This window comes from Barbatula barbatula, assembly GCF_947034865.1.
Source record: "Barbatula barbatula genome assembly, chromosome: 1".
In the NCBI taxonomy this organism is placed as follows: Eukaryota; Metazoa; Chordata; class Actinopteri; order Cypriniformes; family Nemacheilidae; genus Barbatula; species Barbatula barbatula.
In genome coordinates, this window is record NC_136766.1 from 17130033 (window position 1) to 17274211 (window position 144179).

Here is a 144179-nt window from a genome sequence, read left to right on the forward strand (position 1 = left end):
TGAAAACCTCAAACCCAGCTACATCGATCAAACTTTGGCATTATCCACACACATATGAATGCCATTTTACAATCCTCATGGAAACAACTAAACAGAATCATTTTCTGACAAATAAATAATCTGAGGAGATCAGTTATACAAAAGGCGTCTGCTTATCACAGATGTGTCTACAGACACATGTCTACACTGGACAAAAGAACGCATTAGAACCCATTATAATTTACAATTTTGTCCACACTGGATGCCGCAACGGGACAATCCAATTAGAACAAGCCGTGTGTCATGACTCGTCGGTCACGTCCGGTGTAGACATTGCGTTTGTGAGCTTGAGACAAAGTGATCAGCAGCGCTGCTATTGGCTGGTTATGTCATGTTAGTTACAGTTACAGTACGTCCATATTTTCTACCGCTGCTTTATGATTATGAAGATAAAACCGTTTTAACATGTCAGGAAGACTTAATACGTTGCACAGACAGATAACTTTCAGAAATATTTATTATATTTTAAAATTATATTATAAATTTTAAACCAAAGTTGTATAACTGATAAATAAACTTTTAGTTCTTTTTTTATAAATTCTCTTTTGTAGTGGTTGATTGCAATGCGATGGTGTTTTCCCATTCAAAATAAAGTGTTTTATACCCATTAGTGTTCACTCCATAGGATAGTGAGGAAAGTGTGTGGATGACTGTACATTTCAAAAACATTTCTCAAATTGGATAAGCTAGGTAGCAGTTGCAGGAGTCCACATCATCTGAAAGGCATTCATCTTCTGAGTCTGCACAGAAACGTGGAAAATATGATTTTGTTGTGTTATTTTATTGCTTTTAATGTATTGTGAATGATTGATTTCTTTCCACAAAAGGCTCAAGGCGCATCCATGTATAAACTTTTTAGTCTTTAAAGGTTGAATGTGTGCAAAAAATCTAAAACGTCAATACATTGACCATGACAATATAGTTTTAAAAGATTGGAGATTCAGAAACTATTTTTATATTGTTTACTGACCTAACATCTCTTATTGCAGGAAAAATGATGACAATGATTCCTGCCAATTATCCATGGAGATTACAAATAAAATGCATGTGGGCCTAAGCATGTTTGTGTTGTTTTTTTATTTAAGAAAAATAAAGAAATGGTGTTCCAAAAGTTACAAAAGGTACGTGTATTTTTTACACTGAAATCCTTAATTCCTATCAGGTTTCCAAAGGTCATTTCATGATCATGTCCTGGCTAGAGCTGCAGTGTAACAGGTTTGGGGTCAAGGAATGGTGTCTTCAAACACAGTCTCATCATACATGTGACAGAAGATTGTTGACTGATGCATATTCAGGTAATTTTTTTCAGTACTGGTGACACTCTAGGTGCATATTATAGGTCACAGTCACATACCATCCAAGATTAATTCATTTATTTCAGTCCTCACCGCAAGACCTTTCACAGTAAATACAAATTGCTCTAAATATATTATATTACATTACAATAAATATTGTTCTAAAAGCAAAACATTGCGTATATTACATGTTGAATTTGAGCAGGTTTAAGCTATTGGACCTGTTGCTAAGACATCATGTCCAGGATGAGCGTCGAAGAGCCAAACAATCCAAGATCATGCGAAATCTTCGACAATCAAATCCATCTAACTGAGTTAGCAAGGTACGATGAACGCGCCCCATGTCACCAGCTTCTAGTATTTATTTGCCATGATTATAAATTCGACTTGTAGTTTTATTGTGTACCTCTTCACTTTTATCCTTTGCCGTTTAGTATGGCTTGCGTTGAGAGAAAATTCCAGAGAAGCCCTCATAAAAATAACCCAAAACATTTGTGTTCAAAGAGCTCTCTTTCAAAATTCATTTAACTCCATTATTGCTCTTTAGCTTGCATTCTAAAATACTTTGATCTGTCCTGGTTATATAGAACTGAGATGAAGCTGAACGCCAGTTTAAATATTTTGTAGAAGCTGCCAAAATTACATACAAAAAATCATTTGCCTTAATTTTCCCTATAAAATTTCTTAACATTGTTTTGCAGTGAAGGCAGAAGACTTCCACTTCCAGTGGCCTAACCTTAACCATACAGACTCTCATATGAGACACAGAAACACAGAAAAGATGTGTGCTCCTGTATATACAGTTTTATAATGTCTTTCAGCCTGACATTGCGCACAGTCCTCTTTTGTATGTCAAACCTCACGTTTAATGGATTTCCTATAAAACTGTTCACTGATCGCGGTATTCAAATCACAGCTCTAGCAAAACTGCCCCCTCTGATGGCGTCTGGAAGCCATCCTAGCCAAGGAGGTACACCACATCTAACAGAAGGCTGCACGCTCTTGCTTAAGCCATCGAGCCTTCTTCTGCGGTGCGTGTGTGATCATTTATAGGGGGCTTAATCAACATGTATTTAGTGCATGTATTTTGCGAATCATTTTAATAGGCACTGGTTGCCTGCTCTGCATACACAGGCCAAACGTTGTGCCAGAGCTGAACACGAATCCATCAAAAGGGCCACCGTGACATTCAAAGACAGGGTTGTTAACCCTTATTTCACAAACTATTACGAGATGCAGTAAATCAGAGACTACTAATATTTGTGGAGCTTTTTATGCTCCTCGAAACATTGCCCGCAGGAAGCGGATGCTACTATTTATGACCCTATTTGTTTTAACTGCATAATTCTTAAAGCAGGTATAGCTGGGTTTTATCCATTAATGATTTTTGCCACAGGCCGACCAGTCATTCGATAGCTGTAACGGTGGGCCATACACAGAGAGTACAACCAAAATGTATGAAAATAAAACTGGAAGAAGAAACAAAATCGCATTGAAAGATAGGAAAGTCAGCAAGAAAAGAAAATCTCCTTTGAAAAGGGCCATAATCATTCTAAGAGCAGCAGCATGGAACAAACATAATACAGTTCAGGTTTTGATATAACTATTACTGCCTGGGAAGAGTGCTTTGAAGTTAATTGAAACCACTGGGCAGCAATCTTCTTTACAGCACTGACAAATAACAGTTTCCTACAGCTTATCATTGAAGGTTAGGGCACAGGAGAGACACATGCCTGTTCCATATGCCTATTCAATACAAATAAAAATCAAAAGGCTGCCCCTTCTCCCAGGCATATCACGCAAGACACCAAGAAAATGGTCACGGACAGGATGTGGGGAGGACGAAATTGGTCTTTAGCGATATTGAACAATGGTCTTAGTGTGTCTGACGATCTTGGGAAGCCCTATTACTACGTTCACCGAATTTTTACCAGACTTTACCACGTCTTTAGAAGAAACCACATCACAACTTGATAATGCTATTTTAACGTGTAGGTGGCCCAATATATGCAACTAAAGGGGAAACCTATTATTATTTAAAGGAAAGACTGCTTTTACGTACAAGCTGTTTTTAAGCCACGCATCAGGCAGTCTGTAGCCGCTTCTGGTTCTAATATTTGGGCTCAGCACAATGGTTACTGAATTTGTCTTTAATGTTTCTTATTGTTTTTTGGCACAACGCTCTTATTCACCTTTGATTTCGGCCCAGTCTCTCTTTTTTACATGCCTATTATATTTGCGGGGGTAAAAAGCAGGCCTGTCAGAGGGTCATTCGACGCCGATGCTGCACAATAACGCATAACATCCCCCATGGTGAAAAATGAGAACAGAGAATTGGCCAGACAAAAGACAAGGAGGATTTGATGAGCTGCAGGAGTTCAAAGTTTTCTTCTTTGCCTAGTTTTTCTTCAATCCAAGCTTGTACCACATCTGAAAGCACGCTGCCCTTCAACCTGCATTTGAGTTGCTGATCACGTATTAAAAGTATTCTCGAACACGAGACGGGATGGATGACTGGACGCAGCTCAGACGAATTGGCATTGGCGTGAAGCTGAGAACCGATCCGAGGCTGACGGGTCACTGAAATCTCAAGCTTTGATTGACAGTTGTAAGTAATATTTGAAAAATGGTTTTGCACAACACAAGCAATGTTAATTGATTGGATGCGAGTCAGACATGAAGCATAAACAGACATGAACTTAATTTACTAGTATGACAGAATAATAATTTCCTTTCTACTAACTTACAAAAAATGTCCACATAGACACATGTGCTTATGCTCTTATGTACATATGGAGTCACTTTGCTCAAGGTATTTTTCAAACACATATTTCCCTCCAAAGCTAAAAGAGAAGGGCGGAAATGTAGGTTATGAATAGGAATCAAAAGAGCCCTCCTGTTTATTGCAACAAGATGACAGAGACACTGAAATCTTTGAAAGTATGAGCGCTTTGAGCTTTTTACAAGACAGGTGAAAGGAACACATGCGTTCAATCTGTGTACCAGGCTCGCCCGGGTCGGCTCTATCATAAAAGAAGAGCGATTACAAAGAAGTCTAATGAAGACACTGATCAAAGTCTGTAATGCTAATACATAGCAGGTGGTTTTAAACCATGTAATACCCCCTTCTCCTCTGAGAGGCTCGTGCCTGTATATCTTTCACAGACCCGGTCCCGGTCTTGGTCTTTTCGTCCTCAGTTGAAACAGGCAACCAGCAGAGCGCATTTCAACACTGTTTCGAATGCATAGCCTATATGAGATACCTGCGGACCTCAGATGCTCAGAGGGGGTTATATCCATGTCATACACAAATGCTGCTACATATTCTATTACAGCTCAAAGAGGTGTTTTTGGAAAATATAATATCCTGCTTTGGGGCCCTTTATCTTCAGCTGTACAGCACCTGGAGAAAGGTTGTAAGAGACCAGGGAAGACTGAGTTTTTGGAATGAGCTCAAAGCACGATTGCAATTTTTGCGGTAGTTGCACAGCTCTGCCTTTGATTTCCATTCATTGAAAGCAGGAGTATAAACCACAGATGGGGCACTAACAGTGGCAAAGCTGTTGTGTTTCATCTCAGCAAGGTATTATTAGCCCTAATTGCAGTGCAATTATTTATTATTAATTTACATTCACAGGGGTTAATGTTAATTACGTCAAATAACTTTACACCTAAACTTCTGAAAAATAGCAGGACGACTTCCATTATCACGCATTTGCATATTAGTTATAAGTTATATACATGTTGCACATTTATAAAAAAATCATGAATTTACCATTAGAATTAACATTTTATAAACAAAGAATCTATTACAAACCTCCGCGGAAACACTGCATTTATAAAACGCGTTTCGTTTATCCCCATTTCCGGTTTGAGTCAAATTACAAGTAAGGTTTTCATGGCGCCAGGATTCTGGGAAATGTAGTCCTGTATGAATTTCTGGTCACGACTTTCAAATAAATCCTACATATGAACCAACAACCCAGGCTTAATCATGTACAAGATAAAAAGCGATTAATAAAACATTACTGACATTATAAAATAAAAACAAACCGAACCGACTTGTATCACTCTAAAGACATTATATAAAGACTACATCTCCCAACCCTGCGCGACACGAAATCGAGGCAGCGTAAACACTACTCCAGGAACATGAAAAGATCGGATGACAGTGAGAGGGAAAAGAGGAGAAAGGTATCGCTTGTAGTTTTCTCTGAGTTAGCCAAGCACTTCATGTGGTTGTAAAGTTGATAAGACACCGTTCAGTGTGTCCGGAGCGCTATTGCACGCGCTGATCGGTGCTGTGTGTTTATTTGAAACGTGCGCGTCTGTTGCTGCTGATATCTCGCCTGATGTTTTCATTCTTTAATCGTTTGATTTCTTTCTCTGTGTGCACACTGTGATCCAGCACACGGGTGTGAGCTGAAGCACAGCGCCAGGGGAGTGTTTTCTCGTGACTGTCACGGTCAGAGTTGAATCGTGGTGGTAATGAATGAATGAAGAAAGAAGAAGAGTGTTCTTGTGTATCTGTCCCTCTATTTACTTCATTCGAAAAGCGTCTTTATAGTAGATCGTTTAGATTAATCCACGAACTGTTGTACAAATAAATAGGATTTGCTTGTTTTATTTAAACGTATAACGTTATAGTGTCACATAAATAACAGGCAAGGATTGTTGTTATAGTATCATGTCATTTTGTGCAGGACCCTTGTGTGAATTATATAAAGGGTTTATACTTATATCACAGTAACATTGTAAAAGTTTTCACATGCCACTGTTGACTCTTGTGGTGAACATTGTGTGGCTTGTATCAATTGTTTGGCATGTCTTTTGCATTGTATATAGTTTGTGAGAAGAGCCTCTGTTAGTGGACTGTCTTTTTGTACTATATCTCATATTTCATTTTTGTTTCATTTTTATTATCATTTTTGATCTGTTTCTCTCTGATGGCATGTTTTGGGATCATGTTTGACAGCAGGGGATCTGTGTAGTACTACGTGGTTCCTTTGGTTTAATGCAGCTGCTTCAGAGTACAGATGAGACTCACCGAGATCCAGATGGTTCTCAATCTGTAAAACAAACAGACAGGTGAGGTGAATAAAGACTAGCCAAAGTCACTGGATAGGGCCAGATTGCTGTAGTTGAGGGGTTGGTGTATATTATTCTATAATAAGTCATAATAAAAAATAAAATAACATAGGAGTTGTTTCTCTGCCATAAACTTTGGAGCATTTATTCTCAATAACAGGGATGTGGACAGATGTCACCAGCGCGTCTGTGAAGTATCCATCTCAAAAAGGACTGTTTTTATGTTCTGCCTAGCTTTGCCAGGCATTTCCTAAACATGTGTGGCACATGTGCATGATAAAAAGACCACTTACATTATCGTGCTGTTGCCTGTTCTTAAAGAGAGAGACTGTTGACTAATAGCCTATTAAAGGCTGACTTCATTCCTTTAGAAGTGGCCTTACATGGCCTTCACCTCAAAAATTCTGTTTTCAATATAATTCAATCAAGGGACATTGGACCATCAGAGTTTCTGGTTTTAACATTGCCAAGATTACCACATGGACCCCCCTAAAGTATCACTAGTACATTTCAGATGCCCATTCGACCATCTTATTGGAATGTGGGTTATGGAATGTGACCCTACGTGCTGTTTTTCTTTTATCACAGTTATAAATTAGTAAAGTACATTCTCATTGTTCGTCCATCTGTTGAGCACGTTTGTTTTATAAATATTACACTTGCCACCAGCCTTTGACACATTTACTGACTGAATGCATTTCAGCCGTTTAAGGATTTCATTGTGCGATGCCTTTGTTTGAAAACTAAAAAAGTCTTCACCGTGAAAGCTGGGAAGATAAGTAATCAAGGTTAAAATATAAAGCATGTTATTCTGGTGCTGCAGTGTACGTGAGGTGTTACAGAGGGTTGCCAGATGTTCGGAGGCTTTCACTCCTCCCGACCCATCATTCAGAGAGTTCTCGGCTCATTGGCTTTCTCGGCGCGTGTGTTTGCTGGAGCAAGCTGTTTAGGCTATTTCACTCCTGAACACTCATTAAAATGGTTTGTGTTCCCCTAGGCAATTCTGTTAAATTAACAGCTAGCTTCAGTTCAGGCCTGATTATGAGGCCACACAGCCAGTCTTGATGAATCAATTTCTCCCACAAAATGTTCCTCTGTAAATTAGTGTTAAGGTAACGATTTATAGGTCCTAATGCCGAGGCGCTGTCATGTCGGAGCTGATGTTTTAGCGGGAGGTGGTGTTGCTTTTGGCGTAATCAGCAGCTTTTCTCCAATCGACACCACCTCCCCCCTGTCGTTTTCTCCTCTCTCCGTTCGTCACCGCACGCCTTCGTCCTATTAATGAGTCTATAATAGAGAAACAGTGTCGGACAGCCACATAAAACACGCTCAGGAATACATAATTAGACCCGTGTTCAAGCCGCACCGGGGGCAGATTTATATCTGGAGACTGAGTGATGCGAAAGTTGAAGCGAAAATAAAACAAAATAAGGTAATGTTCATGATTTCTGGTTCTGGACATCTGAAAAGAGGATAGGGAAAGAGGGCGGGAGTGTTCGAAAAAATACTGCCACAGTTGATAATGATGCCATTACACTAATGGAGGCAGCAAATGAAGTAGCAGGCAGACATCGTGCTTTATTGCCATAGGGGGTCGTTTCCTGCTGCATTCTTAATGGCTGGAGCCGCCGGTATTGATCAGGCCATCATACCGCTAATCCACACGCGCATTACTTACTGCCGCAATGCCGTGTCAGTCTTTCCACTGCTGCCACCCACAGCCACAGGCCCCACAACAAAGCCTGTAATTTAAGAACAGAGGATTGGATGGTGGTGTGGAGGTCCACATTATAGCACCGTGTCAGTCAGTGTCCCCTCAGTCAAGCTTCCAAATTGTTTTATGAAGCACGGAGTGTGATTGAATATAGACAGATGTGTTTCTTTAATTAAGAGTGAAGACATTATCTGGTCTTCAGCGTTTTTATTGTTCTGTTAGTCTGTGTTTTAGTAGAACGATAAGTGTGCTGCTGTCTTCTCTAATGGTTAAGAGCTGTAAATAAGTCTAGGCAGATCCATACCTTTTGGTGGGAATGTCAATTTACTGGCGAGTAAAACACTTGGCATGAAATTGTATTTGATTAAACAAAATGTTATTCCGATCCGTCAGCTCCAAGCTTTTCTAGTTCATCTTTCAGCAAGAATAAGTACAATTACTTTTTCATAAATAAGTTTAGTTTTTAGGAATCTGTGTTAAACACCATAAGTGGATTAAGAAAATGAACCACTTTAAGTGTAAAATAACACATTCACATTGTCAGGGCCCTATTTTATTTCACCAAGTCTACTTAAAAAAAACAACAACAACATTGTTTTGTACATTGTATAGTATGTTAAAATTCAAGACCCTTTACTTTGATGCAGCATTTCACTTAAATTGGAGAAAGTTTTTTTTATTCAGTCATGTCTCTGTATCAGTTTCAAGGCATCTTCAACATTGCGAAGATGACATCAGCAAGGGCCAAACAACTTTCAGGATCGTATCAGTGCACAGTTTTCATCAGCTGGAAAATCTGCTCAGTCTAGAAATCCCTACAAAATTTTTGTTCGTCTGTATCTAAATCACACTATTTTCTTAAATTTAGAAAAATTCTTTAAACTTAAATTTTAAAGCCTACTTTATAGTTATTGTCAATAGGATGAACAGCCCTTAATTGATTCATCCCTTACAAAAGTTAACCATGGTTTAAAAAATGGTTACCACAAAACAAGTATGCCATCGTTCATTTGCTAGCGAACCACCAAAACCATTCGTAATTACATATATTTAAAAAAAGATGTATAAAGCGAACCTAGCGCACAAGGCGAAATACTCTCAAACCCAGACTAATGTATGTCTTAGTAGGATTTTAATGATGCTTCCATTACATTCTTACATGATCAAATAGTCTTTCATAGTTGGCGTAATTGAATTCCCCATTTTCTAATGTTAGCCCTTACTTCACCTGATGATCACCTTCATTACAAATGACTCAAAGCTCGATTAACATGTACAAGAAGGTCTTACTTTAACACAACCCCGCTCTGCTGTATACTTCCCAGCCCGAGCAGTCTGTCGCATTTTCTTGTATCAGCATATCGGCACTAACCTCTGCCCTCTGCTAATCAAACACTTCACCTTAAGGGAAACATTCATTCAGCTCTCTCATTATGATGGCTTCTGTGGTCATAAAGATGTATATTTATATTTCCCCACCTCATCGCTCGGCTGTTGCAGGGAAACTAAATATTGATCTGGATATTTAGTCATTTCTTTCTGCTGGGACATCAATATTACGCTAACGTGTGTGCGAGCCGTGCTTGACCCTGTCCCCAGTCTCTATCTGTCCTCCCATTGGAGTTCAGTGATATACTATTCTGAAAAGCAAATCGATGAGTGAATATGAAGTTTGAAGAGTAATATAAGGCGACCCTGAGGCCTATAGCGGCTGCATTGATCCAATGTGTGGATTAAGGTTGATTTGTTTGTTGTGAAGCTTTTCACCTTTTATATCATCCAGAGGCTAACACACCCTCACATATCCTCAAAAAAACGTTTATGGTTATTATCTGCATTTTCCCTCCCGCTGTATTTGCATAGAATATTGTTCATTAAAGAGCTCCGTTATAGGTTTTGTTCATTCCGTTTATTAGACATTTATGGCCTATATTATGCGCATTATAAAAGCCCTGTTGCCTATTGTGACCCTATGTGGACTTGAAGTGCATACGTTTCCCTCAGTTTTAATGGTTTTTATTGTGATGTGGGTTGAGGTCCACTAATAATGATTCGAATGTCTCATGAAACATGAATAACTGATGTAAACTCAGCAGATTTCTAGTCAGTTTGTCAATGTGTATGTGACATTTGTGAAAGCGGGGAGGGGGGACGCTCTACTATTGGCTGATCATTGGTGATAAGTATTCAATAATCAATATGATCAATAACAATAGGACCTGCTCAGAAAAGCTTTGAATAAACATAAGATTGACCTCGTAACCTAGTCATACACTCTTCAATTTTAAGGGCCTTTTAGTCCATTTAGTTCAAATTGAATTAAGTCTTATAATAAAACCGCTTTAAAAGTCATATTAGTAGTAGTAATAATTTTAAATGCATAATTGAAAAATATAGATTAAATATATTTTTATAGTGCATAATATTGTTTGTCTCTGTCATTTTCTCATTTCCTCTGACTGTGGCTTTGAACAGCAGGTTCCTTCTTTGCTGTTTATTTGTGAATTTATTTTCTTGTGTAATAGCTCACCTTTTCTTGTAAAGGAAAACTAGCTAATGGCAGCCCTTTGCCCAACATCTGCTTCCTATTGCCAGTCCAAAGTCCCCCTTTCACTCGATCTACAGGAGGCCACTTTCACTACAGCCTGTAAACACTAACTCTTAATTTGTACATCATAAGTTATGTTCTATAAATGAAGGGAGCGAAAGTGGGCCTGAGCACCTGGCGTGTGTGGGGATGGGGCACGAGGCAATGCCCCATAGCTCTGCCATTTGAAAGGCTGTGTTTACGTCTGTGTGTGCCAGAAAGGAAAAGGTAGGTCCTGGCCTGCCAGCCTACTGCTGGGTACACACTGGCAGTGGGTATGAGATTAACACAGGTAGCGTGTAATAAAAGTACAGTGTATGGTATAAACAAATTTACGTTTGTGACACTTCTTTTACCATTCTGAAACAGAGTTTCATTGAGTTTGAATTTTGACTTCAGAACACATCAAGGACACCTACAGTATATTGTGTACATTGTGTAAAATGTTATGAAAATTAAAAAAATACATTTCAGTTGGAAAAAATTTGGTTCTGTTGAACACAAAAGAAGATATTTTGAGGAATGTAGGAAAACAAACAGTTCTGGGGGACTTTAGACTACCATTTACATTTTTTTTACTAATGTCAATGGTGCTTGAGAACTGTTGGTTTGCTAACACTATTCCAAAATATCTCTCTTTGTGTTCAACCGAACAAAGAAATGTATACATGTTTGGAACAACTAGTAATAGGTGAGTAATTCAAGACTCATTTCAATTTTTGGGAGGAGAATGGACAACTGGTTGAAGCAATTGGCATGTAGATGATATTGATAGCCATTTAAGTTGATTCTTTATTTTTATTATTCTTTAGCAATATAGGAAGTTTTTGTGTTTGTGTATCATGCATAAAAACTTTATTCCATTGTTTTCCTTCACATCATCACTATGTTAGTTTAGCGTCACCATGCCAACAGGTTAAGTGACACCTTGTGTGTGATGCTCTGGCTTCAAGGTGAGTTGCAGACGGAGTGAAAGCGAGAGCAAGAGTGCGCACTCAAGTGGTCACTGATGCATGACACTGGCCTCTCATTACTGTCTATTCTGCTTTTTCCTACACGCACACGCACGCACGGCGGCATAGTTGTGAGTGGTGGTCTTTTGGATGGTCATTGGTATGCTTGGCGTAATTTTTCTGTCAAAATGCTCTTTTTCTAGCTGTCTTTCCCGCTCTCTCACTCTCTGTGCCCCTGGTCATCCAGCTGTAAGTTCACCCCAAAATACTGTCAACCACATGATCAGGCCTGCATAAAGAAGGCTTCTCTGTTTTGCTGTCTGTCATATACTTTTCTGTCCCCCTCTCTCATTCTCTCTCTCTCTGTCTCTTTGTTTTTGTTAGAAGGCCAGACCTCTCAATCTCTCCTGTTGTTTATTTAGATGAGATCAGGCAGGGTTAGTGGTTCAAGTTCAGTTGTTATGGTGATATGGAGCAGACATCTGTGTTCTTCTAACAACACTGGCTGAATGGAAGATATCCAGCGTGCCATGAAAGTCTTTCATCCAACCACACTGTGACTTTTTGTATTTTTAAATGTATCCCAAGACAGATGTCATCAGCAAATGATTGTGAATAATGACATAAAGTGCAGGCCGGTTACTAGGATTTGATCATGTTAAAGTCATATTTTATCACATCATAGACATGTTTCTGACCTGGCTGACCTGATTGTTTCAATTGCCAGTGTTGGATCCTCAATAGGGAGGACAATCCCAGAATGCATTGTGAAAAACTTTATGAAAGTGTCACACAAGTTGTTTGACTTCTTCCTCTCTTCGTTGTGTGTATTTTGGTGTGTTGACAGTCTGACAGACTTTCTCACCCTTGACTAATGGCACATATGGATTGGGCTAATCCAGGAACCTCGCTCCTCTCACACACACACACACGCACACGCACACGCACACGCACACGCACACGCACACGCACACACACACACACACCACACACACTCTGTGTTTGTAATGGCGTTCTCCACTCTCTGATGACAATGGGGATTAAACGTTGAGGTTTCTAATTTTTTTTTTACTTTTCCTGGTTAAGAAAAAATAGAGCATCTTTATCAGCTCTTTCAGGATCCAGCATCATCCTCTTCTCTCCTCCGCTGCCAATTACACAGCGGATCATTTACTTCAAGGGTATAAATGTTCCAACACAGTATTAGCGAGCAGAGCTGAGTCCCTGACAGTTGTAGCAACTTTAATTCTCTTCTTGTGAATGTTCTCTTACTTTAATTAATTTATGTATCGTCATTTTGTCCCTCCCGCTCATTCATGCAGGGTTTTCGTGGTGACTGGGAGAATGTGTCATCGCTGTCACTCCTGCGTCTGTTTAAGACATTTGGCACATGTATTCAGGAAAACAGGAGCAGGACTGAGACAGTTAGTTTGTTTGTTTTGAGAGAGAGAGAGAGAGAGAGAGAGAGAGACCTGGTGTCTTGATAAAACTTCATACATTTCTTATCACCAGTGCACTTTATTTTTCGGCCATCTTTCTTAATTTATATTTTAAATAATTACTTTTTTAATGTTTTAGTTTTTTTCCATACTTTCTGAGTTTACTCTTCTTATTTTAACAAACAAGTAAAATACCATCATTCTGAATAAAACTGATTTAAATCTATAAAAAATATTTTCAGTTTTATTTTAACTAAGATTTTATTTCAAATTTCAGATTTTTATTTAGAATTTTTTCATTGTTTATATGTACAATATTGGTTATGCCAATAAATTAAATGCATTTACAAATTGTGAGAGAAGTGACAATGTGAATATAAAATATTTCGTCCTTTTTTTAAATTATCAACATTTTCTTTCATTGTGTTGACGCATTTGTTGTTTCAACAGCAAGTTGGAAAAATAGTTTATCCCTTAGTCTTTAGTTTTTCTAAATCTGTGGCAAATGGTATTTATGATTTGAAGGAAAGCACATTTGTAAATTTGAGCAAAAGTGCTATTTATTGGACAAAATGTCCGTATGGTCCCTTTAACAAGATGGTTCATCAGTATTTTAGCCTCTTATTTATCTGCATGTTCATTATTTGTGTATGAGTTTTTTTTGAGCGGTTAGGATAACACTAAACAGGTGGCTTCAATGAATACAGTCTGAAAACCTCCCCAAATTCCATTTTATTTGAAGTAAATCTTGAATGTGAAGTCAGTGTGAAGCCTTTCAGGAAGATAAAGGCATTCATTGAGAGGAACACCGAAGTAAATTAGATTTGTTTTGCTAATGTGCATTTTTATAACTGATATATCAATATGCTCCCTAAATTGAGTTCCAATTATTTAGAGTAGGAAGAAGTTTTCGACACCTTAACATCTGAGTGTCATTCTGCTTAAGGGCCCCCATGCACATATAGTCAGTGTCTTGAAATGGTACCATATATGAGCTAATGAGCAAACTTGCATTGTTTCTCTTCCGTTATCATTAGCTTTGTGTGATTCCTCTCTGTCCTCCTCCCAGAGCTCTCTCTTTCTCTTTGTCAGGATGTTTGTGACAATATTTCAGGTGTTGATCAAACGGCACTCTGACACCGGGTTAGACTGCAGTGTGCGCGTCGCGTGTTGGAAGGAACTTCTCTACTGTGCTAATTAAATGTGGACCTGGTCTGTCAGCTCGGAGAGGGAGTGAGCACAGACTACTTATTATGTCACGCTTTTTGTGACACTGTCATGACTCCTCTCCAATAGCTGTTTTTGAGATGTTGTCACAGTTCTTTAAGAAGCGGTTGTGCACTTGGTGTCAAATAGACATGTCTATCACTGTAAAAAGCTTTCCTGTAGCGCTAACAAAGTCAAGGTTGTGGGCTCGATCCCTGGGGATTGCACATAGTTGGACACAAATGTATAGGGTAATGCAATGTAGGTCGCTTTGGATAAAAGCGTCTGCCAAATGCATAATGTAAATGTAAAAAAACAACCCTTAAAAAACTGAGCTACTATCAGAAAATTACCAGCAGTGCTGGATGTAACTAGTTACTGTAATTTAATTACTTTTCCTTAGATAAAGGAAAGTATGGGATTACTCAAATTTTAGTTGTTAGTTGTTCTCATGTAAATAAAATACTAAATACTTTGTGTCATATATGTGTGTAAAATAGTGGAATAGACATCTAAATTCAAAGTCTAACTTCAAAATCTGTGCTTTAATGCATATTTATCACATTTGTAATACTTTAATAAATATGAGTAGCCATTTACTTGACACGAATTATTAGATTCCAAATTTCGGGCCTATGGCACGAACTGCCTTGAGACTGGGTTGTCATATTATAGAAGTGTCATCATGATATTACAATCTGTAGATTTTGTGTGTTTGTTGTTAAATGACATCTGTCTCGTACTCCAGGAGGCCATAATTCACCCCCACTTCTTTCCTCCCGGTCGACTCCTCCGCCTGAGTACATTTGACCACTGTTCATGTGGCATTACGCGGGTCAGCAGGAGTAATTATTTCTAGCCACTGAAAACAAACTGAAGATGAATAGTTTTTGAAGAGAGTGTAATGTGTAGCTGACCCACGCTGACACGCGGTTCATCCCGACTCTCACAGCTGTGATTTATTCCCTCAGCGTGTGTGTGTGTTAACAAGAGGCTCTTAGCCCTACCTCCATCTTCATCATGATACACAGGATGGCTTGTGGTGAGAGGCTAAAGGGAATGCTATCATTTCCACATCCCTCTGCTGACTCACAAATAGAGGCAGCTGCTTTACTAAGATACCTGCAGGACAGTGTGCCTTGTGTTTAGGAAAAATATGATGTGTCTAATGCCCTGTTTACAGCTGGTCTCAACAGTCACCTAAAGTGATCTATTACAATGGGACAGTGCAAGATATACAGGTCTAGAGACTAATTCATCTTGTCTTCTATCCAAGTTAATTTAAGTTTATGTATATAGGGCTTTTTACAATTTGCATTGGATTAAAGGAGTAGGTCACCTTCAAAATGAAAATAATGTCATCATTTACACGCCCTCTTGTAATTTCAAACATGTATGACTTTCTTTTTTCTGCAGAACACAAAAGAATATATTTTTTAAATGTTGGTAACAGAGCAGCACAGTAAACGGCATTCTTCAAAATATCTTCTTTTTTGTTCTGCCGAAGAAAGTCATGCAGGTTTGAAATCACAAGAAGGTGAGTAAACGGTGACAGAATTTTCATTTTGAAGGTGAACTACTTTAAAGCAGCTGTACAGACAAAACGGATTAATGAAACATACACTGGAATTTAGCCTTTTTACTAAACATTTTAGAGGGATAGTACTAAACTCAATTTACTCGATTTGTTCAAATTTTTTTATAGACTTCTTTGTTCTGATAAATACGGAGAAATATATTTGGAACAGTTCTTGGACCCCATTGACTACCATAGTAGGAAAAATACTTTATATTATTTTGTTCACAAAAGAAGATATTTTGAGGAATGTAGGACAGCAAGCCATTCTGGGGCACTTTTGACTACCATTGTCATTTTTCCTACTGTGGTTGTCAATGGGGTCAAAGAACTGTTCGGTTATAAGGATTCATCCAAATAAAGAGTGAGTAATTCATCACAGAATTATCATTTTTGGGCGAACTGTCTCTTTAAGCTAAATCTGAATTTAAGTCAGTTGCATTAATTAATCTGACTTTTAAAATAAATTTCAAATCTGATTAGATTTGACTAAGTGCAGCTGGATTTTTAGAATTTTTTTAAATCAATTAAAATTGAAGTGGGTCTATGCCAGTTTTACAGTGTACAAAACATCTAATTATTAAAATTACTCTTTAAGAGGTGTCCTGTTCATTCGGGATGCACAATACACTATAATCAAATGAGTTAGCTGCTGAAATTTTAAAATATTTTTATTTTCAGTTTGTCAAAGGAATCGTTTGAAACATGAAATTGAATCAAAATAGAATCCAGAAGAAATAATAAGAAATAGATCATAAAATGGAATAGAAATAGAATGAAAAATTATAAATACAGTTGGTATAAATACATTTGGTATGGTTTGGTGAAATTATTTTTGTGAAAATATTATTCAGAAACCGGGCCAAGGCCACATATCTGCGTCCATTCCTGGTTTACTCAGGGGCCAGGAAGCTGTCACTAGGTGGCACCTGGACATCAAGAAATGCACCTTTCTGCTTCCCCCTCACCCAGCAGATGTGAAGGTGTATTTTATAGGGTGAGGCCACTCTATGATGGCTTGCCTTGCCCCTGAATAGCTGTAAAGAGCCCAGGAGCATGACCTGCCCCGCTCCACCCTGTTAAGCCTTCTGATTGGCTCTAATTCTTATTGGCACAGTACAGTGGGCACATGACAGTAACTGTGTTCCGTCCCACTGGCGGGCAAGCCGTTCCACAATGCACCCCACATACACACATCATCGTGTTAGTGTCACTTCTGTTTCACTGGTCTCATGTGAACTTAAGTGCTTAAAGCAGACTGCTCAATATGCCACCAGCAATTACATTTTCAAATGGGTGGGTTTGCAAACATCATCTGTGTTAATCTGTCTGTCACTGCCCGAGCTACTGCCAGAGAGAGGAAAGAGGATTAAGTTATTCAGCCCCTGGTGGAATATTCTCTTTGTTCACACATGATTGAAGGGGAAGTAAATAAAGCAACAAGATCGCTTCCTGACGAGTTAAGAAAAGGCAGATTCCTTCTGCAGTGTTTCTTGGATTTGTCTAAAGCTGTTGAGACAAGTCGCCCTCCCAAAATTCATTCGGAAATCAGCGAAATGAGTGGGTGCGATGGGGCCGGTCGTGGCAAGGACCATAGTTCCGCCGGGGCCGTAGATTAGGCCGCAATGAATTCAAAAGTTGTGCAATAGTCTTTATACACACAGCTACATTTCTGCTGTAAAGTCGCAAAGTGATACTCTCGCCTCGTTCACGGTGCAACGGGACAGCTGACAGCAGTGGTAAAATGATCTGATTTACAGTTTGAACTACTAAGAACGGAGTAATCGGCTAGTCACGCTGGGATTTCCAGACAGGCGGTTTACACGGAGTGATGTGGCACAGCCCCTCGTACAGAAACACGTTCTTAAGTTGACAGGAACGCTTTTAAAACATCATACGCTGGTGTGCCTAAATGTTATTGAGTTGTTTATTGTCGGAAGATCTCAGCCCCTGTTCTCTTCTTCTTTAAACACTCGGTACCGGGGCGAGCATGCTTCATCACTCAGCTGGGACTAACAAGCATGACGCTCCTGCTAGCTGAAATTTAACGCCTCACCCGCTTATCGATCCTTCCCGCAGAGGAGAGAGAGGGAGAGAGACGGCAGGTCCAGGCTGGACATTGTCCTTGACTTTCTGTTCGTTGGAGAGCCCTGGAGGACGCCCCACTTTCACCTCCCACGACAACAACGGCCTCCTCCCTGGGGCTCGCTGCACTTTACAGAAGGATATTGATTTTGTAGGAGGAATGCAAGAGTGGAGAGAGTGAACGAGCAAAAGGATGAGATGAAAAAGAAAGTGAAAGAGACAAACAAAGTAAGGTTTAGCCAGGTGAACAGAAGAGCAGAAGGAAAGATTCAGACATTGAGGCAGGAATGAGGGTTGATGGATAACTAGAGACTAAAGTCTGCGAGTCATAACATTTAGACATTTTTTAATCTGGGGTGTCACAATATACAAAGTATTGACCGTGATATTAAAAACCATGATTATCGATATTGTGTTTATGCTACAAATATGATGATAATGTAAATATCCCAACACCTACAAAAAATTTGCCTTAAGAGTAACAATAGTTACAAAAATTCTAGCACTCAACATTTGCCTCCCTATAATCATATTTTGAGTGTGATTCGTTGACCAAAAAAGAGAATGCAAAATTAACAAAATTAAGATTGAATTTTAGTTCATAGCAATATAGTCTCAACAGATGTGTTATCCCTGCCAGTTTCCCAATACTAACATTTGAAATCACGGTTACTCAGCACCTGTGTGTTTTTTCTGTTCTGTGAGTGAAACCATCTGACCTCTAACCTCTCTTCTCTCTCCTCTCCTGGCAGTACTTGACGTGCTGCGTCGCAGAAACATATTTTTTCGCTTTTAGATGAGTAAAACTGTGCAATAGATGTCGACACGCACACACACACCATGAAAAGCACTTAAGCGTGTGTTGTGTGTCAGGACAGCAGTGAAGCAACTCTCTTGTGTGCTTGTTTAAATACTTTCAAGTGATTGATTTGAGAACCTGGGCTTCAGCTGCGGGCTTACACCTGCTAAAGACTTTTTCCAGACAGAGAGGGTGAATGAGAGTAACGGGACGAGACGTGCGGGGTGTGTCGTGTGACATTTAAGCTTCTGGTGTGTGTAGGTGTGTTTTAAGCAGGTGTAAGTGCAGACAGTATGTGTGCTTATGACATTTTTTTCCTCAAAAGTATTCAAATGGTTCATAAATACTTTTTATTAAGTGCTTTATTAGTAGATGTTTTTTGCTAAGGATTTGTCTTTTATACATTTGTGTTTTTTAAGGCTTTTATGACTATTATTATTATTGCTTACATATTGGGTTTTATGAATTAAGTTTTTGGACAAGCCATCATTCTGCACATAAAAGACAAAAACAATCTTATGCTGCGTTCACACAAAGTGTGAATGTGTGTAATTTACAGTTGCAAAAGGCATCAAAGTGAGAATGCAAAGAGGCAAATAGACGTGAACTTGTGTCAAGCAACTTAAATCGGGCTGCGCGATTGCCGCGAACGCGTGTCGTCGTGTCCTCCGTCTAGGTAAAAAATGTTAACTCAAGTGAAAAAATCATGTTAAGAGCTCATTGAACCCAATGTTTTTTGCGTCACTTAACGAATTATTCCCTCAAGTAATAAAGAGCGAGGAACACGATACTTGCTTCAGGATGCTGTGTGAACATAGAATTATGGATGTTAAACAATATCGAAAAGACAAAAATATTGACGGAGGGACCACAAGTCGTATCTACAACAAGACAATCATTATAGGTGGACTGCTGACTCCGGTCAGTAAGCAACACTCTGAGTACCTTAGAAACTGACAACCGTCCATAACACACTATCAATTTTGCCAGTTAACTTTGGTAAGTTCCTTTCACATTTTCACTATTTTCAAAATGGAAGGCAGTGCAAAGCTTAATTTGGGTGTGTATGAGTGACACTGTGGCTGTGGCAATGTCCCATTGTTCTAGAGCTCAGCACTGAAAGACCAGGAGTCATTTGATCAGGCTTTTCTGTCAGCCTCACACCAAATAAATCCAATATAGTCTGCCAGATCAGAATAATCATTAATGCAGTGCCTGTTTCCATAGAGACCGGCATGTTTGAGGTGAGCTAACCATGGCTTGCCACATTGATCATCTGAAACTCCCCACTGCCATTCACATCTCTGTAAGATGGTGGAAACTCTTTCCTGTTACTTGGAGATGCTGACACGCCGACCGCATTTCCACTTTGCACATCCGTGAGTGCTTTTGAGTCAGGCCCACGGGCGTGTGTCATGGCACCTACGTGCTGTGTTCTCTCAGCCGGGTTCTATCCAGTCACACACAAGCCTTCAGCATGAGGTAAACGGTTGCTCTACGGCGCTCTGTTTGCTCAGGTGGATCTGTTTTCTCCTCTTCCTTCTGTGAGGTGGACATCCCCTGTACCACAGTCACCCACAGAACACATTCCGCAACACCCCGACAAATAGGAGACTCTGAGGAAGTGCGTTTGATGCGCAAGTCGGTCTCTGTGTTTGCTTTTGATGTTTTACAGGTGACTTGTCAAAGTATTTGATTCAGTGGGGAAAGAATTGGTGACATACAAGCTCCAACCGTGTACTTGCCAAACACGGGGCTCTATTACACACGTACATCCGAAAACCTCCGGACACGCATGCATGTGCAAACACTCCCTTGCACACACGCATCTTTGTGTCAGCTTTAGTTTCTTTGACTTTGAGTGAGTTTGTTGCTGGTGGAGATTTATGTGTGGAACTAATGCCATAACCGAATCTACACAAACTGGACTACATATTCCATTCTTAAATTGGATTGCTTTGACATCACTGCATGTCAATTGAAATTGTGACTGAAAGTTGTTATCTTTGACTGACTAGCACCTCTGATCTCAGAGAAGCGGCGCTAGTTCAGATTGAGCGATTGTTTGTGTGTGTGCACCTCTTTTTCTATTTGTTTATGTGCGTATGTTAAGTGAAAAGGAGAAGAAAGCGTTCCATCTGTGCAGTAGAATGGGTCTGTCTTCTTTTTTCTTTGGAATTTGTGAGCGGCTTGATGTATTTGACATATGTGTGACAGGCCAGTGCTCCTCGAGTCTAGCTCCGAAACCGCGCTGTCCGGACCAGCTGTGTGTGCGTGTGTGCACGGGATTGTGTTTGCACATCAGAGCAGCCAAGCATCGCCACCGGCTAAAAAAAACACAAACACACACATAAACTGGCCCCTTTTTTAATACCCATTGCTTCTGTCATGAGATAAATTTTGACACCAACAATGAGTGTGTGTCAAGTTGTCAGTTTATCTCTCTCTCTTCTTTTTTACGCGTCCATGTCTCATTCTCTCTCACTCGCTCGCCCTTTTCCTCTGCCTTGTTCTTCCCTCTCTTCATCTCTCTCAGGCCTTTAAGTCAAGACTGTCCATGAATAGTGCATGTTATTTTCTTTTGTTGATGTCATTTTGACAGTTTGCCTCTTTTTCAGTTTTTTATGGTTTAGCAGAAACATCTGAGAGGAGGCGGGTCACACCTGGCCTCACCAAATGCACTAGAGCAGTTCATCTCAAACTTTCTCGCCCATTATTTTGCAGACCATTTAAAAGATTGCAGACCACCTCAAGTATACAAATGCTAAATGGGTAAAGTGGTCCATCAAAATACTTCACCTCTATATCTAGAAGCGATTTGAACCACTGTGTCTGGTTTCATTATCAAAAATGTGCTCAGAACATAGAGTGAATCCAGAAGCAGAGGCGAGTTTCAGCTCACCTTCAGGAAGTCAAGCATCTAGAGTAAGGACCTCTTTGCACCATTATTGAAAAACCTTGGAGTAATTTTAACTGTTATACAAGCCTATTTCCAGTCATGAGCACATAGACATACTCTCACACGTGCACCCAGGCCAGCTGACAGTCTTGCCTGGGCCCGGGACAAGATAATCTTAGATGGGCCCCCCCGTGCCCAGATCTCTCCTTTTCCCTTGCTCTTCCTCTCCTCTGCTCTTCCTCTCATGTTCCTCTCCTCTGCTGTTCCTCTCCTCTCATGTTCCTCTCTGTTTCTTACCTTGCTCTACATTGACTTCACTAGTTCCAGCTTCACCGTCTGGGCCCCCCCCTATCCTGGGCCCGGGACAACAGACCCGTTTGTCCCCCCCTATCGGCGGGCCTGCGTGCACCCATGTCCTTTCTTAAATCAGGACATAACCTCTTTAATACAGTCACTTTAATGTTATTAACAGGACATTTTATTTTACTTTAAAAGTCAAGACCCATTCAGACAAAGTCTAGTCACTCGCAAAAAAAACTTCCCATGTGAAAACCTTGCCATTATTAACATGTCTGTAATGTGAAACTCCGTCTTCGTAAATGTCAGGGAATATGGGCCATATATACGGCCCTCTTTCTCTTTAAACGTATCAGCTGTGCGTCTGTGTGCTTAAGTGAACAGCGCGGCCATTCTGCTGTACTACTTGACAAGCTCCTTGATGGACGAGGCCAGATCAGGGTCATTGACGTAATGCCCCCACCATCCCACCTGAACGCCGTCTCTCTCGCACCTGTGGTGAAGGAAAGGAGGATGTGTGCGTATTGGAAGGGACAAGAGTGGGTGCACTTGCGAAATTTATTTGGGTATCAAAGTTTTACACCGGTTGCTGTTGGATTTACTGGTCAGAATGGAATGCAGCCCAATGAAAAGTTCTTTGATGGGCAGAGCAGGTTGAGTTTTAACAGAGAAGCAAAGCATAGAAGGCCGTAGTTTATGTGGTTTTGAGAAGACCCTCTGCTGCCTGCTAGAGCCATAAAAACCTGAGACGGCCATGAACGGGAGCGCTATGAGATGGCAGCAATGGATTCTGGGAAATTCTCTCCGACTATGTGGAGACACTAGTGAAAGTGCTTGAAGTTTTCAGAAAAGCACTCTTCTCATGTGCAGCTCTTTGAAGGTCAACATGTGTCAATATGTGACGCTGTCTAGATTTTTCTAGATGCTTTTTGATTTTGTTTTATTTTTGTTTCGGTTTTATTTTTGCCGCCAATATCTTGGTTGTTAAAGTCCAGCATGTTGTTCCAATATGGTGCCCACAGACAGTGTAGGATAAGACTAAAATCTGGCATTACAATAAAGGCTGTGCCCACACTTTTTCTTTTAGTGCTCTGAGGGGATTAATAGTGTGATAAATGCAGAATAAATGCTGAATAAAAAATACTAAAAGTCAAAATGACACCCATGCAGATTTATCTTGGAAAAAGTTTACATTTCTTTTTTAACAACAGGCATGTTAATTCACATTCACATCATTATTTACTTACCCTCTTGTCATTTTAAACCTGTGTGATTTTCGAAAACCATTTGTCCCCATAGACTTCCATTGTATGGACACAAAATTAAGTCAATCAGGACCAACGGTTTTCTGTTATCAACATTCATCAAAATATCTTATTTTGTGTTCTGCAGAAGAAAGAAAGTCATACAGGTTTGAAATGACAAAATGGTGTTTAAATACTAACAAAGTTTATTTTGAAGGTGAACTATCGCTTTAAATCTTAAATTCCATATGCCTATGGGTTGTTTTTGAGAGACCCCAAACATAAAGAATGAACAGTCTTGACAGATCACAAGACATGTATGTTTATATTTACTGTATTTCTGGATTCCCTACAGCGGCGGAGGCTTCTACGGGAGCTGGGAGAACAGAGGATTCCCTACCTTTCACCTACAGACCCTGGATTCCAGGAACTGGTTAGAAATCCCTGTAACATCTCCAAAATACTGCAGTACTTTTCGCAAACATACACTGATATTGCATAGTAAAAAATACAGGCTGTTTTTATGTATTTCTTTTTTTATATTTGCATATTTTATGGTTGATTGGGTCTATACTTCGACAGTGGGACTCCAGTTATGCAGGACTGGCTCTGCGACAGTACGGTTGCCTGCCCGACGGTCTCCACAATAAGGTTCAGTCTGCTCTGGTCACTTTACATCGCCATGGCTGCCTCCTCAGAGATCTCGTTCGTGTCCGAGACCGTGACGTCTTCACGGCCGTTTCACGCGTCCTTGTGGGTCAGGCGGGCTACACGTACCGTTATCTGGACACGCGTCTCTTCACCATCCCCTGGCACTGTGAGGGAGAAAACGGCCAGAGAGATGACAAAGAAAAACCGTGCTGTGACTCTGACCTGAGGGACGCTTGCAAAACATTGTGGGAACTCAATCAGTTTTTTTGTATGGATGTGCAGCAGCAGCAGACAAATGTGAGAGGCGTTAAACGTTCCCGCAGTGACACCGAAAACAGTGAAGATACATCTGGGGAGGGTCCGTGTAAGGAGAATGTTACAGACAGTTTGAAAGACGAGAAGAAAGAGAATGTGGAGAGGCTTGAGGAGGAGGAGGAGGAAGAAGAAGAAGAAGATAGCGGTCAGGGCTGCTCCCATTCCTCACCTCCTTCCTCTACTATGCCACCAGCAAATACCGGCCTGGTTCAGTTTAACGTTACTCTCATCAACTACATGGACCCAATAGCCATGACCCAACTCAAGGAGGAGCCGTATTACGGCATGGGCAAGATGGCGGTCGGCTGGCATCATGATGAGAACTTGGTGCCTCTCTCACCAGTCGCTGTTTACAGCTATAGCTGCCCCGTAGAGCCAAAGATTGAAGGTGAGAGTTCAGACAGTCTTCGTATAGACCAGGGTTTCCCAACAGGGTTCATCATGAGTTTATAAAAATACAAACAGGAGCAACTTTTATATGCTTATTTTGACAACAGTACTGTAGACACATGGGAAGCAAATGCTGTAATGTATTACATGATTATATGATCTTATCATGATGATTAAATTAGTTGATTTCCAAACAACAGCATTTCTATTGATCTGGCAACATTTCCTGAAATCATTGAGTACAAATAAATTTGTTTGATTATTAGGGTTCAGCTGATAAAAATGTTGGGAAGCCAGTAATATTTTATTATAATTCAATAATACTGTTTGTTCACATGTCTGTGACAAAATGTACATAGAAATGCTTGTTGTAAGGCTCAAGCAATCTACAGCAATATAAAAAAGAATAAAAAATATAAATTAAAAATGATGTAAAATATGTACAATAATATAAAATAAAAAATACAATAAGATTACAAATGAAAAAACAATTTTTACAAAAAAACTAAATCTGAGAACCAGTTTGGGGAAAAAAATAGCAAGTAAAATAAACTGAAGCATAAGTTTGAAAAATATATAATATTATAGTATTTTAATAATGTGTTAAAGCCGTGTATGTTGAGCCTCACGTGGATTATGTAGGTTCAAATCTGTTATGCGAAAATTCATAAACCCATTGTCTCTCCTTGTTGTTTTTAAAATTCTTTACTCTGAAGGCCATTGCACATTGTGTCCAAAATTTCCACGCGTTCAAAAATAAATACGACATCACGTTGTGTCAATCACATTTTCACACTGCCTCCGATATTTTTGTCCGTAATACATTTTTTAACTGGGTTCGATTTGGACGTTTTTCACATCCGTAGCAAGCATTTTGAGCCATGCGTTTTGACACGGTACAAATGAGTACCGAATACTAAAAAACGCATACGAAAATTTCGGACTGTATGTGCAAAGACCTTCAGTCTTAAAAAAAAAAGCAAAAGCTCATAATGATATTTGTAACAATGTGATAATATTTCTTCCTAACATAACTTTAGAATACCTCACTCAGCTGAGTATCTAAAGCTATTAATATGACACTAGTCAGTGTAAAATCATATTTCACTTGATGGGTTGACTGCACTCATCCAGTCATTGTATGAACTTGTACCATGAAGAAGAAACCAGATCTTCCATATTTCACATGAGAAGTATTTCTACACATCGGTCTCTCTTCATGTCAAGCTAACAGTAACAGCTTAGCATGCATCTGTGTGTGTGTTTCAGTTAGACAGAACAGAGCATGCTGTGCTAACCAGAACCACCTGCTCCACAGGCTCTGTTTTGCCAATCTCTTACTGACCGATTTGACCCTTGACCTCCCAAGAGCCCGCTTCAAACACTGCATGAATGGTCCGTGTGTGTTTTTGTGTGTGAATGTGTCAGTTTGTGTGGAATTATTCCGCAGCTGTTTTTTGGAGGTAAAATTGACCCCTCGGTTCCAGACTTCAGAGAATCTCCCCTGATGGAACGTTTTTGCAGCGCGTACGCACCCTTGCAGAGCATCTCACAAAACGTTGCCTTCACTTTAGAGAAATCGCTGTGAAATGTTGCAGACCAGCTGAAACGGATTTGTACTCGGAGGAATTTCACTTTGTACATCATTTTTTTTGTTGCCGTGTGTGTTGGTATGTGTATGTGCACGTATTTTTATTGTCCCTTTGGATAACATCTGTATGTTGTATAGATTCTTATTTCACCTTAGCGCACTTTAAAGGATACGGTGTGTTATGGAGAATACCTTTGAATAAGGGTTTCACGATGCACTCATCTTTTAACACATCTGTGATTGGTTTATAGAGTATGTTGGCCCTGCTGCAGCATCCCGATCACAGACTCCTCGCTTGTTTGCTCAAACCCGGCATTAGACGTCGCTCCAGCAGGGGAAGTCGCTCGGTGACAAATCTGTCCGACTCTTCATCCAACACTGACTAGATCCAGCTCATTTCCTTTTAGAGCAGGCGTTGGTTCGCGCCACTGTGGTTTTTTATCAAATCTTATCCGCTTTGTGTGTGCGCTGCTGTGTTAGCTGCAGATGGCCCTTTGAGAGCTGTGTCAGAGAGCACAGACTGAAATTAAGTTACTATTTATCCCTGCTGAGCGAAGAGAAAGCCTTGCTCAGGGCTCAGGCTTCCAAGAGCGTTTTAGTATTGATTTCACTCATGGGTGTCGGCCCTGACCTCTCTGAATTTTCCCCTTATCATTGTTACTTTATCGCAGTCATTTGCTTTTACAGTGTATCTCACTTTGGTTCTCGATCATTTGGTGGAAAGGGAATTGGGTTTTTAAGTTAGTTTATATTGTATCTGAAGTGCCTACCAGTAGTGGTCAGTCCTCATTGAAGCAATCTAGCATTAATGGGATAGTTCACCCAAAAATAGCAATGATGTCATAATTTTATGATTTATGATCATTTCAATGGGGGCAAGTGTTGTTTGATTAACGACATTCTTCAAAATATCTTCAAAATATAAGGAAGAAAGTCATAAAGGTTTGGAATGATTTGCGGTTAAGTAAATGATGACACAGTTTCAATTTTAGGTGAACTATCCCTTTAACTACAGTAGTGACAGCATCTTTACAGTAAGGTCAAAACTCCATTTAGAGAAATGTTTGTTTCTCTATTTATGGTTTTATGTGTTGTGTGTTCAGGAGTGACTGAGAAAGACGGAGAGGGTCAGAGTAAAGAAAAAGAGACCAATACTGAGGGTGGAGGAACGAGTAAAGATGAGGGAGAGAAAGAAGGCGAAAGTTCGAAAAAGTTGGAAGTGGACAAAGAGAAGACATGTTGGCGAGTTGGACTAAAGGTTGCCTGGGATATTCACACACCAGGCCTGGCCCTGCCTCTGCAGTCTGGAGACTGCTACTATATGACAGGTAGACACACACACACACACACATTTTCTTCTTTTATTTGGATCCAAAGACTACAAAAACAGAAGTAGTCAGTTTGCAAGATGACAGGTCCTCATGGCTAATACTTTCACAATTGCTCATATTCGTAACATTTTACAATTTATGGATAGACAAAACTTGTTCGTTTCCATATTTGCATACTCCCTAGAATGGCTGAGACTGAACTAAATTTTGCAAGTTTCTTTGCTTTATTTTTCAGCAATCCACTCAACTGCAGTCCTTTGACCACCTTCTTATGCACATGACCAAAGCTTCCAAACCCTAAAGTGATTATCTTACAAAGATAGTCAAGTTGATGAATAGCTTCAACCAATGGCTGATATTTCAGTAGTTTGGAAAGATAACAGATCTCCAAATACAGATCAAAACAAAAGCCAACCTCAATGACAAATACAGATGTCAAAGCCTTGTTTACAATCACAATGTCAGGAGTATTTGGAATGTTTTAAAAAAAGTCTCTGAATTAACATTTGGTTTTGTCATAGTTGACACTGTATAAAGCTCTGTTACCTCTGTCTGTGAGTGGGACAGAGACACTCAGTAAATCAGACTTTATAAGTGATGGCTATAATAGACGTCCCCATATCTCCAAACACGCATATGGACAAACTCTCCTCTAAATAACCCATAGAGGACGTCCGGTGATCTTAAAAGGGACAGACTGTTTATACTTTCTGATTGACTAATGCTTTTCCCCCTCTGTTACACACACACACTTTTAAAGTTTCTCTCTGGACTTTTACATCTGTTTGGAATGTCTTTGCAGTGGTTTGCAGAGGCTCTGTTTATTTGTTTGTATTCAGATCTGGTCTTAACAAGACTTTATTTATACCCACCTAATGGAACAGTCACTTTGCGACTTTAAGAAAAGTCAAAGAAATAATGGGCATCCTGAGCACAGGACGGGGCTGAGAGAATGAACGGAAAAGGACTTATAAACTGTTCAAGACACTTTGCCTTTTGGCCAAGTCTGATGTTTGCTGTTGAATTTATCAAAAGTTGCACTTCTGAAGGTACAAGGTCTAAATGGCAGCGCTATGTGACACAAGTTTCAGCTACTGTCGTCTCTGAGATGTGAAGAAAAGCACTCTAACCTTTGAATAAATCAGGCTTCTATTTTAGAGAAAGAAACAGAAAGGGAGAGAGAGAATGAAATTACAATATTTATCTTTGCATCATTCTCTCAACACTGTTGCAGCCTCCATCCACTAATATCGGAGACTTCTATGTGCAAATCTAATCAGTGGATTCTCAAAAATGGAATTTGGGGCTGGTTAGCGGGGGAACAATTCGTTGGACCGACACCAGTCCCAGCTGGTAATAAGATTTCCTGTGCTGAATGCCTCAGGGAGAGGACAGAACTAAGGAGAGGGTTTGACCCAATACATTTAAAAGCCCACTTTTAAAGTGAGGACAGCAGCCAGCTGAAGAGAAGAGAATAATGATAAATATTTATTAGGGGAGTTTGGGAAAATGATTCAGGGAGAGGTCACCGGTTGAGGGATGCCATGTATTATTAGATACAATGCATTTTAAAGTTGGTAAAATGTGACCGGAGAAATGAATTGTTTGGGAAGGAAATGCATGAGACTGCTATTATACAAATATGTTTGCACACTATAATTTGCACTGTCAGTGTTTGTCTGAATGGGAATATATAAATTATTTTGCTAATTGTTTGTGTGTGTATGTCATTGTGTCTAAAGATGATCTGAATCGAACACATCAGCACTGCGTTCTAGCTGGTGACACTCCTAGATTCAGCTCCACACACAGAGTTGCACAGGTGAGAGTTGTCTCCATTGTCCTCTATTTATTACACCTGTTTCCTGACCAAACATTTTATAAGTATGTGTATTATCTGGGGTTTGAATCCGCGACCTTGATGTCGCTAGCCCCATGATGTACCAGTTGAGCTACAGGAATGCTAAAGGGACAGTCCATCCAAAATTTTAAATTCTGTCATGAATTACCCAAAAGTTTATAATAAATATATATATATATATATATACATTTCTTGGTTCTGATGAACACAGAGAAAGATATTTTGAAAAATGTTAGCAACTGACATTTTTGGGACATCATTGACTACCAAAGTAGGAAAAGTTACAATGGTAGTCAAAGGTGCTCTAGAACTGTTTGCTTTCCTAAAGTCTTCAGAATTTTTTGTATTGTGTTCAACAGACCAAAAAACATATACATTTGTCCTACTATGGTAGTCAATGATGTCAATTGCTAACATTTGTACAAAGATCTTCTTTGTGTTCATCAGAACAAAGACATTTATACAGGTTTGACGGTGAATAAATGACAGAATTTTCGTTTTTGGTGTACTATCCCTTTAATATAATCCCTCTTCTTTGTCTCCGTATTAAAACCTTAATGTTATCTGCTTGTTTCTTCAGTGTTGCACAGGTACGCTGGACTACATAGAAAAGCGTTGTTCAGAGGCCTTGGAGAACTTGCACACGAATGCCGAGACTAACACCAAGAGCTTGTGTTCTCTCCTTCCGTCAACCCTGCAGCACATCGAGGACATCCACAACGAGGTGTGTGTGTGTTTGCGTGAGTGCAGGTGTGTTTGAACCATTGTTATATTGTGTACTCATGACACCAAATCCCTAGCACCTGCCTCTGACCATAACAGATGAGGTTGCTCGAAGGTTTCCTAAAGGTTGTGCTCGGCATTAAGTATTTCGGGCCCTATAGAATAGCTCTTTCATTGACTTGACCATCAGTGTTGCCTTCGTATGGGTCTCGTTTGAACCCGGACTCACCTGGATTACCATTCAGCGCCTTAAAACCCCCCTAAAAATATTAAAGTGCTATATATACACCCTTGCCCGGGGCAGCAGAGTCCCCGGAGGTTACGGACCTCAACACTCTGACCTGATTGTGGCTATTTTGTTGAAATTGCCCACTAGTGCCTGTGTGGGTGTTCCTAAATGATGTATTGTATTATTTATTATTGATACACGTTTTTCTCGCTGTTCTGGCAGAGCTCTGCGTCTAGCTTCTGTTGAGTGTGGTGGACTGCATAGAGATCAGTGTAGGCAGTCCTTAAAGGGTTTTTGGTGTTTGTGTAAGAAAAGTGTTGTCTAAGCAACAAATATCCGTAGTTGGATCCATTTTTGCACGCACATTTAAAATTGGTTCCTTATGACACATCGCTCTAGGTTTGACATCAGTGTTGACCAAACACCATCACTGACCGCAACATACTAGGGTTGAATGAGCAAATTTGTATGCCCTTGGTTACGTACGTTATGCATCTATAAACTTTGTATTGTCTGAGCTTATGTGCATGCACATATGTGCCTCTACACCTGTAAATGTGTGACCATGTGTGCATATGTGTAGCTGTGGGTTTACAGAGCAAACAGTACAGACTGCCCTCTTTTGATCAAGTCCCAGCGGTGCTTTGGGTAAATTGATTGGTTGAGATGTGCATAAGAGATGTCTAGAAACCTTAACCCATTTGATCTGCAGTGTTGCTATGCTTACAGTTTAGCATGGTGAGCATCTGATCACTGCTGTAGCTAGACAGACAGTTTGACCACCTGTCACAAACCCCTTTTGTTTCCGCCTTTTCCTCTCTTTCACCCCTCCAGCATATGCAGGTGGCATTTAGTCTCAGTACCTCACAGCAGCAGACGGTTTGGCTCTAAATGCCAGTCTCATAGTTTTCAGCTCTGTGCCTGTTGCAGGCCCGCTCCACAGGAAACAGGCCTCCATGTTGGCTCAAAGCGCCCTGCACTGTGTGGGCTTTAAACATAGAAGGACAGACAAACAGCACGGGAGGGGGACGACAGACACAAAAGCGGCTGCTAGCATTTGTAGCCTCCGGCGTCTGTAGAGGGTCTCTCAGTGGTCGGTATCGGTGTGAAGTGAGTGTAGGTTTGAACCAACACAAAGTGTAGCATTTCTTTGAAGGCGGCCATATGTGAAAGTGAACTCTGGACGTCTGATCTCAGTCCAGCTGAAGATGATCCCGTTCTGACAAGTTTGAATAGATGCTTAGAAACGGATACCCGACACAAGTATTTATGTGGCGTCTAGGAAAAAGAACATCAGCTGGGCAGTTTTTCAGCTCTTTGAATAAAGAATCAAGCATGTTTGAACCAAATTTGTACATTTTACAGAATCTGAATTGTACAAAATGTTGAAGTCAACAATATTATATACACAAAGAATAACAAGCAAACAATATATATATATATATATATATATATATATATATATATATATATATATATATATGTCTGTGTACTGTGCATAATAATTTTGTATTTATAATATATATATATATATATATATATATATATATATATATATATATATATATATATATATATATATATATATATATATATATATATATATATTATAAATACAAAATTATTATGCACAGTACACAGACATACTGTATATTGTGTAAACACAAACTTTTATTCTGGATGCGATTAATCACGATTAATCATTTGACAACCCTAACAAAAATATGATGAATCACCATATTATTATTTTGTGTTCCAAAGAACCATCATTACAGTCTATTTTTAGTATAATAAGTGTGAAAAATCTACATAGAATAACATAAATAATATTATTATAGCCTCAAATCCCACTTTTTCTTTGCAGTGCATCAAACTAAAGTGTTGTGTGAATCTTTTTGTTGCTGTTGTGTTGTCTGTCTGTCGGTTGTAACTCTTAGATGTTGTTGTTTAGAGAATGAATTTCAGAGCACTGCTTTGTTTTTCACTTGTGGGATGAAAAATATTAGGTGCTTACATTTAGATTTGGGGCAAGTACACAGGTACACACATGCACGTGGCTACAATAAGCATCCTTAGGAGGGTTAACTCATCACTTCAAAAGTCAAAGATGAGCAGATTCCCAGAGGAGAAAGACTGAGAGCCTGTGGTGTATTCTGTTGCTCCCTGTAGAGGTAGAGAAAGAGAGATTGATGAGATGAAGAATGAAAGCAATGAAGAAGAATGAAAAGCAGCGGTGAGGAGGAGAGAAAAGTGAAGTGTGTGTAGGTGCTAGAAGGTGTAACGTTTGTGGAAGTGTGTGATAAATCTTTACTTCTCTCCTGGGTGTCACGTAGCAGCAAACAAAGGGAACACAACAACAAACAGGAAAACAGGAAATGCAGATGTCATCATCCCTTCCTATTGTGATGACACAGTTATGATCAGCACAAGACAAGGCAAATAGTGTATGTATGTGTACAAATAGGTGAAAGGAGCATTTTTGAAAGTGAAATAATTTAAAGACATTTGTAATGGTCCTCTCAGTGAATTGTCTTAAATCTTATTTCAAAAGGATTGTTTTAGTGGTAAATGTACGCGTAGGTTTCAGTAAAAAACGCAAACTACAGGCAACATCAGAGCATCAGGCGCGGATGTGGCAGGAAAAGCACGTTTTAAACGTCATTTTTGTGCCAGTGAAAAGCATTGCTGAAGGGGACGAACGCAAAGTGTCATCTTGGATAAAGAGAAAATAGCATTGATATTTATTATTCAGTTTGCCTGTGTGATCGAAACGGCTATGTTATGAGAGACAGTTGACAAATCTCCCTTTGAAATTTCCACTTCTACAGCCAGCGGTGTAGTCTAGTCTTTTGTAGTTAGTATACTCTGATTCCCACTCACCCGTCCCAGATCGACACCCCATGGGCACCACCAAACTCACGAATGCATAGAGTATGCCTCTATATGTAATCAAGAGCATTCTAATAGATTTATTGTGAGCAAGATTTTTGTTTTGTAAGCAAGCTGGGGGGACTTGCTGGTTTTGTTATCACACAATTGTTACATTAGCTTTGGATGGTATATGTATAAAATCCCTAAAGCACAGGTATTATCAGATGGCAATTTTCAATGCACATTTGGGATCCATGTGAAAACCCAGCTATAAAGTCTTATTTTTTTGTGATATGGTATTTCTACATAAACGTGTGGTTTCCAAAAAAATACCATTATGAACTACACATAAAAATGTTTTAGGCATTATTGGGTGTTCTATTGATTCCCATCTGCATCCATTTTGTTTTGAGCAAGTGTAACACAGCTCAATAAAAGGAAGGAAGGAGGTGGGAACCGGCGAACAGAAAACAACTTTTTATTAATAAATAAAAGCGTAGATAGACCCCCTCACTGGCGACTGCCGGCGACACACAAACCACAACATAAAGTCCAGGCCTGGTCCTCTTTCACTGACGGTCCAGTCGCTCGTCCTCTTATGCTCCAATCTCCTTCGTGATACGAGACCAGGCTCTCGTCCCGCCTACCTCACTACAGCAGGGTTATATTTTTTTTTAGCAGGGCAACCAATATAATGTAAAGAATATCCCTTGAAAGTATAATCTTTAGATTTTGCCTGACTAACACCATGTCAAACTTACATTAAATCATATCAAAATAAATGGTTAAAATCACACTCTAAAGCTTGTCACTAATAACTATATTTCTAGCCGAGTTTTCACACACTGGGTCACACTTTAGTGCAAGTCTGCCAAATGCCTGAATGTAAATGTATTGTCAGGAGCCGCACATATTTCTTTTGCATGGCTTTTATCTACTTTTTGAACTTTCTGTTTTATGAAAGGTCTTAATAACTTTTTTTTTTTAAACCTCTTATAACCCATAAAGCTCCTGCACTTTATCTCTCTTAATAACTCTTTTAACATCAGTCCTGCACTTCCTTTTCTCAAACCTGCATGTTTTAAAACCGAAACGTTAGATGCGCAAGCGAAAAATATCGTTTTAAATGTTTATTTACAACTTTGAGCATTGGGATCGCAAGACGAGGGCAATGTACTTATTTTGGATTTTCATAAAAAATTCGACCAAAATCCATATTTTTCACTTTGGCGTTCAACACATTCCATACCAGCAGCATGGCTCTCATTTGCTTAGAAGCTTCACCTACATCATTCGTCATATTATTAGCTGCTGCTCCATAGGTGTGATGTGGTGCACTTGAAAAACTTTGACCAGCAAATTGTGTCTGTTGTGACAGTTTTTTTTTTATTGAAGAAAATATTGTCTTTTTTCTTGTCAGAGTGGCCAGAATGCATAATTTCTATGATAAAATGAAAGACATTGTCTTTTGGGGAGAATGCCCCCAGACCTATAGCACCGCACTCAATAACACAACCCAACACCCACCCCCCAAAGGTCATTTGGCTGTTACCTTTTTCACCTCTTCCGAGCATGCAGGTCTGCTTTTAGGTCCTCACTATAGCTTCAAACTTATGTGTCCATGTGAAAGTGTTTGAGAGATCATTTGCATTTGTTTTGTTAAATAATTTTTGTTGTTCTGGCTTGTATTTGCGTTCTGCATCCTTTGTCCTCTAAAAGCATGCACATCTACATGTGTTTTCTTGTTAGCGTGACCTTAACGTGGGTGTTTAGTTTGGAAAATCACTCCCAGCACTCCATGAAAATGTCCTTCCCGGTCTCTCTACCTCACTGACTTCAGGTGACCAACAAACACTCCCTTATGCTGCTCTGTTCTGCTACTATATTGGTCACTGATGGATGGATAGAGTTTGATAAATGGATGGATGTCTGCACTGGTATTGTTTCACAGTGTGCTTATATAATACAGTACACAGGGGCCAGAGAGTGGGATAGTGAAGAATGACTAGAGCAGAAAACATTTTTGTCTGACAACCACATTTTACAGACTATCAAACGTACTCCACTGTTGTTTTTTTGTAGCTGGTGTTAAGTAAATGTCAGCTGCTTGCTATGGGTTGACCTCTTGCTCAAGGACTAAACCGGACAAAAAGACTTTCAGACTGTGTTTTCTTGTTTATAACCAAGAATATAAACAGCTCAATGTCTGTAATGCTGGTTCTGTACACTTGACCTAAAAGCCTTTATATTTTTATCTGAAGTTTGGATTTTAACACACAGTGTGAAGGTGACCGTAGGCATGTGTGATAAAAATAATTATAGTTTGTAGTTTTTTTTCTTTAAATCAATTATTTGGTATTATTAAGGGATGTAGTCTAGATAATGCAGAATAAGGCATCAATATGTGCTTTATACATAGTAATATTAACCAATATATACGTTCATAAACAAGTAGTTAGTGATGAATTTGTGTACCTTAACATAAAGTGTAACCAATTATTCTTATGTTGATTTGACCAAAACAATAGAATTCTGTGATTCAAATGGCTTATTTGTTTAAGATATGGCTATTGTTTTACATATTATTTTTATGTTTGAGTTATAAAATATATGTGTGCTTTATTGCTTTAAGGCATTCTCTCCTAGGTTTGCCTTTCTTAATTTTTTATTTTGCAATGAAATTCATTAAAGATTTTCAGCGACAGACTTTTCAGAATTTGTAATAATTGACATATGTTGGCTGGTTTAATTTAAACCTTGATGAATGATCTTGAATGAATCTTGAACAAAAATATTAAACTTTTTTTTAATTGTTAATATTTCATAAATAAATATACAGGTATTCTGTAATGTATTAAATCGTGAGCTGAGCTTATCTCTTCAGTCCTAGGTTCTCTTTTTACAATTTGATGTGTTCAAACATAGAAGTTGCTCACTGCAGCTTTAACAGGCTAATCCTCTGTTGTTCATCAGGTGGAGTTTGAGTGGCTGAGGCAGTACTGGTTCCAGGGCCGACGTTACGCTCGATTCTGCAGCTGGTGGACCAAACCTATGGAAAAGCTGGAGAAAGACTGGAAAGAGATGGAGAGAATGGTAAGAATGATAAAGTGAGATGTAAACAGGACTGCCCATCATTCAATGCTCTACACATCCGCTGCCCCTTACAAAGCATTTAGTTTTATTGAATTGCTAATTGGTAGCTAAAGGGATAGAACTATCAGCACTTTTAAACACATTTCCACACATTTCTACATCTTCTACCCAACCCCATCTTAAACAAAAACAAAAAAAGGTCCTCATTTTTGTGTGTTGCTATCCATTAGAAAAATGTAAGGAAGTTTTTATATCTAAGAAAATAACTTTTTTCCTTATGGTTCACATCAAAGGTTCCGGATTTCTATAATCACCTCTTTATAATACGTAGATTCTTAACATATTTTTAGTGGTGTTACTGTTCCCATAATAATCCTGCTGGCTCTAGATGAGCTTTGTATGCAGAGCTCTGTAATCTCTCAGCAATTTACCTAATGTAAGCATGTGTTAGAAAGGATGCACAGAGGTCATTTATACCTTAAACTGTCACTCACTGATCAGTCCTTGCAGATTGAGACATGTTTGATCCATATGTGCTCTGCTCTCAGTGTTGCAGCTTGTTTCAGTAGGGGGCACTGTTGCATCATCGTAATCTCTCTCTCTCTCTCTTTCGCACTCTGATCAGTAATCACATCTAATGTGCTGCTGGGGCTAAGGAATGGCTCTTGAGCCAGCCACAGAGTGTGTTTGTGTGTGTGTGTAGCAGGGAGACTAGTCTGTCTTAGTCTCACTGTGAGATACTAATTCTCCTTTCGTCCAGAGACAGGTTTACGAACTTTGAAATCTACCAAACGTACATGTGTCGTTGTTGTGTATTTTTGAACAAGTAATTGATTTGATTTAAATATATCATTTTATTATATAATCGATACATTTCTATTTTAGTTTTTTAAAGAATGCATTTAAAAATATGTTTATTACATTATTGCATGCATTTTTATTTTCATTTCACGAGTGCCGTGTAGTCAAGGTTTTTAAACGTAATAAAAAAAATGCTTATTTTAATGAACAAGGTATGTATTTGTATATGAATTTTTATAAGAACAAAATTCATTAAAGGATCACTTTAATTTATAGCATATCATTAAATATTTATTTAAACATTAAAGGCACAAGGAGAGAGAAATTCGAAACATCTGCATTTTTATCAGTATTTATTCTTAAGCGTCCCAGGTTATAATTGAATTTTTGTTTGAATTGTGATCTTTTTCAGGCTTTTTTCTTTCTACTCTATTTTTTTAATCAATGTAATTTAACATTGTTAAACCTCGATGGCCAATTCGTTTTCTGCATTTTATAAGTTGTATAGAGAATTCACAAGATTTGTTAGAGGTTGAATAAATCTCTCATGAATGCAATAAATATTCATTTGAATTCCTAATATCTGATATTTTCATGCCTGATTTAAATTCATTTAAGTATGGCAGAGTGTTTGTATTTGTTTAACAGACAGTCATGGCATTTAACCGAGACATGCGTTTATCTCCATTCTTGGGAATGCCGCGCTTGTCTTGATTTCAGCAGTCTGAGCAGGTCTGGGCTCTTGCTGGTCCATGTATTTCTCCGTGTGTTCACCCTCTTCCTGCTGTTTATTAAAACTGTTCCTCTCCCGTGGGGGTTTCTCTCTTTCGTTTTCCTTCTCTCTCTTTTCTTGTGTCTCTCTCTCTTGCTCTTCAGGCTGTTGTGATGCAAATTTTCACCCCTCCATTTGAATGACATCCTGATAAAACAACTCTGTGTGTGTGTGTGTGTTTCTCCCTCTCTTTCTGTCTCAAACCTGTACCTCATGAATTAATGTGAAACGCTAATGGAAACAGCGACGAAAATATGGCGGCAAATAGTAAAGAAGAAAGAAAAGAGAAGAGATGGGTGATGGATAGACATTTAAATGTGCCTAGTTTTTTGCTCGTGATAAGATGAGGTAAATGTTATCAAACATCAGGTCTCAGGCCCCTCTCCTCAATTTCTCCACACGCACGCACACACACTCTGGCTGAGAGTCTGGTCCCTACAGGAAAGCTATCGTACTTCTCATACACCACTGACATTTATTTAGTTTTTAACAATGACACACACTCTCTCTGTGTGTCTTTCTATCGTGGTACAGGTTTGCTATGCAAAATATTTTTAAATACCGTCCAAAATCACCAGCTTTGGATTTCTGTGCATGGGGCTGCAAGAGGAGCTGGAGACAGTGTGTTGACTGTCTGTGTGTGCACTGATGCTTTAGCTCTAATTTGTCACTTTTTTCCACTTCTGTCGCTCAGAGCAACACATCAAAAAGCTTTTCTCTCTGTGTTTGTGTTCTTTTTCTTTGTTTAGCTCCTTTTTGGCAGCTTATGCCATTATTTGAAGCCTGTGTAAAACGGCGGTATCTGTGTTTATGAGCTCTGCGGATGGTGTGACAGCAACATTTTAATAATTATAATTATAAATGTAAATACTAATGCTATAAAATAATATATGAACCGTATGTTTTCAAAATTCTTGCTATGTCACACCATAGGACACATGTACAGTATATTTGTCAACTATCCGTATGGAATACTGTATCTTTTTTCCATTTCAGTGGTGGTCTGTTTATTTGCGTGTGTGTAGTGTCGCGCACAATGACCATTTCATAATTTCATCCTCTCCGTCTGATGAAAGAAAGAGAGCAAGAGAAAGCGAGCAATCATGACTGCAGGGGTCACCATTGATATCTGATTACGTTATTGACCCGACGTGTGTGTGTGGCAGACAGGAAGGTAAAGACCTCTCTCCCCAGCGAGAGATGCAGGCAGAGAGTGAGGGTCAATGTAAATGTTATTGCAGTGTGAGCTCATTTGATCAAAGCCACTGAAAGGTTAAGCGAATCCAATCTGGTTTAGTGTGTCTGAGGGCAGGGGGTGTATATGTGTGGCTGTGGAGAGAGGCAGACGCAGTGAGGGGATTATCGTATAGCTGCATGGTGAAACGCTGGATGCGGTGCGGAGCGCTTCTCTCTGTCTCTAATGCGTTTAGACAGCAATTGGCCTTAATAACCTTTATTGACTTGAGTAGGTCAGTGCCAAGGATCTAATTATTCAAGTGTATCAATTTCATCTAGTTTCGAGCTGCCTCGTTCTGATAATTATTTTAAGGTCGACCAGGGCAATTAATCTCTATTCACTTATTTGATGAGTTTGTAAAACATTATAAATGTAACTGCTCTGCTGGACGTTTTCATCCTATATAATAATATTTCAGAATGCCGCTCCAAGCGCAGGCTGCCGGCATTTCAGAGCTGCTGAGGTTTTTTCCTGCGTAGCTCTTAACGGTTAGTCTTTGTGTTATTAATTTTGAAAATCTGTGCATGTTGGGACAGCGTTTCACTGCCGTTCTCTGTGATCAATGGGATACCAGAGAATATGCGGTTTTTGGCAGTTACCCACACGGAGCCATTTAGCCTTTGTTCTTTTTGTGGTGTAATAATAAAAATATGCATATAGAATTAAAATAATAGCATTTATAGCTTCATGTTTTATGTGTAGTCTTTTAACCACCCATCTGCATTGCGAGTGTGGGACTGCTAGTTTTTGAAAATCAAGGCGGCGTCTTTTTTCCCCCTTTGGAGACATTTCTCTCTCTCTCCTTTAATTTCTCAGAATGGAGGAACAGTTGTCTCCTGTCAGAACAGAACGAATCTTGCTTTAATCCCCGATCTGTTTACCTGCGTTTCTCCCTCGGTTCACCTGCTTAAACAACGGAGCAGTAATAACCCTCCCAATTTCTCTTATTACACTTATAAACGCTAAATAAAGCAGCTTCTAATAAATTTCACAGTAAGGGATGGTTTTTACTGGAGAATGGAAAAAAAGGAGAAGAAAAGAGGCAGGAAAATGGGGGGAGAGGAGAGAAACGGTGTACAGTAGATTTTGCGGGCAAAAGGTATTTATGATTCCCTTTGAAGTCCTTATTGAACAGGGTAAGCTGAATTTTAGCAGGCCGTGATACTGGGGAGGGTAAATACTTAAACCCCTTTTGAGAATTTCATGCGCTGGGATGCCACTTGCAGGCTGTGTGTTTGTGAACGAGTGCTTGTGTTTACTACCTACAGGGAGAGAGTAGCCACTAGCTTTGTACCTGCATACAGAACTTTTTTTTTTTAGATTCTCTGGGCAGCCGGGCAGAAAGACATTAGTTTTTTGTCTATGTCTGTAGGTTTGGAATCTCTTGGATGGAACATTTTCTTAGTACAGTACACAGAGATCTAACGAAAACATTCCATTGTAACAATGCTGATAAAACTGCATTTTAGTTCTTCTTTTAAATGGTTAATACATGTGTGTTTTTGAGGAATAACTACTGAATTGAACACAGTTCGCCAGGTCAAATCTCTACTTGCTAAGTACCCCAAACAAAACTTAAAGCATTCAAAGTAGACATCAAAGAAGAAAACAGTATTCTACGTGGTTTCAACGTAGAAATCTCATATAAATAAACATTATTTATTGGTTTTACATTTTCTGTGCACTTGTAAACATTTTCAGTTATTATTTCAGTTTTCTGACTTTTTTGTCAGTTCGGTTTATTGTGGTTTCATTCATTTTGTTTGTCATCTCCTAAACAGCAAATCTATTGCGTTCACATACCACCGACTTTTTTGCTGTGTGTCGCCCGTCTCTTTCTATGAAGTCCCTAAGAGGCGATTATACTTCTGGTTGTCCTGGTAACAGATATAAACGGTCATCCCGTAAGATGACGTGAGCTCCACTGTCTTCACTCCCATTGGTAGTCGCTCCTGCAGGTTGCTTTTCATTTTCGTTAAAGTTTAACATTTCTTCATTTTGTTGCGTCACTTGACACGCCCACTTTTTTCGCAAATGGTCTTTGTAAGTCGGAGTTAAATTGGGCTTCACGGGACTGCATGTTATTTAAAGCTTTTTGTCATATTGCTTGTGCCTACAGTACTGTATAATGAGTAAAGTCATTTCAAAACTATTGTTTCTTGTTTTACAAACATCCCTCATTTTTAACAATATTGTTTAATATATATATATACAATTTTTGTTTGTTTTGTCCCATTATTGTGTATTAGTAGTACAGACACAAGTAGACGGCTGAGTGCTGTACTGATGGTGTTGATCGTAACTCTCGCCAAGCTGGAGCAGACGTCTCTGACAGCAGCTGAACTCTTTGAAGTGGAATCTTATTTTTCTTAGGAAACCAATAAGTGCTTTACAATGCCTGATCTGTCTTATCTCCCAAAACCCTCTTCGCACTCTCGATTTATTTAGCGCTTTTCTTATTTATTTATTTTCTCTGCAGTTTATTCAGGCTTGCTGCTTGATCAACGAGATAAGACCGAAGACAAAGAGAATAAGATGTGGAATTACAGACCATGACTGATTAATGGCTGGGGTTAACACACACACAACATACACTGCACATACAGTTCATGATCCATACAAAACACAGGTACACACACAATCTCCTGCCAGTCAGGTGGAGCCTAACCTGCTTTGGATATGTCTTTCTCTATTTTTGTCTTATGTGTCTTTCTCTTCTCTCACCCCCGTCTTTTAATTCCTCACCAGGTTGGCTATCGCGTTGGGGCTCTTAACCGAGTTAAGCCACGGTTCAGAACAATACGGGGAAGAATGGGCGATCCTGATGGCAAGCCACTGTAAAATTGTAGGATTCGCTTGAAAAATCCCAAAGAAAGGGAGGAATTATAAAGAATATCTCGCGGATAATTTGAGAGGTTTTAGAACGAGGCAGGTGAGGGAGAGAAAGAGAGGATGATGTAAAGAGAGAGTGAAAGCTCAGCATGTGAGTTGCGAAGGAGTGCAGTCTGGTGGCTGATGCGTACTCAGAAGTTGCAGTCTTTTTGTTTGTGTTTGTTTGTTTGTTTGTGTTTGGACAGAAGTTGAGAGTAAGGGATGGCACTCTGGCTTAGATGAATAGACACAGATGTGTTTGATAGTAAACATTCTCTCTCTCTTTCTCTCTCCAAAGGGAAATGTTCCTGTAGAAATCTGTTATGATCCTATTTTTTTCAACTTGCTCTTCCGCTCACTGTCTCTCTCGTAGAGGTTCTGTGGAAAATTACGAATGGTTTTGTGACTTTATTCAGCTAAAACAGCAGACCAGACCTCAAGAAAGTAAAGAGAACATTTTATTGGCAAGGACAGTTGAAGTGGTAGCAGATTGGTCCTGAGAGAGAACGACAACCGATCCTCATAGAAAAGCTCTGGAATTGTGGGAGGTAACATCAAGAAAGTTGGAATATATCTTATTGGGATGGCTATTTGTTACTGTATGTGTGCTGTTCCCGGCTAGGGAGTTGTGACATTATAGTTGTGTCATTATTTTCAGAATACACCAAGTTTGTTTGGGTCAGAGAAGCATCTTAAGACTTTCTTCAAATAAGAGATGATTATTCAATCTGCTTTGCCTTACCCAAGACTATATTCACAATATAGAACAGCACTTTGTATCTTAATCCTTTACAATCCATGACGTATCCATGCTTGCTAGACATTGTTACTTTTATAACAACAACTAATCCTTAAAATCTGTGTTGCAAGCTGGTTAAGGGTAATAAACCCATCTTTTATTTTTCTTCTGTGTTATCTGTAATGCTATTCTACGTTCCTTCTAACACGATACTGATTGTGAGTGCATGTTTGTATCTGTCTACCCACTTATATTATTCTTACATGTCATACTAAATGACTGCTGCACATATTTCTTAAGGCGTTCTCGCTGGAGGTATTAAGCTATCCGATTTTGGAAAGAAAATTATTTTATCTGTTACACTTACTCCTATATAACTAATGCACTGGAAAAATGTGTCCTGCTATACAAGAGCCCTCAGGCTTCCCAGAACCACTGATGCATATTACTTCATTCACTTCACTTCTGATATTTTTAGCTTTTAGATGACATATAAATTACACAACACTGTCTCCCGTAACATCGTAAGCTGCACAGCTTGGGTTGGGTTTCGTTGTTTTAGCAGCGAGCCAGCGCTAAATACTCTATCACAACCGTTTTCCCAAATGTCACTTTTCAACCACAGATGAAAAAAAGACACGTAATGAAAATGGCTTCAGGTCTGCGTGATGGTAATCTTTGCGTGGAGTTCACATTCTTTTAATGGTGAAAATGAATCTGTGTGGATTGAGGGGAGAGTGAGGTTTTGGCCTGCCTCCCACTGCAAAAAGCTTTCACTGGCAGAAGAAAAGTGGGTATAAGATTGTAATCTGTAATCTCTAATCAGCAGGCAGATCCAGAAGGTGATGGAGGTGGAGAGAGATGGGCATACGTGTATACATGTGTTTGTGTACAGGAGAGCAGAAGTGAGTCAGAGAGAAAGTGATACTTTAAGGAGACAGCAGTGACGTTTTTAAGAGATGGATATTGTATCAGAACCTTTTACACAGTTTTCAAAATTGCTAACTGTTACAGAAGCAAATATTGGTCGTACCACTGTACAGTGATGTTATCGGATTGTAATACTCTGATACTTTATACCTTGATACTGAATGATTAACACACTCCATGTTCTGTGGTATGCTACCTCAAAGAATACCACGTAGCATGTTTGGGGTGGTCAGATTTCTTACTATAGATGATTTCAAAGCAACAACAGAACCAATTGTTACAGTTCATGTGCTCTTTTGTGGCCCAAACCTAACTTCCGCCATACACATCCGCAAAGAATAGTCTCTGTAGATTATTTCTGTAAACAATAAAGAAATAAGAAGTAAATTACATTAGCCAGCAAAGTGTTGTCTAGCCAATATTATTTTTGGTTAACTGTAGAAGAACCATTACTTTGCAAATCTTATTTACACGACCTATTCAACATATTGTTTATTTGATCAAATTAAAGTACAATACAATTCAACAAATTGTTTATTTGATCAAATTAATATATAATCAAATTCAACATTTTTAAGTTAACTGCGTGCCAGGCGAGTGCATCTGATGATTGTGGCCAAAACAATTCACAATTATGATTTTATTGCGATTTCTGTTGACATTTTTTAACACAATATTGATAATCTTTTTTTTTATATAAATGTAAATGTAAAACCTTATGTAAATACAGGTTTGTGACACTTTTGAAAACTATTAACTATAGTACCCAAAGTTTAGGCTTTTGTTTTGTAACATCATAGTTTTAATTACAATATATCATGTAATATTATACAGTTTGTATTTTGTATAACATTTGCAGTAAAACCATGGTTATACATATAGTTATCTATGAATAAAACCGGGTAACTACAGATTTCCTGGAATATCTTCTATAATGATCGAAGAAATGCATAACAAACCACAGTACTTTTTTAATTAACTATATTTTGTTAACTAATGCTAACTTGTTGGATTGGATTGTTTTTTTACTTGCAGTTGATGGGCTTGAACTCTTTTGAGTGGATTTGCTGCATTACCTTTGTTCTGCCTGTCTCCAAGGCAGATATCTCCATCTCATTTTTCACTCTGAACCTCATTACTTGTATATCATTGAACCCATAACCCTCTACTAATTTGCACTGTGCGACAGAAACAGGATTGTAGTATTTTGAGATGTTATTGAGAGCTTTTGGTGTCCAACTGCCTTTTTAAAACTCAGTTTTTCTTTCACCAACGAGAGAGAGCGAGGTAGGAGAGACAAACAGAGAAAGAAAATCACATAGTTTTTAGGTTTTGCCTCATTAGCTCAAGCAAAAAGCATATGTCCAGTTGTCTCTGGCTAGAAGAGCTTGAATCCCCAGTACAAAAGCCCACTGCCCATAGCGATGGTGCACAATGCCTTTAAACACTCTCACTTGTTGCGTCAGGCTCTTCAGCAGCTGGGTTTCTATTATCTGTCCCCTCCTCTGTTCTCGGACACATTGCTGTGATGTTGCGAACACATTTTTCTAATGTTTTACACTTCATATAATCCATTCTCTCAGCGTGCTGGCTCTGAGGGGAGAGGTAATTGATGAGCCTCCGAGAGCTTGGAGGGTCAATGTGGCTGAAAGGCCAAGCTCTCAATCTCGCTGTCACACACACACACACACACACACACACACACACGTATATAAGCAATGGAATTCATTTTAAAGGGGTGGAAGTACCATTTAAATACATACCTACAAACTCTGCGCTTTTCGACAAAATTTTCCGTGTTGAATCAAAATATGGCATTCTTGTGAATCGTATAGATCTGAAGAGTTTTTACCCAGAGTGGGGGCCTTGGTGATTTATCAAATGTGAGTCCACGGGTGCCATATTTTGAACATTCAATGCACAGATACAGGCAACATCATCTGTAACATCAGGCGTGGGTGAGGCATGAAAAACGCTTTCTAAATTTCATTTTTGCGCCGGTGAAAAGCATGAAAAGTGTCAATCTCGGGCAAAGTGTCCTTTCCGATAAAGAGAAAATGGCGTTGATATTTATTAATCAGTTCGTTCGTGTGATCGAAACCGCTATGCTATGAGAGAGAGTTGCCAATCTTTCTTCCAAATTTCCACTTCTACTTTCTCTCTTAATTACTCTTTTGTTTTGACATCAGTCATGCACTTTATTTTCTTCATTCTGTTTTAAAACAGAAACGTCGAGCGCACAAGCGCTTTGCTTCTGGAGGAAACGCATCCTTTGTCTTCTGAGAGGTGCACCTTCCTAAGACTTAGACAAATAAAGATCATTTTAGGTGTTTAATTACAATTTAGAGCATTTGGGATTACACGATGAGGACAATGTACACAAATTTGACCAAAATCAAAAATGTTTTACTTCTTTTTCCTGTGGCTCAAAATTAGACGGTACACATTCCATGCCATAAACACAGGTCTCATTTGCATATAAGCTTCACCTAGGTCATACGTCATGTGATAAGCTGCTGCTCCTGCAAGGAGTCATGTGGTGCAGTTGAAAAAAGTAATGCAGAAATACATTTTGACCAGCAAACTGTGGCTGGTGTTTAAATTGAAGCAAATATTGCATTTTTTTGTCAGCGTGGGCCAGAATGCATTATTTATATGTTCAAATGACAAAAAATGACAAAAAAAGGTATAAGAAGGATGCCCTCAGACCCATTGCACTGGATGTCACCTTTTTCACCTCTTCAGAGTTTCCAGTTTTATTAATACTTTTTGGAGCCACAATAGAGACTTGTTAAGAAGATCTTTATGTAAATGCTAAAAAGCGAACTTCAACTAAACAAACCGACTATGATGTAAATGCACATATTGACCCTTTCTGTACTTCCTGTTTGCCTGGCACATTATCTGTGTGTTCTGTTGGTTTCACAAGTTGATCAAAGTCTAGCTTTGAAACAATTGTGTGTGTCTGCTTGTTAAGCCAATATACTGTATGTGTTCAATAGATCGTCCTCCGGCTCTTTTGTGTGCTCATGTCATGTATTATGTCAGCGTTTCCTGTCTGACACCAGCGCTTCTGGGTTCTGCAAATATGCTGCTGTTTGGATGGCCCTTTGGCTATTGGTCAACTGGTGTCGCATCGGTTACCCGTGATCCAGTCCTAGTGTGTGCGAATGTGTGTTTATTCCGCTGCTGTTAATGTGGGGTAAAGCGAAGTGTGTTTCCTTGTACAAATACACACACCCACCTCAGTTAGTCACATGCCCTCAGTCTCACCCTCTTCACTGTGGTCCTGAACCCAAAAGCACTGCACAACATCACCAAACTGACGACAGCTAGCGTCATTCAGGGTAAACAGGCACACACACCACACACATAAGGTGGGCGCATATAGAGCACTAGATGTACGTTGGTTGTGAAAATTTCTCTCATCAACCTGCTTTGTAAACACATCACACATAGAATCTCACACACACGGAAACACACAGAGTTCCAGATTGTGTCATCTGTGTTTAGTCTGATGTGGTTTTTGTGTGGCTCAACTGACCTCGTGACCCCACAGTCGGAATTAGTCCTGAAAGTCTTTCACCCAGGGCTTTCTTAGACAGGTAACAACCGCTGACAGGTAACGCTTCAGTGAGAGACAGAAGTGCTGTCTCACGGATGAACGAGGTATGAAAAGAAATAAAGAAAAAGAGAAGGCTGCCAAACAGGTGAGGTGAATCAATGCTGAGAGCACTCTTTGCGACGCTTTCCTACCTGTCAATCACTAGCTCAAAGTCGACTTTAAGGATAGGCAGCGAGTAGGGAACATTTTGGTATGTTGCATCTTTTTAAAAGATATGAAAATAGGGCTGACTTATTTTATAACATCTAAATGGAAGCATTACTTTTTTATACACATTTACTTTCACATTTATAAACATATTAGCCTCTTCCTATACACTCCAACCCTAAAAGAAAACTTGTATTATTTTTACACAAATCTTTTTATTAACTCTAACTTTATAGCAATTTACAAATGAGGATGTCCCCAAACTAAGTTTTTGTACATTTGGCAGGCTTTGCTCATTTGTGGTACAGATTGATTCATTTGATTACCAAATTTGATTAAGTAGACCCCCCACACACATCTGTGATTCTGGGTTAATCATCTCTTTGTAAGTCGCTTTGGATAAAAGCGTCTGCTAAAGGAGTAAATGTAAATCGTTTGTGTTCTTCGGAGTCCTGCTGCAAGTGTTATACAGATTTGACCCCTGACATTAAGGAAATACATGTATATAGGTCTCTTTAAGCACTGGCTAAGAGCTTGTCCATGGGGTAGTAAAGCTTGATTTATTTATTTCTAAATAAATTAAAGGGACAGTTCACCCAAAATAAATTAAATTCAGTCAACATTACCTCACCCTCAGATTGTTTCAAACCTGCATAAATGTTAAATATAAAACATATTTGGAAGAATTTTAGTAACCAAACAGATCTCACAGCCATAGTAGGGGGTATGGTCACACTTCAGAATAGGGGGCAATTCTCGCTATTAATAAACCGTAAACTACGACTTACCCCAATAAACTCTTATTTTTTTGCTTATTAATAGTTAGTTAGGTAGTTGTTAGGTTTAGGAAATGGGTAGGATTTGGGATGTAGAATATGGTCATGCAGAATATGTCCTTTATAAGAAGGTTAATAGTGAAAATTGCCCCCTATACTGAAGTGTTACAGGGGTAATAAATACTTTCAGAGTTGGTTACTGACATTCTTCCAAATATCTATTATCTTTTAAATTGATACAGGTTTGGAACAATCTAAGAGTGAGTAAATTATGACATCATTTTAATTTTGGGTAAAATGCTTGGGTTTTTTTGTAGATTAAACATTTTCATTTTATTAAACAAGCCTCAAAATATACACAACTTAAACAAGAAAACATCACATGATGTAATTGAGTACGAATATGTGAATTTTTATTCACATAGAACCATAGTTACAAGGCAACAATGTTTATGTGTTATTTAAATCTCTATTTAACATTGTTTGCCACTTCTGTCTAGATTTGTCATTTTGCATTTCTTCCTTTAAATGACTTACTGACCGAAATGAGTTATGTGTTAACTTGTGTAAATGCAACAACAGGGTATTTTGAAGTGCTATTTACTGACTGTGGTGTTTGTAACCAGACTCAACTATTGCTGGCTGTCGTGGAGGACGAGAACACCGCGCAAGAGAACAGAAGAGAGATGGCCGACGTCCTACTAAACGCCCTGACGGACAGACAGCAACACAGACAGACATGGAGAGACAGGTAAGATGCATGTGTATAGATAGAAAAACCCTTAAGTCTCGCGAACCTTGGCTCTAACAAACACTCCTAATATTTTTTTGTTTAAAAAATCAGTTGGAGGACAATCCGTCAGGCTGAGAGAGTTTGCACACACACAAATAGGCATACACATGTGCTGATAGCTCATTGACTTCCTTCCTAAGAGATAAGAGCAACTGAGAGACATTGCCCATTTGTTCCGATAACAGATAGAACTGACCTTACGCGCAGATACGCATACCAACACGCTAGCAAACACTCCTTCTTTTTCTCTTTCTTCATTATTTCCCATCAGAACGGGTTGTGCGTGTGATAATCTGTCTTCATTCACATCAGACCTACACCATTAGTCTGCAGGCCTTGCCATTTTCCCTTTGAAATTCCTGTATCTTAACCTTTACAACATTAAGGGCCCCTCCCTGCCCTCCGATTCCTCTAAAGTGGCCCAGTGAGGGGGGTCGTCCCCTCTCAGTGACCTCTGAGGGACGCCCAATCCTGCTGGTACCTGTAAACACTTTTGATGTTGTGCTGAAACTGCATTCTTATATCAGACAATGAAAACTATTGTCTAGGCATTTGATAAATGAATCATAACCTGGTCCAAAAACACACATCCGCCCATGCCCAGTTAAATATTTTGTCGCCCATGACCAGTTTTATTTTGTATTCACTTGGCTTGGCCCTTCAGGGCTGTCTAGGACCAAAAAGCAGCCTGTTCCATTCATGCGTGGTTGCGTTGTGGTTCTGCGTTTTCCGGTTCCTTCCCGATTACGTTCTGCGCAATATGCCCCATTACCAATCCAGCCCTGATTATATTCCAAAATGCAGCTGCCTCGATTTTACACTTGGATGCATGTTGACTTAAACAAACACATTTACACACTCAATCGCACACACAGAAGTTGATTTCAACATACGGAAAAGCGTGATTAGATAAGGTAGCTTCACTCCTTCATGTGCGCACACAGTGTGTTTGAACTCATCCCTTTCCACTATCACTTCCTGTCCCCCTACCTTTGGAGTGAGATAACGTCACTCTATGGACGTCAGGCGTGGGTCTGTGAAGTAGCTGTCAACATATAGCATTAAGGGAGGGGAGGCAGATAGCTCAGCGTAAGGTCAAGACAAGCTGTTGAGACAAAAATGAACTGTGCTGATAATATCTCCTGTGACATGAGATGATAAACTAACACACCGCACTCACCTGAATAATAGTGATGTATCAATGCTATTATCATGACAGACTATTATAACAGCTACTCACAGAGTTCTGAGACATTCATTTCTGACCACTTTTCTTTAAAGGAACTTCAGAGGCGTGCGCTAAATCATGTTGCTTATTTTGCAGCAAAAGGCTTCAATTTTTTTTTTCATTTAGTATGCAGAAGGCCCGTTGCTCACATTATGGCTTTCTTTTGTCTCTGCATCTGTGTTTTGAGTGGTAAAAGCGAGTGATGGATGACTGGCGCTGCAGGCTCATAAACATAAGCACAGCAGGCTGATTGATTAAGGCTTTTATTGTATTACAGACATTTGCTTTCTTAAACAGTAGTTTAAGTGTTGCAGACTCTGGGGCATCTGGACCTGCTTTTATCTGACTTTCCTGTCTGAGATGCTATATGTGACTGCAGGGACTTTTAGGTACTCTCAGGGTGAGCAATGATCTTACTTCGTCTCTCCCGGTAACCCATTGACTTACCTGAACTCATGCAACCATATCACACAAAAGTCACCTCTCAGTATCTGTTTTGGCTCTTGGAAAGCTAAACAGAACTTCAGCAGTCTGCACATTTGACCCCCTTAAAGTATAAGTGTCATTATATTACATTAAAATTTATCAACAGGCAAACAAGTTATGCCACATCTTTTCTCAGGGCTAACTTTGCTTTTCATAGCTCGTTTTCAGTCGTCTTCTAACCATCGGGTTATTTTTATTGAAATGTGAAGTCACTTAAGTTTGTTATTTTTTCCCAAAAAGATTTACTACAGCTATATTATCACATTAATTATTGTCAAGTTTTACAAAGTTTGACAGGTTTGTCTTGATTTGTAATAATATACCAATAACACGTATACAAAATTATATTACAGTATTTACAGTAGTTAACATGAACATGGTCTACATTACAAATAATATAACTTTTTATTCAGCCGTTTTTTGTACAGTACATTGGTTTATCTAAAGTGATCTAACATTAACCATTAATTCTATAACATTGTTTAAAAACTGTCAAATATGTGCTTTTCATGTCAACAAAGGCATTAACAAATGTTAATGAATATGTTCTTATTATAAAGTGTTTCCACTATATTCTTTGTTTTAGCCTTTGAAACCTAAAAAGGACATTCATGGGTACATATGTGAGGTTTAAGAGTCCAAGTACTTGGGGCCCTTGTATATGCATAGCCATATGTATCAGGGTGGTGTGTTGAATATTCTAAAATGATTATGCTGTGCCGCATCTTCCACAGATCAAAACTCTTTTGGAAAGAAGACCTCATAAGGATTAATTTGCATAGACAGACAGAAGGGGTCGACTCTGTGGTTATGTTTCATCCATATCCAAGCCACAGATTTGTGGGTCAAAACTATTGATCTTTAGTCTCCCCACTGTGCCTCCATAGACATGATGCAATGGAAAGTTTGTGTAAGACCCACACACAGACACACATTGAGATAGATCCCACTAGATCGTACAACTCCTGTCACATCTACATCCTTTCATTGACCTCTGTAGGGGTCACAGTCCATTCCTGTGGTGGGCAGATTGCGTGTTTGGGAGGTGATGAAGGGGGCAGTGCTGGGAACAGCTGTGTGGTTTGTAGTGACCGTGCTAACTGCTGTAGGCTTTGTAAGGTCATTATATGATAATGAAAATGATTACTGAATTACATGAGGGTTTAGGGGAGGGGAGGGAAGCAGGCTGAATTTGATAAATGATCTCTGAAAGTGCCCATCTGTCTCCACCCTCTCTCTCTTCCCCTCCCTGTCTTCCTCGGCCTGGTGTTTCACTTATTCTAAATTTTGTATCTTTGTAATCCCAGAATAAAATGTGTGAGAATGTAGTTGCTAGGAGGACAAGTGGAACATTTTCTGTGCCCAGCATTGACAGTTCTTTCCTGATTTGCAACTGTACTACGTCCACCAGCAAGCACAGTTCTGGGCTGAAACTTGGAATTGATCCTTAAGACCCACTGGTCTTGACCCAGGAATTGCTGACGTTAGAGGCCAAAGGGCAAGATAATATCCTCACCAATCGTCCAAAACAACAACAAATCAGGCTGGCTAAAAGTTACTGAAGCAAAGCAAGATTGAATAAAATGCTATTAGCAAATCTAGTCATGAGTCACACAGGCATATGTGTAGCAATAGAGAACAATACATTGTATGAGTCAAAATGATAGATTTTTGTTTTATGCTAAAAACCATTAGGATATTAAGTCAAGATCATGGAATTTCCTACCGTAACAATATCAAAACTTTATTTTGTGAGTTGATGCAGCAAAATTGCAATCCATAATAGTCAGAAACATGCCTACAAACTTTGCTCGTTGCGAAGAGGATTACCCACTTAAGTTTGGTATCTATGTAAATCTTAGAATTTCCGTTTCGGGTTCGTCTAGTCTCCACTACATCATTACAGCAGTAAGCCAATAGAGACAGTTAAAACAAATCTGTTTCTTCTTAGGAGTGGTCCGCTACAGCACCTTTAAAAGCGATTTTCTCAATATTTCGATTTTTTGCAAATATTTCCTATCCTAAGAAACCATACATCCGTGGAAAGCTTATTTATATCAATTAAAAAAAATGACCCCATGACTGGTTTTGTGCTCCATGGTGATAGAAAGAAAGAACACCTGATGTGGAAATGTGATGCATGCTTAGTGAATGGATATTGCTTTACGATGTAAGATGATGAATTAAATTAGTTTGAATGTAAAATTATTTATAACTCAAAGGAATTTAAAATGAAGTATCATGTTTGTTGGCATGTTTTGTAGTAATGTTTATTGCTTATTTCCTAGGTAAATAAAAATGCAGGGTGCCCTGGCTCTGAGGGAGGATCACAGACCCTTTGGCCAGTCACTGTTTGGCAAAATAAAGTGTTTAAGTAAAACTACAGGGAATAGAGAGCAAGAGAAGGAGCGCTGTTCATCAAAATGTCGAAAAATTATCTCCTCATCCTCCAGATACAGAATACTGTACGTCTCTGAGGTTTAAGTGGACAAAGCAGATTTAAAGCATGATTTATTAAAGCATGCAGGTCTTCCAAACCAGTTATTTTATGGACACAAAGGGCAGGAGAACAAGTGCTGGGATGCATGAATGGTTCTTTTAAAAGCTGTAGTTATTAATCATTTTATTTCTATCACATACGATTTATGAGCTTCTCAGGGATTTGGTTAACCTGGTCTCTCATTGTACAGTATTTTCTTGTTGTTTTGGAGGTGTCTCTTTTAATATTACAACAGAGTTAATCATTCGTTCCCAGGAGCTTTTAATGAATGTGTGTAATGTGACAGTAGTGGAAAGTTTGTTTGCATTTGAGTGTTGTATCCTGGTGCCCGCAGCTGGCCTCATCACTCACCCTAGAGCGTGATCTCTGACCTCAGGCTATGAATGTCTGTATTTCAGTGAGTGTTCCAGTGTGTTGAGTGTGTTGTGACCTCTTGTACTTCACCTGGGTGGAACCTTCAGAACAAAACTGCCACGGGCTGTCATCGCACACTCACACACACGCTGCAGGGTCACAGAGTTCAGAGGGCAAGCAGAAATTTCTCTCTAGACTAGAACATCAAATGCCAAAAGACACACATATATAGACAAACATGATTACCAACTCGCCTCCACTACGGAAATACAAATTAATAAAATATAAAAAACAAGTATAGCTTGCTTTTCTACAACTTGTTTCTTATCTGCAGCAAAGTACAAATTACTATTTTGAACTATTAAAATTATAACCATATAATATCAAAAACTACCAATATTTATTATAAGCACAGGTTACACTGTTTTTGTACTGCAACAAATGCTAACAATGCAAAACATGCCAAATTCCTTTACTAATAACAATGTAACATTTATTATTTACTTATAGTTTGACACTTTGCTCTTTAGTTACCTATTAACACATTCACATATTCCAGTTGGCTCTCTTTGTATTCCTTAGCCTCACTTTCATACGCACGGAAATTCACCGGTTGTCGTCTCATGAGGAATGGGGTGTCTCCATAGCTGTCAATCCAGCGCCGTATCTTTTGTCCCAGCAGTGACTGTGTCCCTCCCACCAGGGTCCAACAGGAGGCAGACAATAGAGCTGCTGTCCCAATGTGGCGAGAAAAAGACTGTTCATGTCTATCTTGGATGAGAATGGACAGCCTAAGCCCGCACATGACAGCTCTGATGCTGGGGAGACCTTTACAGTTAGTCGAGATGGAGATATCACATATTGAAAACGCTCGGGCAACCCACCCTTAAAGGGGCACTTAGTATTTTTTAAGTTGTACCTCTAAAGTTGCTTAAAGCGAGTCAGTAGTCTAATAAAATAATGGATCTGGTTTGGTTCATATGGGCCGCCATGTTCAACAAGATCACATGACCATCCAAACATCTTACACTTCAAATTGATCTACTTTGGAGAGCATTTTCAGAAGACGTTTTGCTGTGAATGAGCAGCTTTTTAAACCTACACTAATCCTGATATATTTGATAAATTATAAGTAGCATAACAAACTGTGTATATGTGTGTTTTTCGGCAGGTAAGACTACACCCATGTGAAGGTGCAGTCTGGTTCTCAGGGCCTGTGAAGTGTGTTTAGCTTGGCACCGCGTGCTACATTAACAGCAGCGTTTTAGCATTGCTGGCTAGATCTTCTTAAATGTTTTACAGTAGGCTTCGGTGCTCACGGGCGAACACCTGGTCCCGGCCTTCGATAAACACACACAGACATATTCTTCCACTGGTGTCTCCGCACAGAGAGGTAACAAATGTATTTGTGTGTGTTTGGGTGTGTTGCTTTCATCATCGACAGAGCTGTAATTAGTGTGAAAGTGATGGTTGGGCTTAAAAAGCTGTCATCTAATTTGTCTGTCTTTATCGAAACAAACATGTGTGGTCCCTCCCTCGCGACGTGCGTGCAATGTGTTATTAACAGTAGAACGAGCGTCTGAGAGTTTGATCATAAATTACTCTGATATGTCTAAACCGCTGTTTAGCAATCACAAAGCTATGCATGACATGCCCGCCACGGCTTTGGCCCCCTTGTGCCCGCTCTCATATGCCTGCGGCTGTCAGGAATGGAGAGTACACGAAGCGACCCACTTTGAGAACCGCTTGGATCTGGGTGGACGCCAGTAAGCGCTGGAATGCCACTTTGAGCTTCAACAGTCATTCTTATTATATTTGTTTGTGGAAAGAAAATAAGTCCTTTTTGTTTTTTTGGTTTTACGTTTGTGGTGAGCAAACACAAACAAGTACAAGGAGTTACTCCCAAACATACACAAACTCCGTCTGCGTGCATACTGTCGAACACATGTGGCGTTTTTCCTAAATGGCTGGGCGTGCAATGCCTGTTCCCCAGCACATGGAAGGCTTCATTATGTGACCAAACTCTTAACAACAGTTTACCAGAGGACATGATTTAGCAAGTTACCTCCCCGTGTAAAACTAACGTTCCTCGGATGCGTCCAAATGAGAGGGGAGAAAACCATTAAAAAGAGAAATTGCTTTTGGTTTTAATTGCTCAGTTGGTTTAATAAAAACAGCATCTCGTAATTATACGTCGTGCAGTGATGGTAAATGGTTGCCGTGCTTGATGCAATTATGATCACCGCAGAAATTCAGAGCCCCAGAAAACAGTCGAACACACTGCTATTAAGCGTTGATTTTATATGGAATAAGAAACGAAGAAATGCGTGAGGCTAACCAGAGTGGTGCAACATTATTGCGCACCCGGATAGGCCAAAAACGGCCCAAAATGAAGGTTGTTAACTGACTATATGTGAACAAGATTGTGGTGTCTTTCTTTGTGAAATACCCTTTTACCACTGCTGGACCGACCAAGTCTCAAGGCAGTTTGTGGTGTAGGCACGAAATTTGAATGTATTAATTCATGTCAAGGACACAAATTTCCCCATTTTGTTGTGTCAGTCAGCTCAACCTTTTTTCGTGTCACTCGGCACATATGTACATTTATATATTTAGAACCTGATGTCATTATAAATAAATACCTCACCCTAAACCCTTAAATCACAACAACCGCAAAGGCAAATTTAGCTAAAAACGTGAGTTTCACAAGGGGGCAAAGCAACCATACATGGCTACCGTGACCCTGCCCCTAAACCTAACATCACAGGCGAAAAGTCAAATCCTTACAAAACATACAAAGAGATCGTAGGAAATAGGAATTCTCACGAATTACCCTCCTTGTAAAATAGGTATGAATTCCCATCAGATTGCATTAATATATAGAGGATTATTAGGAACACCATACTAATACTGTGTTTGACCCCCTTTGCCTTCAGAACTGCCTTAATTCCACGTGGCATAGATTCAACAAGGTGCTGAAAGCTTCTTTAGAAATGTTGGCCCATATTGATAAGATAGCATCTTGCAGTTGATGGAGATTTGTGGGATGCACATCCAGGGCACGAAGCTCCCGTTCCACCACATCCCAAAGATGCTCTATTGGGTTGAGATCTGGTGACTGTGGCGGCCATTTTAGTACAGTGAACTCATTGTCATGTTCAAGAAACCAATTTGAAATGATCCGAGCTGTAGTGGAGTTTTATTTGTAGTGGAGATGAGTGGTACCCGGTGGGGTCTTCTGCTGTTGTAGCTCATCATGACACCGTAAATTCCAACGGTTGCATCTTAGAGAATTTTACCCCTAAATAATCACAAAAATCACACCATTTCTTTAGCAAAAAGACAATGGGCTAGTTTCACAAAGGCGCCATATTATATTTCCGTTCAGCGAGTGTGGGCAGGCTTATTTCACTGTAACGGAATATAAGGATATTTGGCCAGCAAATATGAGCGTTTTAAGATAACAGACACTGACATATCAATGAAATAACAGAAAAACTTCTTTACATTGCTGAGTACCTCTTTAAGCCAGCACAACTCAATTTAACAAAACTGTTTTTCTTTAGTCCATGCTAATGTGGTTAACCAAAATCCGTAAACACAATTCATGTATACATTAACCAGCGTGTGTATTGGACATTTCCACAGAGATGATTTAGTTTTGACAGTTGGAGTTGGGGGACTAAGAAAAGCGTAAATAGCATTTATTTTCTCTTTCGTTGTGAAACCTCTACACACACTCTCCACACCAGGAGCTCCTCGCCTGACTGCACGTCGAATGGAATACAAACGTATTCATAATACACACTTGATCATGACTGTATAGTGTCGTATTTACTGTGAAAGAGTATTAATAAAGACGTGAATTACGAACTCTTCACAAAGAACACGACACGATTGATCATCTGTAAGTGATGCGGTGCTGTCTGACTATCAGTTTCACTCTTGCCCACAACACAGAGTATTCTATCCATCTGACTTTAATCATATAGAACTTATAACGATGAGTTAAAACAAGACATAAAACGTATCGGAGCATTGGATACAAGTTAATTGTTGTTTTGCTTAAAGAGGATGGTGATATCGGGAGAAACGCGGGAACAAATTCCTTATTTTCACATACAGTTATATACAACCGTAAATAAGCCTGCCCACTCACTCGCTGATCGAAAATCTAAGGGGCCGTTTACACGAGACCGTTTTCAAGTGAAAGCGCAAAACTTTTTGTATGGTCTCTTTAGCGACGGATGTCTGCCTTCCAATAAACCATCAATCCATCGTCAGGGACTCTGGTATTTTTTCTTTACAAAGTGATGTCGCCAACTACTGCCGTGGCATGCGTAATACAGTGTTTGTCATTTTTGCGGATCTGTGTAAACTTGGATTGTTTTGACAAAGTTGTCGTGTGTACGTGAAACTTCAAAACGCAAAAGAAAAACCTTTCCGTTTTTCATCGTGTAAACGTGGCCTAATATGGCTGCTTCGTGCAACTACCCCATAGTTGAGGGAGGGAGGTGTCGCTTTTGTTACGCGCATGTGTGTGTAATTTGTAGCTCATATCCTTGACTCTGCTGAAGTGACATGTACGTTAATGATAGTGTTAGCTCTCCTTAATCTCTCTCTGCAGACACACACACTTGCTACTTTTGCCCCTGCACTGTTAATTATTTCCAACACCGCTGGAGCAGAGTCCTCTTCGTGGCAAGCATATTGTGTCTGGCAGCCAAGCAGAGGGTTATAAATGATCCTGAAGGTGAAGATGTGACTGTGAGGAGATAGTTATGAAAATTTCATCTGTACATGCGTTACTGCTACAGCTGCTGCTGTCAGTGGAGAAATTAGTGCGGGTCAGGGCTGTCAGAGAGAGAGAGGGGGACCTGTCAGACCCCTAAACACACACACTCATCGCAGGCTGTCCCCAGGCTGTCTGTGTTCATTACCAAACTTAGACAGGGATTCAGCAGGCAGGTGGAGCGATCCTTTCAACCTCACCTATTGCATTCAGTGCAGTCTTTGTGGAGCTGTGTCTAGCTATGAGACAATTTCCATGAGGGAAATTAAATATTATTCATATTCCTGTTATTCCTTGAGGGGCAACATAGATTTAGAGCAGACAGGGGCAGACAATCACAAAGAAGGTATGGGTTCCATTAATCCTATTAAAAATAAAAGTGCCACAAAAGGTTGTTCACAGCGATGCCATAGAAGAACCATTTTTGGTTCCCCAAAGAACCATTCAGTAAAAGGGCAATTCCATGCAAATGTCACATTAAGATGAAAACTATTTTTACCAAAGGTTTTCACCATACTGATAGGTCAGGTGTCAATATTTGGTGGATATAAATAGCCGTGTGAGGTCTCTTTTAAAGCATTTTTTTGTGTTGAAATTCTGTCAATTTCTTTGTTTGGTTGAACGGAGAAAGTTATTTGTAAGAATGCTTGTAACAGTTTTTGGAGCCCATTGACTACCATCGTTGGAAAAATTACAATTGTGGTCAAAAGTGGCCCAGAACTGTTTGCAGTCCTACATTCTTCAAAACATATTTTTTGTTTCACTAGTCATATACAGTAGATTATAGATATGTACGATGCGAATACAGGCCTACTGTAAAATAATAGTATGTTACACCGAAGACACCACTGTACGTGTCAAATAAAACAAAGTAGGTGATTTCAACATGGTAGCCACTATGCATGGGCACTAACCTTTTGAAGAATAAAACTTAATTACTTTTATAACAAATGATCTTTATTTTCTTTCATGATTGCCGAGTTTGAAATTCAGTCGAGGGTTTTTGCAGCGCCACTCTCTCCCAAAACTTTGTAATTAATACAAGACTGGCCCGTCATCTCTGCTCCCTCACCACCAACGTGCAGTTTCTAGAGAATTCTATTAGCCCAGACCAGCAGCTGTTAATTACCTCTCTACATCCCTCGCTCTTAGACAAATGAAAAGCTCTGGTACAGATGTACGATATAGTGATACACTGCCTTTCCACTCTCTCCATAAAGCCACTTTCGGAAATGGGTCATCAATCCGCTGTTGATAAATGTCTTTGGTTGGTAATGAGTGTCTTATCGGGGTGGGATTAGTGCAGAGATTTTTTTGTAATTAGTGTACCAGCACAGCCTGCCGCCGCCTTCTCTGAGGTGTTTGTCCGTGTTTTACTCGAACTGAATTGTGTGTGAACTTTTCGGAGGATGAAAAGAGTCGGTCTGTGAGGGAACGCAGCTTATATTGGACTTTGAAATAAAAACAGTGGGCTAATCCACAGCCAAGTGCTTTACAAAGAGATTTCAAATGAAGCGTGATACATCGGATGGCCTGGATAGAGGAATGAGGCTAAAGATGAGTGATTAAACTAATAATGGCGCTATTGTTCGAGTGTGCTTAGATAAAGCTTTTGAATATATTTACTTTAACTGTGTGAACTTGATTTTTTCATATATACACTAATATTTTACATACCTACATGCATCTGTGAACTGCATCTGTCGATTATTTCGATATGTTCATCAGTTTAAAACAAGCTAGAAAAACATTACACAGTAATGCACTAACAATGGAAGCTTGACTGGCAATTCATGTTTGTAACATATCTTTTTTATAAATCACCCTTATGGTGTGAGAATTCTTCTTTAGTAGTTTCTTCCGAAATGACTTCTAGTCAGAAATGAAAGTGCATTAGTGTGAAAACAATTCCCTTATATTTTTGCCAGCTAAGGGATGAATAAAAAATGTCACCTTGGCACAGATGCAGTCAGTACACTTTAGTTTAAAGATGACCCGAACATTACTTCAATACTCTCTTGTATAAGCATTGCTCTCAGGTAAAGACACGCGATTTTCTCCCCATTGTCTAGTGCTGATTCGATCGAACAGATTTTCCCCTTATCATGCGTCTTTCCAGTGCTCGTGAGTACAGCCTCTGGTCCACACGCTCAGAGGTCACATTACCAACCGACTGCTGGGGGCCTTCAGCCTCAAGGTACCCACTTAAGCGCCTGTGGGAAGAAGAAAATTCACTTTTAACTTTCTTCTCTCTTTCTCGTCGCTTTGAGATATCCGCTGCAACTCATTTTTGTTTCCTCCACTCTCCTTTCAGTTCGTTTTTTTCGTGCTCATGAAATCACAATGCGATGTATTCCGCCCGAGGTGCAACCATTCAGAATGCCGTTTGACACAGAGGAACTGAATTCCTGCTGCTCTCTGCTGTTTAAACGACCCCATGAGCTCGGAGAGGCCATCGAAAAGCACACATCTCTCACTTGGGCCGCGCTCTGGTGCTTATCTGACTTTTATGAGGCTGTAAACTGCACTAGCGGGTCCACTAAAAGATATCTGATAAATAAACACATCAGTCTCAGTGTATTAGAAACTCTCCCTCCGTGCTTATTGATGCTTTATGAGGACTTCTCTGCTTACATTTATTTCTCTGACGCTGAAAGCGAAATGATGAATTTAATTAGATTTTTGTAGAGAAATAAACTAAAAGAATGTGCAGGCTCTGTGATTTAGAAGAGGGTAATGCACAAATCATTTCTCACAGCCATCAGCAATTCTCAATTAGCGCTATGTCGAAATTTGTCTTGTGAATATTCTGTAGATCTCTTTTGTGCTGTGGTGTGCTCTGCGTTCGGTGGGTCCGGTGCTGTTGCTTTGACAGATGTGATGGGTGCAATTAAATGACAGGTGATTAGTAGCAAACATGCTTCTGCTTTGACAGCGCACTGCCACATTGGCATTTGACTGAGTTGAGATAATAAGCACATGTTCTTCACAGGAAGGTGATGGTGGGTCCCAAACACAGGACACGGTAACCGAGGGCTCATTCATAACAGGAAGTAAAAGCGACGGTTGGGAATGGTAAGGTATATGCGTATGATTATGAATGGTGTAATATTTTGTCAACAGTTAATATTCTTCTTCTTGATCACATTAACATAAGTTTGTGTGTATATACATTAGATGGTATCTGTGGCATTGATGGCATCATTGTATGTTAATGCTCAGAAATGTATATAGAGTTAATTGTGTTATCTAAGCTGGAGTCACAGAGTTGTTGAAGCTTGTAGTTTGTCAAAAATTCTTCCGTGAAGAATAAAAAGCTAAATTTCAGTACCTGTCTCTAATGGCTGACTGTTGTTTGCAGGGTGTGCAATAAAGGACTGTGGTCGCTCTAATTAGTAACATGCCGTATCTAATAATGAAGTCTAAGTGGTTCCTCATTACGCGCTCCTGGAGCTTGATTAAAATGTCAAGGTTTAGTGAGGACAGATTTGGCCGGAGGGTCTTTAATTTTGTGTGTCTGTGTACTTTGTAGTAGTCAGTAAATATCTGTGCTTCAGCTTGTTTCCAGCCTTTTGATTAATTGCTGGCACCAGCTGTAGCAGACTGATTCATTTCACTCTGAATTATTTTAAGTGCAGCACTGCTATGCCTTTCCCAGCAGCTTTGGAGTTAGTAGAAGTTTGATGTATGCATTGTTTTTGTTTCTGTTGTGTTCAGCAGTTTATGTGAATGGTCTGCTCTCAGTTAATACTAGCTGTATATAATATTATAATTGCATAGTCATGAGTAATACTGACCGTTTTGCTTTTTATGTCTTGCAGCTAGTCAGTGTCTTATTACTTTTATTGTAGCACACTGCATCATTTGCATACTACATATTGTTTGATTGTATAGACGCCTTTTCTGTTAGTAAATATTGTGGCACATTTATGTGGGCAGAGCTTAGGTGGAGGCAAAATGATCCCCCCTGACTTAATAGGATTAAATTTAAACATGTAAGGTCACTCACTGTCTAGGACCGCGATTGTTTTTGAAAAAGGTTAACTTTAATGCAAGGAACTTGGCCGACCTGTAGACGCTCACTCACTTGATCCAGGGATGAACTGACAGGACCTTTGCGCTCAAAAGTTAACTACGTGGAAAACAACCATGTTCCCATGTTTCTGATTAGGTGGGCATACGTGAGATATTTTTAGACACATACCCAAATCATCACCCACACCAACAAAAGACAGTAGTTTTTTAATCTTAAGTGTTATGAAGTGAAACGCAAGCATTTTTTATTATCGTTTCTGTTCAGTCAACTCATTTTTTTGTGTTTAACTACACCTGTCGTCAGTGTTTTTGTTTGGCAATGGCAGCAGGTATGTGTTAAAATATCAAATTGGAGACGGTATTCTGTCGATTGTGGCACTAAACAACACGACAAGATGATATTTTAAATTCCTTATGTAGCCGAATCTGTGCTGGCTTGTATTGGCCGCCTCCAGTTTCCCCTTTGTTTTTCCTCCAGCTAATGCCATGACGTTAGCACAAAAGGGGTCTATAGTTTAGATGACTTTCACTGTTACACAATCCAGGGATTGGTTATAAGAATTAATAACTTTCCCCCTCTTTTTTTATTTTGTAAACAGCATAATATATAGTACTGGGTGAAAATCACAACTACTTTTCAGCAATGGTGTATGAGTTTATTGACCATATATTATTATTTTTCAGTCTTTTTATTAGAATAAAGCAAGAAAATACTGCAAATGTGCATGCAGTATTAAAAAATTGAAAAAAAACAGCTTCTATAGTCTACAGTGTTTAGTGTGACCTACAATTGAAATATTACATCTCCTTAAGTACAAGATGTGCTTATTTCACTAATTAGTTACTTTAGTCTAAAAAAGCCATTTTGTTGTAATTTCCTTTTCTTTTTGCATACATATTACTGGTCAAACGTTTGACCAACACTTCATATTTTTATCCACATAGAAAAAAATCAAGCAGTTTTTTTTGGAGTTTCCAGCATGACTTTTACACATTTATCTTTTTACTTTTATCCTGTCTTTTATACTTTAAACTCTCATTTAAAAAACCTTTGGGATTCTATACAGGATAAAGTACATGAAAGAGTGCTTTCTATTTTATTATAATCAAGGCTGGTATAAATTGCATGTAGCTAAGGCTGCTGGGATGGGGGTCTCTGTGCTTTTATAAGTCGCTTAGAGTCAGTGTATCATACGCTGCGCTGTAGATCCCGTGTGTTAAATGGCATTTATTCAGCCAGTTAGTCTGGGAAAACATATGGTGCCATTTGGAGCATCAGACTGTGGCATGCTGTTCCTTCTTAATTAGAGCAGACCAGCTAGTGAGTGCCACACTTAGCACTTTGTCAATTTCCCATGCACCACGCAGACTGAGGTCTCACAAACACACACTGTTACACTATACACACTCTACACTACACAATTGACGACCGTAGATTGCCTTTCATTGTTTCTCTTTTGACTTTGTGTACGTGTAGGTGCTTGGGTGTATCATTAGGAGCAAACAGTAGGTGTAAGGTTTGATTTCCGTTGAATGTTGGTATTTGGGTCATCTGGGAGATAGTTATGGGGGAGAAAGAGAGAGAGATAGCGAGAGAGCATGTTGGCAGCACTGCAGGTACTAGTCACTGCTGAGATTTTATTCAGACAAATCTAGTTAGAGACCGTAGATAAATACGTTCTTTCATAAGCAATGAGCCTCTCATAGTTTGTCCCAGTCTCTGCTCTTTTTATCCTTTTCTATTTCATCACCCTTCTCATTTTTAACCATACTGGAATAAAGAACACATGGTTGTCCTGTTTATTTAAACATTTTACCATCAATATGCTAATGAAAAAATCAGATAGCCTTTGTTATAGTAAATAAATGAGAACACATCTCTCTTAAGTTACAGAGCAATGTAAAAGTGTAATCATCCCAGTCTTATTCATCCGTCTCTTTTTACCCACCTCTAAAATTTTCGAAGCACGCAGCAAACATCTGCAAGTACACTTAAGTCTTCGCTCATCTCTCATTTCAAATGTTTATGCCCAATCTGTGTGTGAGAGCTAGCAGACAAATTAGCATATACTGCATTTATATTTCAGCAGCATTTAAAACGCATATCTTCAGTCCTGAATTATGCATGCTGTACAGAGAGGTGCTTGTTTTGGAGCCACCTGGGAGCCTAGTCTGATTTATTTTTGTATTTATATATTTGCTTTTGGAAATTAAATTAATTATTTAAATGCATTTTTTTGCATTGTTGTCATAGTTGCGATCTGTTAATTTTTTAGAGAGAAAAACTTTAAATTCTATGCCTGTAAGTTCAATCAATGTGCAAGAATCTAGTAATGAAAATAAGCACAAGGTTAACTCAGCTGCCACTTTTGCTTTTCTTTGTTTGCATGTGTGTAAATGTTATTCATCCGCATCATTATCTGCATCATTTCCACCACATGTTTGCGTGTATGGGTATGTGTTTTTAGCACTGTGAATGTAAATCATTGCCAGCGATGGCAGAGTGAATAATGCAGATCATCTTTTCCCCCGAATACAGCAAGAGCAGCGCTTGATTGTCAGAGGATGGAGGTTGTGTAATGTAATGTCTTGAGGACTGTCATTTATTGTGGACAAACCTTTTCAAATTCTTGCGGACGCAAAAATACCACAGATCAGATAAATGTGCAACGTGCGCTCCTACAGAAATATCTGAATGGGTTTAAGATGTCCACATTATCTTGCTTGGGTCAATTGGATGAGCCACGATCGGTCGGGATACAGCGAGTGAGGAAATGTTTTATGTATCAGGGTATATATTCATCACAGACTAAATCACACCGTTGTGAAGCCGTGACACTTTGGCGATACGCTGTATTAATTCATTCACTTTAAGCCTTTCAGTCATGTTGCTAAACTCTCCAAGGTGGGTGTTTTCTCCTATTACTGGCTATTTTTATTTTACTGTGTGTTAACAGTTCAGTGGCGTTTTACACAGTTAACATTAAGCCATTATTTAATTTAACAGCTGCTTTGTTAGTGACACGCTTGCTAACAAGAGTTTCCTCATGATGATAAACTGCAGCTTTTAATAAACACTCTCATCTCATAAACAGCACTTTCAGATTCGTGCTGGCCTGGGGCAACTCATAATACCATTTATTACACCTTTATTAAGTATTTAATAGAGTGTAGAGGGGGTTGGAGTGAGGAAAGTAACCATCCCTAATGGGAGTCGGGAATCGGACCAGGTATCACTATTTTTTGTTGTTTCTTTCCCAAGCGTCTAGTTAGTGCACACTATATTTAGCTCAGCGGAGAAGTGTTGTTGGCCCGTCCTGCGCCTCTGTTATATTTCTGTCTGGCATGAAACGTTTGGCACTTAAAACCATTTACTAGAAAGGTGTATTGGAGTCATGCTGTTAGATACAAAGAGTTTGGTTGAACCGCAGAACAGACCTTGGTCTGAACGAAAAGCTGAATAAAATTAAAAACTATTTGTAGAAGGGTTAGTCATGTTTTCCTGTGGGAAGGAGAACTCTCTGTTTTTGAACTTTAAATATGCTATCGATTTGTTGTTCTTTATTTTACCGCGTTGCTTTAAAGCAATTGTTTGTGTGCCAGTTCTAATCTGTCCTCCATCTTCTAATGGGTAGAATGAGCTACTGAATAAATTACCTTATTTCTGTCTTTTCAAGTACAATGTCGTCTTTGTTGGATGAGATTGTGTTTGGCAAGAGCAGTGGCGGCTTCCCTTGCTGAGAGCACGTTTTCGATCCTGTACACAAAAGTCAGACATTTTCTTATTATCTCTTATTAAAGTTACCTCTGGGTCTGGATATCTAATTTTGCTCCCTAACTCACTTTCTCCAAATACCAATTTGACCTCCCTTTTATTATTACTTTTCTCGTTCTTTCTCTCTTGTTTTTCTGCTCGTACCCCCTCTGTAAAGAATAAAGGTATTAATCTTTTATGTTTTGGAAAAATCAGGCGACTGCTATTTGCAGGACCTCCTGTGCGGCTCAGGTTGGCGCGCTGGCAAGGAGAGAGAGAGACACCAAATTGCCGAGTAAATCAATACGTCGCTGTAATGTTGGGGGGATCCGCTTTCAAAGGGCAGTATTGAAATTTGTAAGCCGTGGTTTTGATCTCTTTTCCATTCCGCTCTGGCTCGACTTGTTATCATAGTTGCTGTTGTTTGTATGTTATTTTAGCTTCTTTTCCAAGTAGCTATTTTGCAATTTGGACAAAAATACAATTAAAGGCCCATCTGGATGTAATGGCACTAACAGCAGACAGATGGACGGCTCTATTGAAGCCATACCTCGTCTTTGGCAGGTCTAGGCCCCAGTAATGTATGTCTGTAATGCGGGATCCCTCAGAATTGAGTTGTGTAAACTGTCCAAGGGGCTATCAGAAAACCGAGGGATGAGTTTTTAAGTGGTTAAGATGGTACGTGTGCCTGTGCCAAACGCTATGCGCTGAGCTATTACGGCATAGCTCCGCTCAAACGTCGAGTACATTTAGATCAGAAATTTAGTAATTAGACCCAGAGGAACAGCATTAACAGGGCGGTTGTGTCTGAATGTGCCCGTTTCTCTTACATCTTTCACATGTAAAATATCCAACCTCAGTTTTATAAATTCTATAGCATTGGCCCACTTAAGAGGAAAACGATATCACCCACTTCATTGCAACGCCCTTTCCATCCTAAATCTTAGACGCACAATATCAGTGACAGTTTAATCACAGATTTAAGTTTTGAGTGACTACCTGCAGTGCTTGTTTTGTTTTAAATCTCAGACTCAGACACACAGGCATCTCACGTTTCTCCACGACTGTCTTTGAGGTGATTGATTGTGCTTTGAGAATGAGAACAGACCTCGGCTACATTTAAACACACGCTTTTCTCTCCCAGAGCATGCAAGTACAAACATCTCTGACACCCTTTATTAGCTAGCAACAAACCCCGGAGGCTTGGGCCAAACGGGAAATATAGGAAAATTGAGCTGCTTTGAACCAAGGTGTTTTTGATAACTACTTGGTATGCTTCCTGAAGGGTAACCTGTAGGCTTGGCTTCTTCAAACCCTAATCCCTTTGATTAGGTGCCAAGGCAGATAACGCTCTCTTCTCCTCTCTTTCGTCTCACTCCCGATCCCTCTGTCTCCCTCTCCCTCTGAAGGCCTGACCTACTCCTCCTCAGTTGTCCTTTGAAATAATTTTTGCCCTCATCGCTCTGTACAGGTGGACGAGCCCGTGGACCTCATTAAGACCCTCTATAGAAGTTAGCTCATCTGATGACACCTCCTACACACACAGAAACACATGCTTCCCTCACTCCTGCTCAGGGTCACCGTGGCCTGCTCCTCCTCCTGAACTCATCTTCCCGTCACGGCTGCGTGCTAACCTCTAACTGGCATAACCCTGGGCGCTCTTGCCAGAGTACTGTTTTTCTGGATTACTGCATCTTAAGGAGTTGACTGTTGGCTGGCTGATGGGGTCATAGTGACAGTTGCAAGGGGATACAAGCAGAAGCCTTCAAGTCAGCTAGATCAGACACCACAGATTCCATCCCGCCGATGGTTATCCGATTGAGACGCCGGGCTCAACCTCTGTAAACAGCCACCGGTTACCTAATCACCTCCTAATAGCTCTCAGCTTTGCCACTGAGCTGTTTGATCAGAATGTGCCACAGTCCTCGTAATCCTATCAGAGTCCATCGAGAAGACCAGCTCCACGCTAATATTTACGAACACAAACTTCTGCAAAATGATGGGATAAAGAAAAGACCAACTGTCCAGCTGACACCCCAATACTGATAGTCTACCTCCACTGAATTAATCCATAAAACCCCAAAACCCCTCTTAACGTATTAGCCCTAATTTCTGTCCAGTTCATGTTACCCAACCCTGTTTCTCGATTGAATTTAGTCCATCACCAACAGTCTCAAACCCTGCTCCCAGAAGACCCCGGTTCCAGTAATCCTCCAATTTCATCAGTAGCTTCCGGCTCATTGTCAAACCCACATCCGTAAAGCATCTTGCACTTTGGTTTCTTATGCGTGCCACTCTAAAACTCACGTCAGTCTCCAGAGGTTTGAAACTTGACTCAGTCATTTTTAAAGTGGGGTTGTTTCAATGGCTGCAGTTTGTTTTATCAATTTAAATCCATTAGATCATCTATTTTCAATCATCTCTGTTCATCTCATAGGGTTGTGGTAGTGTATGGTTTAAACACAACCAGGCCATTGTTATTGTTATTGCTATTTTTAGACCAAATCTTTTGATGAAGTATTTGTATCTGCATTATTTTATTAAATTGAATTGATTTAATAATTTATGTTTATATTTTTATTTTATATTTTGATATAAATCATATTTTATTTTCCAGGAGAATATTCAATTAAGAATTCACCTCAGATTTGAAAAGAAATCAATTTTATTATTAATCCAGTTTTTTTCCAGTTAGGATCTGTTTTAAGTAACTGGTTTCTTATCTTTTCCACCAAGCTGATAAACCAACAAACTTTCTCTGTCTCTAAGGCAAGGTGTCCTTGGTAGTTTTGCATGCGTCATAGATGCCAAGTGTTCTCTGTTTTAAGTTCCTCTGGTGTGCTCTTGATGTAAAATCTTACAAGATTCCTAAGCAAAATGGTCCACACCCAGTTTCAGCGTGAACAGACATATCTGCCGTTTAGTTTGATTGTGATGCTACCATCTTCAGGAATCCATTTAGAAGACACCCTGCGATCACAGCTGCAACGTTTCTGAAGTTTCTAATTAATTAAGGAGTCAGCAAACGTTGACGTCCTAACGTGAACGTTCTGGAAATCTAAAGGAATGGTAAGCACCTCCAAGTCAAACTATTAGGCTCTATGATCTATTAAATATAATGCACCATTTTGTCAACTTATTTATTTATTATGTGCGAACTTTTGTCATGCCAGTTCACAGGGTGTGGATAAGCATGTGTCACAGCTCTTTACACTCTCTTATGATGAAGTCCCGCCCTGTCGTAGCGTAGCATTGCATAGTGCTAAAGCCTAGCCCCCAGCAGCCGGAGAGCACAGAGAGCCCCTGATATCCATGACTGGATTTGAGCAGACGGGCCCTGCCCGAGTCTTGTGCTGATCGCTTTTAGTCAGGCATGGAAAGCTGTCTTGAAAGACTTGTTAATGGGAGGGAAGCCTCGGTAGCTGTGTGCTCACGAGCATTTGCGTAAATGCGTGTGTGTCTGCAGGGTTCAGGGATGATGCTAGGCTAACAGACGTGGAAGATGGAACGACAGTGACCGCGAGCCATGCTGTCACTCTAAAGTTAATCTAAACCAGAACAGGAAACTTCAGAACTTTTCTGTTTGCTTTTCAAAGGCATTCAAAGTATGAATTTCTCAAACTGTTAATAGTTTAAGTGTTCTTCTCAAGAATGCTACTTTCAGTTATTACCTGGCTGTTTGGAATATTCTCTGCTTTGCCTCTGGGTCCTGATCACTCCTTTATGAGTTTATTTTTCAATATCAAACCAGCTAACTGCTGTTTATATTGTTTTACAAATAAATAAATATATGGATGTGAAATATTGATTTGCTTTGTAATTATGTGACAAGGTACAGATACATGAAACTTGAAGGTTACACACACAGTTTAGTGGTAACTATACAAAAATATATTTTTATAGCATCTAGTATTCCATAGAGAAGTATTTCTCAACCAGGGAATCAGGCCCCATTGGGAGGCCTTAGGGTCCAAGGGGACCTCAAGAAGACTTAAAATGATTTAAAACAAGCGTTAAAAAGGATAAACCAATTACGAATCAAGATTAAATCGATTATACAACTTTTTTAGTTTTGCCAAACTGTAAAATATTTTGTTGGGTTGAAATCGATGTTGAACTTTGAAGTTTACAAAGTTGAGATCCACTGCCACAGAGTCATGCAAGAACCGTAAGCAATACTCATGAGAAAGTACGAACACATTTTCATTTAGGAACTATTTCAACATTCTGCATTTGTAGATTGTAACATGGGTGACAAACAAGGCTTTTGGTATGTTAAGAATGAGGTTTACACGTGTTATGAACATGTGTGCATTTGTTCTCCATTTCACTTTGTCCTCAGTCTTTCATAAAACGTGAACATAAGAGAGACAAATTGCAGCTGAGTTATCTGCAGGTGTGAGGAGTGTTCAACGGTCTATAGCTCTGGGCCGTGTACTCTATGCAAGAGAGTGCAGGTAAATGTGTTTTTATTCTAATAGGAATGCATGGCGGATCACTGCTTTCTACTCACAAAGAGAACAAGGTAGTGCTGACCTGAGCGGGTCCGACGTGCACAAACTGTCCCCTTTAGCTAGGGAGAAGAGAGCCGGAGTGCTCGGGACAAGGAAAGACTGACAGGAGGAGAATGAGAAAGAATGCGGGAGGTCAAAGAGATGGAAAAAGACAAGAATTAGATTGGAAACGAAGGTGTGGAAGGTGACGAGTGGAAACAGGGGAAGTTAAATAGAGAGAAAAAGATAGAGTTAATTAGAGCACAGGTTCTTATGTACCATTGACACCAAAATGTTTTCCTCCTAACTAATATAACAGTGCATTATGTTTTTTTTTACCAAAGTTACTAAAGTTCAAGATGAATTTACATTCATTTATTTAGATTACTAAAATAAATACTATTAAAGTTTAGAATTATTTATTTATTCCTTTTTAAACTTTTGATATAGTTGATTCTAGGTAGTAAAATAATAAAATACTCATCAAAGCAATAATGTAATGATGAGAATTATGTTGTGACTAAAATATAACATAGCTTTGATTTGCTTTAGTTTTGTTTAGTGTCTTCAAAGTAGCAATTTTTTTATTTTATCAGCTATTTTCTTCAGGTCTCTTCCGATATGCTTTTTAAACATTTGGAATAGTTCCCATCTATGCTGGGCTCCTAATGGCTGCCTTTTTGTTATCATTTAGCCCAAATCATCCATTTCGAAGTATTTTTTGTTTTCCCAATGAAAGCAGTTATATATTACAGAATTATATTTTTGTCTAATCCAAGTTTATGAGCAAATGCCTTGAGTTTTAGAACAGGAGTGTGTATTATGTTAAAGTGGCAATTTTTGCAAACATCTAATCTAAATCAAACTTTAATAGGTTTTTTAAATAAACAAATCCAAATCTTTCTTGGTACAAGTAAGTGATGGGGAAAGAGGCATTTAGACACGTGGAGTTTTGACACGTCCTGCTCTACCTCAGCGAGTTCTCCTGGAGGCCATGACATATAACATGTCCGCCACAGGCACTGCCGCGATAATTATGTGATTACAGATGAAATAGTGCCTGTATGTGTGTCACAGACAGGTGAACAGGTTTTAGCAAGCTCTCTCAAACATGATCACTCTTTGACAATAATACATTTTTACACCGTATGTAAAACCTGACAGACAGTATGCTTTCAAAGGAAAACAGAGAGAGTGACTGCATCGAATAAGAATGAGGGTCTGGATAGTGTGAAAGGGCCCTCGTACACATCTCTCCTTTGTGGAGAGTGATGGAGGTACACACATCCATCCACGTCTAAGAGGAGAGCAGGGACAAGTTTATGCATGTACGTTAAGAAGCATGGATGCTGTGCACTTGGGTTTATTTTCAATTGCAGCTTACAATTTTTCATGGTCATATCATTCCCCTTTTCAAAATAATCTGATGCCGGCTGGCTAGGCAGGCCTCATTTCATTTTGGGGTTTGTTTCTCAAAAGGTGCCTATTATAGCCAAATGGCTTGTGCTTTTCCAAACAGGGCGAACATTAAGTCGAGCTCTGGTTTCATCGCTGCTCTTTAATGAGAGACTGAAATGGCTAGAGAGAGAGAAAGAAAGGAAGATCAGTTGTATAGTATGAAACCCCAAGTGCGGTTTTTACCCCTTTAAACAGCCTGTCTTTCACTTTCTTATTCTTTTTGGTTTTCTTTTAGTTTGCTCTCCTGAGAGAAGTGTGTTTATTTGGTTTAGCAATGAGTTATCAGCTGTCTTTAATAGTGGCCGCAAGACGGACAACGTTTAAAAGCAGCACTTTTTTGGTTAGTAGCATGTGCACAGACTCATTTTTGGCTTTTATTCTGACTCCAGTGGCAGTCAGCGGGTCTTTGAGCATTTTGTTTCAATGATTTGAAATGTAATATATATGTTGTTTCTAGAAATAAGTATTTTTGTACATTACCATAAACCATACTGGGCCTTAACTGTGTTTAAGGTGCTGATCCATGTGGCTAGCCGGTTCCTCCGCTTCCTGTGAAACTAGCAGATCTGTGACATTCGAGTCTGAATGCTGTCGCATGGCTCAGATTCAATATTCTCTTCTTTTTTTAGTCCGAGGAAGAAAAAGGCAGGTGTTTCTTCTCTCCCCCGAGCGAGTGTTTGTTTAATGGTTTATATAGTCTTTTTGAGGCTTTGTGATTACTGGGGTAGTGAATTGGGTTTGAAACATTTGCTATGAACTGTTTGAACTTGAAAGCCTCCCCTCTCACCCCCTTTTAGTCCCGTCTCAGTGTGCACACCCATTTACCTTTGAGCTGTCTAATAGCATTCATTATCTACAGTACACATTATTGCTTATTACTGTATTGCTTGACGTGGCTGTCGAGAAAACAGCTCTCCAGAATTTCTGATGAACAGGAACCACCCGTGCTTTTTACCGCAACACACACGCACACCACAATGCTAATAGCGCCGTTTGACAGGTTGCGCAGATTATTTGAGCACACCTTTGAGGCATCTAGCAGTACTGAGTGATTTGAAGGCTGATCGTGTTATGGTACAGAAAGGCATTGTTTCATATGGATTACATCACTGTAAAAAAATCTTGTAAAAGAAAAACATTTCTGGCAGCTGGGGCTGCAGAAATAAAATACGAAAAATAAAACTTTTTCCTGTAAAAATTGCACCTTTTCCCTATTTTTCTTTTTTCTGTAATCTGATCGAAAGTATTTTTGGCAGAAAGGGCGAAACATTCCATAAGATATATTTTTCGTGTAAAATTACAGTTCTCCCCTGTTTTTCCTCTAAATGTTCTCTGCGTTTTTTGACTGTATTTAAAAAATACTTGAAAAATCTGTAAAAAAAAAAAAGCTTATTGGACATTATACGTGAAAATTCTGTAAATAAATAACATATCTGTAAAATTACGTTTTCTTCAATGCAACCCAGTCTGTGAAAATCCAGCTAAATGTTTTGTGACTGTTTTCTGTATAAAATCATATGTTATGTGAAAAACATTCTGTAAAAATACTACTTAATATTACTAAAATATTACATACATACATACATACATACATTTGGGCATTTGGCAGACGCTTTTATCCAAAGCGACTTATCCTATACATTTTACATAGGTATCTGCAATCCCCTGCCATCGAACCCACAACCTTGCAATGTTAACGCAACGCTCTTACCACTGAGCTAAATATGAATATAGAGCCATCTCAAAGATAAAATCAGAGTGAAATTATTGATTGAAAATCAAATGTCGATGCTCAATATCTCATACTTAAATAGAGACTTTTGCCTTTAGTTATAGTTTTTTTCTGAAATCACTTCCTTAACCAGCAGGTGTCGTTCTAGAAAGTAAGACCGGCCCAGTTCACTCTATCCCAAACACACCCCCACACATTCGCTTACCCACGCACAGGTGCACACATAAAGCTGCAGGGGACAGGTAAAGGGTTGGGCTCTTGTGCAATGGGCAGGTGAGTTACTGCGTCTATGTCAGCCAACGCATCTCACCTGTAAAAAATGCTATCTTCCAGCCCTCCGTTCCGCCTCGGGTGACTGTCATATACAGATGTAGTACTCGGTTCCCATCATTACGGGCTGTGTCGGATCAGGTCTGGATAATCACGCCTTCTGCTCCAACATGCTGAGACCCAAAGCTGCTGTCTTTGTTAATGACTAACCTGACGAGCGTTTGATGTAGCTGAGCATCAACATTAGCGCAGACTAATTTACTCCACTGATGCGGTATTGGGACTCGTAGCTCGCGTTCCTATGGGCTGCCTCACGCTGTTATTAAGAGATGAGAGAGGCATTTATAAGTCGATCTCAAGCTTTGTGCCCCCCACGCTCTCTCTCTCTATTTTTCATGTTTGATGATCTAAGTTGAGATGCTGTTTAAAGAGTTCTGATAAGAGAGGTCTTTTGTAAGACCTGTTAAGGCTTGCCGGTGATTCTAAATGATCTTTTATTCCATAAGTCTGTGATTAACGTTCAGAAGAACAACATGCCATTCTGATGAATACTCAAGTGGTTGTGAAAATGAGACTGTTTTGCCATTGGTTTGTGCTGAGCTGTATTGAAAATGTAGTCACTGTGGTTTACTCTGGTCTGGAACGGCCCAGGTAGACAGGAAGATGGTCTGACCGACATGTCACACTTTGTTTTGGTTTTATGCCTGTTAGAAGTTGTTTAAAATACATTATACCACAACAATAGACAAGCATGGAACAATGAATTTCAATCTTTCACAGTAGTGCTTGTTTTAGCCCCGCGGTTCAACCTTTTAAAGGGATAGTTCGCCCATAAGTGCAATTTACACATTTACTCACACTCAAGTTGTTCCAAAATTTTATAAATGTAGTTGTACTGTGGTAGTCTACGGTGCCCCAGAACTATTTGGTTTCACACATTTTCAACTATCTTTTTTGTATACGTTTATTTTTTCTGTTGAGCACAGTGTTGTAACACCTTGAGGGTGAATAAATTATGGCAAAATTGACATTTTTTAGGTGAACTTTCCCTTTAATCACAATTTGGTTGACTGATAAACCAAAAGTAAAAAACTGCTTGCCCTTATTCCTGGAAAAAGCATAAAGCCAGTCTATCGGATAAGATCTTGCCTATTCATCAAAGTAATTTATAGTATTGTTTGTAGTATGCATAAAAAGGTCAATAAGAAAATTATAGATGGTTTACATGCGCTTTCCATGAGGCTGAGACCATTGCAAATGCAACATCCACACAGGAGGAGAGAGACAGCCTCACGCTCTGAGAGAAAGTTGTAGTTGTCGAACAGACGTTTCGGAAGATCATGAATAGTAACAGCTGTTTTTGGGACTGTTGGATCAATGTTCTCATTTTAGCTGAGCCGCTTTATCTGCAGAGAGCAGAACTTAAGACGGCTACCAGCTAGTGCTCCGGGATTTCCCAGTTTACACAGACACTGCTTCGCATTTTCACTCCGGGCAAAATTATTCCGCAATTATATAAACTCATTTTCCAACACACCAACAGAAAGAAGTACTCTAATATATGCCTTCACCTCCAGCCAGTGTTTTATATGCTAATGCGAGTTAGTTTGCAGCGAAAAGAAGAGGTGTTTTATCAAAGGGGCTCTTGAATGGGCCTGAAAACCAATCCGTATGTAGAATTTGATTAGAAACAATGGGAATCTCACAAGAGCAGCCTGGACTGAAGCTTGATACAGTGCGGCAGTAGGTGCCGTTCTCACCTATCCGCCTGTTTGTTGTGTGAGCCGCAGCAGTGTTTGTCTGAGACATAATGAACTCTAATAAGCAGAATAAATCATACTGACTGTGTTGAGCTCTAAAGGTACAAGTTGGCATTGATGGAGGGCCCTACCGCTGGGGATAGTTTGTGTGAGGTACAGGACAACAGACAGTAGAAATACAACTCTGCTGTTTATTTTCTTCGTGTTGTTGTGCTTCCAGGTAGATGTTACCATAATGGAGGATTTGTTTCTGGTGTAGCAGAACTGTGTGAGCTCTATCTAGCTACTGTACTGTATTCAAATTCTATGATCAAAATATTTTGAAAATATAGTTCACCTAGAAATGAAAATTCTGTCATCATTAACTCACCCTGGTGTAATTTCAATGCTTTGTGATTTTCTTTCTTCCGCAGAACACAAAAGAAGATATTTTGAAGAAAGTTGGTAACCAAACAGCGCCGTCACCTATTCACTTCTATTGTATGGAGACAAAAAAATGCAAGTGAATCGGGGCCAGTTAACAGCATTCTTTAAAATATCTTCTTTTGTGTTCTGTGGAAGGAAGGAAGTCATACAAGTTTGAAATGACAAGAGGGGTGAGTAAATAGGTAAAATGTTTGGGTGAACTGTCACTTTAAAGGCGTTTAACACGTATTGCTAGAAAACTGTTACACTGCAAACTGTAAACTGGACTTAAAAATCATGTTGTGGTTCTTTGGGGTTAAAATATTGTTTATTTTTAAGTTGTATTTTTGCACATTTAGTTTATTTATGCTTTTTATAATAAATTGTTTTACTATGCATTTTAGTCAGAAATTAAATGTAACATTTGTCAAACCATTTTGTGACACCCATAAATGCAACACACTTTCTGCTGTTTATTATTGCACTATACTCTCAGAAATAAACATGCTGAAAGGGTTCTTTATAGGTGGTTTCAGCGGCAACAACATAAACAAACTTAACTCAAAGTAGACCTCCGCAAATGATCTGTTGAGTAGTTTGAATTTGATTTTATTCAATTAATATACAATAAAATATTGATATAAATTAAATATGAAATAAATTTTTCTATTATAACCGTACACAGACTGGAAGTTAAACTTCGCATCAGCGTGTGCTATAAATAAAACCATCTAGAGCAATGGCACAGAAAAAAACATTTTTGATTCTGTTAAAGGTACCTATATTTTTATAGAGTATGATTGCACTAATAAACTGGGTTGAATATTTTTTTAACAATTCCAGTGTTGAAGTCAATACAACACACAACCTCTCTTAGTATGGCAAAGCAACAAATCATGCATATGTTCTGCACAAATTGTTCTGTTAATGCTTTTGGATAATTGCACTGGACTGTAATTGCTGCCTCAGACTTCAAAATTATTGTTTCCTACATTAGTCTTCATACACAAAGCCTTCGATTTACAGTAAAACTTCATTTACACAGCAATAAGTCTGAAACTCTTGCAGATTGTGATTAGGGTTAGGAATGGAGAGTGTGTCATCAGAGACAGACAGGTTAGAACAGGATCTGAACAATATTACAGCACGATGCTTCAGGTTATGAAAAATAATTAGAGATGCTATTGTGTGTCTGTGTGTGTGTTTGAGAAAAACTGAAAAAATACTCACTATTTTGAAGTTGCATATTACAGTTTTCACAACTTTCATAGCATGCACACTGTCTTTTAATTCCACTTCAAATGAAGACCATTATTCTCACTCATGCATACTGTTATTAAGGGGAAAAGTATTAAAGTAGCTATTGCATTAAAATCTTAAGTGTGCATTAATGAGAAAATAATGCAGTGCGAATGATTCTGGGGTTGCGTCTGTGTAGACGTAACGGGTTTCAAATCTACCACAGCAACAGCCAAATGTCTGCTTTGTGTCACTGACACAATAACTTTCATCATTATTTTAAAAGAATTCCGAAGATAAATGGACAATTTATGTCATTTATAAAAAATGTTTTATTTAGTTTTTTTTATTGAGATGCCAAATCTAATAAAAAAGCATCAAATCAAAAGCAGACGGTTTCCAAATGTTTCTAAAGGTTTCCTGGCATCATGTCCAAAGCCTCTGAAATACAAACTATGATTAAAGAGAAAGAGAGAATGAGAATGAAAATAACAAGGAGGGAGTGAAACTGCTTAACGTTAAGTGCACAATCTGCCATTTGAACTGTTCGGGCTTCTGGGTTTTGTGTTTCTGTCAGACTGTGTCACGGCGTTAGACTCTGTACTTGTGTGAATTCGTAGGAATAAAGATGAGATAAATCAGATGTGTGTGCATGAAAAAAAGGAGAAGAGGAGAGCGAGAGAGAGAGTATGACGCAAAAGCAGAAAAATAAAACTCCTCGGCTTTGGTTTTTCAGGCCCACTGGCAGAACTAAACAAACGGGTGCGTATTGCTGGGGAAGCACATTAACTGTAACGGCTCTTGATCTGTTTGAGCTGAGAGTGCTGTCGGCATGGCTAATAAACACTTCATTTAGTTTTAATGGTGCCGGCGCCTCTCGGCAGCCTTCAAAAGCCCTCTTTATTTCGGTCATTTATGTCTTTCCTCGAGGAGCACCCTGGAGACACGGGATCTGTCCACACTGCTGTGTGCCGCAACGTTTGAAAGTGAGGGGAAAATTAATAGGGCTATCTCTAAAAAATAAATAAATGATGGGCAGAATGCCGCCAACTAGCCCGCTGAGCTCATTAAAGTGAGACAGTTTGTGTGTGCATGCGCGAGAGAGATACTGACTAAGAAAGAGATTTTAATAGGAATGTAGCATCTTTTATTGCGCGAGTATTTTCTGTTCCTCCCTTTGATTTCTTTTCTTATTCCCTCCCTCCGTCTTCGCCGTGTCTCTGTTTCAGATGGAGCAAATGTAAACATGGCAATTATGGATTGTGTGAGAGTTAATTACTGGGTGTGCTCCTGCCCTGGGGGACCTTTGGCAGAATGTTTGCGTTGATAAAACGTTCTACTCATCAGCAGCCCTCCAATGGTGTCTCAGCCTTCCGAGAGTGGACCGAAGGGAGCCAATCCCAGGAGTCCTCACGGCTCAAGGACCAATTAGTATTAAACAGAATTAATCTAAATGGAATATTGCCATAGGAGCCGGTCCACTGGAGGTGAGGGAGAATTAACCAACCGGATTGATTGGCTGAATCTTTTCTAGGTCCGCTCCTCCTTCCTACTGGCATCTGAAGTGAAGCTAAACAAGAAGTATTACACATTTAAGTTGGAATGGTAGAGTGCTTTTAAACATGGGTGTTTTGTTGTGACGGCTAAATGAGGGCAACAAACAAATAAACAACAGCGAATATAAAATACATTTCTGCTGACCCCCTTCAGATATGTAGCTGTATTTTTCAAAGTGGTCTTAGATTAAAAAAATTTAGCCGAATTTGGACATCCAAGGTTTCAGAAGGACACCGTTTTTTAGTAAATGAAAAAAACGTTTTTTATTTACTTTTTAAAGCTCCAGTGTGTATTTTTTGACGATCTATTGAGAAAAATGCAATATAATGCCTAACTATGTCTTTAGCGGTGTTACATAATAAAGCGTTATGATTTTACTATCTTAGAATGAGCTATTTCTATCTGCATACACCACGGGTCCATATTCGCCATGTTGTTTCTACAGTAGCCCTAAACTGACAAACTGCTCTGCAGAGCGCATTTTGCAAATATGTTTGGCAAAAACGTGAAAACATCTTAATTCTGTGTCAGCCACCCTAGTTCCTTGAAAGGGAGGGGTGGAGTGAGCAGTTGGTTGCAATTCGCAACCTCACCACTAGACGGTGGACCTTTAAATAATTCAATACTGTATGGTCAAAGTTGACACTTTTTAATACTTTTTTTATTAGTTATATATTTGCAAAACCCAGTGACAAACATAAAGGGTGACCAATAATCATGATTTATGGCATCAAAAATCACGACATATGGAGATACAAGGTGTCAGAAGGACAACATTTTGCATGTGTGTATCTGGGAGATGCTTTTATCCAAAGTGACTAACAGTGCATTTAAGTTATGCATTTTTTTCAACTGCGCTCCATGAATACTAAATAAGCATTAGCTTCCATATCCTGTCATACTCTGGGTGCTTTTTGGACCAGACCAAGCACCTGCTGTTCTGTTTCCCCCAGGCACTGTGTCCTCTATTGATTTGGGGTGCCTCCATTAGGGAGCTGTAAGTGTACTGGTTTGTTTAGGATGAGAAATGGGGCACCCGTGACCCCAGCTGCAGTGTGGAATTGATTCGCTCTGGCCAAGAGAGTAGGAGTCGGGTCAAGGTTAACACTGGCAGGCCTCCTGCACGATTATGCCACATTAGCCTAGTAGCGGTCAAACAGGGGGGTCCTGTTAAGCTAATTAGCACTTTCTCATTATATCAGCGATGACAAGGACGCACAGCTTTGCATTGATCTCCTTTTTCTTAGCATTTGGCGAGGCCGTCCTGAGTAACGCTGCCACACCTGAGAGTGTCTCAAGTGTCTCGGCGGAAAGCTCTCTCATTTGATTACCTGGAAACGATTAGCGTTAGTCGTCCCGTGATGCCACGTTAATATGCTCAGCTCCAAAACGCTTTCTCACTGGAGCGACGGTGTAGGAGGCTGTATTCAGATTTCAGGAGTTAAAGAGTTGATTTAGTAGCCCATAGAGAGATTCGGAGTGTCTTTGCCTCCGAGCCATCTGCGTTCACATCAAAACCGGGTCAAATTTGCTTGTTTCGCGCAAGCAAACCCAGTGCGTGTTTACACGCAGACTTTGCAAGCATGTAAAGCTACAGGGTTTTATGCGCTGTGACAGCTGCTGAGATGAGCCGCGCGTTTGAAGACGGATCTCCTGCAGTAGCAGGTGGAACTGTGGGGAAGCGCGATCGAGAAGCAGGCGCTTGCCTTTTATGATGCGCGGTCTCTCGCTCCTCTCAGAGAGAGACTGGTTCATTTTTGCATCTTTGAAATATTCCTCTGTACACTCATTCGCACACACACTCGGGGAGTGCACGCTATCAGTAATTTTTTCCTTTGGCGATTAAAGCAGGGATGTGTCAGAGGCACGGCATCTTTGTCTCTGTCTCACGGTGAAACATTGATCCCCCTGTCACATCACACCTAATCCCCTCATACAGCAAACTGCCATTGTCTTCATAGTACTTCCTCTTCTCGTACTCTGCTCTCTCTCTCTCTCTCTCTCTCTCTCTTACTGTCTTTCTCATTTATTTACTTTTCACAACATGCTGTTTTTTGGTTACAGTTACAGTTTTGTTGTCAATGAGAAAGCATTTATCATGAATGAATAATCAGTCTGATGATAAACTAATGTGATACCGTATAGAGAGCTGCATTATCACAGGCTGACACTAATAAGACAAACAATAGATTAGTTACTGTCTGAATACACCCAGCTTTAACCCAGCTATCTTGTTTACTACTCAAGTGGTAATTCACCCAAAAATGAAGATTCTGTCATCATTTACTCACCCACTTGTCACTTTTGAAACCGGTATGACTTTGTTTCTTCTGCAGAACACAGAAAAATCTATTCTAAAGAACATTGGTTATCACACAATGGCGGTACCCATTGACTTGCATTAGGATTGTGTTTATACAATAGAAGTGAATGGGTACCTCCATTGCTCAGTTACCAACTTCTTCAAATGTCTTTTTTTGTGTTCTGCGGAAGGAAAGTCAAGAGGGCAAGTAAATGATCACAAAATTTTCGAGTTAGGCGAGTGTTATTGGAGTGGGTTTGAGGGACATTTGTCGGCAAGTCATGCTGGGAGCCAAGCTAAACCAGATTAAAGGACTAACAAACCAGCTAGTTTTGAATTATTTTGGTTAATCAAGGTGAGAGATATAAATCAATGAGTGCTGATGAATGAATCGGTGTCTGATGAAATGACGGGTGAATGGATAAATTATGTATTTGTAATATGTCCTTGAGTGCAGTGAAGTTGCCGGGCCTGATTTGGCCTCGCTCCTCCTTGTCTACATGTTCTCAGGTGAAGAATGCTGCCATTACAGAACCCCCACGTGATTTACGGGGATGGAGCACAAGCGCAGGCCTTGGGCTAGAAGGGTCATCATGACAATTATACAATCTTGTTTTCTCTTTCTTCGTTGCCCAGCCCTACATTCCTCTGGGCAATTTACAGCACTGCTTTGAATAGCTGCTTCATTTTGTTGCCGAAATAAAAACGTTCGTGGCATTTTGACATATTTCTGCTGTTAAACAATGTTGAAGGTGGAGATACATGGGGTTTAATTACAGACCGACTCTGTGCTGGAGTTAAGTGATCTGTCATCATACCCAAACATCCACCTCTTTGAGAATACACGGTAAAATGACAGATAAGAGAGAAAGCATGAGAAGAGAGGCTTTGTGTTTAGTGGACTCTTTTGTTTTGCTGAATCTGGTCAAAGTAGATATTCAGCAGATGTTGACGCTGCTCTTTTCAAAAAGATTTGAAAACTGCATTGTAAGTTTCAAAGTAGCTTTATGTGGGGGACAGGACTAAATGTAGGCCAGTATGTCATGATTATATTCATGAATTGTCATTGATTGTTATTAATCTCGTGACCAGTCACGCAAAGGTGCTTTGTGTATTTTTTGGAGGATATATTGACAGAGGTGTATAAAGACATAATGAAGCGTTAAGTTTCTATTAGCTTAAAATGAGCCATGCTATTTCTACAATAACCCTAAACAGACAAACCGCTCTACAGAGCCCGTTTGGAAAATATGTCATCTCCTTCGGCAAAGAAGTGAAAACGTGACCACATCAGACACTGTAGTGTTTCGAAAGGGAGGGGTGGAGTGAACCGTAGGTTGTAATTCGCAGCCTCACCACTCGACACCACTAAACGCCGTACATTGATCCTTTAAATTATATAAAAAAAGTTGAGTTGAACAGTTAAATAAGTTGAAGGTTTGAATCATCGAGTGGAATGAAAGTAGAGCGGAATGCTTAAAAACCAGGACAGCGGAAACTAGTTGTGTTTGTCTGGAAAAACAAACGTGCCAAAATTAGTTTGAGACAATAAATAGTGATAAACAAACAACATGCACAAAGTGTAGGGATGTAATAAAAACATGTTTTCTTTCTTCCTTCTCCAAACTGGCATATTTCAGTGGTCTGTAAATCGAGAGCAGCTTCTTGTTAAATATCTTGTTAAATATCAGGCGATCATGAGTGCTCATTAACAATATCCTCGGTTTTATCTTTAGAAAGGTTACACACTAATGACAACTGCATGATCTCCCTTTTGCGCCCTCTATTTTTATTTTTTTTATTTTCTGTACCAGCATATAGGTTTCTTAAAGTCCCAGTATGGGGTGGTTTATGTATGCATGTGCTTGTGGCCTTTTTTTATTCCAGTTTTAATTGTGGTGAGCGCAGGAATTCACATTTGTACGCTAATATGCACAGATCAGGGCTAAGGGCCAATTATGAGAATCACGAAGAGAGACAGAGTGGCAGAAACAGGAAGGCCTGGTTTGCAGCTGATGGCCTCCTGACTGTCGCTTTGCATCGCTCTCTCCCGCTCTGCTCTTGTACTGTAAAGTTCTGCAGTTGTTAATTTTGGTTTCCCTTTCACTTCTGTCTAGTATTTGCGCTCTGTGTGGCCAAATCGAGTGGGTGTGTTCTTCTGTGGCAAAGACTTCCCATGTCCTCAGTACTCGCTGTTCTAAGGACGCTTTGAGAGTGAAATATGATTTGTCAACTTCAAGATGTGCAGGACACTTGTTCAGTTACACATTAAAACATGTTTCAACTGCATGGATGTAAATAATTCTCCCGCGGTGACTGGTTGTCAAGGTTGGCTCAATGGCAGGTATGGTTATTTAGGGAGTGTGTGTCCTGAGGTGAATTGTTAAGGCAAATATGTACAGCAGTTAAAGGCTTAGTTCACCCAGAAATGAAAATTCTGTCATCGTTCACTCACCCTAATGTCATTTGAATGACTTTCTTTTCTTCTGTGGAACACAAAAGGAGATTATGATGGTACGTTATGACCTGGAGAGTCAGCTAGTGTGTGTTGCTCGCTGGGTGTTTTCTCATGTTTCTCTTAAAAATGTTTTTATTGATTTATTGGACACTAGCACCGTGGTGGCCACCATAACACCTACATTGTTTAAGCTACATATAAAGGCACACCTCCATTCACCCACTAAATAAAAGAGCTATCCACGTCCTGAGGTGTCAAGGTGGCCGCCGCGATTTTCCTCGACTAATCCTTTAAGGTCCTGACCTGAGAGGAAGCTCCTCTTATCTGCCAACATCTGCATCAATCAGAAAGATCATGTCCTGGGCTTGGCTCACACTAAAACTCATTGCCGGGCGATAAAGAAAACAACTCATCATTTGTCAGATGACTCCCACTGACAGGACCCCTATTAAGATCCCTGCCTGAGGCTTTAGACGGACGAGTCATTGCCTGCTTTGAGTGACAGTTGATAAAGCGTCGCCTGCGTAAGAGGACATATTTGTTTACAGATCACTCTCGGCTAATTGTAGGTATCTTTTTTCCCAACCCAGAGTCCCTCATCACAGGCATCACTGTACACTCTGTCTTCAAACTTACTGCTCCCCTCCAAATGAGTCTTGACACTGTGGAGAAACGGCTAATGGATCTGTGTAATGGCTTCTGATGACAAACTCCACGCTTGGAGAACCATGTAATCTCTCCACAATTAATTAAAGTGCTTACCGCTCTCTTACACACACAAACACACACACTCCTCCTTTTCCTCTCCTCCTCCCTCTCTTTTTCTTTTCCTAAGCAGATGTGGCTAAATGACAGGAATAGCATCGCTGTCAGCGGTAAAAAATGAAGGTCTGGCCTGTTAACAAAGAGAGGGGTGCCGAGAGACACAGATGTGAGGTTATCGCCGCGGTAACGCTAGGACGGATGCGAGGCTCCTGTGCTCCTTAGCATCTGCAGCTAGGCGTTAGTAATTACCACGGCAACCCCCAGCAGCACAACAGTCTGTCAGCGCTGTACATTATACCATCACAAAGAGATGGAAAGGCGAGTGTGTTTTATCATTTAATGATTTTAGAATAAACTATCTTTAGAAGTTGATTTAAAAATAATAGTGGCCTGTATCTCATCACATTTGATTAGCAACTAAGCTGACAAAGCAAATTAATGTTTACTATTAAATAAGTATTGTTGGAGGACTTGATCTTCCTTATTGCAAGGGCCAAAACAGCGCTGCCAGTATTTTACACGCTGCAAAAAATGACATTCTAACTGAGCATTTTTTCTTATACAAATATATCTTAACGTTCTAAAATCAAGATACATTACATTTTCTTGACCAGAAAAGTGACCAAAGATATTGAGTCTTGTTTTATGAAATAAAATGTTTATTTAAATATAAGAACAAGGAGAATTTATATTCATAAATGATAGCAAAAAATCTGCCAATGGGGTGAGATTAACTTGAATTGGATACTTAAGAAAATAGTCCAACTAAATGTAAGTTTTTTTCCCCTTCAGTCGGTCTCTCGACGTTGTGAGAGACTGACTGGGGTTTGATCTTGAGAACCTACCTTCTCCGAGATAATTAATTAATAAAACGCCAATGGGCTTGGCGAATGGCACGCGCACGCCAGTCTCCGCCCCGTGCATACGGGTATAAAGGAAGATGGCGGCGGTCATTCACTCATCCTTTGTTCTTCGGAACCTGTGTGTTTGCTGATGCTACACGCGATACTCGACTTCGAGAAAAACCTGCTGGATTTATGACGCGGAGCAGCGGACTTCTCCTTTCGGTGGACTTCCCCTGGGCGTTTCGGCAGAAGGCTACAGACCTTAAGAGGTAAGTCCCTCCGGCTACGAGCATGTTTCGTAGCTGTATCCTTGGGTGCGACAGACTCATCCCGGAGTCTGACGGCCATGATTCCTGTGTCACTTGCTTGGGGCTCAAGCATGCTGAGGCAGGTTTTCACTGATGCAATGTCCCGTGTGTGCGGACATAGCAATCAGGGTGTTGCGGTCACGGTTGGCTACGTTCTTTCGAGCGCTGCCACCACCCCGTCTGTTTCCCAGGCGTGTTCAGCTGCCGTTTCGGCGAGGTTGACCGCTTTGGCGAGCGGCGGGGGTGATTTAGGGACGCGATAGATGTCGCTCCGTCAGCTTCACGCTCGCGGACCATCTATACCTCTTCACGCTCACCTGGTTCGTCCCCTACGAGCGGCAGACGGCCGTCTCATAGTGGTAAGACTTCGCACACGGATGATGACGCTATCTGTGTCGCTGCGTCGGACAGCTGCCTGCTGGCATCGGATGCGGAAGAGAGCTCCGGAGGAGACTCGGGCTAAGATGTCGGCCATGCTTTCCCGGGCAGCCGCGTGCATCGGGTTGCAGGGTGTAACAACATCCTCGCCGGAACGCTCGCGGCTAGATGCGCGGTTTCGGGGGCGTGGTCAAAAGCCACGCCCCGCTCCGTTACCATTTTTTCCGGAGGTGCATGACGAGCTCGCCAAGTCCTGGAATGCGCTCCTTTTGGCGCGTTTCAGGCCGGAGGGCTCTGTGGCTGTGACTTCCCTGGTTGGTGGGGCGGCTAGAGTCTATGTTGACGTTCCCCGCGTGGAGCGTGCAGTCGCGGGCCACTTGTGCCCGCAGACAGCTGCCACTGGGGGGGGCTCGACCTAGACTCCCGTCCAGAGCACGTAAGCTCTTCGACACTCGTCGAAGACTTGCAGTGCTGCTGGACGAACCGCCTCCGCTCTCCACGCCATGGCGGTCCTCCGGGTTTTTCAGGTAAGTCCTGAAGGATTTGGACGACGGGAAGTTCGACCCAACTCGTATGAGAGCTACGTACTGCCACAGACCTCGCGCTACGAGCGACGAAGGCCACGGCACGTGCACTGGGTCGGTCGATGTCCACAATGGTGGTCCAAGAGAGGCATCTGTGGCTTAGTCTTGCGCAGGTGAGCGGCGCCCAGAACGTCGGTTCTGGATGCGCCCATCTCGCAAGCAGGGCTGCTTGGTGATACCGTGGAGGACGGCAGTTCTCCGCGGTCTGGCAGACTGAGGCGATCGAACAGATCCTGCCACGCGGCAACGTGCCCGCCAACAGGTCGGCATGGTCTCGGGCACAGTCTGGTTCCCAGCAGCCCTGCCCTCCCGCGGCGGCCCTCCGGTTAAGGAACCTCCCAGAGGACGACCCACCAGAGGTGGACCCCCGCGGAAGAGGGCATCTGTTCCCCGTCAGCAGCCCGCCAAGAGGCTCTTTAAAGCGGCCCTGACGGGACGAACCAGGGGGAGATTTTACTGGGCCCGAATCCCGGCCTTTCCAATGCCGGATCGGAAAAGGACGCTGCCTGCCGCGTTCCATCGAGTCTGGGCCCTTTTCAGGGTCCGGCGCCCACATACTCTCAAAGAGACAAATCTCCCCTGGGTTTTCCTCCACATCACTCTCGTCCAGACGGTGTATGGGATGGATCGGGCCGCCGACCGCAATCTCCTCCGGACATTGCGTTGGGCCGCCTGAAGCAGGTAAACATACAGAGCCGTCAACCTCCCTGGGGGTCCCCCCTGTGCGAGGTGACCGTACTGTCAGCCACCGAACCAGCCTCCCCCGGCACGGTGAGGCAGATTGTCCCTCTGGTCCCGTTGTCACGGTTCTTGGGCGCTTGGTAGCGCACCAGCCCGTCACACTGGATAGAGAGGACGGTCCGTCTCGGTTACTCGATCCAATTCGCCAGGCGCCCCCCCCAAGTTTCGTGGCATTCTGTACACCTCGGGGCGAGGAGAGAATGCTTCCGTACTTCGGCAGGAGGTCGCCGCCCTTCTGGCGAAGGGTGCGGTCGAACCCGTCCCTATAACCGAGATGTCGTCCGAGTTTTACACTTCATCGTGCCCAAAAAAGGGCGGGGGGCTGCGGCCCATTTTTGGATCTGCGGCACCTGAACAAGCACCTGCACAAGCTGCCGTTCAGAGTGCTGACGCAGAGGCGCATCCTGGGCTCGGTACGTCACCAGGATTGGTTCGTGGCAATCGACCTGAAGGACGCGTACTTTCACGTCTCTATTCTCCCCCGACACCGGCCGTTCCTACGGTTCGCGTTCGAGGGAAGGGCGAATCAGTACAGGGTCCTGCCATTCGGTCTGGCCCTGTCTCCACGGGTTTTTTCCAAGCTAGTGGAGGCTGCCTTAGCTCCTGGCAGGGAGCAAGGCGTGCGAGTGCTAAACTATCTTGACGACTGGCTTGTCTTGGCACACTCGCGAGATGTGTTGTGCACGCACAGGGACCTTGTGCTTCGGCACCTAGACCGTCTAGGCCTCCGGGTCAACCAGGAGAAGAGCAAGCTCTCCCCCGCGCAGAGCACCTCTTACCTCGGTATGGAACTAGACTCTGTCCGTATGTCAGCACGTCTCACCAACGAGCGTGCACAGTCAGTGCTGCGTTGTCTGAGGTTGATCAGTCAGAATCCCTCGACGCCGCTGAAGAATTTTCAGAGGCTCCTGGGGCACATGCCGTCCTCGACGGGGGTAATCCCTCTCGGGTTGATGCACATGCGGCCGCTTCAGCACTGGCTACAGAGTCGGGTTCCCTGGACGGCGTGGCACGCCGGCACCAGGCGGATTACGGTAACGCCTCAGTGCCTTCGCACTCTCTTACCCTGGTCAGACTTGACCTTTTCTCCGAGCGGGGGTCCCGCTCGGACAGGTTTCGAGGCGTGTCGTGGGAACGACAGACGCCTCCCTGCAAGGGTGGGGTGCGGTGTGCAAGTGGGCACGCAGTATCGGGGCGGTGGACAGGTCCCCGACTGCGTGGGCATATCAACTGCCTAGAGTTGTTGGCAATCCTTCTGGCACTGAGGAGGCTCCAGCCCCTCGTGCAGGACAAACACGTGCTAGTCCGGTTGGACAGCACGACTGCCGTAGCGTACATCAATCGCAAGGCGGCATACGCTCACCGCAGTTATCACAACTCGCCCGACGCCTCCTCCTTGGGAGTCAGCAGGTGAATCCCTGCGGGCCACGTTTCTTCTGGGCAACCTGAACCAGACAGCCGATGCGCTCTCTCGACAGTGTACTCCCCACGGAGAGTGGCGACTCCATCCCCGTGCAGCCCGGCTCATGTGGGAAGCGGTTCGGCAGGCACAGGTGGACCTGTTGCCTCCCCGGACTCCACCCATTACCCGCTATGGTATTCCAAGACCGAGGGTCCCCTCGGCACGGATGCCCTAGCACACAGCTGGCCGCGGGACAAGCGGAAGTACGCCTTCCCCCCCAGTGAGCCTCCTTGCACAGGTCCTGTGCAAGGTCAGAGAAGGGGCATCAGGTTCTGGTGAGTGGTGCCATACTGCCCCAACCAGACCTGGCTCTCGGATCTGGTAGATCTGACGACAGCCCCCCTGGCCCATTCCCCTGACGAAGGACCTTCCGTTGCAGGGGAAGGGCACGTTGTGGCACCCCAACGCAGGCCTCTGGAACCTCCATGCCTGGCCCCTGGACGGGACGAGGGCTTGCCCGTTAGCGGTCCGGGAGACTGTCTTACAGGCTAGAGCCCCGCCTCTAGGCGGTCATACGCTTATAAGTGGCGCCAATTGTCCTGGTGTTCTCCCCGGGAGGAGAACCCGCGGAGTTGCCTGATCGGATCAGTGCTGACCCGCAGGTAAGTATCCCCGTCAGCACAACCTGGTCACCAGGTTCCTCAGGAGCGCGAGAAGGGTGTGTCCACCCTGGCCGCGCTCCGTACCCTCTTGGGACCCTAATGGGGTCCTACAGGGCCTTGGTACGGCCCTGGTGAGCCCCTAAGTATTGCCAATCTTCCTCAGTCGGATGAAAGATGCACTCTTTGTGGTGCTCACCTCCATCAAGAGGGTGGGGGACCTACAGGCATTCTCTGTGTCCCAAAGGTGCCTGGAACTCGGGATCGGTAATTCTCACGTGGTCCTGAGATCCTATCCCGACAACGAGCCCAAGCTTCCCACTACTCCCTTCCGGGACCAGGTGGTGAACCTGCAGGCGCTCCCCTCCGGAGAGGAAGACCCAACCTTTCTATGTGTTGTGTCCAGTACGCGCGCTGCGCCTCGGTCTGGACCGCACACAGAGCCTCAGAAGCTCTGAGCAGCTCTTTGTCTGTTCTGGGAGACGGCACCCGGGGGGGGCTGTCTCCAAACAGAAGTGGCGCACTGGGTACCAATCCCAGGATCGCCGTGCCCGCTGGCAGTGAGAGCCCACTCCACTCGTGGGCACTGGCACAGGGCGCCTCTCTGGCAGACATTGTAGAACTGCGGGTTGGGCTACGCCCAGTACCTTCACGAGATTTTTCAATCTCCACGTGGAACCAGTTGCAGCACATCCCTTAAACGCCGCCAACGTTTAGGGTGGGCTCCTGGTTTGGGCGTACGCCTGCGAAAGCGCCTTCTCCCCTCACCAGGTGAGACTAGTGCGCTATTGTAGCCTACCTACTTTCCCCTCTCGGGCGAAGTATAGGCATTCCATCCATCACTAAGCATTGCACTTGGTAACAGACTGGGCGGAGCCGTCTGTTAGAACCAGGTCCGTTACAGGTAGAGTCATCCCTGCTCAGGCAGACCCCTGTATTAGGACTAGTGCCCCATACGTAGTGACTCCCCTTTGGGTCGTCCCGTGTGTTGAATTCCTCACTCAGGATTTCCCGATTGGTGAATCTGTGACCTCCCCGCCGGTGGTAATCCCACCTGGATCGTCCCCCTATTCGGGCTAACACCGTTCCGCATGTTGTTCTCCCCGCCGGGGAGACCATGTCATGTCTCCACATGTACCTCCCCTCCGGGTAGGATGTGGCCTCCGTAGCACACTCTTCTAAGAGGAGAGCAGTGTTTCCCCAGTGTTCGGCTCCGGACAGCTCCTCGCTACTAGAGGCGTACGCCACTGTCCGTGAGGCCGTCAGTAGAGGCTTCTCGGTATGACCAATACTATATGACTGGAAGATTACGTCTCGCGGTAGCACTCTGGGACTCGCTAGCCCAGTCAGGGTCGCTCCGCTAGAGGTCGTGATATCGGTGCAAGCGCTGTGGCGTTTAAGATTGATCCCCAGTCAGTCTCTCACAACGTCGAGAGACCGACTGAAGGGGAACGTCTCGGTTACGTCTGTAACCTCGGTTCCCTGATGGAGGGAACGAGACGTTGTGACTTCATGCCACAACGCTGCACCGAATCACTGCAGTGAACGGGAGTGCCCTCTCAGGTTCCTCAGTACAAAGGGTGAGTGAATGACCGCCGCCATCTTCCTTTATACCCGTATGCACGGGGCGGAGACTGGCGTGCGCGTGCCATTCGCCAAGCCCATTGGCGTTTTATTAATTAATTATCTCGGAGAAGGTAGGTTCTCAAGATCAAACCCCAGTCAGTCTCTCACAACGTCTCGTTCCCTCCATCAGGGAACCGAGGTTACAGACGTAACCGAGACGTTTTTATCTCACCCCATTGCCAGATTTGTTTTGCTTGTTTTAAACATGAATTTCCCTAATTATTATATTTTCAAGATTAAGTATATTGCATCACTTTTCTTGTAAGGAAAGTTTACAGTATCTTGATTTATGAAGTTTTAGATATAAAGAGTTTGGTTCCAAAATTAGATAAATTTTCAAAACTCATGTTTTTATTAGGTTATCATGTTCTTGTTATGCTTTATTGTGTTGGTTAGGCGTATTTCTTTAGTTATTATGGCTTAAATCAAAACAAACCAGCTGCAGTTTGATTGATATTAATTGGACTGCACAATAATAAAAAACAAGATTTTTGAGTTATCTCATTTTGGAACCAAACTCCAATTTTATATTTCATATTTTTACCAGAAAACAAGACAAATATGCTTAGTGAGAATGTCCTTTTTTGCAGTGCGGTTGACAGCCTAAATAAAGTGGGCCTAAACTGTTAAAGTGACAGCCGCCTGCAGACCTCACACCTGATAATCACAGGGTATATAAAACGATTTTCCACAACTCGAAACAAAAAATTGTATGACCAGATGCACAAAGATGAGATCAGAGTGCATGCGTGAAAAATGGCAAGCTGTAGATTTTTTGTCATGGTAATCTTTTCAGTCCAGTTGTTTTGTTTCTCTCATTTGGAAGATGGGGATGGCTGGCCACAAAATTTGCTTTTAGCTCTATACCAATTACCACATCATCTGTTCAGTCCCATTAAAAATGTCTAACACATTAGTTACAGCAAATCCTGCATGACGTCCTCTGAACTTTTAAAGAACTGACTGATATTCCTTCAACTCCATCACCTATTTTGTTTTCGCCTTTCTCACCTTTTTGTTTTGTTTTCCAATGCACTATCGATCCAGACTCAAAAGCATAATTAAGCTCATTTTAAAGATAATTCTTCCATCTTGGTTGATGTTTTATAAATAAATGAGAAATTCTCTATGCTTTGTGTAAGTTTTGAGAGGAGCTATCGGTTTCGAGCTGCCTTCGCCATTGATTTGATTAAAGGCATTATGCATTGTTTAATGAGTTTTACACTTGGTTGAGTGGAGAAGAATTGCAGCACGTTCTCTGACCCAAAACTCTCTTTTCTTTCTGTGTCTTTCATCTTCCTCCTCATCCTCATCGCTTCGGCAAAGAAACCCCAGACAGACACGGAGCAAACAAACAATGCACAATCACTGGAGCCTTTTATTTGGTGATGTGTTTGTTTTTCCTTCTTCAAATTGATTCTCAAATATCAGTTTAGCTTTAATTTCCATTTTCATAAAGGTTTGATAAATACAGTATAAATTAATATGAAGATTGGTTACCTACCATACGCGGAGAATTGTTCGAAAACAAAAAGAATTTTGCCATGCTGCAAATTGTCTCGCAATTATAATTCTTAGAACGCTTCCTCTCCTCTTATTTTTCTCATCTCTTTCTGTCTCGCTCTCCCTGTCTCTCTTTCTATTTAGCTTTCATGGCACTCTTGTTTTGACACCCGTTTCATACCTGTGTCTGTTTGGAAAATGCAGTGTATAAAAGATGAGTTGAATATGTTTGGCTGAATATTGCCCCCTTTCCTTGTGCCGATCTGTCTTGCTTAGAGAAGCAATCCTAGGTGCAGTGGATAAACTAATATTAGAGCATCACCTCCGAGAGACAATACAAACGATGGGGTAATCTTTCATCTCTTTATGCATACAGGGAAATATGAAAAATTGCAGTTTAGGAATATTTCTGTGAGATTGGAGGCTCAAGCGGCGGTCGCCGTGGCGCCCAGGGCCACTTCTGACGCCATGACAACCAGAGGAAGAGTGATGAGAGTATTATGCCCGCCTGTCACCCCGCTACGAGCCCCCTGCCAGGGCCGCCCATCAACACGCACACACACACACCAACGGGCCTACTATTTCTCTCCTCGCCATGATTGACAGCCGGGCTTGACATAATTGTCTCCGTCATCTCTCTCTCTGGTTGCTTATTGCTCCTGCTGCGGCAGAGTCTCTGCTGGAAGAGAAAGATAAATCTTTCATTTATCACTCCTCCATTCATCCCTCCATCATGCTGTCTCTAACAGACCCTGTTAAGGGGGTAATCTGCCTGTGTTAGCCAGCTATTCTATTCATCACCACGAGTGGACCCTGAGGGGTCACGCTTTTCATCCGTCCCCATCCCAATGTGCCGGCCGTGCCTGGGCCCGGTGGTGGGAGTGCACTGGCGTGAGTGCGCTGGCGTGAGTGGAGCTCAGGATCAAGCTCAGGGCAAACAGAAACAGGCTCACAGCAATAAGGCAGCATTAGGGTGGGATTGATGCGCACATTGAGGGTTTGAACTCCTATGATTAGATCTCTTATTAGCTGTTAGCATATGGCTAACACCTGAAAACCCTAGTGCAAGGAGTAAGCCTCGGGACTTATTGAACACACAGCCATATCCCTGGTCTTTCTCAGAGCGATGCGTGTGCGGGCTGATATCAAAACGACATCGATAGGTACCTCGGTCATATTGCTAGCCTCTTAACATTGAGAACGAGTTCATGACCAGGTGTTGCCTGATATTTCTGAAATTGCATCTCATTTTCACAGCAACAATTTAAAAAGTGCGTTTAGGATGTAGTGAATTTGGGGATTGAGGTTAACCATACCCCATCCACCCCCAAAAGTGCTGAATCCCCCACAATTTAGCAAGTAAATGTTATTCCCGTTGCTTCCTAACAGCTTCCTAGAGAGAAAGAGAGGATTTTATTAGGTACTTTATTGCGTCATCTTTCTCTAAAGCTTTTTTGTTGTTGTTGCTGAGAGCCTCAGAGCGTCTTTGTTTACTCTCCATATATATGCATTATCAGACTCTCTTCCCTCCTCCTCAATATGCACTTTTTACTTCACAACCCACTGCTTATTTCTCTTCTCTTTTTTTGTTTTATTCAGCGAAATAACCTTTGTGTCCCTGGATAAATCAGAGGAGTATATGTGAAGGTGGATAAGTAAGGCGGCCGTTTGGTGATGAGATCAGCGCTCTCATATCTCGCTCGACGTGTGCGGATTTATTGGGCTTCGATAGCAACAAGCGAGCCATCACTCTGGGCCAATAGATGGCCTCCCGCCTGCCTGTACTTATTTCACTGGGCTGCTCAGCGGCAGGCCAGCGGCACCCATGGGTCCTCTCAGCACCATAGGCTGCCCACACAACTGCCTGAGTCATTACCTGTTATTATAGAAAAATAGGCGCACAGAGGGAGATGGATGCTCTCTCAAATGCTACGAGTTGAATCTTGAGTGTCTTCTCTTCATCTCTGTCTCTTGAATCTGTAGCTACGTTTACATGGACACATTGGATTGAATTTGTTCAGATCTGCATGTATTGTTTACATGAAAGATGATCCGATGGATGTGCGTGTGTATATGACAAGCTTAAAATCCGATTTAATCTTCTGATACCTACAGTCCCTTCCACTGTTATTGGCATCCTTGGGAAATATGTGCAAAGAAGGCTGTTAAAATAAATCTGCATTGTTTCTCGTTTTCATAAAAAAAACTACAAAATTCCAACATTTCATGTTTCAAGTAAAATAATTTCAAGTGGGGGAATATCAAATTGAGAAAATTCTTTTTTTCTCTAATACACCCTGGCCAGAAATTTCAATGAGTAAAATATCTCCCAAGTATATTCCCATTAATATTAACATTTTCTGAGCACACCAAGGTGTCATCAAACATGATGTTGTTCAGTCATGACTACTTGTTTCACTGGAGAATAATATTAAGTCACACAAAGCCCGAACCCCCTTAATCATTATCACAATGGATAAAACCAAAGAATATAGTTCTTGTGTGCACTCTAGTTCTGTTGAGCTACACAATATACAAAGTGGCTTTAAGAAAATAGTTAAAACAATAAAAAATCTAATTTCCAACATCAGGTCAATGATCAAGAAGTTTTAATGAACAGGAGAGGTTTGAAAATCAGTTTGAAACAGGATGTGTGTCTTTATTGTCTCAATGCACAGCGAGGTTGAAGAATTTGAGTGGCCAAAGACTCTTCAAGGAGCATAGATGGAAAATTGCAGTAATCAGTTGAATTTTGGGGTCAGAAAGCATTTAATAAAAATAAAGGAAAACTCCACAAGTTGTTTGCGACATTGTTCAAGAAACAAATCTTCTGCTCTCATGCAAAAATCAAATCACTGCCATACTGGAACTTCAAGCAGGACTGGGTTCTATGGCCACATGAGATTTTATTTGGCAGCAATAACACATGATGGGTTTGATGCACACAAGGATAAAAAACTACCCCATGTCCAAATCTTCATTGTAATGGACCTACGTTTATACCAGAGGTTCTGGACATCTTGTTCAGATACATGGCATCATGTATTATATCAAATACCAAAAGATATAAAAATCTAAACCTGACTTGCTTTTATAGAAATATTATAACGGGTCGTGGATAGATCTTTCATTAGCACACTGGTTCGAAATAAACATCAAAATCAACAACGGGCGCAGTGGACGTGGCTATCATTATAATATTCACAAAACGGCTACTCAAACAATTTATTTATTTAAGCACAGATGTGTTTATTTTATGTCACAGACACCAGCATAATAATGTACAGTTCGTAGCGCAAAATAGTGTCTACATATCAATAAAGCATTGCCGTTTTACACAGCGATTTACCATGGAAAAACCAGTAAATCCTTCCAAAGTACATGTAAGTAAACTAGAAATCAAAGAAATGTTCGGTCCTACGAATAACAATTTTATGATTATATATTTCAGTACGTTTGTACATCTGCAATGTATCATGTTTTAAAAAGAAACTGGGTTTGAAAACTCACTCGAGGGAATTATCTGACATTTTAAATGCGTAAAAATATTAATATGTACCTTTAGAGATGACAAGCATAAGGAATGTTGTACCGCTTTGTCAGATTTATGGCTTTTGGTTTCTTTAGCAACAGCTGCTCGTTCCGTGTGTCATACGCCCTTCCGTCTGTACCCAGCGACGTCTTTCTTAATACTGTAGTTTTCTGATCAAGTGTTTACATGTCCTATCAAGCGGATCACAAACTGCATACACCACCCCTAACAATCCGACTGAAATTGAAATTATTATGGCCATTTTTATCTGATTGTCGTGTTTATATGGAGCATTTTCATTCTGATTGAAATTTTAATCGGATTTCATTGGTATATGTAAACGTAGCTTGTGTTGTTTGTTTGTGAGTGACAGCATGTTTTCCAATCTATATAATAATGTTAATTGTGTTTATCTTTAATCTTAAATAATATACATGTAAAAAAACACACAATCAGTTACATCGTTTTAGTTAACATTAGTAAACAATGAACATGACAAAAAGGTTAGACGACACTACATGTACTGTACCGACAAGGCCTTAAGTAGAAGCCGTATAAAGATACAGACTACTCAAAGAATTCTCCAAAAAGACAAAAAAGATTTTGAAAAAACATTTACAAACGCCAATTATCTTTTTGATGGAGGCATTTCAATTTGTTTAACATTAGCTAGATCATCTTGTATAACAGCTTTTGTAGGTGTATGAAAGAACGACAGTTTATCATACCAATGCTAGCAGACTTTATTGCAAGACATAATTTAAATGGCATGTTTCAGTTTTTTTATCTTGATGCTTTTGGAAATTATAATTGATTCCAATTCGACCAAGTATGCATGCCGATTATAGTGAATGTACATGGAAAGATACTGCAGGGAGTTACCAAGATGGCCTGGGCTGATCGACCTTTCCTTAACTTTGTGGTTAATTATTGTTTGTATTAATCCTGTGAAAGCCACACTTGTTCTTGTTGTCAGGTGTGTTTGAGTGTTTCAACCTGTAGTTCAAAAAAAGGTCAGTAAGGTCTTTTTCACAACATGTTGTCAAAATACTGTATAGATTGCCTTTATACCTTCATCTCCCCTCACACACAGGTGAGCTTTCTGTAATTCGTGTCTGCTATTACAGCAGATCTGTATGTGTGTGTGTTTGTGGGTGTCACGCACTCCTGTGACCCCCTTATACCCCACTGAGAGAAATTTCATCAGATGACACGCTCACTCTCACAACACTCATAAGGGGGTCTTTCTTCCTCTTTCGATCTCTTTATCCAAGATATCAAGTGGTACTCCGGGTCTTTTCCAATATCTAAACAAAATAAGGGATTTGATTTGGACAGCAATAGGCCTTCCCTGATGTGCCTTTTTTCTTCTTCATTAAACTGTTACCTCATGACTGAAACAACCAAATCATTGGGTCACTGAGTTGAGGTAAAATTGCAGGATCCTATATTCTGTGTTAATCTTTAACGTATTTGTGTTACACAGGTAAATAACAGAATTTTTGCAATGAGGGTGAGTGAATTAACAAAGAGTGCTGCAAAATTATATTTTAGTGAATTATTATTATTATTTTAATGGCCCATTCTTTTTTCCTCAAGCATATTTTGTACAGATCTTGTATAGATTTTGTTGGGGTGAGCGATATTAACAGAAACTGCTACAGCAGTCTAATCAATGTATTGTGTAAAGACATGCAGACTAGCGAATGAAATCGCCGTTTGGACACGATGACTGTCGATAAGCAGCTGTCCTCCTGATGACTGTAATTGGCCTGGTGTGACCAATCTGAACTCAAAGGATTTGTGTCGTTGCAAATTGAGCAGTTTGTGTGTGTGTGTGTGTGTTTGTGTGTGTGTGCGCACAAGACTAGAGATGTTATGCTGTTTTTTCAGGCGCTGAAAAGGTTTCATTTAATCAGCATTTCTAGACGTAACTTATTGTGGCCTTTTCTGTTGTTGACCTGTTTCTTCAGTTTTCATTTTCTGCAAATGCAAATATAAACAATAGTTATATTTGAAATTTGATATAAATATTGTTAGTAGTTCACAGAAGGAATAACATTATCATTTTACTTAAACACATACAAATAAATATTAAATTCAGAAAAACTGAAAATGATTTAGAAATTGTCTCTTTATTTTTTCTGCAGCTGTATTTAGAGTTCCGGCTGCCTGGAAAATAAATTGAAGTGAAAAATTGTCTTAAAGTGTTAAATGCTCTATTTATAGTAAATATTTTAGTTTATTTCAACATCTGAGATTTTATTATGAAAAAACCCTTTCAATGAGTAACTGTCAATGGGGTTTATGATGTACTACAACTGATTGAAATTACTTATAAGATAATATATATTATAAAATATGGTATATTTTATATCATATAACATAATGCATAAAATATTCCTTTATTATGCTTTTTTTTTTAAATACTGGGAATTACACGTACTTTACTTTTATCAACTTTGAGTGTGTGAAAGTGTGTCATCTATTACAGTAGTGTGTAAAGTCTGAGAGACTTGACAACAGCTGTGTGTACAGTGACTGATCCGGAGACTTTTCTCTCTACCCTTTAATGATAAGCCCATTGTGGCAACTCCATTTCTGTGTGTATTTCAATCCCAGAGCGAAATCGAACTCTAAACCTGCTCAGCTTCGCATCTGATAACCCTGTGAGGTCATCCCATATTGCCAATTGAAAAATAAAAGGATTTAAAAAAAAAACACATTTCACTATTCTTAAAATGCTGCTGTACAGTATGTTAACATGTCAAAATACTTATTTCTGTCAATAAATTCACTTCCACCAACACAGATCTAACAGAGTCGGCAGTTACATCACCATTCACGTGCCAGCACAAAGACGGTGTCTTTTCAGAATGTCACGTCGCACAGTATCTGATTGAGTGTGTGTGTGTGTGTGTGTGTGTGAAGCCTGCATAGTCCACTCTCCATTAATTTAATGTTGGGCTGCCTATCATCATGCGCAGATGCCTATGGACACATAAATGGCCCTCTTGAGCGTGTGTGTTTGCACAAGTGTGCGTAGCCCACTGAGCCTAATGATGTGGAAAGATAGCGTATGCCACTGCAGCGCCCGCCTTTATTTACAAACACACTTTCACACTCATATACACATGCCGGCGCTCATTAGCTGATCAGTACAGTTATGATAATTAACACATAAAACACAAGCTCTTTATTTACCCCCTCTCTCTCCCTCTCCCTCTCTCTCTCTCTCCCTGTCATTAAGATGATATCATTGAGCATTGAGATGGAATGGTTACGTCTGTTCATTCATTAGAGAATGCATCCATCTGGTGTGTTTGGGTGTGTGGGAGTGCGTTTAGCGGGCAGTGTGCCCATCGATCTGAAAGGCTTCATTAGATAAGTGCTGACATCACAGATTGATGTCTCTTTAAGGCAGCCTGCCACAGCGCTGACAAGGGAAATCAGAGATATTGACTCCCTGTGTGTGTGTGTGTGTGTGTGTTTAGAAGTAGTGTATGTAAAGTGAATGCATGCATTATGGGAGCATGCATTATGCTTACAGGTGAATTTGTGGGTTGAAGTGTGTGTGTGCGCGCCCTGTTCCTTTGCTTTAATGGGCTTCCGAGCTTTAGCCGTTCGCTAATGATTGTTGTTACACACTCCACTGTGCAGCTAAGGGCCTTGTCAAACTGTCAGCCTCACATACGCGTGTTCACACACAGCGTTTCAGACAAAGAGAGTAGATTGGAAGCGAAGGGACTAGATGGCTCGCAATATTTAGCTCATAAATCTGTTTAGGTGCACGCAGGAGCAAATTTCGTCATTCTGTTTACAACAATACAGAATATTAACATGCAAGAAAAATAGATGATTTGCATCAATGCGTTTGGTTGTACACTTTGAATTTTCAGGAAATGCTTTTACTCACTGCAACCTGTTAAAGATGAACTTGAGAAAGTGAAAGTAAAATACAAAGTCCTAGGATTCAGCAGTGTAAACAGAAACTATAAAATAATAAATGATTGACTGAGAGTTTAAAGTAACTGTGTTTAACCAACATTGATAATGGATTGATTAGGCATGTCATTACCATTCAAATTGTTTTACTAATGAAGATCATTCCATTGATTAACTCTGAACCGCTATTGATCACAGTTTAGATTTAGCCACAGTGTGCATGTGTGTGAGGGAGAAAATAGCTCTGTGTGCCTTTAAGGCTTTATCTGTATATGTCACTTACTACAAAATAGCTATTAAGTCCCATTTGGAACTCTGAAGTGCCCTCAGAACGTTGGAGAAAGTTGCACAGTTTTACACCGAATTGCCTGTAATTCAGAATTCTATAAATCACCTGCCTGTTGTTTGTTGGATTAATAAATAATTGGCCTGTTTGAAGTTGCAAATAAGGGTGTTGTACATCTGGCATGTTTTCCTATTTTAACTTATTCCAATGAACTCCACAGATATTCCCTTAAAATCAAACAGAGAAGGTCAGAAAGTCCGCAGTTTCTTTCTGGGTCTCTACATGACTAAAATCCTAGATTCTGTCTGGCTTTGCATGTTTTTGCAAAAAGATGTTTCCTGTAACAAGATGGTTGTTCCTGGAACAACGTTCCTATAAACCAGTCGTTCATAGTTAAGCCCATTGAGTCCGGCCCTTATGTAAAGTGTGTAGTAAATAAGAAAATTAGCTTATGTTATAGTTTCAGTGGCAACAACGTTATGTGGCACAGATGAAACTTCAGGTAGACATCCGCAAATAATCAAAAACTGTTGAGTAGTCTTAATTTAATTGATAAACAATAAAAAATGTAATATAAATGAATATTTATGTTAATTACATACAAAATAAATTAATTTATTGTAACCAAATACAGATCAGAACATAACTTGGGGACAGGCGCGTGCATCATATGAAACGGTCTATACATTGATGTTTTTGTGGTAAATGTTTTTAATTTCTGATATGAGTCAACATTATAAGAATGACCTGCTACATCCTCGACTTTCTCTGTGTTTTCTTGTTTTAGATAAGTCTCAGATAAAGTGTATACTGATTTGTTTTTTTGTGTTTTTGCAGAGCGGTGTTGATTTTAACGATAAAGTCAGCTTTTAGTCATCCAGAAAATGATACAGAATAGTAGCTTAATAGAACGTCTCTCCTCCTTTCTTGTACTGTGTAAAGCAAAATGTAAAGTTGAAACTGAAAGTTTTCAGTGTGAAATGAGTAAAATCTGAGTCTTTTGGGTGTTTAGTTTAGCTCAGGCAGTGTTAGCAGCCCCAGGCTGGATCCCCACTGGGCCCAGCTCACCCAAGGCCCTTCCCCCATTGGCTGCCTCCGGGAGATTAAAGAGAATAAATGCCACCTGATTGGCTGTTTAAAATTTCATAAGGCTTTGCGAAATATACGGCTTGGTTTTCATAATTCACGTTGTTGAAAGGTTTAACCTGTTAAAAGGGAAGAGGTTTTGATGTGGAGTTCATTTACATATAAAATGGGAACCCACGGGCATTTGCACAAAATCGTTGCTAAGTCTGAAGTCTTTTTTATGTTTTGCCAAACATCACTGTGTGGTGATAGTTTACCATAGTCTGCAGTGGCTAAGTGACCTACAACCCTCAAAGCAAAGTAACGTTTTTAATCCATCATTACGTTATTTCACATCACAGCGAAGAAAAACAGCGTTTGCATTACATTTTCTTTCTGTCTTCTCTTTTCCAAGCTTCTGTTGATTCTCCCAGGGGGCTGTTCAGGGTTTTATTCAGCTTGTCAGAAATGGTAACGTATCTATTGTGGGACGATTATTACAGAATTTTGTTGCAAGCCACTGATCAACAGAGCAATTAAAAACAATAAATAAGGCATCCAGCTTTAGTTGCAGCTTAGACAATACAATCCCCTCCTGGTGGACGTGTTTGTTTGATGGGAATAGAGGAGAAATGTCTCTCTCTCTCCTCTCTTTCACACTGGTTGGTATAGCCGTGGTAAACGGATATTCCCATTTACACTAAATAATCGCATACCATTTGCAACACAGGATGAGGTTGTTTGTGAATACGTTTGGCATTGTGATTTGATACTGTTACGGAGATTAATTTAATTGTGCCAGCTACATGTGCTAAGCACACAAAACTGAACTCCGTGCCAAAGGCAGAGATCCAACATATACACCAAATGTGAGAGAAGAAGGTAGTAGTGGATAATGTTTCGTTTGATTTGTTAATCAATCAGTTTAAAATAATTTGTGTTGTAATCGGCAACATGACACAGATGCCATCAATACGGCATGAGCTTTATTAAGCTCATCTTATTCCTGTACGTCTCAGAAAAACAGGAATCATTGCTTATACAGTAGTCAAACTAATGTAATTTTTCCTCTCACTGAACACATGCAAGCATACTGAAGTGAAGGACTAGAAGTGTGCCAGTTGTCATGTACTGTGTGTCAACATGGCACACATGCCACCTTATAAATAACTAAAGAGCCTGATCTGGTGCTTCTGTGTGATTGGCAAGGTGGTGTTGGTGCCAAGTTCATGCGGCTCTGCTGAGGGCGATATGCCTTAGCAAGATCCTGTGTAGGATAAGCAGAGGAAGCTGGCAGCATTAACATACCGATGCCGGAGGTCCTTAGCGGAAACGCCTCTTCAGTGCCTGTCTGCTCTTCCCTTCTTACTCCACTTCCGTATGTTTCTTCATCATTTCAACAGTTTTATTCCATGTTACATCCTACTCCTCCGCCACACATTGCTCTATTTTGCCATGTATTTCCCCCAAATCGGCACCAGCTAAATCCAGTTGTTACTCAAAGGGTTTCACCTATTCTGTGGGAAGTGTAAAGTACGTAGGTTGGTTTGAAAATCAGGGAGTGATTAGTTGTTGAGTCCGGAAAAGTCTGTTCTCTTGTGTGGGTAGGTTTAATATTACACCCAGAAAGGCCGTTTTAAATTCTCAAACAACCAGAACATGGTGCATTAATTATCTTGAGACGAGACAAGATGTGATTTTAAAACACACAGACTACCTGTGGTGGGATTTAACTGCTGTCTGCCTACTAACTAGTTTCTCACTTTACAGCCTTTGAAGTGTGTTGTAATCTGAAGTCAGTACGTGCGGCCTTTCTGTCTTCTGCACTGGTTTCTGGGAAAATGTGAAATTGTGCAGAATTTATTTTAATACTATAGATAGAATGGGAGCTCAAAGTACTGCACTTTTATGCCAACAATTGTGGTTTAGTCAGCCAAAATGTTTAAAGCAGCACTTTGGAGTTTTTCGTCCTTAAAATAATGTCTCAAATATAATTTTATACGAATATGAAATTACGAATTCTTCTTCTGCTTCGACGCAAGCAGCCTCAGAGCGCCACACTCTGTAAGTTCTGTGTTTGGGTCAGTACACACAGCCCTGCCCATCCCCTGCCTGCGGAAGTGTGCGACATGGTTTCCAATACGGGGACGGCCACAGAATTTACAACACTAGAAACAGACAATTGCGCTTATCAACCACATGGGGGAACCCATAAAAAAATGTTCCAAAGTGTTGCTTTAACGGGACAGTTATTCCGTGATGAATTACTCGCTCTCTGTTTTGTTTCAAATCTGTATACATTTCTTTGTTTGGTTGAATGCTTGTAACCAAACCGTTCTTGGACTACCATAGTAGGAAAAATGACAACAGTAGTCAAAAGGGCCCCTGAACTGTTTGGTTATAAGCATTTCTCCAAATATCTTTCTCTGTGGTCATCAGAGGAAGACATTTATACAGATATGGAACAACTCGAATATGAGTAAATGATGACAGAATTTTTATTTGGGGGTGAACTTAGCTTGCAGTGATATTGAGAGAGAACTGTAGAATGTTGCCGCTCAAGTCAGAGATTGAGTGTGTCCGTGTGTGTTTTGTGATTCCCTTGTGTCGACTCCCTGCTCCTGTTTTGGTTTGTTAGAGCATCTGTTGTTCATGTCGGCCCCCTAGTCTGAGATTTGAGCATAACCTTTCCCTCTCTTCCTCTTTTGCTTGCTCTGATTAAACGTACGCAGGTAGCAGCGGGGCGTGTGCTTTTTAGAGCATTAAATCCAGCCTCTGCAGATTTGCACGCCAGTCGCTCATCTCTGTCGGGCGAATGCCAGAGAGACCCGGAGAGGAACCAGGGTCCACGGAGCTACATGGATAAGCCATTTGTATCTGTTCAGTGCTGTGAACAGTGATCAGACAGTGTACTCCTGTATCTCATGGGGTGCATGTAGCTACGTATACGCTGGTTTGGCCGTATGTGAGGCATGATTTTTGGAGTGGACAGGCGGTGGTCCCGGGAGAGGGCTAAGGGGCAGGAGCCACCCACATTGCGTGTCCTTCCCACTAACTGCCCTCCAGCATTCCCTTTACAACTCCTTTCCCTCCAGAGTGCTCCATTGTTTCTACCTTTTCCACATGCTGCTTCAGGTTAGCCACACAACGTAGGCTAAAGTAGATTCCTTGAGTGAGCGAGTGCATGTTTTTTATGTTTGTGTGATTTGTTTTCCATGTGTCTCTTGAGACGTTTTATTCATCTGCACCCACATTTGTTTGTCACGGCGCAGGACAATGTTCCTGATAAGATGCGACACTAGAAGTTATTTGATAGACGGCTTGTTAATAATGGTTTCTTTTTATTTAAACAGATATAGCAGCACAAGATCGTTATTTATATTTTCAGTTCTTTTTATCTAGTTTGTACTCACATAGTCACAGGGTGCCTCATCTACCACAAGAGGTTGTTTTATCTCTGAGCCAATCCATGTTTTATTTTGCGAAACGTCTCTATTAGGCCTGTTCTAATGAAGGAAGGTACATCTACCTTTGAAGCATACATCCTTTGGTCAAATGTCAAGAAACTAATAATAGTAAATCACTCAATTCCGTGTGAAGGGCTTCAGTATCCTGTTGAACAGGACACAAGTGCTAAACTAGGATCTGCTAGCTTAGAACCACACAAAAGCAGGTGAGTCGCAATGTTAGCACAAGTTATTCGATTCTATTATGAACTGTAGACACAACAGTTTTCCCTTGTCGTAAAACTGATGTTTGTCGAAAATGATTTGTGTTCTATAATTCTCATTCTAATTACAGTTTTTGTCAAGGTGTCAATTATATGTACATTGTTTAAAATTTGATTTATGTAAAAATGTGGATATACTTTTGTTTAAAGCGAGTTGACTGGATCTACATTTACATTTACATTTATTCATTTGGCAGACGCTTTTATCCAAAGCGACTTACAAGTAGTTTTATACAGTGGCACATTACTGCAGAGCAAGCAGGGGTAAGGTGCCTTGCTCAAGGGCCCTTCAGTCATGACCTGCTGGCACTGATATTAGGACCGGCAACCTTCTGATCACAAGCCCAACGCTCTAACCATTAGGCCACAGCTGACCTACTTAGGTCACAGGATCTACTTCTGGTCCGGGGACAGTTATGTTGTAAATATGTTCAAAACATTATTACTGCAGTCATAAGTGGTGGCAATAATTCTATCAATATGATGCTCTGTTTGTTTCATAGCAACTCCAAACAACTTCAGTGGAATGAAATTTGGCACGTAGTGCAACATTTTATTAACAACAATAGGGGAGGGAACGCAGTGTTGTAACCTGTTCTTTTTTTAATTAAACGACTCATCAAAGGCTCACCTGGTATTTTGGTTTGTACGCTAAAGATGTTTTGAATGAGTGTCACAAAAAATACCGTGGGAGAACATGGAGAAGAAATCTTCACATGCCTCGCTCTTGAACAGCAGGTCAAGAATTGAATGAATTCGAAACTTGTTCTATTGTGTTTCACGTGTTTGTTTTTCAGTCAAACTTTGTTGTACAGTTTGTATAATGGCAGGCAGCCAAATCCTGCCTGAAGAGCTTAAGTAAAGGCAACACGCTAAACGTGTCATTTATGGAGGATCTATTGACAGAAATGCAATATAATAAATATAACTATGTTTTCAGAAGTATATAAACGTACACAATGAAACGTTATGTTTTATTACATTAGAATGAGCAATTTCTATCTACATACACCAAGGTCCCCTTTCATGCAATTGGCCATGTTGTCTCGACAGTAGCCCTAAACTGACAAACTGCGCTACAGAATGTGTTTTTCGTGAATACGTTATCTCCTTCGGCATAGAAGCGAAAACATGTCAACATCTAAGTTCTATGTGAGCCACCATAGTGCTTTGAAAGGGAGGGGCGGAGTGAGCCGTTGTTTTTAAATTTGCAATCTAACCTCTAGATGCCGCTAAATTTCATACACTAGACCTTTAACTGAATGGTTATGATTTGTCCTCTGAGAGAAGATGACCTTAAATAGAAGATAAATTGATGCTAACAGTGAAATGTTACTCAGGAATGCGTTTATCAAGATTTTTCAAGCATGAGAGGGAAATATGTCAGGGAATTTGTTTTATAAATGTCTGTAGTTTTTTTTTCTTCCTGACAGAAGTCCACACACGGTATCCTACACACATACACGCGCATATACTGCCGCCTTATTCACCGTGGGCAAAAATCTTCTCTCCCCATCAAATATTAATCCAGGCAAGCTGCTGAATGATTTTCTGTCTGTTCCAGCAGTGTACAGTGGCTGGCTGCAGGTGGACAGAGCGAGTCAGGAGTCATTAGGCTTGAAGAGGCTGCAGGGTCTTCAGTTTTCCAGGAGGGAGGGAGATTGGATGGTGACATGTTGATGTTGTACTTAGTATGTTAAGATTCCCTTGAGAGAATGAGACACCCCCCTCCCAACACACCAAACCTGTCCACTTTTCCCTATATTACTCCCCTTCCTGCTCCTTCTGCCGCGTTGTTTTGATTCGCCTCACAGCCTCTATACTTTAGAGACAGACGGACGGTAACTTTCTGTACTTTGTGTCAGTTGTTTCGTTCAAGGAGTAAACAGTTGTGAAAAAAAATGTAATCTCCAAGACTGACTGCACTGTCTGGACCTTGCTTGTTTTCTCTCAGGCACTGGCCTTAGGCCAGCTGAGGGTCTGTGAGTCTGAGCCCCTGTGGCAATCCACCCCGCTGTTTCCAGATCACCAGTTAACCCCCTAAGCCGGTCATCTCGACGTCTGCCTTAGCGGAGCTCTGTGAGTGAACACAGCCGTCCAAATCGGTTCAAGGAGATTACGGTCCAGTTTATTCAGCTTTAATTGAAATCTTTTAAAGCATAGGAAACAATTACTGCTGCTAAATACTGCAATGCTGAATTATACTTGCAAAACTTTAAGGTCAAATCGCGCGGAATCAAATTGTCCCTGATCTACAAAACTTCCTTGCCAGTCCAGTGAAAAACATTTATTAGCATTTGGTGTGGCTGAAATTGCCTATAGATTTCAGTTAGATCTAAACACAAGATGCTTTTTATGTCATTAAATTATATTGGATTTGAAACTGAACCAGGACATTACAAGCAGAACTCAAGTAATAATACAAATAATGTTGAACTGTAGATTGCTCTGTTAGTCCCGTATTATTAATGTCATTCCTTAAAAAGGTTTTACTGGAAACCGAAACAAATCTCATCCATCTTTCCTCTGCCATTGTGTATGTATTTGAACAGCATCATTCCCATTGTCCCTTAAGTACCTTCTCCACATCAGTTGTTATTGTGCTCTTTAGCCTCAATGTCCTTATTAGACCTTAAGATATAAGGCCACTACAATAACACCACGGCTTCCGTAAACCCTCATTGTGACTTTTATTTGTGTGTTGACGCTGGTAACGCTCAGTTAGTGTAGACAAAGGGTTGGGTACATTACAGAGCAAATGACTTTCCTAATGTCAATGGATGTGAAATATCCATTCTGTTCACAACAAAGATAACCTGTTTGATTTTGTCAGCCATGTTTACTTATCCCTTGAACTACAGTGCTCTATTACTGTTAACACACACACACGCGCGCACACATCCACGCACACCCCTTCTTCTGTACCTAACACACGTCCTTGTCAACAAACACACACTTAACACACTTAACACATTTACACTGAAAGTTTGTCTTTTAATTTGCTCACTCTGTTTCTTTGCTTCTTTCTCCCTCACACACACAAACACTCTGTAAACACACATTCTCTTCTTTTTGCCCGTGTCTGTGATTCGGCTACCTGCTTGTAGAAGTGCCCCAGGGGCCTGCTTGGCCTGGCCGTTCCCTTAAACAAATTGTTGGCAGTTCACAGGCTTTTAAATGCCACACTGTTTTAATTACACCATTTACTTAATAGGCTGCAAAAGCACTTTTCCCACAGCAGGAGGAGCAGGTGATTCAGGCTTTTAAACACCTTTGGCTGTGTTGTCAAATTCTTTCATCTCTTCTCGTAAATATTTTTTCGTTAATGTTTTTTTTAAATCAATGATTCTCTACCTGCATCTCTCTCTGATTTCTGTCACCTGATGACATCATCGCTCTCGCATACCATACACTTAAATTACTCAAACAACCCATTTGCACGTCACACTTCGTATTTCACATGTTCTCATTAGCAGCTGTCGTTTGAACATGACAGTTAGCACCCGCGGCTCTCTAAACATAGCTATTTCTTAGAAACTGAGACTGTTTTGTCCTCTGCCTTTTAATACGACGTAAACGTCCTATGACCTTTAATAAGGTAGAGAACAAAAGTGTATGTTTGTCAGAACACATCTCTATTTGTTCTAAATGGGATGACATGAATTCATTCACACTGTTTCAATAGAATAATGATACAGGGTTACACAAGTATCACCACCCAAAAGCTGCCTCTCTTTTCTTTTTTCCTCCACCTTCACTGTAATCATCTAATCACATTCATGCCATCCATCATTATTACAGTCACCTGTTTCATTTGGTATGTTTATGTGCTTGCCTGCCGGGTTTTAACTAATTATGAAGGTAGTTTCGCTATTGTTCTTCATGTAGGTTGTGATTATGTGTTCTCTCAACTTTGATAAAAACGGTGCGTTTAGAGTGTGAGGTTTATGTAAGCACACTGCATGTTTAAACTTATAACGATTAATACAAACAATATGTAACAATAAATAAGAAATGTGATCATGACACATTTTTGTGCTTTTCTTGTGTTTTTCTTCTTTTTCCTTCACCTGATACTTGTCTTTCTAATGAAGTGTTTTATAATGCCGTTGTCACAAGCGGTAAGTCTAGAGGTCCTATTGACCCTGATCATGTGATCACGGTCAGATTTGCGTCACCGAGTTGCCGATATATCTATCAGAACGAGACATTTCTTTTCGCTTCGTGATACCCACAAGGGTTAAGCGTATGTGTGTTAGTGTAGATGATATGCAGGTGTATGTTCGTGTATGTATCCATAAGAAGAATGATTGTTTTACTGGTACATTTGTCAGAACAGCAGTTTTTATGCTCACGATGTGGCATTCAGACATTTACCATGTTAAACGCACTGTTAGTGTTCCCAGCCACATCCTGATCACTCAAAGATTTATTGGCTCTCAAACACTCCCCTGTGAAAAACTGCAAACATTCAGAACCTCATAACCTTCTCTCCCTTAGGCACTTCTCTCTCTCTCTCTCTCTCTCTCTCTCTCTCTCTCTCTCTCTCTCTCTCTCTCTCTCTCTCTCTCTCTTAGACGCATATACTCGCACACAAACCCATAAAATGTCTCTTCCTTGTCCTAACCCCTCCATATTTCTTTCAGGCAATGTAAATAAACACCACCGGAGCTGAAAAACCCTAGTGTCTTTTTAAAGCCACTAATTAGTTTAAACCCAGCACATCAAAATGTCGTATTTGGCAGGCTGTCATCTCTGTAGGTGACAGTATAAAATGCTATTTTAAGACACTATTTATTAATATGAGCGCTATTTATTTTGCCTTACCTGGAGAGACACTAGAGCTGCACGTTCCGGGTGGTACAGCGTCCCCTACCCACGCTGCGTTATTCAGGCCATGTGTCATTTAAATACCCGCATATTCTGTCATCAGCTACTCATCCTCAAGTTGTTTCAAATCGGTTTCTTTTTTCTGATGAACACGGAGAAATATATTTGGATGAATGCTTGTAACCAAACAATTCTTGGCTGCCACTGACTACCATAGTAGGAAAATGACAATGGTATTCAAAAGTGTTACATAACTGTTTGCTTTCCAGCATTCTTCAAAATATATTTTGTGTTCAACAGAACCAACAATTTGTTTCCTACTATGTTAGTTAATGGTGGCCAAGAACTATTTGGTGACAAGCATTCTTCCTAACATCATTCTCTGTTCATCTGAACAAAAGAATTTATACAGATTTGGAACAACTTGGACAGAACTTACATTTTTGGATGAACTGTTCCTTTAACAACACGGACTGACTGACAAACGACAGTGAACATGTGACTTTTGCCCCTTCACACACCTCTCCTTATTACAACCTGCCTCTCTGTGCAGTAAAGAATCAAGTGTGCTGTAAACCTGTGCTGGTGTTGACATCTGGCTGCGTTCTTTCATGAGGCCGAGGGGAGGGGGGGGGCGATAGGAGGGGCGTGTGGGATAATTTGTTACGGTGTTAACGGGCTAATAGACGTCCACCTGGTTTGGAGAGTTCAGAGACAGTTGTAGCCTCCTCTGCTTTCAGCTTAAGACTTCAGCCCTTTTTTTATTAGACCAATTATGAGAGCTGTTTAGAGGGTGTCGTTCTCGTGAGTGTGTTTTTAACATCATCTGGTTGGGTGAGGACCCAGACGCCCACGCTCACCACATCAAACGACCCTGTCTGAGTAAAGGTGCTCTGGCTGTGTCTGTCCCCATTGTGCCTCGGCCTGTGTGTCCTACAAGAGATTGTTTCATGTGGTCTGTTAAGAGCTGCTGGGGTACAGATGTAAAGGACCTGCTGCCTCTGGTGGACCCGTTTCCTGCTAACCAATTATAGTTCCACTTATTGTCTCCAAATGTGAAAAGAAAGAGAAAAAAATCTAAACAAGGTTGCTCTGTTTTTCAGGAGTCATTAATTAGAGGAAGTGCTAGATCAGATGCTAGTTATATTATATTTATATTATATTATATTATCGATCACGAAGAATCACCTGTCATTCGTTTACCCACACGCGCAACAACCCACGCAAACACTCTTACATGCTTACTTAATTTATTCAAATTAGGCGAATACTAAAATATTGATTTTATAATTTTAGTTTTTTGGGGGGTTATAAATGGATTTATAAATTGATGTACTGGAAATTTACCATAATAGCTGTGACGGTACATTTAGCTATGTCAGAGCCATACTCTATTTGTCAGATGTCCTGTAAAAAGATTGTTGCTGCCCTAATTTCTTTAGTACAATCTAATTACTTGGCATTATTAACCTGTTATAACGAATAATGTAATTAACATGACTACAAACTCATTACATTTCTGTTCAAATCTATTTAAAGCTTAAAACTTTTTGAATCACATTAATAAAAGTGAAGTCACTTCAGTTTATCTCACAACCATGTTTGAATAACTAGTTCAAGTCAGGTTCATGAATTTAAATCTGTTTCAGTTCAAAAGGGTCTGTCTGGTCAGGCCATTTTTATAGTTATAGTTGGGTCTGTCTGAGGGCTTGAATTTGGTGACGATGTTATCTGCACGCTGTGTACTCTTACATTGGTGATGTGATTGCTTGCACCGCCTCGGAGCTCAACTGTGATTTATGATCAGCTCACTTGTTTTTGCACGACCCGTTTGATGGCATTCTCAGAACGAGGCAAATCACTGCCAGAAACTGTAAAACCACACACCTGCACACCTCACACATACACCCTTCACACCTGTGCGCATGAAATGAGAAAGAATAGTTTCAAAAAAACGCTTCACATTGTGCGCCTGTAAACCGCAAGAGTTTGCATAGACAAGCCGGTGTACAGATAGATGTTATCGCATGCAGATACAGGATAGCGCAAGCGTAACCTCACTGTAATGTCCCAATCAAACAGGCCCATTTGTAGCTGCACGGTTGTAAATGATCTTCTGGTTGGCTAACGCGATTAGCATTGTCTACAGTCTGTGTGCCCAGCATTTTAGCCCTACATCTATCAGCGTAATGGTGGCGGGCAGAAGCTCTGATGTTGTCTAATAATGGCATTTTACTCTCTTCAAGAGAGGGGGGCAGGTAAATGTACGACCTCAGAGGTGAAGTCCAGCGCTGTGCTATAAGCCACAGCGATATGTCAAAGAGAGAGAGGGAAAGTCCAACTGAAAAGAGGTTTTAATCATTTCATTTATCAGTTCGCTCTTGCTTTTCGCTCCCCCGCTCCTCTCTAGTTTATCTCCGTTGAAGGAGGATACAGAGAGAGAGCGCAAGGGAGAAATCAATACGGAGAACATTACAGTAAAATGTATTGATCAGACACCGAGAGAGGCTTGCGTGAAGCCCAGAGATGGCCTAGTGATGCAATGCTTAAAGGAATTTATCCACTGCCTTCTGCATTAACCTTTTATTGACTGCTTTGCCTGTCCATAATTAACACTCACTTTAGCTAAAGTGGTTAGTTTCAGCTGGGACGCCAGGTGCGTGCGTTTGCACGCGGACCTGGCGGGCTGGAGTCGAAGTTCAAGTGCGCTAAACGTGCCGGGTGGGAGTATGTGAGCCGCCCCCCAGAAGAACAGAGGTGATAGATCTCCCTCCCTCCGTATTAGCTTGCTATTCCTGCAGGCCTGGCTGTCGGGTTATAGAGTTTCAGAGCAAATTGAAATGAGTGATTGTAACGTCAATCTCTCCTGAGCGCGGGTCAGATGGGAGAGGTAGACTGCATCTTGGAGAGGTTAATCTGTATGGATGGTTGGCATACACTTTCAAATATACTTCCAACAGTCTACACACACACGTGCGCACGCACCCACACTTTACTCTTAACCAGTAACTGGAAGAAAATGTGACATGTGATCACATGGCTGTGGAAGGTTGTGTCCTGTGAATAGCTGATTATTGCAACAGTGGATTTTGAGAAGCTGCTTAACATCAGGGCTTATTTGATGCTGCAATTTCATGCAACACGTATTTGACTGAATATCAGACTTCTCTAAAATAAGTTATCTTTTCATTTCGTAAACTCGCCAGTGTTGACTGGGTGTTAAACACACTCGATTTTATTTATTTTCCTTGACCTTTGCACATCAAACTAGCCCTCCCAAACAAGCTAGACATCCATCACTCCTTTCCCCTTCACCAGTCCTTGTGACATCACCTAATAATTATAACATCATCATTTACAGTTACTGCACCTCAACTGTCCCCTCTAAAGTTTGTACATCTGAGGATGTATTTTAGTTCTTATGGCACACGGCCACTTTTACAGTGATCTGTTTACTTCTGTTCCCTCTTCTCTGTCTCTTCTAATAATCCAGCAAATGATGAAAGAGTTTAAAGTCACACACTCATAGACCGGGCCCTCGTATTATTTATGAACTGATGTGCTACATTAGGGTACTTAGTGCATGTTAACGGATGTTATTGTCAAGCCCTGATGCAATATGAGGATGATATATTGAGGCGCTATATGCTAATTTCACCCTCGGCGTGTAATGCAGCCTCTCATGTGGCCGGTGGAGTTGGAGAGACAGCACTTAACTAGAGAGCCACTTCACCATTAAGTGGCCCTTACAAAATATATAACTGCAAATAGTGTCAGAGAGAGCTGTCCTCTGACCACCGGACAGCACGGACTCATCCATAACACCGGCCTAATCTGGGCACGACTGGAGGTGGGTGAGTGTTTTCTGTGGGCTGAGAATGCAAAGAGATGTGTGTTTGTAGGAGACGTATTTGAGATCTGTTTGTGGACATACAAGTGTGCTTTGTCATTAATTAAAGAGGAATCGCAAAGATGCCTTGGTTGTTAGGGCTTTCTACACCGGCAGCATATGCAACATACACACGTACAACAATGCAATTCGCATTGCGTTATTTTAAATAAATCAATGAGCAAAATATCTTCAAGAACTTCATCAAAAAGCTTTTTTTTGTAGATTGTATAATTTTTCTTTGTTTTATCCGCCTGATTTATGCTCTTACAGATCAACGTGGTACAAGTTATGATTAAAAAGCCATCGTGCTTTGAAGGACACGATTTAAGTCACTAAAGGGTTTTTCACAGTACACTGACAATGAATCGTTTTCCCTCATTCATATGCTTTAATATATACAAAAACAACTCCTGACAAACTTGTTTTTGGAAGTCATGATGACTGTTAAAAACACATTAGACACCAAATGATTTAAAGGTAAAAGTGTTCCGCTCCATCTGCATTTTGACTGTAAAGAGTTTTCTGTTTAATTGAGCGTGAGCAGCGCATCAAAATAGACTTTGCGCCGACATCATCACTGCACTGCTGCTAATGCGCCACGAGCACGCGCTGCTTATGTGTGCGGTATGAATGCTCTCATCTGTTAACGTGCTACTTACATGTGTGGTGTGTAACGAATTGCAACCAACAGCTCCATAGCTCGCCCCTCACTTTCGAATCACTACAGTGGCTGACACAGCACTAAGATGTCATCACGCTTACACTTCTTTGTCAAAGGAGATTACATATTTACAAAACATGCTCTGTGGAGCAGTATGTCCATTTAGGGCTACTGTTGAAACAAAATTAAGAATTCCATGCAAGGTGACCCCGTTGTATGTAGATAGAAATAGCTCATTCTAAAGGTAATAAAAACATAACGCTTCATTATGTAAGGTCTTATACACCTCTGAAGAGTATGTGTATTATATTGCATTTCTGTTAATAGATCATCTGGTGTGGGATGAGTTACACACTGTACTTTAATATCTATGTTATTAGATTCATACAAAATCAACAGTAACCTTCCATATGGGTTAAAGTTAGTTCAGCTAAACTTTCATCATGTATTCACCCTCAGTGCGTTCTAAACCGGTATGACTTTCTTCTGCAGACAACAGCTGAGACATTTCTCTAAATATCGTCTTGATGTTCTACAGATGAAAGAAGCATATACAGGTTTGGAACGCACTGATGGTGAATAAATGATGACAGAATTTGTATTCATGGTTCAACCATCCCTTTAACAAGCCAGGCTGTGTTCTGAAATTTCCAGAAAGTGTTGTGGCTCCTCGGGCAGACAGCCTGTCCGTGCAAATTAAATTAGGATAGAAATGTTTTCACATTAAGAGCATTACACAATAACCTTTAATCTTAGGTTGTGATTGTTCTTCACGCCCAGTTGAAAGGCCACCGTAATCTTTTCCAACGTTTTGGATTTAGAACATAAAGCTGTCTGTTTTTCTCTTTTGTTTTTATCTCTTCCACTCACACACCGACATGCACAAAAGAGATTCTTCCTTACACACCCAGTTTTGTTCCTATCTGTGATAGGTTATATTGTTGTATTCAGGTAAAACCACACTGTCAGTGTATATTATTCAGGTGACACAATGAAATGCAACAACATCAAAGTAGCTCTATGGAATTAAAGCCACGGGCTTCACCTGCCCAGGTGTGAATGACTGAGATATTAATCAGTGCGGGCCAGGTGTGTTTAGCTGGTGATTTACACTGCTTACACTTGTAGAATTGCAAAAGTGAATTCCTGAGGCTTCGTTCAAAGGAAGAACAAGGGGATGACACCCTACCACACACACACAGACGCGCATGTTCTCGCTTAAACACACACACCCAACCTGTGCATGCCGTGTAGTCCTTTACATCTGTATAAACGTGTCATTAAAGAGAGTTATTGTGGGTTGTAAACAAATTAGGAAATGACAGCGAGGACTGCCCCTACTGCCCCTAGACAAACTCACACTTCTTTGTACGTTTAGGGCAAAATTAACTCTTCACACTCACACACATTAGTTTGAGGATGCAGAGCCCTTACAAACTGCAGCACAATGTTGGCATCAGACACTAAAATCTTTATCTTTCTTGGTTTTTCTCCCAATAGATGTCAGTCCAGCCTGGCACAGACCTTGCCGCCTGAAGAAGCGCCTGTCGATCGACCCTACTGGAGTAATGAAGACCCTGACGTGCCCCTCCCCTTTGACCTCTCCGACATCATCAGCCGTGTTGAGTCACTTCTCTGGAGGTGCCTGATTAATGCTAATGAATAAATAGAACATAATAGATGAATACAGTAAAGCATAAATGGATCTATTGTGAATTATTTCTGTTTTATTTCTCCTAGAATGTAAAAGAGAGAGTGAAAAAGGAAGAACGATTGTTATGTGGTGAATGATAAAAGAGGGAAGATCACAGGTGACAAAACTAAAACACACAGCTGTTCACTTTTTACCCTGGTCCACTTCACCTGAAGACCAACATTTGTCTTCACACACCGCTTTGAGGTCCATTCGGATGGACTGGCAGATATTTGGATGATAAAGGGTGACATCTGGATGGGACGTTTTATTTCCTGTTTCATCAGTATAGTTTACGATCACTTTAACAATAGTGTTACAATGACCATGCATAGAGACATATCAGTAGTAGCATACAGTACCTATTCATAATTATCAGTATATATATCCATAAATATGCTTCAGTTCTCCATAAATCCTTTAAAGCTTTGATCTTTTGGACAGGCATCATATAGACGTAAACAGTATACACTGTTCACTGTTCTTGTGTTTGTGTGTGGGTGCGCTTGTGTGTTTGTGTGCTTGTCTGTGAGCCATCTTTTGAGGTGAAAGCAGGACAGCGTCTCATTAAAAAGAAAGTGACACCCCGGGATGAACGTTATGGCATCTTTAACAGGTGTCATATATGTGCCGTTGCCTTTTGTCTGGCGTTGAATTGAAAAGTTTTTTTTTGCCTATGTGTCTGTTTGACTGATATTAGTAAAAAAGACGAGGTAAACGTTTTTATACTAACTTTGTTGATTATGTTTGCCCATATAGGTGCATGCAGGTTTGAGGCACGCACATGTGTAATTGTTTAGAGCGTTTTATTTCTGTTTTTGATTGAATCTGAGTGTGTGTGTACATAAGATGTTACTCTCCCAAGCTGAGTAGTGTTGATAGGCAGCATTTACTGAGCTCTCCTAGAGAGCTTGCACCCCTCGCATTGCATAATTCTCACTGCTCATCGGCTCCTAACCTTTCAATAACATACGCCTATCTCTGAAATGCTGCCGGTTTCGGGAGGAATGCACTTCAACATCTTTTTTAATGAACGAAGGATGAAGAAAAGCACTCTGGCGTCCTCCGAACGAATGGAAAAGGGATTACTGTTGAGGCTAAGCAGCTTTCTTTTTCTTTTTATGTTTTTTTGTGTCATCAGTGTTAATGTAGAAGGTCTTTATTATAGTATTTGATGAAGATGCTTATATGTCTTTTATACTTTTGAAGTTTTAGAGTTTTTATTGGTTGCCAAATATTGTGTTTCTGCTGAGTAAATGCTGTAAGGTTGGTATATAAATATATATATGAAAATATAATCTTTCTTTCATTGTGTTTTTTCTTTATTCTTCCTCCGGAGTGCCACGAACCCCACTGCTTTTCTGAAAGCGTTGTGTGCGCAAAGCACTAGTTATTATAGGAATAAAATACAATGCTGGTTTAGTAATCAGTACATGGTCAGTGATTCTTTCTATAGATTTGTATTGTTTTTAACCATCATAACAATTATTCATGTACATATAAATAGTTACAGATGTTCAGTGCTACTCGTGTGTACGTCCACGTTGCCTTTAGGGAATGGATGTGCTTCCGTTGGTTTGAGTGATGGATGAATAAGCCTGAGGTAAGCAGGTGAGCAGCAAATGGCAATACAGTTAACCTTAGACATGTGTGCACAGGTATGCATTGTTCTGTGAAAGGGCAAAGGTCATCAGCAGATGCTATCATTAGTAAAGGTGAGAGGAAGATGACCAGGTGCTTGGGGAAATAAATGCTGGTGTGTGGGGTCAGGATTTTCCAGCATCATGGAGACCAAATGTCTATAATCATCTATATTACTGAGACAAGGCAACAACCGGTCACAATAAGAGATGTCTTTATTCATCTACAATTCTAGCAAATGTTTGTGCGAGGTTAGGTTTAGGTAATTTAAAAGAAATGTACAGGCCCCCACCATGACAGAAAAACAAACGTGTTTTTTTCCAGGAGATGTGGTTAAGTGCTATCTGATTGACAGCTAAGTTCAAGATGGCATTGTAACTCAGATGTGACATCCAACACACGCATTTATAAGGACCAATCCAATTTTACATTAAGAAAATATATTTTATACTCATTATGGAATGATAAGGGAATAAGTTGCCCCACAATGTATTAAACAACTTATCTTTCTTGCTTTTGTCCACAATCACAATTATGTTGTTAATTCCTTCTATACACATTTCACCATGTTCGATGCCAGTGACGTCAAATGCTATTGGTTTTGGTTTACATATCATAATAGATAAGAGATATTTGCAGTCAATTTAAAAAGAATGTTAGACAGAAAGCTGTTGTATGAGCTCCTCACTGGACAGCATTGTGGATACTGTAAGACTGTTGTATGAAAATGCGCATCATCAACATTCTTCAAATTCTAGATGTTTACTGGGAAGTGAGGAAGTCATTTAGGTAAGTAATGGTATTTTTTAAAGATTCTTTTTAGAATTTTGCTTTTGTTTTGTATTTGGCATGATAAATGTGTTTTTGACATGCGATTATCACCAAATAGAGATTTTGTGTATGTGTGTGTGTGTGCATTACTCAAGAGTCCAAATCTCCACACAGACTGATGAACAAGTTATTTTGTCAGACAGCAAGTCCCAAGAGCACTGTATGTGTGTGTGTGTGTGTGTGTGTGTGTGTGTGCGCGCCTGCAAGTCTGTGTTTGTGTGTCCACATGATGAACACATAAAGCAGTTCTCCCTGTTAACCAGCAGTGAGTGGACCTGTCAGTCCCGTGACATACTGCCTGATGCTGCCATGACAACACTCCTCAGTGTAGTGCGGGTTAAACGGCTACTCACATGGTCATGAGACTAACAACATTGTTGCTTGATCTTACAGTTCTATGACAATACTTTGCAGGTTTTGGAGAGGAAAGGGGTGGTGTGTTACTGTGATTCTATTGTTTTAATGCTATTTAAAGCTCACTGCAAAGATAACTACTCTGCTGAATGCATAAATCCTCAATCATTGTTCACCATCTCAGAATACAGCAATCAGCCTAGTGAAAAAGATCATTCGTGTTCATTTTATCTGTAAATAGTCAAAGCGATGCCGCTTTAGATATACATAGCTATGAATTTTGCCTTGCAATGTTACCTAGGTAGGCCACATACTAGATTTTGAAACTGAGCCATTTGCTTTACTCATTCTGGGATGCAGTGATCTAGTGCTTTCAGCAGCGAGCGTCCGAGTTTGTGATGGAACGGATTTGGCTTTTGACTGATATACTGATAGTGATCTGAAACTCTTGGATTACATTTTTGGCACTTGAGTGAAGGGACATTTCTCTGATCTGGCTTAAAAGATTCCAGTGTGTGTGTATCTGTGCTGTTGACAGTTTCATTCTGTTAAACTCGGCTGTGACCTGACTTTTAGGATGTATTTGTGTGTTTGTGTGCATTTCAGTATAGCCTTCTGGGGTGATTCTACACTCAAAACCCCCCATTTCTCTCAGTACTTTTCTGATATGTAGAAGTGGCTGTCATATTGTATGACCCATTAAATGCCCCACAGCACCGGCCACCACTGCTCCCAATAACCTCAAATATACTAGTGCCACTGAAGTGGACACAGAATGGATAAATCTGCCTATTTGATGGGAATTAAGATGTTTCTATAGGCCTGCGAGATTAGATGAAGAGGGAAAAGGGTTGATATATTCATCAGGTACGATATTCACCTTATCTTCTCTGACCTTGAGGGGTATGTGCTTATGGCCACTTCGTTCTCAAACACACACCTACACACTTGATGTGGCTAGCCGGCGCTCTCCTCTCTGGTCTTTGATTGACAGGTGCTGAAATGAGCCTCTGAATAGCTGTGGGCTTCGGTCTCCCAAATAACTCGCCCGTCAAATTACATCCCGCCCTCCTCACTCGCCCGGTCGCCTGGGAGACCTATTTATTTGTCTGTTTATTTGCTTGGTTTAAATATTTGGTGGGGAAAATATTGAATTTTTGTCCCCCGGTCAAAGTGCTCATATTTAGTTAATAACAAGAGGAGAGAAGGTTGTTTGCTCTGAGAGAAAGAGAGGACAGTGAAGGAGAAAAGGGAAAGGGAGGGTATATATTTATTTTATATAAGGAAGTCTTTGGAGAAGGAAGACGACCTCTGAGACTCTCTGTTAACACTTTACCGGACTGTTATGTTAAAAATTGGTCTTGGAAACGTTATTCTACTATCTGTAAATGTAGTTGGTTACGATTCACAAACCCTAAATATTCACATTAACAGATTGACAGGAAGCTGTATACACTTTAATATATAAGAGACTTAAACCGGGTGTAAAGGCCTGACTTGACCTACTAAATATTTTTTTTCTCTAACACAATGGTTCTCAAGCTGGGAGCCCCAAGATGGATCCAGGGTGGCCACAGATTTTGAGGAATTTTATGAAATTTTGGCAATCAAACATCAGAAAACTAAAACCACCAACCAAAATAATTTGTGTTTCATTATTGTATAACTGAACGTGTTTTTGGTATAATTCAAATTGTAAGTTTAGAATTATATATTTTTATTTTGGGGGCTGCAAAGCGATGCACACACAAAGGGGGCCTTACAACAAAAAAGTTTGAGAAGCACTGCTCTAACATACATAGTGCTAACTCCTTGGTGTTATCAGTGGTGTTGAAGAGTGTATTTATTCGCTGTTAAATCTCAGCCTTCCACCCCCATTGTTTTTGTCTACCCTCATAAACAGAAACAGCGAGTGAGGCATAGATTAAGCCCCCAGCAAGAGAGATGAGTGATTTCATATCCCCTCATATTACAATGTTAATGTGTGTGTCATTCTGCCCCTCCCTGCCTATTGATTCCTGTTTAAAGGCAATGGTTTGTCAATACCTCGCCTCTCACCACACGTCTACTTTTACTCATAAATAAAGTGCACAGCATTGACGGATCAACCCTCGTCTGTAAAAGCACACATGGTTATGAAGACAGCCACACACGTAAACACACACACACACACACACACAGTCCGTATCGGTTAAAGCATACGTGCTAATCAAAAGTGGCTTGGAGAGTACCTGAGGGAGTTCCACACAAATACTCATACGCTCTCGCTCCAATCATGGTAATTGGCCAGCAGCGCAGTCGTTGTTTAACGTCGGCCGTTGGTGGGGAGACGGCTGCTCTAGTTTCATCGATTTCTCACCGCTCATTGTTTTTCTTTTGACATCAACCAACCTCACGCCCCTCCTCGGCGTGTGTAGGTCAGCTCCAAAGGTTGTGTTTGGTCATTTGTCAGACAGCGGTAGCCGAAAGCGCACGCGTTTATCATCTCGGTCAATTATAGATCATACACGGCAGCTCGGTTGCTTTTGCCTGACTGGTACATTTATTCTCAATGGTGGCACAATGTTTCAACCCAGGTTACATTTCAATAAAAGAATAAAGGCATTAATATTACTGTTAATAGAGGTGATGAATGGCCCAGTGTGTTCCATTCTCAAATTAAGTTTTAGGACAAAATTTTTTATGAAATGTTCAAGCACAAACTTATTAAAAAAATAACAAGTAAATAACTGAGTGCAACATGAATAATGACAAAGTAATTTTAAACAAATATAGGCCTATTGTGAAATCCAACTTAGATTTCCTAAATGGACATTACGTAGGCCATCATTCTTCATGTCTCTGTGTGGAAAACTGGGGCTCATACATCACATTGCTCTAACATCAACCCAAAGTGTTTTTGTCTCTTCGAGGGAGATACGTCCTGTAGAAGCAGTCATCTGTAATATATCTTCACAGATCGATGTAACCACACTGAATAATCCAAAAATGCTGGAGAAATTCGCAGAAATGTCCTCTTGTCATTTCATCAACTATCTTCTTAAGGTATCACCCTAGGATGCTTTTTAAACAGTATTGAAAAAGTCTGTGCTGTGAAATTAAGTTGGCAAAATTATAATAAATAATAATAGACATGTTTTCTAAAAAAAAACTTATTTCAAACACTCTTAGATTAGAAGATTTTTGAGATGATGAGAAACATTTGAGTCAAATGACCCGAAACCAGTTAGTACAAATGATTTTTCTAAGACTTCAATATGCTAGTAAATTTGATTATAATGTAAGATATTATAGTTGATGTAATCTTCATTGAGGTAAATGACACGCAAACATACGAAAGATGTTACGACTAGAGTTTCCTGTAAATTTGACCTCAGCTGTTCAGCAAACATGTAAGAAAACTTTCACAGCAAAGTTATAAAGTTCTTAATTAAAATAATGATAATATAATTGAAATAATTATTTGAATTGCAATAATTAAAAAGTTATTTATTTATTCACCTGACATTACCAGGTGTGGCAAATTGTTTATTGTAGACCATGAGTGAGCACACAAGCCTCGCCTTTTCTACGCAAGCTTTGTTTCGTACATGAGTGAATCCGATGTGAACTTTTAAGCATCTCACAGAGAGAGGTTTATCCATGTAGGGAGGGTAAGAGAACCCTCCGTCAGTCCCAGGTGCACTGTATATAAGTGTTCAGAGCGACTCTGTGGTAATTCTTCCTCTCTCCTGCTTCCGGCTCAGTCTGTCCCCCAGCATGCATTGCAGGCATGACCTCAAAGCTAAATACTATGCCTGCACTTAAAAGACTGCACACCGGGGTCCAGGCCTTGAAGTTAGTCAGCATGAAACAACAGGATTATTGTATTACAGTCTGTGTGTAAAAAGAAAAGAGAGACTTGGTTGAGACTGAGGTTGCTCTTCCGTTGTCTTGCGCTGTGTTGTTAGTCAGATGATATCTCCAAATATTGCTTAAGAGCAAAGGCAAATTTGGAGACTCCCAGTGTGTGTTCCTAATATCATTTTTGCTATTTTATATTAGTATTGTTATTTGTAAAATATTATTTCTGTGGTTTAGAGGGCGACTGTCAGTGAAAGTCAACTCCTCTTTGTTCTTTGCTCTTTTCCTGTGAAGGGTGGCAGTTGTGCCTTTCTTCTTCTCTCCCTTGTTCCTCTCCTCTCTTGCTCTGTCCAGGGAGTCATTATTGCTTTGGTAAATATTTCATAGCCTTCAATACCTCTGCACACAAACACTTGACAACCTTTCTCTCTCTCTCTCTCTCTCTCTCTCTCTCTCACACACACACACACACATACACACACACGTACGCACAGTTCACAGATCAAAACTGCTCCCTCCTGCTCCGCCTTGCATTTACATCTGCAGGTTTTGTGCACGCACGCACGCACACACAACACAGACATTGGGTTTTCTGTTTTATGAAATAAAGGAGATCTTTCCTGGAAGTTGTCATCTCGGTGGCCAACACTTCTTAGCTTCTCTGCAGCTTGACTGAGAGCTTTTCCCAAACATTGCTCCTTGTGCAGATGAAAGGAAGAGGTTCACAGGCGGTTGGTTAGCTTGTGAAAAATATGATGTTTGTGTGTATGTGTGTGCATGTGTGAATACTAAGATCATTTCTAACCTTGAAAAGGCCTGTAATCCATCTTTCTGTGTTGTGTATCTTCCGTTCCTTCTGTTCTTTCATTTTAGAGGAATGCGAAAGGTAAAGTTCAAGATGAGATGTCTGTGTTAGTGTATGTGTCGGTGTCGGTGTGTATGAATGCGGTTAGACTTGTCGTCATAACACTTAAAAGTTGCTCTATCATATTAATCTACATAACATCATTATTTTGTGTGTAGTATAGACAGTAATCATTCATTTTAAAGTAATCCATTTTGTTCTTGATTTCCAACACGGAAGCGTTTGTTTCTTTACTGCATAGTTCTCTATGGAATTCTTTATGGACATTTATGGATTCTAACTGGGATACTTTCAGAAAAAAGGTTGTTACAGATGTTTTGGCTTCTTCTTCTGTTGAGTAGATTTGACTGCCAACAACAGTAGCATGTTTTCTTTCCTAGGGACCCAGAGGGAATGTGACCTCTAAGCCTCTGCCAAGTAAAGAGATGTTTTTAGTCTTCAAAATACCTTGAGACTGTATAATATAATGTAAAGATGTCCGAGTCAGCTTATATCACTACTGTTATATAATACAATAATATATATATAACAGTTGGTTTCTGTCCTTGAAATTGATTGGACTAAAGGTGTTCCAAGAATGCTGATATAAGACCAGAACAGAACTCATATTCTTTCAATATTTTATTAGGATATATAAAAAGCGGTTCTTTAGATGTTGAGATGTGTTGTAAGTCACCAGTGGCAACAGAAAGATAGATCCCACTTTATAACACCCTACTGCAAATTTCGCGACTAGCAGGAAACCTGCAATTGTTCTCTTTACCTTCCAGACTTGAGAAACATCTTCGATACTAATGTTTTCATAGTGAGTCTTGAAAGAAGGAACCTCCTCAATAAATTACACTCCTCGTGAACTTCCATTACATTAGTGATCTTAAAAATAACTAGTCGCTTAGAAAGAACTCACAGTGTGCAGCTGGAGATGGAGAGGAAAAATAGAGGTAAATGATAAGGAATTTAGTGCATTTCATTCCACTTAAAAGCCTCTGGCTGAAAGAATTGCAGTTCAGTTAAATGTCATAAAAAGTTATAGAGAGCAGAAAAGAAAACTGAAGAGGAAAAGCAGTGGGATGAGTGGATTAAGCTTTTTAATGCTCTCATCCAGACAAAACAGAAAAGGAAACAGATCAACAAGTGGAGAGCAATTGTCAAATGTGTAGGCTAATGTCTGCCTAATTGTCGATTGTCTGCAGCCTGCGGGTTAAATTGTGGGTTAAAGCCTTTGCAGCTATATCTTTCTGTAAACAAGATACTTTATGATTGTTTACAGAGTTATTATTATAGAACCTAATCATAAATACATTAGTGTTCTGCTGTGATTGCCCCGAATACTGATCCTGGACCTGTTTTTAAGTGTCTCTAATGCAGAGGCCTGTCTCTTCTGCTGAAGGGGATTTTCTCTGTGATCTGCCTCTGTTCCTTTCTCTTTAGCCCCTAAGTCTATCATTTAACAGATGCATTATTCAGTGTTTAAACAATGGCAGAGGGGCTATGAGTTGCTTTTGTACAGGATACACACACATTTCAGGCTATAGCACAGCAAGCATTAATATTGCACTGTATGCCAAGGAGAAGCCAGATTTACATCAGTTTGGTTAAAAAGCACCATCTTAGACTGAAACCATCTGATTCTACAAATGGGGAAAGATTTTTCTTCTAGATTTTAGTGTGGTTCAGACGTGGTACTACAGGGATAGTTCATCCACAAATAAAAATTCTGTCGTCATTTATTCACCCCAATGTCCATTCTAAACATGTTTTTTACTTTTTCTTTGGTGGAACACAAAAGAAGATATTCAGAGAAATGTCTCAGTGGTTGTCTGTATAATTGCAGTCAATGGAAGGCAGCATTGTTTGGTTGTCAACATTTTTCAAAATATCTTTTTTGTTCTGCAGAAGAAATACAGAGTTGGACTAACATGAGGGTGAGTAAATGATGACAGAATTAAAAATGTTTGTGAACCTGTCCTTTTAATGTTTTCAGCAGACCGGGGAAGAATGTTTGGCTACAAAATATGTTTTTTTAGAGCACACAGAAAAATAGACAGGAAAAAGAATTCAAAATCAACAGCAGGTGTGTTTGCACATTGTTTGTGATCGTGTGTTACTGTAATATCGAACCATGAACAAAAAGCCTGTCTGTGAGTTTGTGTATGTGTGTTTCTTTACGTTTAAACCGATTTATCTTGCAGACAGACTGAGCACTAAAGGGGTATAAATTTAATTTCTTTATTTTGAATTTCACCCCGAGCAATTCAGTAAATTGCATCTTGAAATGGGAGTAAAACTCAATGAGATTTCAGATGAATCGGATATATTACTCGCACATCCACTCAAAGTGTCCCTCCTGTTGCTGTGCTAGTGTAGTTCTGTGTATTCACATTTTAAACTGCTTTTTCGTACCCTGTCTCGCTACGCTAGAACTCCGAGACTCCACTTCAAACCAAATCCCGATGCCGTAACAACACTTGCGAATAACTCTTCACATTTACATTATAAAGACTGTTCAAAACAAGTAGCAAATAAATAGCATTAAACTTTTTATGCCTAGTTAGACCCCGGTCTGGCATGAAATTAATCAAAAAGGTGCTTTTTAACCACCAGGGGATGAGAAAGAAAAAAGAGAGAAAGAAGAGAGGAACTGTCATTTCATATTCCTAGGTAGCTGCTTAATTTGATCTTTGTAAAGCTAAGTTGCTCCAGGTAAGCAGCATACAGCAGTGCTTATAGCCTCAGGGCCAAAAGAGACAGAAAGAACCCTTAGAGATTTCCCTCTCTCGCTCGCCCGTTCTCTCTCTTTCTCTTTTCCTGAACCTCCTCTGAAGTTGCCCTTGGTTCTACATGTGTAGTGGTAATTATGAATGAGGAAGAGTTAGATCGGTACAAACCCATCAAACATTTTACAGCTCGCTGCTATTGTAATAAAGATCAATGAACATCACATCACTGCTTGTCCTGAGATTTGGGAGGGGGTGAGAACATTCTTTTTCTTTCTTTTTCATTCTTTCGATCTATAGCTCTCTCATCATCTGTGCCAAAAGGAAACATATCAGTTTTAATTGTCGTTGGTGGGTTTTAAGAGACTGTAGTCCTGGAGAGATTCAGGAGTACACTTTGAGAATAAAAGAGAGAGACGGAGAGTGATTTGAGAGGGACGGTGGAAGAGAGTGACAGGAAAATTAGTCAATATACATGTAAACAACATATTTTTTCTCTCCCACTATCAACATCTCAGACTTACCTGTAACTTTATATGGAAAATTACCATCTTTCATTTTTTTCTTTCTTTCTTTAGACATACATTTATGTCTTTCTCAAAGGTGCGCTTCCTATATCACTCCTCCGTCAGCCTGTGATTAATGTACTCAGGATCACTTCATGGGTGATTAAACTCACGAATAAGTATCTTGGTAACACATTAAAAATGAGTCACTGTCACAGAAAGAAAAATATATGCCTGCTTATGATACAGAGAGTGGCTAAATGTGATTTCCGAGCTTGTCAAAACTCCTTAGCGCTTTTTTCAATTACAAATGTATTTTCTTAATCATGTTACCTTGTTATCATTTCTGAAAAATAGTTTTCTATATGTGTGTGCTCAGCTCTGCGTTGGACTTTACCACTGCAGCTTAAAAAAGTCATTTTAATATGTTCGACAACAATGATGGATCCTTATCAGCCTTATAAACCCACTCGATTGTGTCTTAGCGTCTTTTTTTCCATCTAATATGACTATTCCAATCTTGCAGTGCAATCGAAGCTTGTTGGCATTTAAACTTGAAAAGACATCAGATATCTTGCCAGGGTGTTTGAAGTTTCAATCAAATATTGTTTTGGATGATCATTTTATCAGATGAGAACGAATCGCAAATCGTCTTATCAGAGTCATTATTTTAATCCCTCATTCTGTTGACAGGGTTTAATTGATTCACCAGCGCTGAGGGTTTTTTAAGAGATAATGCGGGGGTGGACTGGGGTCAAAACGATGTTTGCACCGAAACCTACCATTCCACATGCCTTTATTTGCCCTTTAGACGTGCTTTCAACCCTATGACAAAATGTGTTGTTTTTCTGTACTGTATCCTGTTCACTGGAATTTTTTAATTAGTGTAACTAAACTAAAATATTTTGCTATGCTTGTAATAATGGACTTAAATGAATAGTTCACCCCAAAACTAAAATTCTGTCATCCTTTACTTCTCTCTTGACATTTTAAACCTTTGTGACTTTATTTCCTCTGCAAAACACAAACAAATATATTTAGAAGAATGTTGGTATCCAAAAACCAATGGTCCTCATTGACTTGTATTGTATGGACATGGAGCCAATGCAAGTCTATTGGGATTAGTGCTTTTCATTTACCAGCATAATTCAAAATATCTTCTTTTGTGTTCATGCAGGTTTGAAATGATAAGAGAGGGAGTAGATGATAACAGAATTTTCATTTTCCGGGTGAACTAATTCACATACTTCATCACAGTATTGTGTGTTAGAGAGTTACATCCATGTAAGCATCCTTGCAGCTTTGCAGTGTAGCCTGGTAACAAATTTCACTCACTCTCAAACATCCTTTTAGTGTTATGTTATTCATTCTGTTCTCACAGAAAGAGCTGTAAGAACTTTAAGTTTGTGTGGCACAAAATCCTCCGTCTGCAGATCTTTATAGAGACGTCAGTGATTTATTCAAAGCTCATTGTCTACCTAAACTTTTCACCTGTTCAGGCCATTGATGAAGTTCATCCGTTGCTGTCAGACATGCTTTGTTTCATTGTCCCACACAACCCTGTCTATGCTTAGTCAGAGTCTTCTTACCCTGCGGGTAGCAGCTAATTGAGAACTCTGGGCTGTTGACGCACAGGCAAACGAGAAGTCAAATTTTTTTAATGCATTACTTTAAATGTGTTTTTCTTGTGTTTGCATTTACATTGGTAATCCCGACTGTGTTTTCTCCATCGAAACCTAACCAGCCCGTAGACATCTTCCCAACCTCTGCACCACTTGGCCCAAAAGCCTCTATTAATCATAGTCTAATTGAATTCCAGCAAACACATAAAAGTCTGATTGGGTTTAGTTATTTCATTTTGCAAACACATGTCTCTGGTGAACCGTGTAAAGTGATATGCAGGGGTGAGCCATGTCATCTGGAACTGTCTCGCTGCTCTGGCTGATGTTTAATAAGCAGAAACATGTGTTGTCCCCGATTTGACTGCCATAGCTGGCCTGATGTCCGGGAAGGGCCATACTTCTGGATTCAGCCACGTCGCTTCTATCTTTGATTAATGCACTGTGATTTTATTTGCGTAAGATGGCTGTTGCGACCGCTCTTTTCTTCTCTGTGACCTGCTATACTTCAGTCTGGAATCGCTGCAAGACAACAGTGAAAATATTTCCGACAAAGCCTACCAATGCAGGAAAAATGAATGCAAATGATCAGCAGCTGTCGGCGTGATACCACGTTTCAAACTTCGGAGCATCAGAAGGGAAGCTTTTGCAGTGCTTGTCTGGAGGGGACACACATTGTGCCCTACAAGCTCAACTGAATTGGAAAAGAGGAAACCGAGATAGGGAGATCCATATGTCTCTGTTCTACCAGTCACTGCTTATTATCCATGAAAACTCTACAGAAAGTTGTGCGTGTGTGAATTCAAAGCTCCAATCTGTTATTAGAACCTATGCGCCCAAGGAAAGTAAAGTCTTATTGTGAGCTTTAAAGATGTTGTCTGGTTCAATCATTTAATACACATTTACAGTGGTTTGGCAATGGCTGAGGCTGGTGTGGTCTGAAGCCCTAATAGAAGCTCTTCGCCTTCATTAATACATCCACAGACTTGTGATCTTACCAGAAAAACACAGAGCCAAAGTACAAAGCACTTGTCAACGGTTAACAGTTGCTGTGTTTCCACACATAGATCAGATTGGAGGTTTTCCCCCTTTTCTCCCTTTTAAAGCACCAGCTGTCGCTGTCAATGTTCTGTCGCTGCCTAACCAAACTTCCTGACCAGAGATTAGCGGTGCAGGCCTACGATTCTGCAGATGGTTTAAACGCACGCCCTAGCTCGCCCCGTAGGTGGTTTCATCAGACACACACGCCTGGCTCAAAGTTAACTTCTGCTCTATGTTTGTTGAGTCTGGCTAGTGGCTAATAATATAACTATTTATATTTCATTCATATTAATACTAATATGTATTAATATTTTATTGTATAATAATTTTATTAAATAAAATGTTGTGGAATTTTATTGTATGTTCATTTTATTAAATAAACGTAGAATGGTTCTTGTAACTTAGCCAAGTAACAGTTCTTCCACTGTAACGTTGGTTTATGTTGCTTCCCGTAAATCGGTCTACTCCAGGATGACTCTCATGACAAAAATTTACATTCATTATGAAATCTGTGTTAAACTCATCTTGGCCTCATAAATAATGTTGCATGTTTGAGGGCGAGCAGTCACATTTTCAGTCATTTTCAGCTGAACTCGATGTACACAGCACAATTCATGTATTCAGTGCTATTCTCGGTAGGTTGTTCTGCGATTTTCAATTAATTATATGTTGATACAATGTTTTTTCAGAACAACTTCCATGAGAATGTTGACTTTATTTATGCAGCTTGTTCAACCTGTAGTGACTATAGTTACTGTCATTAATGTCATAATGATCTCTCCGAGACTAATTCCCTTGAATCCAATATCCCTTATAATTCAGCAGTGTTGTCTCTCACCTTGAGGTACACATAGTAAACGTGTAAAACATTCTTTGGGGATTTGCTACATTTGAATAACTTCGCAAGCTCAGGCTCGGCCACAGAGACCTGATATCATTTACCGGCTTTTAAGAGTTTTGGCGTACGCTAAGATGCCAACTCTTGTCCTCGAGAGAAGAGCCATGTCCAAAACCAACATATGGGACAAGCGGGCCATTTCTTTGGAAATGCGGTTTTCAGTTTCTGCACATATTTTTCCAGCCGTGCTGCGAGGCCACGATAAAATGAACATCTGCCCCCCCCCCAGAGCAGAGTTTACCTGAGTGTGTGTCAGGTGATATCCTGCCTAATGACTCTGGAAGTTAAACAGAGGGGCTTTCTGGCTGAGGTTTCAGAGAGCCCTCCACGCCACTAAAAGTGTCATTCAACGGATAAAATGTGATCTTTTTGCTAATGAACGACACGCTTCGTTTGTCTTGCTCACACACCTCCTGCTCCGGCCTCTAGGGGAAGAGGCACTGAAGGATGCTCTGTTTTTTCATCCTGCTCACATGAAGCGTTATTGGCCACAGTAAACTCTTGAAGCAACATGTGGGCAAATTCACTGATTCAAAAAGAGAGATTGTGTTTGAGACCGTTCCAGTGTATATAATACATTAACTGTTCACATTTTAGAAAATAAGTGTGTTTATGTATCGGCATGTTTACTTCAAACCGTACCAATATGTGAGGTGTGACATTTTGCCATTTGGCGGTGTGCATGAACAGCGGTTTCACACACATCACTTTCACCTCGTCGTGCCACACTCACCTCCTCATTCCTCCTTCCCACTCCTCCACATGAGCCTCGCTCCCTCTCTCCCCCTCACTCATTCAAACGCTAGTCTAGCTGTCATTGGAATATATGTTTCACAAGCAGTAGTGGGATAGTAAAACTCTCCAGCCATAGTGTTATTCTAGCTGGACTAACAGGCACCTCTTTGTGAGTTATACCACCCTCCTAAAGTGGACAACATGTCAACATATTTTTTCTTTGACATTTTCTTTGCCTGCAACATTCAGGCTCAAGTAGCTCATTATAAACCCGCCGTAACAGTGTGGTGTTTGAAAAGTGTGTTGCGGTTTGCTCCTGACATGTTACGCAGTCTAATTGGAATCCAAAATGGAAGAGATGATTGAGACGCGATGGCAAAGGAACGGTTTGGTGACCAAAATCCATTTCTGTGAGGGAGTCTTGAACCGCTCATTTTGTGTTACGCTGGTGAACAAGTGAGAAAACAGAAAGCCCTGATGTTCTCACTGGTATATTAGTCTTAGACATTAGTCATAATCAGAACCACACAGAATTTGCCATCACAGTATATACCCATCATTCAAAAAGTTGTATGATTCACTGCCTTTTGTGGGTTCATTTATTAAATATTTTTGATAATTTAACCATGCTTTCAGTAGGACTTCAGTAGGACTTCAGTTGGCTCCGTTCAATGCATTGCACTGAGATCTAAAGGCCCAGTGTATATAATTTTGCGGCATCTAGTGGTGAGATTGTCTATTGCAACCAACGGCTCACTCCGCCCCTCGTTTTCGAAGAACTCCAGTGACTGACACAGAACTTAGATGTCATCATATTTTCGCATCTTTGCCGAAGGAGATAACGTATTTATGAAGCACACTCTGTAGAGCAGTTTGTCTGTTTAGGGCTACTGTAGAAACAACATGGCGAATTCCATTGAAGGGGACCAGCAGTAGATAGACATAGCTAATTCTAAGGTAATAAAAACATAACAATTCATCATCTTTATACACCTCTAGAGACATAGTTATGTATATTATATTGCATTTCTGTCAATAGATCCTACAAAAAATTACACACAGCACCCTTAAAGCCACAGTGCATATTTTCTCCCAAACACTCCAGAACATATAAAAAAAAGTCTGATCGTAATCTAAATGCTCATTTTTATTGTACATGTGCTGATCTCTTTTTTAGTTCAAAATATGTTTTTCACATACAGTTAAATGATTAACTCCATTATTTCTTACGCTTTAGACAGAAACAGAAATACAAACCTGGCCAGGTTTTCTTCCAACAGTTCTGATCCTAACTGTTACATCTACAAACCATATCTAATTTCTCCTATTTATTTTTCTCATGTTTTCACATTTTGCAGTAAGGCCAGCATGTAATGATCCAGATACTATGGTTATGAGTCAGTTTACGTTTTTTCCTGCTATCTGGTAAGGCCAAAGTTGTAATACCTCTTGTGTAGCCATGGGCCCGCTGCACCTGGGTCAGATGAATTCTGTCGATTATGCCTCTCTCTGGCCACTGACATGCTAATAAATGTGTCCATAAATTGAATTTGTGTGCTTGAAAAATAGCAAGGATATCTGGGATATTAGGGCAGCGCAGTGTCTGATTGGCTCCAGCCCTTTTGGCATAGCTTCAGTGTGGAAAGCCAGTCTGGCTGCTGCGGTGTGTGTGTGCGAGTTGTGGTAAGGAGGTGGAAAGTAGAGCCAGTCTGAAGCTTAGCCAAGGAAAATAAAGACTTCTTTATTGCTGTTCAAAAATCATTTGATTGAGTTTGCACAAATACAGGAGTGGCAGAGTGTGTATTGATGTAGCGTGTGAGATCATTTATGTGCACGCGTGTGTGGTACACATACGCATTATATGCATATGCATTATCTCCTTCTTCAAAACCTATTGTGCGCAGTAATTTCCATCTACAGTAGCTGCTCGTTGGCAACATGGCACTCAAAAGTAACCCTGACAGATCTTTAATGTTTTGGCACCGGATTAAGTCCCTCGAAGCTGGGTTTCATTCTCTGGGCTACAATAACGTCTGACCAGCGAGTTATACCTCTTCTCACCTGACTCCTCCCAGGTCCATTATATCAATTGAGTCCGTGCAAGGAGCTTTAAAGGGGATGTAATGTGTGTTTAGACCACAAGCCATTTAAAGCAGTCTGTGTGCCAAAGGTATATGTAGGACAGGGCTGAGCTTCCTGAAAGAACATTGGAGATTTCCCAGAGATATCACTAGATCTTTGGTAAGCGGTCCAAAAAGCCATGAATTCAATTGTTTTTATTGAATAGAATTTCTTTCTGAATGTCAAAATGATTTAGTTTAATGCATGATGCTATTTCCATTCTTTTGCATAAGGCGCCTCGAAACACGCACATGCACTTACAACTGTGTGCTGGTGTGTGTGCTGTTAAAGAGGGAACAGGAGGTTGGTGTTTTGCTTTGGTTACTCTGTAATTAGACCTACTGTCCTCCCTCTCTTGTTCAGTCCTACATTTTCTTGAAATTTGTTTTGGGTGTGAGTTCATACTCATAAATAAAAGCCACTGTGAAAGGCAGGCAGATGCTCCCTCTGAAACTAAGGGAACATTGGGAGAGACACATTGAATGCATTTCAAGTTTCCACATGTACAATGCCTTAAGGGACAGTCATGAGTATTTGTCTGCTAAAAACTGACATTAAGAGGCATATAAAACAGACGCACATACACAGTCAAACACAGAGATCCTTAATGTTGCATTTTTGTATCGTCATACTTGATATAAATATACATATTTTATATGTTCAAAAGTCTTTATTGATTTTAAATACAGACTTCAAAACATTGTGTGTCTGAATTTCTGGCTTGTAAATTACTTCATTTATAAATAACTAAATTTATGTTATTTCACAAACCTAAATTTGGTTCTTATAATTAATTATAATTGTTCTGTTTTTAATTTTCTCTCTCTGTGGGACCTCAAAACTTTTAATCTCAGTAGCAATGTTAAAGTATTTAGTTTTATCTCTGTGTTTGTATTAAAGTAAATCTGTTTTCAATATTCTAATTACTGTACAACGGAAATGTCATCAGTTTCCCCTTCACAGCCTCCTTTTGTAATCGTCAAAAACCATTAGCAAATGCAACTTATTTTCTCGCACCCTTCACAAGGCTGTCCTCCGAATGACCCGTGAGTGCTTTTTTCCTTCCAGTGAAGTTTGGAGAATGAAGAAGTGAATGAAGAATGAAGAAGTCTCGCTCTCATCGTCACTCGCTCATTTAATTAAAACTCGCATCTCATCAAATCTGCCTCTCATTATGGCCATCATTTGCTTCAGCTCACAAATTTGAAGAGTGGGGTGAAAAGCACGGGGAAAAACTATAAAACAAATCGGTGTTTATCGTGCACGCTTTACATTTGTTTAACAGTGCCCTTGTTTATTTTGCCATTTAAATGTGCTGAAAACGAAGTTATCGGGAGATTACGTTGGCCTGCAGTTCCCCTCTTGATTTAATTTGTACCTCCACGTGCGTGCCTCTTGTTTAAAATCAAACACATGGGGTAAACTGGGGTTCACCCATCTAGTAGAATGAGGTCTGTGAAGGCGGACGGAAGCCTTCATCATCTGTTTCTCTTTTTCTGTCCCAAACAAAAGGGTCTCAAAAGAATAACTACGGTTTGTCTATTTTGCTCACTAATTAAAGGCATAGTTCACACAAAAATGAAAATTCTGTCTTCATTCACTTATTACTTGTAATTACATTGTTCTGATGAACACAGAAATATGTCTGGAAGAATGTTCTATTATAATAAGAAATAAATGATAGTCAACAGTGCCCCAGAACTATTTGTTTTCCAACATTTTTCAATATGTCTCACATTTCTACTATGGTAATGGATGTTGTCCCAGAACTGAAAATTGCCAAATTCTTCCAAATAACAAAGCATTTTATACAGGTTTGAAACAGTCTGAGGGTGAGTAGAAATAGGCTGATAAACTATCCCTATAACCAATGTTTAGTGATTTAAATATTTTAGTCTGTGCTAATGTGTGTTGTACAGGCCTGCATGTGGTGTTCACAAAGTGACCCCATGATTCCACAGATGATGCGTGACAGGCATTGAGACAAACCACACATGCACCAAGGACACAAAGAGAGAGAACTTAAAAAATATTTGACTATTTCGGTTACTCTGACTGAATATTTAGTTTCTTGTGACTTAACAAATCTGTCACGTAGCCGTGCCGATCACTGTTGCCCGCTTGTGAGTGTTAGTAAGCAGACACCAGTCTGGTCTTCATGTTTCCTGTGCTGTCTGCCGCACTGCCCGCTCGAGTTCCCTGCCTGCGTGATCGAGGTCTGTGGGACAGATGACCTCACAAGATTTTGCCAGTTTCACACTAGACACTCAACAGGTAACATGAGCATTACTTCACCTCGTGGTCCAGTGAGAAATTGCATGATGTCCATAAGTAGAGATGAAATTGGTAGTAGAAACAGTGTGTAGTTATACAGTGTGTTTAATGATGGAATACATCATTTTCATGTATGCTCCCTATTTCTCTCACAAATGGTCAATAATTCATGGAATTAGTCCTCCCCTCTTTCGTTTCTCTCTCGGCTGAATTAATTAGTCATGTCATGCTTGAATGGAACAAACCCTACAGACACCTACGCTTTTCTGATCTGTGTAACGTTACCTGCAGATGGAGAAGATTTGTCAGAGATTTTCGTGCATGCTCCTTAAACATGATTGGGCAGGTATTAGTTTCCTGCAGATTGGATCTGATCTTATGATCCCATCTCATATTAGATTCATTATTGTATTTTAAATAAAAGCATGCGAAAAGCCTTTTAAACGTGCTGTTAAACAGTCACAGAAAGAGTGCATGAACCTTATTATATCCGAAGACCGAAATAAACCAGCTACTTGGTTAAAAGGATCACGTAAAGAAGCTCATTGTGAATGACCTGATATAGACAGTGTGGATAGACAGCGCTGTCTAGTTCGGATCGTCCTTGTTGAGAGCACTCGTGTAGAGCTTAGAATAGTCTGGGAAAGTGAGGAGAAGACGGGGTGTGGCTAGCAAATCTCTAATGGGTGCTTTCCATAGAGTGTGTGGCTGATTCTCAATTCCAAGAACGCAAAGAACGGACTTGTGTTCTTGTGAAGTCGAAAGACGAACTTGGTTGGACGCGCCGCAGTGACTTTTGAGACTTCAAGCGGATTCTGTATGCGCCCTAAACTGCGTAAGATGCATCCTTGATATCGAGAAGACATCCGGGTACTTTCATGCGTTCTCTGTTCTTGTGTTCTTGAGTATTGGAACCAGATTTTGACGGTTATTATTGACGTAGAGCAAGAACACAAGGACAAAAGACCGCTGAGGAACGGATATTGAGAAAAGGCCTGTGTGTTTCTCTGCTGACGGAGGAACACCTGTCCGTCACTGATAGATCCCCTCCTGTCTGTGTGCATGTGATTTTCCCTCTCCTCGTGCCTACGTTTCCTGTAATGATTTTTTCATTCATCTTAACTGGCCGGATCATATTCTTTTCACGGCTTGTTGTGCGTGCCTGCATGTGCGTTTGAATAACTGACCAGCTGTGTGCCAGCTGTGTGCCCACTAAGTGTTGATTGCAATGGAGACGGAACCTGTATAAGATGTACATGCACACAAACGCCTTTCATCTGTGGCTCTGCGAACCAAGATTTTAACAACTGAGATCAAACACAACAGAAAATTATGAATCAACCTTTGGTGGCCTAACAAACTCTACCCACACATAAAACAAGGCTAAACATTCTATTTAAGAGGAACAGATGCAGTAATATAGGTTTATATTTAACAAGCATTATCGTTTTTATTCAACCTTTTATGACGCTTTGAAATGCCTCACTGTTATCTACTGGACACTAATTCCCAAATTTTTTAATTTTTCTTAACATTTACAAGACTAGCTTTGAAATAGTTACTCGTTTAAATTACATTAATGTTAAATGCTCGCCTGCCTCCAGACCCCAGTAAATAACATTTGTTTTCAAGGAAACACCTTTAGATATGTCAAAAAAAAATTAATTACTTAAAACCAAAAACAATCTAGTCTGTTCGAGATATCAACGTTATTTTTAAAAAGTCACTATTCTTACTAATGACCAAAATCTTTGACTGTATTGTTCTCATACTCAAAATCTTATAAAACAAACATAAAAAATATGTGGGCTTGAAGTATTCTTTAAAAACAACAAGACATTGCCTCTAGAAGGTCTCAGAGCACAGTTACAGTTGTTAGCAGAGTCAGGAATGCAGCCGGCTCAGATTTGCCAGAACTGTGGTTGGGTTGCATATGTTTGTAATTGATTTGTTAAATATTTATTTCTCCATTCACAATCTTTGTTTGGCTTTGTGTAACTCATATCAAAATGCCACTCTGAGCAATTACAAACTTCTGGGATGGCCCACGAGTGAACCCGAAGAGACATTTGATAGGTGTCAGCGGTATACGCGTGTGTTTGTGTGTGTATGCGGCGCGTTACGAGATGAGAGAGACAGCGAAGAGAAGACCAAACCAGGGCATTCCTGCTTAAGGGAAATGGATGACAGTTACATGCCTTTCAGCCAATTAATGGCCATCTCAGCTGTTGTTTTAACTCTCTGCCCCGCGCACGTCCCCGCTGTTATTCTTATCATTTCCGGAAGCCGAGCTCATCTGTGTATGTAAAAGAGCCTGGTAACCTTCAGCCCCAGAGCAAAGGTCAGAGTTCACCAAATGTGTAATGTATATTACATTAGCAGAAATAGAGCCAAATAAAGCTCTGGGGATTTTTCCATGCTATATGCACTATTAGTGCTAATTATCCGGCCCTCCGTTGCCGGTAAAATGGCATTCGACATGCCAGCGCAGACAGTTATCCAGCTCCATCGCACAGAAATGACGCTGTCAGTCTTTTTAGGGCACCCTCTCATCTTCTGGGCGACCAACAAATATTTGTTCGACTTATTTAGTCATAAAGGAGATTATAAACAGTTACATCTAAGTCAAATTAATCTTCATGTCGACCTGAAAACTGATAAATCAACTATGCTATATTTTTTTTCTTGAGTCTTTAAAAGTCTTGTCTTTCAGTTGTTAGGCTTTTGGATGTCATGCTCTCCCTGCTGTTGTTTAGTCCAGCGTCCTGCTGAGAGGCCATCTCTGCAGTCTTTCAAAAATACACAAGCTTTTGTGTGATAGGAAACAGAGGGAAGGGGAGAAATAGTGTGTGTGTGCGTCTGTGTGAAAGAGCTTACAGTTCCAGTGAGTGACGCTGATTTAGCATTACAACAGAAGAGGCGGCTCTGCTTGCCTACACACTTGTGCACACACATGGCAAGGGGTGTAAGGGTTGTGCGTCGGACCTGACTGGATTGATCGACCATGGGCTTCTTTTTCTGCCTCCCCGAAGCCCCCTACTTCCTACTTCCTGTCTGTCCAGGAAGAGAGGGTCGAAAAGAATTCCAGAAAAGAATTAGTCTGCACAGAAAGGACAGACAACACGCACACTCGAATTCCTGAGCTCATTGTGCCCAGCAGAGGGAAAAATCTCTTTGTCCCATGTCCAATAGAGGTCCTCTCTCGCCCGTTTTTGGAGCACAGAAACACACACACTCACAAACACATCCTATCTCATTTGCATGGTAATAGCATTATTAGGGAGAGAGATGTCATGGTGACAAGAAGTTTATATGTAAGCACAAAGAGAAGTGAGGAAGAATGGAGTGCTCTTTGCTGTTCATTTGACAGCCTTTAACACAAACACACACACTCTCTCTTTCTCTCATACACTCGCATTCATATCATAAATCGGTCACTGTGAGGGCACAAAAGCAAACGGACAGGTTTTGTCATTGGTTAATGTGTGGTTCTCCAGTCGCCTCCACCGCGGACGCACCATCCGAAAAAAAATGCCACGATGGGGCACACAACAAAGTGAAGCGATGTACAAGCCACAACCAATACACATTTTGGCCTCCCGTTGCGGACATGAGAGTATTTAATAAACCCTATTATTCTTGTTGAGATGGCTAGTTCATTGGTGCACTCTCTCTTTCCCAGCTCGGCCAATCAATCAGCTGAGCTCCGTTAATGTATTCATGTGAAACACACAGCACAACTTGTTTGACAGAGCTCCAAGAAACTAAGAATTTATGAAGTCTTTCCTTATGTGGCAGCCAATCCAAAGAAGCCCTTAGCCACTTTCACAATCAATACTTGAGCTGATAAATATATGATCTATAATTATATAGGGAAAACATTAGCAATATGTCGAGATAAGGTGGCAGTGGAATTCACAGAACTCATGCTGTTTCATTTGCAGAGTGGGATGTAAAGTCGAGTACTCGTTGTATTTATATTGATAACGGTACCGGTCGAGAGTAGTCTGAGCAGGGTACTGGATCTGGGGATGTGCTTGGATCCCTCTTGATATCATAGCTTCTTATAATACAGTTACCTGTCTCATGAGTTCACACTCTGAGGGGAAATTCTGTACTAGACTGGTGGTTTCTTTTCTATCTTTCTTCTGTTAATTCTTTCATTTCAATGTGAAAAAGATATATAAATCTATATATTTATCAGAATAGTTGTTTTAATTTAAAAAAAGTCTTTTTCCGCATGAAACTTGTACGCAAAATTGAAAAAGAACCCTCCCTTAATCAATTCAGCGCCGATGAAAAGTTGATTTTTCAAGCCTAGCACTGGTGTGATCCTTTTGTAGTTTAACCTTTACAGTTCAGTCACTCCATTCAGATCCCATTCACCACAGCGGTCCCGTTTTTCATGCTTTGGAGAAAGGGGAGCAAATAGGGGGAGACAGAGCCATGTTTGGGCAGAGGTGAGGAGAGAGGGATGGAGACTTCTTTTGGCTGGGGGAGCAGAAAAAAGTGCGGTACTCTGCTTCAAAGAAACATTTCCATAATTGCCCTGTAACTCGGTCATAATGGCTGAGGAGGCTGAGAAAGGCACAATCTTTCAGATGGCTGAACGGCAAAAGCTCCCACCTCTCTTCTATCTTTCTCTCTCTCTCTCTTTCTTTGGCTGTCCTCTTCCTTTTACACCCATAACCCTCTGCCCCACTTGTTGTCTTTCAGATGGAGTGAAAGAATTCTCTCTCTAGCCTCTGTCAACAAAGGGCATGAAATTAGCACTCTACACAGCCCCGCCTCCTGCCCTACAGAGTGTCACTCTCCGCTCTTTTGTCCCCAGACCTGCCAGAAAAAGAAGCAACTCACAAACACTCCACCGTACCTTCATCACTGTCGTGATACGCAGCACACTGTAACGATATATGTACGACTTTCATTGCTTTTACGGCGTAAACGAAATGTCCAGTTGCTCAAAATATCACATTTCCTACATCCGACATGCCATTATTGTGTTCAGCTTAGATGGTGAACGGTTTGGTAAACATCAAGACTTTCATCCTTGCATGTCGGTGAAGTTTGAACACTCAATAGTTCTTTTCTTGTGTCATAAAACTAATCCTGGCTTTTGCAGACCTGACACCGAAGGCTGGCGATTGGTGTTTGAGCGTGTAAAACAAGATTTGCGGCTGGCTATCTCTCCTCTGAAGCAGCAGAAGTGTTTAGATGGCCTGTAACCTCATGCACAGTGACAGTGTGGAACATGTGTCCTCTTTGCTTTAACTGTTTTCCTCTATAGCCTTACAGGTCACCTAAATGTGTCAGCCATGTCTGAGGAAAAAACCTGACACACACTGCTGTGTCGATGTGTGTGTATGGATCCTTGAGCTCTGAGCTGTGTGTTTGCCAAGCTAACAATCAGCAGTGCCTCATAAAAGGATTAGTGACCTCCACAAAGAAAACAGGCCTCTTCAAAGCTTCTGCAGGGCTACAATAGCGCTGACATTTGTCCTGCTCAGCACAGGGATGGGGTGTGGTGGGACAGCGTCGCCACAGAACATACTGACAGAGAGGGGAGGACAGGGGCATGGCACAGGGCTGGTCCTCTCTTTCATAGCCTGACTCTGGCCCCTTCAGCAGCCCACTCCGGTCTCCGTGTCCTCCTCCGGTCCTGTCCATCCATGCAGAAGGCTTCTGATGACTCCATTGGCTGGTTGGTCTAAAGGGTTAGCATTTTCTGTCCTCCCTCTCGGCATCAATGGCGAGTCAGAAAGATAGATTAGATTTCCTTTGATTCCGCTGTGTTTCATCGCTTTCCCCCATCCAAATTGGTATTTAACAAAGCATTCCTCACAGTGAGTGGTACAGCTATGCAGCTCTGTCATTGATGTAGAGGGAGAATGGTACTTGGATATATAATGGGTTAGTGGTGGCTAATAGACTGAATTGCCATTTATTTGGAGAGTGTCAATGGTGGAGTATTTCCCACAGATGCTGCGGATCGGTGGAGCTAGAAAAGACATAGGTTATGTATGCATGCAGCCTTTGCGTTTATTTACATCAATGATGCGAGTAATATGTTGGAATTAAAATTAGAATGAATATAGCAGGTGGGGAAGCTATGTCTTCCGGCTCGCGGTTTTTATCATTGCTGGAAGGGTTGGAATAAAAAACGGAGTCACTGTTGATTATTGCTCATTAGCCACAAGGACATCCACTTAACTCTGAATAAATGAGTGACACTTACAGCCCCGGTCGCAATGTCCTCAGCGTAGCTCAGAGCAAAATGTTCATTAATGCACTCCATTTGCTGAGTTGAGAAAGAACGCGGTTGGACACGTATGGCGACATCGGTATCGGTGATTACTTTGTTTCTGGCAAGCCATTTTAATCCCTAATTTCATGCGATGATCAGAGACGCCGTGAAGCCCGCAGTGTCATCCTTTCAGTAGCATTTCAAATGGATTTTAATGATCAAATGTGGCTCAGGTCCCTGTGCGCGCAATAGGACACGCAAAACAAGCATCAATGACGTTAATCGTCACTGTAAAAGCGTGCGATTTCTGTTGAAAATCCCAATGTGGTAGAGTGACCCCTGGCAATCTAAAACTATTTTTATGGGTTTCTGGTGAAGACGAAATATAGGTGAAAAGTAAACATCTAGGCTAACATTTTTTGGACGCATGAATGTATTAAAAAGACTGAAATCTTAAATCATGTTTTTGTTTATTGTGCAGTCCAATTAATATCAATCAGACTGCAGTTGGTTTGTTTTTATTTAAGCCATAATAACTAAACAAGTAGCTAACAAAATTGAACAAAACACAAAAATTATAACACAACTCCGTCATGTTCTCCTTCTGTGAGAGTTAAAAATGCGCGCGAGCATGTTTGATATTGGTCAAGCGCTCTCCCTCTTGACCTGCACGCTGCTCGTAAGAGGGTCACTGGTGATGGGAGATGTTGGTCACTGGCGCTGTGGCACTTTTAGTTCTGGCTGTTGGTACGTCACAGAGAGGCACGAAAGAGGATTTCAGCAGTGTCACGAACCTCACAAAGACTTTTGTGAATATTCATAGCCAGTTCTAGGGTTTTGACAAGGGAATCTCTGCAGAGAGTTCGGCAAATTTCTTTGAAATAAATAATACATTTCATTAAATAATAAAAACAACGCTGACGCAAGTAGCCAACATATATTTTATTTCATTTATTTAAAGGACAGGGCTTTTTTCGTTTTTTCCGACTGTGTTGTAGTTTCATTTGAGGTAGAGGCATGACATGATTTATGACAATATCCTGTTTGTGTAGACCGATGTAACAGTTGACCATGCTGAGAGAATTTGTGCACAGTGTCAATAAAGCATTGGCAATGTGACAGGCGTAACATTGATAAGATGTCTTTTTAAAATATAAATTAAATATATGTAGGCCTATTTATTTATTATTTAAAATATATATTATTTCGTTTATTGTCTGTTGTTTACGGTGACTTATGTAGGCTATTGTAATGCTGTTTTTATGGCAGCAGTCATTTGTTAATATATTTTCATTTTAATTTAGTTTCTTAATTATTTTTTATCGTAAATTCTTTGATTTTTTTTCCACATTTGGGCCTTCGGAAATTAAATTTCACATTAAACCTACACCGGTTATTCTGTCAACCGCATTCCTTATTTATTTAGCCGCGCTGAATATGGTCTTCAATGTGGGTGATGTAATTCTGCGTCATTTTTATGCACCTGGCGCTCTCTAATTGTGAAAACACTGACTTGAAAAAGCTTATTAGCTCACAGTAAATTTATCAGAACGAACAAAAGATATGCAAAATGCTTATCAACAGTTTCAGATAAATTACTATGCATTAAAGACTGTGATCAAAATAGCTCTGCCCATATGAAGGCCGTTTAGAGTGGACTGTAGAGGGAGCTCCAACTCAAATTTTCTCCAAACTTTCGGAGCTCTGAAACAAAGCTGCCGCCATGCAAATTATCTTCAAAAGGGAAAACACACATAAATAAATAATTTCTCACAGTATCGAAGGCATATGGCAAGCAGCACAACATGAGTGTCTGATTAGAATTCATTACATTTTTAGAAGAAGAATCTCGAAAATTAGTCGAGTCGAAATTATACTAACGGACGAAAGCACTTTCATACGTTTTTTCTCTTCAAAGGAGAACATATTCAATTCTCATTACAGTGAAATTGAGTTGTATGCTATTTCAACCAAATATAAACGAAATGATTATTCATTTCATATTGGCTGTTCCGCCTCAGTGGGGATAATCCCCATCCATTAATATCCAAATGCGCGATTCAAGAAGAAGCTAATTACAGTTAAGTCCCTGAAATGGGAAAATGCTCAAAATCCACCGATTCAAACCTCATAAACTCTAGTTAACGTTTCCCATTACGGCTTTACACAGCTAAGCCTAAAAATAAAATACCAAGTGTCAGTTAAAACCTTCACCATGTCTTAAAAAACAGGAGAAAAGTGACGGTAAAGTTGCA

General features: G+C 40.4%; 2 protein-coding genes across 2 annotated transcripts in view; one reads left to right on the top strand and one right to left on the bottom strand.

Moving 5' to 3' along the window:
- The first annotated feature begins 5451 nt into the window (after positions 1-5451).
- Positions 5452-117659, top strand: fto (FTO alpha-ketoglutarate dependent dioxygenase). The gene is made up of 10 exons (XM_079456366.1): positions 5452-5528; positions 23577-23654; positions 23804-24575; positions 27272-27496; positions 29242-29321; positions 29941-30084; positions 36157-36276; positions 48801-48925; positions 116043-116183; positions 116283-117659. The coding sequence occupies exons 1-10, from the start codon at positions 5487-5489 to the stop codon at positions 116287-116289; spliced, it is 1734 nt and encodes a 577-aa protein (XP_079312492.1). The 5' UTR covers positions 5452-5486; the 3' UTR covers positions 116290-117659.
- Positions 117660-144164: 26505 nt separating this feature from the next.
- Positions 144165-144179, bottom strand: part of irx3a (iroquois homeobox 3a) — a 3221-nt gene continuing 3206 nt past the window's right edge. Inside the window, exon 4 of the mRNA XM_079467756.1 lies at positions 144165-144179. This exon is cut by the window's right edge and continues 332 nt beyond it. The gene's annotated coding sequence lies outside the window, so the exon portion shown is untranslated.

Coding starts and splice junctions, on each gene's coding strand:
- fto (XM_079456366.1), top strand. CDS start 5,487: ATGAAAAGATCGGATGACAGTGAGAGGGAAAAGAGGAGAAAG. Junction 5,529..23,576: donor AGAGGGAAAAGAGGAGAAAG/GTATCGCTTGTA, acceptor GATTCCCTACAG/CGGCGGAGGCTTCTACGGGA. Junction 36,277..48,800: donor GGAAAGAGATGGAGAGAATG/GTAAGAATGATA, acceptor GTTTGTAACCAG/ACTCAACTATTGCTGGCTGT.